This window comes from Martes martes (genome assembly GCF_963455335.1).
Source record: "Martes martes genome assembly, chromosome: 1".
NCBI classification, from domain to species: Eukaryota; Metazoa; Chordata; class Mammalia; order Carnivora; family Mustelidae; genus Martes; species Martes martes.
This window is the reverse complement of record NC_137888.1, coordinates 102165736-102309914: the sequence shown is the minus strand read 5'-3', so window position 1 is coordinate 102309914 and position 144179 is coordinate 102165736. Positions and strand designations below refer to the sequence as shown.

General features: G+C 36.1%; 2 protein-coding genes across 4 annotated transcripts; one reads left to right on the top strand and one right to left on the bottom strand.

Moving 5' to 3' along the window:
* Window positions 1-62639: 62639 nt before the first annotated feature.
* Window positions 62640-114657, top strand: CCDC39 (coiled-coil domain 39 molecular ruler complex subunit; the record flags this gene model as incomplete). Its single annotated transcript, XM_080804161.1, has 20 exons — window positions 62640-62729; window positions 69761-69880; window positions 71435-71581; window positions 73078-73236; window positions 73996-74088; window positions 74213-74341; window positions 77605-77796; window positions 87231-87334; window positions 87870-88002; window positions 90406-90600; window positions 91541-91705; window positions 94291-94428; window positions 96782-96990; window positions 106239-106362; window positions 110710-110869; window positions 111287-111393; window positions 112114-112254; window positions 112388-112567; window positions 112715-112800; window positions 114504-114657. The coding sequence occupies 20 exons, from the start codon at window positions 62640-62642 to the stop codon at window positions 114655-114657; spliced, it is 2826 nt and encodes a 941-aa protein (XP_080660287.1).
* A 2977-nt stretch (window positions 114658-117634) lies between these two features.
* On the bottom strand, window positions 117635-127996 carry TTC14 (tetratricopeptide repeat domain 14). 3 transcript variants are annotated; one of them, XM_080798105.1, is made up of 12 exons: window positions 127659-127996; window positions 127063-127187; window positions 126755-126954; window positions 125723-125807; window positions 125429-125558; window positions 125012-125167; window positions 124313-124384; window positions 123801-123920; window positions 123575-123697; window positions 121033-121150; window positions 119989-120098; window positions 117635-119153 (listed from the first exon to the last, which is right to left on the bottom strand). In XM_080798105.1, exons 1-12 carry the CDS (start codon window positions 127817-127819, stop codon window positions 118244-118246), a joined length of 2310 nt encoding a protein of 769 aa, XP_080654231.1. In that variant the 5' UTR covers window positions 127820-127996; the 3' UTR covers window positions 117635-118243. The 3 variants fall into 3 exon arrangements, 1 of the variants encoding a protein (XP_080654231.1); XR_013966517.1 differs by having other exon boundaries at window positions 117894-119153; window positions 120526-121150; XR_013966518.1 differs by lacking the exon at window positions 117635-119153 and having other exon boundaries at window positions 119794-120098; window positions 120526-121150.
* Between the last annotated feature and the right edge of the window lie 16183 nt (window positions 127997-144179).

Genomic DNA, 144179 nt, shown 5'->3' with positions numbered 1-144179 from the left:
AGATTATTCCTTCGTATTTGGTTTTTGGGGCAGAGATGAGCAGTGTAAATTAACACATATTATTTTTCTGTTTTCTTTACCCATGTGTTTGTTTCTCTTGTGTTCTAAGGGCCAGAGTATTGTTTGGTTGATTTTGATATTAGAGTTTTGGGAGGTACATGCTGCTGGACCATCTCTTATTCTTTCAGGAAGGTTTCATGGTAGACCTGTGCCCAAACTTGCCCAACCCCAGACCATTAGCACCTACCTTTGTGGAACATATGTTCATCCCTTCTCCGCCATCCTATGTTTCAACAGTAGCTGTTTCTCAAGACACAAAAGGCAAGGACTGGCTTTTTCATAGAAAGATACTTGATAAAGATCTGAATAGTGGTTTGAATTTACTTTCTTATAGAAAACAGGAAGCTGGTTCTGGTTGAATCTGTTTTTGTCTTATCCAAGCAGGAGGATAGAGCCACAAATGTGTGCCATGGGCTTCTTCCTGTAGCTTGCTGTCTTAGAAATTGGTTTGTGACCATGGGAGCTGCTCCATTGTCTTACGGCAGGGATGGTGTAGTTGTTACTGTATTTTTCATCTTGAAGATGTTATTAATCTCTTACTGCTATCAGCATCAGTTAATTGTGTTCAGTAACAAAGATGCACTCAGTTTTGGGGTAACAATCTGGGTAGACAGGCCCCTATTTTACTGTGCTGATTCGAACCAGGGCTTCCTTTGACTTCAGCAGCCGGAAAGAAGACAACAAATGGTCTCATCTGCTTCAGGGCCATAAATAAACAGGATACAATCATTTGGTCAGAAGAGATAATGGCCATTAAATGTTCTGATTTCTAACTATTTTCTAGAAGATGAAATGTAATGTAAATCAACGTTCAGAAAAGGGGCCTCCAGAATGGAATTCGTTTTAAAAAGAACAATTTATTTGTTTGTTTATTTATTCATTAACAGCCATTTTAGAAGGTAGGGTAAGATAACCACTTTGGGAGTAATGTTCCTCAGCAAGGAAAAACTGTCAACATTGTATATTTGAATTAGGAATATTACCATTCAAAAAAGACTTTATGGAAAATTTGAAATGCCAGTTATTAAAAGTTACTTTTCTTGATGCAGTTGGGGAAGGCTACTGAACAGTGGGGGATGGTTGTGATAGTGAGTGGAAATGCGGTACTTTTTTTTTTTTTTTTTTTTTTTTTGCTGAAGTGGGATTTTATTCCTTCTACTTTATAATCGTTACAGAAATTTAAACCTCAAACCATTTCAGCCCAAGCTTATACTAAGCTTGTTAGTGGTTTCTGATGCTGTGGACGATAATGCTGCAGCATTACCATAAATCAGCAGAATTAACTATGATCTTCAGAAGCATGCTTGAAAGTGGGTGACAGAAGTCTGCAATTTGGTGCTCTGAATATTATGATAACATTCTATATTAAATGTTCATAATCTACTTAAAGCTGAGCTTCAAGTACATTTTGTATTTGTGCTTTGCCCAATATTAAAAACCAGTAACAATTATTACAATCCATCTGAGGCTTCATTATTTGAGAATGCAAAATGTAAAAATATATGGTCATATATGTACCAAGTGACCCTTTTATTAATTTTTTAAAATGTTAACTTGTTTTTCATTTAAATGTGGTTATTGCCTTGTCCATTTAAGAATTGGCTTAAAATTGTATCTTTATATTGCTATTCACAAGTATACATTTCAGATACTATATTGTAAACTTCCAAAATATGTTATTCATTCTGCCTTTTGCGTCAGATGTCAGTTTTCATGTAATCTCATGCTTTGAAAGATCCATATTGGGCACTGAGTCCCAGAAACTGACACTCTATTTTGAAATAAACAATTAATGTCTGTAATATGTTTTTTTGCACACAACCCCCCCATCACAAAGACATATTCTCTGACTTGGTCCCAGAATGACCCCTTTTGTGAGCAAATTGAGGTTTCTTTATTGCCCTTGCTGTTCTGTGTTACATTGCACATATACCAAAGCATATTGCTCAATGGTCTAGAGGTGAGAAGAAAATAGCTAGGCAGGTCATTCATAGTAAATGGATAGAAGGTGAATTTTTTACAGTGTTGAAGAAATGCGGTTTTTCATTGCTTAACCTGAAACCATCACCTACCTGGTTAAGCTTACTTCGAAATAATACCTCCAGTAAAGGTTATAGCACAATTGATTGGCTAATTTAACAGGTAAGCAAGTTAGACACACTGAGGCTTTTAAATATGTAATTTATTGACCTGAAATGATGATCAAATAAATGATGTAATAATGTAAACTCAACTTTATTTTCCCACCAATTTTGTGCAAATGTATGGAAGTTAGAATTTTGACAGTATTTTCCATTTACAATGGTTATATAGAAAAGTTCATCTAAACCAGATCCTAAATAGGATTAAATATGATCTATATTAAATGGATCATCTTATAAAAACCTCATAAATTTCTAATGCTCAAATGCTCTCAAAGAAGCTCTGCCTCTCAGGTCTTGATTGGGGATGTGGGAAGAATCTTAGTCCTTGAGATGCTAAAGTGTAGAGTGCTTTCTCAGGCTCGCCTTGCTCCCTTTCACAACAGTCGACGGTTGCCAACAGCCCTCCCTCTCAATGTTCCTGTGCCCATTTTTCATCCATAAAAAGAACATGAAGAGAAAAGATCACAAAAGCACTTTGAAAGGAGAAACTGCTGTGTGCATGCAAGAGATACAACAGAGTAACAGTGATAACAGTCACAATTTATTAGAAACCTACAGTGTTGCAATTTTTAAATGCTTTACATACATTATTTCTAATCCTTACAAACTACCAGCAAGGTAGGCATTTTAATCTTTATTTTATAGATGAAGAAATTAAATGTCCAGAGAAGTAAATTACCATGATCAACAATTTGAGGGGCTCCTGGGTAGCTCAGTTGGTTAAGCATCTGCCTTTGGCTCAGGTCATGATCCCAGAATTCTGGGATTGAGCCCCACTTTGTTGGCTGTCTGCTCAGCGAGGAGTCTGCTTCTCTCTCTCCATCTATGCTCTCTCACTCTCTTGCTCTTTCTCTCTCAAAAATAAATTAAAAATCTTAAAGAAAAAACCCTAGCAGTTTCAATCCAGGGAACTGATTCTAAATCTCATAATTTAAATCTCTGTACTACTCTGGCTCTAATTATTTAAATATATCTATAATATATTATCATTATTCAAAAATGTGTGTTAAAATGGATGCTCTAAATTACATGGTCAATGTGTTATCAGTTAGGAAAATTAGGATTTTTGATCAATTTCTTGCTTTTCCAAGGGGATGTCTTTCCCCCTTTCCAAGGGGAAAGACATTTGTCTCTTGACCATATTATTGGGAAAAGAAGAAAAGATTGGGGTTCTCAGGATTTTTGGGTTTTCAGAGCACTCAATCAGGGGTATAATGGCCTTGGTACGAAGATGTAGTGGTTGAATTTGCTACTTTAAGTAGCTTCAAACTGAGACTTTCTTTTCTCTTTCTTGGTATGATATATATTAATAATGTTTTCATCAAAAGTAGCATTATTTTCTCCATGAATTTAGTGAATTCACAAGAATAAATGGGCATGTAAGGTATAAATGGATACTGTGGCATCATTACTTATAATAGTAAAGAAGATTTAGGAAGAGAACTATGTTTAGAGACCTGCCTTACCAATGGCAACAGAAGATATGGTAGCTAAGTTCTGATAATATGCAGAGAGGTTTTGATTCAAGAATAGACCAAGGACTCAGTGGGACAGAACATAAATATAAGATCAGTATATGCATAGGGATGTAGTTATAATAAAAGCATATTTCAAATCAGTGGAATAGATGAACTTTTCAATCCATGTGTTGAGATAATTGGTTGCCCATTTGAAAAAAAAAATGCAATTATGTCCTTACTATTCACAAAAAAAAGTCCACAGGAAGTAATAACTTGATGTAGCAAACAGATAAACACATAACAATGCCAACAAAATAACATCATAAAAATCCTAGAAGAAAATAGAGAATTTTTTTTTAACATTAAGGAAAGAAGTTTCTAAGCAAAATGCAAAACCGTCAAGTCATAAATGAAAAAGATGTGACAAGTTTAACTACATAAAAAAGAAAATCTTTTCTATAAAGAAAGAGCCATTAAAAAGTTACTAAAAGACAAGCAATAGACTAGAAGAAAATATCCATGATACATATACAATATTCAAAGGAGTAATATCTACTATATGTCAAGTTCTCTTACTAATCCAACAAAATCCAGTGGAAAATTGAACAAAGGATATGGAGAAGCAATTAATTCTTGGAAGATGAAATACAACTAAGTGACAAACACAGATGTGGAATCTCATTAGCATTTAGGGAAATACGAAAGAGAACAAGTTATGTTTTTATCCATTAAACTAGCAGAAATTTAAAAGCCTACTCATATTCAGTGTTGGTGATCATATAAAGAGCACACTCATACTGTGGTAGAATGTGAATTGATATAATACCCATCAAAATTATTTAAAAAATTAAAAATTAAAAATACTTCTACCCAACAATCTACTTCTAAAAATAATCCAATAGAAATATTTTTCAAATTTGCTCAAAGATATATGTATAAAGGTGTTCATGATAGTATTTTTCATAATGAGAGAAAATTAGAGACACATTAAGAGTTTATCCACATTAGGATGATAAATGTGGTATAGCCACATGTGGAATGTTATATAGCTGTTAATAAGAATGAGATATAGCTATAAATCAAGAGATCCATTGATTAATGAAAAAAGGTGAATCTCAGAATAATATATGGTGTAATCCTATCTATGTCATCATTACATATATGTGTAGTACATGGAAAATTTCTGGAAATTGTTAATATGGGAGATGAAGCGAGACTGAAATTGGCAGGTTGGGGAGTGTATATGAAGGTTTTACTCATACTTCTGTATTGTTTGAAAATTTTTTTTACAATGGTCTCACTATTTAAAAAATTTGCAGTGAAAGTAATCGTAATAAGAGACCCAACCATATAAACAAAGCATATTGTAGGGAAGACAAAAGTTCTTACTAACATACCCTTGCATCTTCTCCAGTTGCTGATTCTTTCCCACAGTTTAGCACTTAGTTAATGGACAGAGATTTTGAATCAGATAATGTGTGGATTTAAGTTCCAGTGGTGGGGTGCTTAGGTGGCTCAGTTGGTTAAGGGTCTGGTCATGACCCTGGGGTCCTAGGATTGAGCCCTGGGTCGGGCTCCTCACTAAGCAGGGAGACTGCTTCTCTCTCTCCTCTGACCCTCCTCACTGCTTATGCTCTTGCTCATGCTCTCTCTCTCTCTCTCAAATGACTTAAAAAAAAAATATTTAAAGTTCCAGTGGAAAATTCCTGAAATTCCTCTGAATTCCTTTGGAGGGCTTAATTTCTATATCTGGAAAGTGGGGATAATGGTTCTTATCTTACAAGATTGTTGTGAGATTTGTGAGGTAATGAACCTCAATTGCAGAGCTTGCGGTCTAGTCCAGAGTCAGAGTTTGATGAATGATGGCTTTATTTTTGTATCTTCATAACAACTCTGTGATGTGGGAAGACATATTTAAACTCTAATTTTTTACACATGGAGAAATTAAGGCTCAGAGAGGTGAAATGGCCTTTTCAAGATCAGACAGAATCTGAGACTTAAGTCTGGATCTAATTATAATTATTTTGACTTCTGATTCTTTTTCTTGGAAGCTGAAGAAATTGAAGTTTGAATAATTTTTACTCCAAAGATTCCCAAACTTTAAAAAAAATTATTTATTTATTTGATAGAGAGCACAAGCAGGGGTTGCTGCAGAGGGAGAGGGAGAAGGAGGCTCCCCACCAAGCAAGGAGCCCCACACAGGGCTCAATCCCAGGACATGGGGATCATGACCTGAGCTGAAGGTGGCCACTTAACTGAGTCACCCAGGTGCTCCAAGATTGTCAATTTTTATCTACATTTTAGAAACTACTACTTTCATTTGTGAAATGAAAAAAACAAAACAAAACAAAAAAACCCCACCTAATTTGCAGTGGAAATTGGCATTAAAGGAACCCAGTAGCTCTACATAATTTTTTAATGAATTGCCTGGCCTCTAATAGAGAAATATCTGTCATTACTGGGACCCTAGGTCAATGAAAGAGGCAGATGCTGCTTCCTGCTTCATCTGATTCAACTACTCTCTCCTCCCAGTCTCCCATCTCACCCCAAGTAGCTTACCCATTCTTGAATCTGAGCTTTCCCTTTTAGTTGAACGAATTCCTCTGGTCTCCGGCTCACTCCTCTGTCACCTGGATTCCTTTTTTGCAACTGTAGTGCAGTGCCTGCTTCTATGTTCGTTGAATGATGAATGATCATGGAATTTAACGTGTCCCTTATTTGTTAGTGGACAGAGTGTTTAATGCTACAAATTTAGTTCAATATAGGGAAGAAATATCTAACTATGGAACAGGTTGTCTGGAAAGGTTTGGGGATCATCTGTCAAGGATGTCTACAGTGAGTAGGGAGCTACAAGTTCATATATATAATCTCTCCTTGATTCTGGGACTCTGGGATTTTATTATTATTATCATTATTTATCTTTTAAAGATTTTATTTATTTATTTGAGAGACAGAGTGTACAAGTCATTGGGGGGCAGTGGGAGAGGAAGAGAGAGAATCAGAATCTCAAGCAGATTCTGATGCAGGGCTCCATCTCACCCCCCCTGAGATCATGACCTGAGCTGTAACCAAGAGTCTGATGTTTAACCAGATGAGCCACTGAGGTGCTCCTGCAACTCTGGGATTTTAAAATAAATGCTGAGTATCTGCTTTTGTTTTTGTTTTTTTGTCTCTGTACCAGATGCTTGAATCCTGAAGATTCAGGAAGAAGTCTGAGGCAAAAGTGGAAGTAGGTAGCTAGACCTTAGACCTCCATCTTCAGACTGGAATTCAGGGACAAGCCTCCAGAATCACAGGTGACTGGGGAGAACCAAGTAGGTGTCGAGGTATGAACACAGTGCAGAGCATAAGTCAGAACTGAGTTCAAGGGTATAAGGTAGATGCCTTGTCAAGACAGAAGTCTAGTTACTAGAAATGGAGCTCAAGGTCAGAGCAGGGAGCCTGACACCAGGCGTTCCCCCAGGACTCTGGGATTATGACCTGAACTGAAAGGCAGACACTTAACTGACTGAGCCACCCAGGTGCCCCAGTTATTTTATTTTTTATTTATTTATTTTGCAGTGATTGTTTTCTAACTTTTTTTTTTTAAACTATAAAACCACTTCTTTTATGGTAGGATTATTTGCTCAAAAGTTATGCTTATATAGACAATGTGCTTTAATCCCCAGTGGAATACTACTCAACCATTAAAAAAGGATTGAGGGGCACCTGGGTGGCTCAGTTGGTTAAGCATCTGCCTTCAGCTCAGGTCAGGATCCCAGGGTCCTGGGATCAAGCCCCACATCTGGCTCCTTGCTCAGCAGGGAGCCTGCTTCTCCCTCTGCCTCTACGGGCTGCTCCACCTGCTTGTGCACTCTCTCTGTCAAATAAATAAGTAAAAATTAAAAAAAAAAAAAAGCAATGAAATTTTGCCCTTTGCAACATGAATGGACCGACCTTAGGAGTATTAAGTGAAATAAATCAGAAGGAGAAAGACAAAAACAGTATGATTTCACTCATATGTGGTATCTAAAAATAAAATACCCCAAAAGCAAACTCATAGACACAAAGAACATTTTGGTGGTTACCAGAAGGAAAGGGGATGGAAGGTGGAAAAAAATGGGCAACGGAGGTCAGATATATGGATATGGATAATAACTAGACTTTTGGAGGTGATCACTTTGTAATGAAAACAAATGCAGATTTGTAATGTTGTGTACCTCGAAATTATGTTATATACCGCTCCTACTCAGTTAAAAAAAAAAAGTAAGCATAGCCTAAACAAACAAATTATGTGATGCAGCTAGAGAAAAAAAAAAAAAGACCTGTTAATAATAGTCACAAAATTACCATTAGCATATGTAGCTTTTATGAGTCATCATCTATTTTGAATGAAAAATCCTATGATGTGGCCCTGACAATACTATTTTCATAAAAAGGCCAAATAATCAGGGTAGTTTGATGAATGCAGATAATTAAAACAAGACTGGTGTTTTTAAGCCTTGCCTTTGGCCATGGGACTAAAACTAGGTCTTAAACAGAAACCTTTTGAAAGACCAGAGATGGTCTGAGTTTTCTTTTGGTTGACCACCATAAGACTTCAAGGACTTGCTTTCCCTGTGGAGGCAGATTTCTTCAAGACTGTGGTCCAGACAGATTCTCCAGGAAGCCAGTGGGTTGCATACAAGTTTTATGAGGGCTTTGATTTGCATTAAGTCTCCTGCACACTTCTGAGCAAAGGACGACAGGAGGGGGAGATTTTCCATGAGGAGATCCGTTGAGTTTTTGTGCCAACTGAAGACTATGAATTAATGCTTTTCTGAGATTCCTAAAATTAAAACCCCATGAACTAACCATTTCAGGGTATTAAGCTTTGCTTCAAAATGCATTCTCCACAGATGAATCAAAGGGCCTAATGCATTTGCTATTTGGGAATAATAAAGCATGAAATGGGGTGCAGGACTTATATATTTACATAAGAAGAAAGAGCTGGGAAAGTTTAGGAAAAACAACAACAGAGGAAGGTGCCAATGTGAGACTTGCTCTGAAAAAGCAGACATGTAAACTGCTCCTCTTCAAACCGCTACCCAGTTTATGACAATTGAGGTGCAGAAGGGATTGTGGAGGTCTCACCCCTTCCTTTCCTTTGGGTTCCTTAGAACTTTCCTCTAGATTTTGGCATTTCCCTCATCTTGCTGTGTGCAGAAAGAAACAAAGGGCAAGGAGAAACAAAGGAAAAGAAAAACATTTTGTGTTTTCCAATCGTTCGGTGTTGATCAAGTGTCACAATTAGGAAAATAATATTTAGAATGGAAGACAAAAGGTCAGATGTAGGAACTGTGGGAATACCAGTGATCTAGTTACTTAAAATTGAGTCAATTTAGACACTGCATTTTTGTGCAAGAAAAAGTTGTCTCCATCACATGTAAATGGGCACAGCCTTTTCTGCAATCTCCTATACCATCTTATGGCATTGAAGGTAATTCCATTGAAGAATAATGGAATCACATAGCTTTGTACCTATGCATTGAATATTCTGTTAAGATAACTAGGACTTTTTTTTGTTGTTTTTAAACAAAGGTATCATTACAGAATCTCTTTTATTTACTCACATCAAAACAAATATAGGTCTAGAGTCATGCTGTATGCAGTCCCTGGGCAAACAGAGGCTGTGTCAGTTAGCATAAGTTTTGACTGCATGTGATGGCAAGTCCAGGGTTATAGAGACTTAAACAGGATTAAAAGTTTATTTTTCTTTCAAGTGGAATTAATGTAGAGGTAATGAGTCCAGGGCTGATGTGGTAACTCCATGGTCACCGAGGACCTCAGCTCTTTTGTTCTTGCTGCTTTGCCATTCTGAGTTTATGTTATGTCCAGAAACAGCAATTCTAGCTCCAGTTGTCCTGTTTGCATTCTAGCCAAAGAAGGAAAGGAGGGAGGGAGGGAGGATATAGAAGACACAAGGCAAAGGAGATTCCCAGAAGCTGCCATACAGTTCTTCTAGTTGTATTTCTAAAGCCATTGCTTAATCAAATGACTACACCTAGCAGCAAGGAAAGCCAGGGCTATGTTCTTTTTTCTGGGCAGTAATGTGCTGGTGTTGTATTATTACTAAGGAAGAAGGTGAGAATGAATATCAGACTAGACGCCAGTAGTCTGTGTCTGCACGCCAACCAGATGCTTATTCTAATATGCAGTCTTCATTCTGTTACTTATTTATTTTAACCAGGTTTCCCCTTGATGCATGTACAGAGCACTGAAACATCAGTTATATTAAGCAATGCCTATAATAGTAATAACAACAGTTAATTGGGTAGACGAGAGGTAGAGATGGTTTCAGAGAAACAAAAAACAAGGAGGAAAAGGACCTGTTCAACTTTTTTTCCCTCTCTGTCTTACCTCTGTCCCCCTCCACACAAACTTGTACTCTAGTTTTTTTTTTTTTTTTTTTTTTTTTTTTTTTTTTTTTTTTTCTTATTTTTTGGCCAGAGCACCTCACTGAATAGTTGAAAGTGTTTCACATGATCTGGGGAAGAGAAGGATGACCGTTACTTGGCTTTTTTGCACTTAATGGCAGATCATTTCACAGGAAGGTCAGCTGGTTTGTCTAGGGAATTAGTAAAGAGGAAAATACTAGGGGTGCCTGGGTGGCTCAGTTGTTAAGCATCTGCCTTCAGCTCAGGTCATGATCCCAGGGTCCTACGATCAAGCCCTGCATCGGGCCCCATGCTTGGTGGGAATCCTGCTTCTCACTCTCACACTCCCCCTGCTTGTGTTCCCTCTCTTGCCTTGTGTCTCTCTTTGTTGAATAAATAAATAAAATCTTAAAAAAAGAGGAAAATACTGACTTGTAAGAGGCATCAGTTGTAAGAGAGACACAAAATCTATTGTGTTTTTTGTTTTTGTTTTTGTTTTAAATCACTGTTTGCTGAAGAAAGTCAAAAGCCTTGAGTTTCTTTGTTTATTTCAAGTACTGCCTTTTGCTCTCAAGTTTTTGCCAACCAAGATAAGCAGTAAAAGTGGTGGGTTTTGCCTGTAACATCAACAAAAACAATGCGTTCAATGTGAGAATTTGATTGGTTACTTATTTCATACTCAGGGTTGAGTTACCTTAATCAGGGGAAATTATCTGATGACATTCAAAGACAATGTCGGATGAAGATTTGATTGTGCTGGCCTTGAGAATAGGATGATGTGAGTTAAGACCATTAATAGAATATGTTGGTTGATTAATTAGCTGGATGATAGTAGTGCAACATGGTAAAAGTAATATATACCTAGAACTGTGGTTCTTAAACTTGAGTGTGTCTAACAACTGAGGAGCTTGTTAACTTTTTAGCACCTGTTCCATGTCCAGCCCCCAAACTCAGGTTTAGTGTATCTGGGACAGAACCTACGAATGTAAATTTTTGGACAAGTATTTTAGGACAAAGCTTTGAGAAATACTGATCTACAAATTCAGGTAGCATGAAGACATTGATAGAACATGAGATTTAATACCATAAGAACTGGATTTGACTCATATTTGCTGTTTATTCATTGTGTGATCTTGGGCAAGCTACTTAACCTCTAAATTCAGTTTCCTCATTTTTATTTTTTAAAGATCTATTTATTATTATTAGAGAGAGAGAAAGAGACAACTCGAGCATGTGTGAGCAGTGGGAGGGGCAGAGAGAGAGGGTGAAAGGGAATCCTCAAGCAGACTCCCCACTAAGCATGGAACCTGATGTGGGACTCGATCTCACAACCCTGAGATCATGACCTGAGCGGAAATCAAGAGTCAGCCACTTAACCAACTGAGCCACCTAGGCACCCCAGTTCTTCATTTTTAAAGTGGGTAAACATACAACTATCTCATAGAATTGTTTTTCAGATTAATTGGAAGAAGACAGGTGACAACATATTTTACATTCCTTGGTACGTAATAAACACATAAATAAAGTTACTCCATCATGTCATAACCTGATGTGCTCCACAGAGATTATGTACTCAAAAGCTCCATCACAAATTCTCCAAATTCCTATCGAAGAATTAGGCCTTTGGGCTAAAACATTGTCTTTAGAATAAACACCTGTTGTGATGCGAAGAGGTCACTTGGAACTGCTAATCCTTATCTGGTGCTTCCTGGGGTGTGTTCTGTATGGAACAGGAGTCCCATGGGACATTAAGAGGGGGTATAAAAACAGGTTTCATGGTCAAAGAATTTTGGAAGATATGGGATTAAATGGAATCAAAGTTTCTTTAGTGTAAGATTTCTCTGAGCCTTTAAAATATTAATGCAGAATTTGAGTCTATGAGGGGATTTTTTTTTCTATAAACACCTTACAGTTTTAAGGGGAAGATCCCTTTTAATAAGACTTCTGAGGGGATTTGGGTCTCCAGAACACACCTGGGAAACTATGATGTACTGAAGTTTTAGATTTGCTAGAAGAGAGCAGTAAGCTAAGAGAGACGCTGAAATGGTGGCTTAGGGGAAAGGAAATAGAGAAGGGCATGAGATGTGGACTCTAGCCTGGGAGGACAGGTCCAAGTGAAGAGCTCACAGGACATCCTGGGAGTTCCGGGGTCCTGGAGATCCTAAGCAAGAAGGCTTGAAAGTCAAAAATGCCTTAGTCACAGTTTAGTACCGCTTGCCTGGGGGAACAAGTTCCCTACTTGCTTTCTCTGTTCTAATGTTTACCTTTATAGTTTCTGATCTGCTTAATTGAGGTCACCTAGGTACTCCCAGTTAAAGTTCATTCCTCCTCTCTTTCACCAAAAAAAGCAAAACTCTAACTGTATATTTAACGTATGTCAGCATCAGAATTGGAGCTTTAAGAGTCAGAAGATGAACAAGTTATTGTTTATGTTCTTGAACAACCATCTTGTAAGAGAAAATGTAGGAAAATCAATGATTATGATTGTGTGGTAATGTTAATTAAGTTACACAGCCCACTTAAAGTGAACGAGGAGCATTTTCAGGAGTTGAAGTTACCGGGAAGATTTCAGGTATCTAATTATGGTTGAGCTAATTCTTGAGGGGTAAGAGTTGCCTGAAAGGCTTAGAAAAACTAAAGATAATCAATTTCTAGAGGACGGATTTTTATTTGGAAGCAGCAGGGAGCACACATATTTGATAGGAGCACATGGGCCTTTTATGGCATAAAGGATTGGAGGTAATTCCTTTTTTTAAAGATTTTATTTGTTTATTTGACGGAGAGTAGGAGAGCACAGGCAGGGGGAGCGGCAGAGGGGAGGGAGAAGCAGACTCCTGCTCAGCAGGAAGCCTGATGTGGGCCTGGATCCCAGGACCCTGGGATCATGACTTGAGCCAAAGGCAGTCACTTAACCAGTTGAGCCACCCAGGTGCGCCAGGACTGGAGGTAAATTCTGAAAACAGTGATGCTAAATCTGTCCTATAATTACGATCTATTTTCCATCCATGACACAGTGACATTTATGAAAAAAACAGCATTTAATATGCTACAGATAGGGGAACCTAATGTGCTGTGTGGTCACCCTGATGGATTCCCTTTCAGGCGGGCTTTCTTGGGAACCCACATGGTCATTGCTGGGTCTTGAATTTATCATCTGTGGTCTTTGCTTAGACTAGTTCTTGGATCAGATTACTAATCTGTTTTTATCTGAAATTAATTTGTGCTGTAAGGGGAAATTCAAACCTCGTACATAACCAGTGTGAAACTTTTTTCCCTGACTCTTGGTGACCTGTGGTCCATAGTACCGTATTTTTCTGAATATATGGTCTAAAAAACATAAGACATACAGCTCAACTCATTTACTAGAGTTGCCTCTTAGGGATGATCCCTGAGAATATTTTAAATTGCCATTTAAATTGATAAGTTCTGAGCACTCTTCAAAAAACAAGAATTGGCCAGTTTTGTTTCTCTTCACTAATTTTTTGTCTGTGTCCTTTCTTCCTTGATAGTGGGATCTGAGGTTGCAATATAACTATAGATTGACAAATAGAGAAAATAGGAATTTCTTCTTTAGCTGGGACACTGTATGCAATGTGAAGTTTAGGGACGTGTCTGATAACTCTTTTTATCCTCCCTGATTTCCAGTGTTATTCCTTGTTGGTTTGTTGATTAGTTTGGGGAGAGAAGTGCCTACGTAGAATTAGAACTATGAAGTGTACTTTCCGGAACAAAAATGGTACTCATTGTGAAGGCAGACAGAGAAGCCGTCTTTCTGCCTCAAGGCAAGTGTCTTTGATAAACCCCTACATCTTTTTTGCAATGCTCTATGTATTTAAATATTTAAAAATTGGAATTTTGTGAAATAAAGCTGTTTTATCTTAATTTTCAGGAAATAGGAGTTTTAAAATATGCATAAGTAAAACAGAGATAAATATCCATAGACCTATTAATTAAGTTCTGATGGGGAAAAAACTGTGCTTTTAAAGAAATGAGAATGTTATGAGCCACTAATGTATATGCCTGTAGTACTTTTTGACAAAATGTAAAAGAGAAAAATAGAACACTGTCTCCTTCATAACTGCTGTTGCTCCAGGCAAAAGTTTGGCCACGAGGTCTGCTGCTTGCTTCCCTGATTTTCTTGTTTCAACAATTGCACTAAATTCTGGGTAAATTAATTTTCCCTCAAAGTGAAAGGCTCTTTTAATAATTCCTTGAATGTTCACATCATTGTCATTAATGGGCTTTGTTCTGTTCACTGTAGGATAACTTCTTTATATACTTGTCTTTTCAAATGCTTTCTTCTCATGAATAGACATCATAGTAAGTCACTTGAAAAATCTCCTGTAAATATGAATTTTTTTCAATATTATCAACCATTGTCTCATAATTTTCTTTTATAACTCTGACTTTGGAATTACAGAAACCCTGGTCATGAATACCAGGTCAAATTCTATACTTGTAGCTTGAAAAAAGCAGTTTGATAATAAATACAAAGCTCATTGTAGTTTTAAAAAAACAATAGTAAAGCATCAATATGGGTTAGGATTTTGAAGAATTTATTTTTTAAGTATCTTTTATTCTCATTCTGTACTTTGAGGTTTAAACTGAGAATCCAAGATAAAAATATGAATACTTGAGTTCAAGGAAATGTCATTTCTGAAGACCATATCCTTGAGAAGTTTCTTCTTTTTTTTTGTTTTTGTTTTTGTTTTATTATTTTTATCTAATTGCCAAGAGAGGGATTCAGGGTAGAATAGTGTTTAGACCTGTAGGCTCCAATGAATGACACACCTGACTGACTTAATCCCTTGGCTCTTCCACTCGTTAGCAGTGTGGCTTTGGTGTATTCACCTATAAATTGGGGATAACAGCAAATACTTCAAAGGGCTTTTATGAAAATTAAATGAGGCAACAACCTACATAAAGTGCTTGGTAGTGTCTTAGAGATAACTATTATTATTGTTATCAAGATAGCTATTATTGGTAGATTATTGTCTCTATCTGTCTATTATTTTGGCATTGTATGAAATTTTCAACAAGGAAGCCAAATTATTCTAGGAATGAGAATTTATAAACTCGTTTTTTGTAGGGCCCAAAGGAACCCTTTTCAGGGGTTATAGTACCTTCATTTAGGGGGCTCAGGTAAGAACACAACTTTTCTGGGAGAGCTGTGTGATTGAATATTATTTTTGTGTCCTCCAAGAGGCTGGGTAGCTATGTAGAGCCCATCAAACCCATGCTCCCAGTTCTCAGTGTAGAACAAAACATCATCTGGTGGACTGAGAATAGATTTATAGGCCACATACTCAGGTCACAAGTAAAGAAGCACTTTCTTTTTCTACAGGTAAAATTTATATCTGAGTCTAGCTCTCATTCCACTGAGAGGCAGGAATTCAGTTTCTGCTTAATTCAAGTTGGCCTCTAATCCTGGAGGGTTTACATGGAGCACATTCACTAAAGGTTTCAAGGGTGTGGTTCAAAGAGCTGGTTGCAGGATTTAGTCTCCAATTCATTTTAAAACATCTAGCACTCTTTTCTTTTTCATCCTTCTCTCTCCCTTACCTTCCTCTAGTCTAGACAACTTCTATTTATCCGTTGGGATAAGACCTTGTCTCCTCCCAGTTTTTTTTTTGTTTTTTTGTTTTTTTTAACAGATAAGCTTTGCATTTTGAATCCTTCAGGTTAGAGTTTTGAAATGCTTTAAGCTCAGATTTTGCAAGTAAAAAGTTGTGTGTTTTATTTGAAAGGCCTTCAGAGAAATGTGACTAGATATTGGATGATATTAAAGAATTATTGTTTAGTTTTTAAGTGTGAATATGCTATTTTGGTTATATTTTCTTGAAGAGTTTCTTCTAGCTAATACATCTTGTACAACAAATGGACTGGTATAGAAAGAGAGAACCACAAAAAAGCCTCCATCTTTTAGAGATATGTATTGGAATATTTGTGGGTGAAATGATATGATGTCTGAAATTTGCTCCCAAAACTTCAGGATAGGAGTGGGCAGGGGCTCCTGTGTGGCTCAGTTGTTTGGGCATCCGCCTTCCCCTCAGGTCATGGTCCTGGGGCCCTGGGATGAGTCCTGTATTGGGCTCCCTACTCAGCAGGGAGTCTGCTTCTTCCTCTTCCCCCGCCCCCTCTATCTCAAATAAATAAATAAAATCTTAAAAAAAAAAAAAAGGAGTGGAGTGGGCTAAGGGTGTAGATAAATCAGTATTGGCCTTGAGTAGATAATGGTTGAACCTAGGCGGTGTATATGTAGGAGTTCATTATTTTAGTCCTTCTGCTTTTGTATTCGTTTGAGAATTTCCATAATGAAAGTTTTTTTTTTTTTTTTAAAGCCATGAGTTCTAAGAGCCTGTTATAGCAATCAGAAAATAAGAACTGAATGCCGCTCTACTCTGCATTCTTTTAGGTCATCCCTCCTTCTCTGAATAATGCTTAGTTCTGACCAAGTGAGAAAAGTCACAGAGTAATACAATATTCTTGGAAGGAAGAGATCTTGTTATTATATCAAAGTTTCATCCTTTTACACAAACCAACCAGTTAATTCAGACTTCGGATATAGATACATTTAATGATTAGAAATACGAATAACTAATACTTCCCTAAGATCCTTTGGTTATTTATTCACCATGTTAGATGTGCACAGTAATGCAGAACGTTTGGAACTGCTAAAACATTTTATAGGCTTGAAAAAGTTTTTTTAATCAAGCAATTAGCAAGCAGATTTGGGAGTAGGACTGGGATACAGATTATACCATATGAGTTATTCTGCACAGTTTAGCTAATGGAAATTATCCTCCATGACTGAGAGTTTGTGTAAACGGATGTAACCACACTCTTGAAAATGTTAACAAGCTCCTGTAAGAGAAAGGAGCTGGTAAGTGTAAAACATGGTATTAAAGTGGTGGTAATATTCATGCTAACATAAAAAAATGACAAAGACAGCTACTGTGCAGGCTATCAAATATCTAGCAATACAGTCGCTAATTTCATCCCTGATTTATCCCCTATGGCAGAGAATTTATTCATAAAACTTTTGTTGGCACCTATGCTGTGCAAGGCACCAGACCTGAGAAAACAATAATAATACACAGACCCCACTGGAGAGCTTGTGGTAGGTGAGTAGTTGCTGGTACAGCTGGGCTTCTCCTGATTACCCTCTCATCCTCTGGCTTTCCCAGTTTATATACATTAAGATCAGGGGTAAGAAAATTCTGCAAAATGTTATTCATAATTAGTTTGAACCATTTAGAAACATACAGATTTATTCTCCTTAATGACAAGGAGTGGTGAAGATGAGCAACTATTGGATGTTATAATTGAGTGCATTACTTTTCTTTGGTAACTTTGAAATTCAGAGCGAGGTGTAGGAGAAAAGGTGTATTTCTTCTCAACTCATTTTTTTTTTTTACCCATTTCTTCTTTTCTTCACTTCCTATCTACCTGTTAGAGCCACACTGAGAATTATTTTAATTTCTAAAAGGCACTTCTGTGAGAGAGAGAAAAAAAATGTTACAGTGGAAATAAATGTTGGAACAGTCATAGTCCCCTCTATGAAGGACACTGAAGTAGCTAATAGTTCCCCTAAGATATTACCCGTGGAGTGGTCCTATATGAAAGAAAGGTGGCATGAAAGATCATTGCTTCAGTTATTATTAATGGATTGCTGTTCCCACAAAGATCATATGGGGAATGGTTCTGATTGGTTGACTGGTGCCATCAAAGGTAGTTTGTTTAGCTGTGTGACTAATGCCACTGTTTTCAAGGTCTGCTCATGGTACTTCAATTAGATGGAGGCTGTGGCAGTTAGAGAAGCTTTCTTGAACTCTGCTGAGTTTCAGGAAAGGAAAACTTTTCCATTAACTGTGAAGTTTAGAAAAAAAAAATCCTATAATGTATTTCTTAACCAGATTAGAAACCAGAACCCTGGTAGGCTTTTGTTTAGCTATTTTGCTGAGGGTGTTCTGCTAAGGCCATGCAAAGAATGGATAATTCACATTGAAAACCTTAGCATTTTACTTAAAAGCCTTATTTTCATTTTTGGAAAATGTGACAGCAAGAATTAGTACTGGCACTTCTGTTTCAATAATGGTGGTGATGTTTAAATGACAACAAACACATAATTGGACTTACATGCACATTTATGGACACAAAAATGTCATTACCTATTTTGGTGGAACATTTTACACTTACTCTATAAACAACAAAAATCAGCTTAAGTTGTTTTTATCTATAAGCAATGAATCAATGTGAGAAACCCTTGTGGCATTCACACTTTGAGAAAAATATCCTTTTTTTTAATTCCCTGATTTTGAAAGGATGAAATTGTTTATTTTAAATAAGATCTTGATGAGTCTTCCTAAAATAAATGTTAACCCATTTTCATAACTTTCCTAAAGGTCCTTTGAAGATCAATAATTAGACTCTTCCTCAGATTAGAGATAAAGTGTAGCAGAATGATTTTATGCTTCCCTCAGTTTGATTGAGCTGAAATTGTCTGACTATTACAGGGTATGAGATTTAGCATTTTATGGTGAGAACAGAGAAAAGAGATTAGGAAATAGAATGTTGTGGGGAGAATGGGGAAACTCATTGATAATGCCTTGGATACCAATCATTTTACCCATGAAAAACACAGGATAAAAACAACTCTTCTCGTAACTATTGCATATATTTACATTATAAGAGTAAAAAAATAAATGTAGGTATTAATAAGAAATACACTAATGAGCTCAGAGACTTCCTATGAACTCCTGAGTCTACTCAACCCCAGCAGGGAGGTCTGAGTATTTTCATGCTTCCTTGACTTTTATGAGAGACTCACAGAGTCACAAATAACTCTTATTATTGCTTTTTGTCTGCCATTCTCCTGGGATTATATTGTAGGTTCTCCTTGTTAAATCAAATAAAGTTTCTTCTTCTTTTTTTTTTTTTAATATTTTATTTATTTATTTAAGAGAGAGAGAGAGAGACCCCGACACAGGGCTCGATCTCATGATCCCGAGATCATGCCTTGAGCCAAAATCAAGAGAGACACGTAATTGACTGAGCCACCCAGGGACCCCAAATTAAGTTTCCTTTAAAAATATATTGCTTTGGGTGCACCTGGCTGGCTCAGTCAGAAGAGTATGCAACTCTTGAGATTGGGGTTGTGAATTTGAGCCCCACATTGGGTGTAGAGATTACTTAAATAAATAACTATAAGAAATAACTATAAGAAAGTATTGCCTTAGTAGGGTGTTTTCCCAGACATTACACATGCATTCATCTCAAGCGGCCATGAGACATTGATAGGTTTCTTCTGGAGACCATTTTAGTCCACCTATTCATTGGGACATACGGATAAACTCTAAGAATTAAATCTGTAAAACAACTACCTATAGATATATTAAGATTGATTGATCTATCTTTAACAACTTGGTAAGTTGAATCTGTGTTTTCTGTCTTGCAGTGGCTCAGTAAGAATATGGCTGCTGTTGTTTGTTTTCTGTTGTTCCCTGTTGCTTTCTCAGATCCAGGGAATTGTTCTTGTTGTTTGATCAGGTTGCTTCTCAACTCAGGAACCCTCAGTGGTTTTGTATTAAATACAACTCACACTTCTCTAGCAGATGGTTCAGTACAGTTTGTGTTTATCTTGGGTAAAAGTTTACTGTTCCTCTCCAGTCATACCCCTGCTTGGTCACTTAGTGCCTTCATGCTCTTTTTTCTTTCAAATCTAACCCCGAGAACGAAGATTTTTAAACTCAACATGGTCTAAATCAATTATATTGTTTAAAGTGTTAAGTTTCTTAGGCACATCTACATTTATGAGCCCACATAAGTTTTAGATAATAAAGTTAGTCTTTACTGGTAGAATTTTAAGTCTCAAAAGACATATTGGAAAAGTTTCCTGGGGGTGGGGTAGGGGTGCAGGTGAGTCAAGGGATCTTGTCCACCACCTTGGAAAATACTCCCAGTCTCTTACTTTGCTTACTTATAAGATTAGTTCTGGTGAGGCATAACTCCCCTTCTCCCAAACCATCTTTCTCTCCCACCTTTATACTGAAGATCAGGGAAACCTCTCCTAAGAAGCTTTTCTTGATTAGTCTCACCGTGCTTCAGCCAGCCTGTTTAAATTCTGGCCTACTCTTCCACTGTTATCAGACTGTTAAAGACCTCCCACTTTTACAGGCCCTACCCCACATCATAGCACATCAAAATGCACAGACATCCCACATTAACTGCATTTTTTCCTGTAAAAACAGTTTAAAAGGATTGTGATACTTTTACATCTAAAATTTTTTAGTTTTGGATAACTTAAGATTAATTGTAATTTCTTGGTAATCATTGTATATTTTCAAAAATCTTTGTGATGAGAAAATACACCTTTTTTAAAGTAATGAAGTTTTATAAATATATAATTTCATAGGCAATGAAGAATGCACTATGGTGCCAGTTTATGGAAATTTAATTAGCACTTGTTAATTTACTTTTAAGGCCTTTTTGTATTTCATACTAAAATTTTTTTTCAGGTTTCAGATTTTTTTACAAGTTCACAAAATTCTCATAGGCACTCATTTTAGTGACTTTTATGTATATCAAGCAGTGTGCTGGCAGCTGGTGTTAAAAAGTTGAAAAGGCAAAGTCCCTGCCCTCAAAGAGTTCAAGGTGTGAGGAAGATATTTAAGTAGATAATACCCACACAGTGTGGTTAAGTGTGCTAATAAAAATAGCATTAGAAACACACAGATGACTCTGAGTAACCCTGCCCAGCCCAGTTCTCAGAAAAGGTGACTTTTGAGCATAGCAATAACTGGCTTCATTTATTCCTAGATTGAACAGTCCCTGGCTCTGGGTACTTCATGGAGGATTATCTCATTGATTATTTTCACATTCAATTTTGTAACTGATTACAATCTTGAGTTCTTGTAGAAATCTGGGACCCCTACCAGAATTGGTCTAACAATTTTCAACTCATCAGGCCACTCTCTGTTTCCAGGTGCCTCCCCTTCCACTGTAGAGAGAGAATATGAACCACAGGGTGATCCAGTTGTAGGTGATATCCTTCAACAGAGAACCTTCAAGGTCATTGCTATCATGATCCCATTATATAGGTGAGGAAATAAAACCTCAGAGAAGGAAAGTCATTTGCCTAAAATCAGGTGGGTAGGAAAATGGCAGAGTTGAGATTCAAACCTACTGTGTTTGTGACTCCACAGCTCTTAACCGCACCACTCTAGATTGGGAGACCCAGGAGCTCATTCCCAAATGCATTCGTGTGGCCTCTGTTCTTTAGGTAACTTTTTCTGTACATTTTCTCATTAATTTCCTTCTCTGCCGATGAAGTGTAAAAGGATTTTTAAAAAGGCAAAAACAAATAAAAATAGCCCTCTCTATACCTAGGAAGAGGTAAAAACTTCTTCCTGGAAAAAAAACTCAGAAAGGAAAAAATATTGAGTATAAAATCATTCCCCAAGTACCCAGAGCTTTTCCCATGGGTTCTTTTATAAAGTGACAAGCATTTCCATTTTCACCTTATATTTTTGCCTACCTTAGCAAGACATATTTTGCTTGATACATAACTTTTGATAAGGGAAGATTAAGCAAAATTTAAAAAGCTATAATATTTCATATATTTGAATGAATTTTAGGATGGAAGTTAGACAGAATAATAGGAGTATTCATACTATAATCACCATTTTTAATGATCTAATTTTAAGATTTTGTTAGAAGCTGAGAGTAGAATCCACACAAACATTGAGTTAGTGAAAGGTATTAATAGCAAAAATTCCTCAGAGCCATGAAGATTAGTCTTTGCTGTAAGTTAGGATAATATTATGTTAGAAGAGTTCTGACTTTAGTATTATGTAAGCTGTTTTCTTAATACATATCTACCCTCTGCCTAGGTGATATTCATGAAATAAGGCATAGATAATGCATTTAGTAACACTGAGCTGAATCATGCAAAACATAATTTGTGTGCAATTTTGGGGAGTGTAAAATAAAAGTTGTTTTAAATGCCAAAAAAATCTGTAAAAATAAAGCATTCTAATCAGAGAAAACATTCAAAAGCTTGTGTCATAAAGGAAAACAATTTACTTGTGCCGGTACCCTTAATAAGTGCCCCAGAGCGTTCCAGTGCTGTTACATTCTCTAATGATATTACAGTATGTGGCACATCTCATCTAATCTGTTAGTAAAATCCTAAAGTCACTTATGTCAGTCTCTAATGCAAGCCAAATGAGTCTTTCCAGTAATAAGAAGCTTCGCAGAATTAGTTTTCGTTTTGCAGAAAATTGCCATTGGGGCTGGCACTTTTATCTAAAAATTTCACTCGTGCATAAGCAAAAAACTCATATATTATTTGGTTACATTCCATCAGTATGAGAAATAACATTGTGAGAATTCTATGCATGCTAATGATATATAGAAATCCACCTGCTTTCAGATAAAATGAGTTTAATTTTCTGTTGCCCACTGCCTGGTTGGCCTTTCATAAATTACTTATGCACAGCTATTATTAAAATAGAGGGAAAGCAAATTAGAAAGTCCTCCTATCTCTCTACTGGATTTAGCCAAGGCAGGGCTGTGACAGCTAGAGTCAGCGTTTTTGAAAAAATTCTGCTCTCTTGAAAAATTTTGCATCTCTATACAATTCTATACCACTGTTGTAAACGTTCTGACCTGCCTTCTTACCAAATTAACCTAAATCCTTTCTATTTTTCAACATTAATGGAATCCTCTAGAGTCCTGCTGATATATATTAAAATATATTTATTGGTTAATTTGAATTCCAGCATTTTGTACCTCATTTCCAGCACTCCTGTTCTATCTGAACAGCTTTGAGCTTTAGCATTAAAAACTTACAAATTAAGATACATACAGTACATCTTGCAATTATCAGATCAAAATAACTTTTATTGGAGTATAGGATGGCAAATTTAACTTTCTGGTAAAAGAGAAAATGAAGACTGTGAAAGAGTTAATTGGATTCAAAGGATGTTTTCTAGCTGATGGGGGGTGGTCTTTATTGGACAATGAATACTTGACCTTTTGATGTTAAGGACAGGTGAAAAGTTTTTTATTTCTAGAGGATTTTGACATCCAAAGTTCCCAATCACTAATTTCTGTTAATTATTTTGCTTTGTGCAGTTAGGATCACAGATTTCCTAGAATGTATCAGGTGACCATGTCTTTGAAGGCTGAGTAAGCATTGATGAGACCCTACCCTTGCAATGCTATGATGTTAAAAGAGCTATCAAAATGCTGTTTGAAAAGCAACTTCAACTGCTGTTCATAATGAAAAAGACAAAATAAAGAACCCTTCAAGCCATTTCCTAAAATCTCAATATAAAGAGATCTTTTTTTAAGACAATTGCATCCTGTGTCAGGAAGGATGGTTACATTACAAAAGCAGTGTTTTAACCTAATTCTGGAAAATAAAATATGCTTATTAGTTTCTGCTGTTAAAGATCTTTTTCATAGTGTTTTGATACAAGCTTTGTGCCTAAGTGTAGTTTTTAAGAGTATCTTGAGGGGCGCCTGTGTGGCTCAGTGGGTTAAAGCCTCTGCCTTCAGCTCAGGTCATGACCTCAGGGTCCTGGGATGGAGCCCCACATCGGGCTCTCTGTTTGGCAGGGAGCCTTCTTCCCCCTCTCTCTCTCTCTGCCTGCCTCTCTGCCTACTTGTGATCTCTCTCTCTCTCTCTGTCAAATAAATAAAATCTTATAAAAGAAAAAAAAAAGAGTATCTTGGTAATATAAGTTACTAATACATATAAAATATGTATTTGCATTATATGTGTGAGGTAAGAATGGAACTGTTTTCAGAAAGTATGGTGGAATGGGAACGGAGACACATACCTCTTTTTTTGTCATCTGTGCCAGAATCCTACCTAATCATTTTTTTTCCTCTTTGGGAGAAATCTTTCAAACAAAGGTAACCAACAGACTTTCACTAATATTGAAAATGAATGTTCAAAAAGAATACCTAGCAATACAACTAAAAGACATACAAATGATTTTGAAAATCTGCTGTTGTAAGATACCAGAGGATAATTTCATTTTCCAGTCTGTCCACAGTAGTGTTCAAATAGAATCCTCTCTCCTCCTGATAAAGTTTAGTGATAAAATGTATGGATGTTTGTTCATCCATAAAAATGGATGAAAAATACAGTTTATATATCCAGCATCATTAATCCTAAAGTTCAGTGTGTAATTATATGGTTTTATGATGCCTTTAAAATACAACTATTCTGAAATTTGCAAAGTGAAATTTATTAGTAGAGTTTTGTCAATTGTCTCCAAAAGACAGAATATAGAGTTTAAGATTGGTCAACTATCTTGAACCATGATATGTTAATTCTCTGTTTATAAAATACTTAACTAGCTGAAGCTTCTTAGTTGTCTTGTTTTTACCTTGGCACTGGTGGTTTGAACCAAGAAATCCCACGGAAGACAATCAAGAGAGTCATTACTCTCCCCAGGCATCTGCATAAAGTCTAGCACCTGCATGAAAAGAGAAACATCTATTCCTTCAGACAAGTTTAAGTTGTCAGCATGGTTGACATTGTGTAAACACAGCTTCCTATCTGTTCTAAGGCTTGTAGACTGGGGAGAAACAAATTTAAATTGAAAGTAGAAAATAAATTTTCAGGATAATTGAGACAAAAAGCCAAAATAAAGTATTGCAAATAAGCCGATCACATGCTACTCCTCAAAAACTGTAGCTTGTTTTCCTGTCAGACTGTTTGCTTTAAATTAATTCACCATTTAATTGATCAGTTGTTTCTCTGTAAATTGATTGAAAGGCAGCATGCATGGGGTTGTACAAAGCTAGGAATTTTTGAATTTGACAGCTAAATTTGAAACTTGGTTAGAGCATTACCTAGTGATGTTTTTCTGGCTAGGTATATAATGTTACTTGAGCCTCAGTTTCTTCATTTTTAAAGGGGGATTAATACCTTACTCATAGTTTGTTGGGAGGATTGAATAAGATTATATATGAAAATTATTTACTTTTGAGTATGTAGGTGCTCAATAAACATTAGGCTTACTTTAGTTCATTTAATCAGCTGTAGGTATGGAAGGCTTTTTAGAATGTGCTTCAGATCTTACACATTTCTTTGTTGCATTAGAGATAAGAGTTCCATGTATAACTTTCCTTTAGTCATTTGTAGGCATGTAAAAATATTTTTGTTGTTGTTGTACTCTTAAGTCCTATATGTTTTTATAGTGTATTGGTATGACCTCCATATATAGCTCCTCTATATGTACATCCATGAATGAAGCAGAGATCTTGTTTCTTAAAAGAGGACAAGGACTCTGAAAATGAAGAATTTCAATACATTTTTCAATAAGAAAATCCTTAGATATTCATTGTAGAATATTTGGGAATTATAGAACAATATAAGTTAAATGAAAATATTTCCATATTCCAAAGATCTTTGAATATGTTGTCTTTTCAGCTTGCTTCTATACATAAATCTATATGTCTTTTTACAAAATTTAGATCATATTGTATTTGCTAAGATTTGATACACATTTAATTTAGGAACATTTGTGGTTCCTTATGACTTAAATATTTTTATAAGCATAATTTTAAATAATTGCAACATATTCAATTGAACGATCTTACAACAATTTATCAAACCATTTGGTATTTTTGAATGCTTAGATTGTTTCTAATTTAACACTGTTATATAAATTTATTTAACATAAATAAGAATTTTTTGTTGCTAGTAGGTTTGACCTTTTTAAATGTTTATTGGAATTTGAATTGTCTTCTTTGGTGAATCATCTTTTCTTATCCTTTTATCATTTATCTCTTGGTATGCTATCTTTTTCTTACTGACTTATAAGAAGTACTTATATATATTAAAATGTAAATCCTTTATCATTTTGCATTTATTTTTGGCCTTTTATTATTATAATGTTTTAAACCTTACATGGTTTTACATTTTTATGGTGAAAAGAAATCCTTTTTTTATTTTTAATATATATTTTAATACTTTTATAAATATTACTTGCAAATGTTTTACTTCAGAGAAGAGAAAAACTATTGCTTAAAATTAATTCTTTTTATAATTTTATATTTTATATTTTATACAAATCCCCTGAAATTAATTTTTGTATTTTATGAAGACGTATGGTGTTAGTTTTGTTTATTCCATAGAGTAGGCCACTTTTTCCTATTTCTTTCTTTTTACTTTTTCCTATTTCTTGTATTGGATAAATCTCATGGGCTTATGATACTTTTTGACTTACTTCTCAGTTATCTGTTAGATCTATTTGTAAGTATTTGCAAGTATTTCTGCAAGTATTTCTGCAAGTGTTTCCCCAATAATACTGTGTTCTTTTATGCAATACAAATCTTAATTATTTTATTATTCTGGCAATAATACAATAATTATTACAATAAGTGATTATGACGAGGACAAGAATTATCAGTTCAGTCAAATCAAGTCAATTTGTTAGGTAACCTTGGTTAAGCTACATATCCCATTTGGGGTAAATAAAAGGGGAAGGATCTGCAAAATGGGGAGAATAGCATGTGGTGAACATTATGGTCAACTCCTCACTAGGTATTTTAAGTCCAACACTTTAGTGGCTAATTATAGTGGTCTTATCATGGTTAACAGAAGTTGGTTTAGATAAGGACCTGTCTAAGCTAATTTGGCCCAATAAGACTTGGGAAAAAATTGCAGCTGTATAAGCATCCTGTTTGATACATATTTCCTCTTCCAAAATTAGTATGATAAGCAAATAAAGGCAGGATTCCATAGCTTTAAACTATTTCCAGGAATAACATGTGGTTGTCATCGCCAAGATGTCATTAGATATGAAAATGTTGCTGTCATTATGCATGAGTTAGTGGATCACATATCTCTACCAGCAAAAAAGTTTTGAGCATGTAGCTTCGATATATTTATTTATTAGATGCATTACTGTACATACATATGTGATAGTCTATATTAGATACATATAATCATGTATATTATTATGTACATTATAAAAATTTACAAAATAAGAGCTAGAAGAGATAAATAGGAGGTATTTTAAATCATTTATTTTACTTATGTTACAGAAAACTCATTTTCCTCACTAACAGCACCATCATTATTAAATTTATTTTATAAAAGTATCTGCTGATAACAACCCATTGCCAAACACTTACCGTCTTAGAAGAGGTCAACAAATCATGAGCAGTTGTTTCTAAAAAGTGTCACAACTCTCCTTTACATTCAACTCTTTTTGAAGAAACTACCAGCACACATATATAATATACCAGGCTTTTCATGCTCATTCCCAACCTACTTCAGATATTGTAAAGATTCTGTTCTTTAAAGTGACATCTGGATATATATTTAGCCTCACAGATAAACTGCAGTAGGCCAAAATATGCTGAAAGTTTGTGGAAGAATTAGGGCTTTCCTTTTGACCCTCTGTATTGCTAAAGTCGCTTATTTCCCTCCACCATGACAAAACTTTTGTGTTAGGTTGACCAATTTAGGGTGTCAGTCTCAAGTTTATATTAAGTACCATTAGGGTTTATTTCATTCCTTTTTAAGATAAAGAGAAATAAAGACTCATTATTTCTCCCCATAGGGCAGTGGATTATCTTAAGTCTTCCTGGTCTGTGAGCACTCTGCTTTGGGATCATTGGTTAGATATCAAGTGTGAGTTGCTATTAAAAATTGACACAGCCTTGGGGCGCCTGGGTGGCTCAGTGGGTTAGGCCTCTGCCTTCGGCTCGGGTCATGATCTCAGGGTCCTGGGATCGAGCCCCGCATCGGGCTCTCTGCTCGGCGGGGAGCCTGCTTCCTCCTCTCTCTCTCTGCCTGCCTCTCTGCCTACTTGTGATCTCGCTCTGTCAAATAAATAAATAAATAACATTAAAAAAAAAATTGACACAGCCTTTATACAAATCTGGGTTTTTTGTTTAAAAGCAGCAATCATGAGATAACATGTTGAAACAGTTGAAAAACAGATCCTAAGCAACAGATTACTCTAGTTGACACACTGTTATGAATGCAGTGGCTCTCGTTATTCTGGCCATGGTATTGATTACAAACCTTGTAATCACAGATACAAGCACAAAATAAGAATAGTTTGGGCTACCATGGAAATTGAGGAAAAGCAAGGCTTTGCTTTTTCTGGTGTCTCTCTTTTTCCTTTTCCTTTTATATTGTCCTTTCTTGTTAATATACTAAGGTCTGTTTCTGCAGCCCTTTTCTACCTTCCTGATTTGCTGCTTTAAATCGCTTTTGGCCTCGAAACAAGTTAAAAGTGTCTATTAAAGACTAAACTGGTTTGGATTATTGGTAGAAGTTCTCTTCTATGAACAGACTATAAATTTTACTGCCTGATTGTTAGAACATACATTTTGGTTACTTTTTTTTTTGGTTTTGGGATTGGTGAGAAAGCTACAGACCCATGCTTCAGAATGGGTAAACTGTTACTTAGCACATATTATTTTCTTTTTCTTTTCTTCTTCTTTTTTTTTTTTTTAAAGATTTTATTTATTTATTTGACAGACAGAGATCACAAGTAGGCAGAGAGAGGGGCGGGGAGCAGAGTCCCTGCTGAGCAGAGAGCCTGATGTGGGGCTCGGTCCCAGGACCCTGGGATCATGACCTGAGCCAAAGGCAGAGGCATAACCCACTGAGGCACTCAGGTGCCCCAGCACGTAGTATTTTCTGCTTTTGACTTGGTGGTAGTGGATTCCTTCAAACTTGTGTCTGTTCATCATTAAGCCTTAACTCACAAAAGGTAATTATGACCTATTTCTCATTATCCAGCTTCTTAAAAAATTTTTCTCTCAGAATTTGGAATTTGGAAAAACATACAAACATCTTAAGGAATGCCAAGAAGGAATCCTGCACTGAACACTAGTGACCCCACTTAATTTTTCTTACTCCCTTAATCTAAGACCAAATTACAAAATATTCATTGACCAAGAATTATTTCTTTTTGACTTTGGGAAATTCAGAGTCATTGCCTATTTTTTTGGCTGAAATAAAGAAGTAAATGAATAAAATAGTAAATAAAATAAAATAGTATCTATTTGTTGTTTGCCCTACAATAACTTTCAAATCATTTGACTACTTACCAAAACTAGCTAGAGTTGACAGTGTTCATTTGATATTTGAAGTGCATTTCATAATAGATTTTTTTTTGCAATTTTTAAGTTATTTAATACCTATTCCTCGAGAAATTACATAAATTTATTAATCACATAAAGTCTAATAATGCTACTGCTTTCTGTCTGCTTTGTATTTTACAATTTTTAAGGCACCCTCTCCATAACTTGGTTTTTTTAGTTCTCAGAACAATGCCAAGAGGAAAATGGGGCAGGTATTATTAACTGTTTAAAACTGAGCCCCATTAAAATTGCACCTAAGGGACTGACCAAGGTCACAGAAAAGGCTTATAACTGGTAAAACTGGGATGAGAGTGCTGAGTTAATGCTTTTTGCCCTTCGGCATGCTGCGTGAGGGGACAGTTCTCAGAATTCCTGATATGAAAATGAATGCTTAATAAAAACCTACTGATTTGGGGCACCCAGCTGGCTCAGTTGGTAGAGCCTACAAATCTTGATCTTGGGGTTGTGGGTTTGAGCCCCATGTTGGGTGTAAAGATTCCTTTAAAATCTCCCCCCCGCCAAAACCCCTACTGATTAACTGATAAAAAAGCAAAACATCTCTAACTGAAATGAGAAGAGGCTGGCAAAGATCTCAGAACAGACCTGGAGAGGAGCTGGCATGTGTCTATGCATTTTCATTCTCAGTCACTGCTAGATCTTGTTCTTACTGTCGATGAAATGACCTGGGAGTCCTTCCCTGGCCGTGGCTGTAGCTGTTATATGTGAACCAACTCTCGATTTAACTAAGATTAAGGAGGTGCCATAGAAGAGAGTCAAAGGGAGTTCTCTCCTTACTAAGTGGACTGATACAACGTTCAGACTCGCAGCTGTTAGAAACAGCAGGTCTTTGGCACCCTCCCTTCCCTATGTGGAAAATGATGATGGCAAGTTCCAGTCCTTCAAAGTTCAAAGTTCCCGGACTTCAGAGTTCTGTTGTGTCTTTGAGTCTTGGGAAAGGACTTTCGGATGACATAGCACATATCAATACATACAATATTTTACAAGAATCAGTCTTTTGTCCCCAAAAGTTAATTTTCCTTTTTATTTAGCATAGGACATATCCTAGAAACTAAGTAAAGGGCATGCTACAATATTAAGAATTCTATAATTAATGTTGGCCAGGATTTGAATTTAAATCCTTTACTTTACAGGGTCTAATTAAACGGAGACATTATTGTAAGTGGAATGAGACATTTTCCTGACCAACCGTATATTAATGGTTTAATGGGTAAGGATTTTATGTTAAAAGTTTAAAACATATTTGGAATAATGCGTTTTCCTTTGAAGTTGAGAAGAGTGAAAAGTTATCTTGCCTTAACATAAAAAGAAACCACCTTTGATATAGGAGACCTTATTAGGGCAAATATTATTTTATTTCTTTACAATTCTCAGTAGCTCTAAAATACACTACAAAATTGTAAATATAGTTATAGACACTGCAGCAAGATAACTATTGTAGTTTAGTAGCTTTTGGTTCTAAAATACTAATTCATTTTAGATCACATTTTTAGCTGTTCAGTTGAACTCTTTGTGGAATAATGTTAGTATTTGCAGGTAGCTTAACTGTAAAACTGTTGATACAACACAATTGTGCATTCAAGTGCTAAATTTCAGGTTTTACTTGTGCTATAAAAGGTAGTTTAATATATGTTCTAGAAAGTAAGCTATAAGAAAATAATCATCTGTTGATGTTTATAGTGTACTCTACAAAAGAAATAGTGTTTATTTTCTGGCAATCATTTTTCCCCCAGAATTATAAATTATATACATTAACAGCATTAACATCTTAGCTGTCTGTAGCAACTTTTTCTGGAATAATTCAAGTGCTTTTTACATCTATTATTTCATTGAATCTTAACATCAGTATTCAAACTCACAAATCAGTGTTAATTGAAAATAGTATCATAAAACTTAAAACCTGAAAAAGCAGCGCATAATCTGAAATTTATAAACAATACAATTATAAAAAAGACAAACCTTCAAAAATGTTCTGCTCCATAAAAGAATATTCTTCAAATTTTACAAAGACCAAAATATTAGTTAAATTATTTAAAACTCAACTAATATTCAATAAAATTATCAGGCATAAATAAAGCAGCCAGAAATGCTATAAAATAAGCCTTCAATTTTGTGTAAAATAAAGTGTGTTTTCATGCTCATACAAGCTTAAAATCTTCCTCTGCCCTACTTCTCAAATCTCAGGAAGACAGGATCAAATTCTTTTGCTTTTTTTCAGTTTTGTCGACATAGAAATCATAGATCTTAGGAGAAGGGGACAAGGAAGTGCAACAGAGGTCAAAGCTAAGGGCAAAGGGGACTGAAAAGAAAGCTGAATTCATTTTCCCGAATGCGACTGCTCTCTGGAGTTGGCTTATCAATGTCTTGTGTTGTAGTCATAGTATAACTGTCACTCAGATCTATAATCATCCTGCAAATAGGAAACTAGCCTGTTAATTTTAGGAAGAGTATAATTGTCGCAAAGCCCTCACAGTAAGGCCCAGTGACGGAAAGGAATGGAGGAGTGCTCAGAGACATTTAATTGAAGATTGAACTTGGATAAATTACTTTTGTTGCCACCAGCAAATCCTGGAGTTGGAGCTTTTGAAACTTAACTGTGTTTGGTTTCAGTAGCACAGGGGTTAAGTTTTCTTCCAACTTGCCCTAGGCTCTTCTTAAGAGCTGGGAAAGCAGTTCTGCCAATTCCCAAGTAAGTTTATTCAAGACAACATAAGGCAGAGCTCAAATTCTTCTGTTGAGAACTTATCACTACTCAAACCATAAGGAAATCTAAAGGCTGCCAAAATGCTTCTCTGATGCTCTCCCCCACCAGGAGAGAGATAAAAATGAAAGATTTACAGAGCAAACTACAGTGTATGGAATACCCCTCTCCCCACCACACACACACATAAATTTTTAAAAACCTTACCACTTTGTCTTATTTGCATGAACACAAATCGCTTTCAAGTTAATGCCAGAGAAAAAGGCAACATTCCCTGTGATGACTTGCTGAAAAGCTCACTGTATTTGTTTGATAATGGATTTTAGTTCATTGTCATGTACTTCACTCTTCATCAGCAGGAGCACTTCAGGGTAAAGAAACAGGCTTTTACCACACTGGAACAAAAGCTATATAAGAAAAAAAAATCCTGAGCAGATGGAATATTATTTGCATTTGCACAAATAGTGCTTTTTAGCACAATTCATATTTCTCCATTGTGAGCTAAAGTAAGCCAGATGTGTCTACAGCATGCTGCAGACACAGAATCGGCTTTTTGTTTGTCAGACTCAGAGGTCCCAACCTTATGATATCTTTGTACTTGTATATCCATTAGTTTTATTTCAGTTACTTATCAGGAGGGAAAAGAAGGAAATGGCACTATGTATTTAAGAGGACCATTGCAGAGATGGCCAGATTAACTATTTTTTATTTTTGTGAATGAAGATCAAATAGGTTTTAGTTATCTGAATGTCCATCTAGAGGTCTAGATGATGATGTCAAATTAAAAAGCAGAATGTAAGTTCAATAAAGTTTAGTTCTCTCTGATTATATTAAATAATCTTTTACATAGTTTTCTTAAATGTCTCATGGAATGTAGATCAACAATTATTTGATGTGATAGAATTAAAATAGAATTTTAGGTCTGAAAGAGGTCTTTTACATTATTTTGTGCAATGCCCTCATTTTACAAATCAGGAAACTGAGGCTCTGGAACTGAAGTGGCTTACAGGGAGTGGTACCAACAGGATTGGCACCTGGTCTCCTGCCCTTGGGTCCAATCCTCTATATCTATGTCAGCGTTTAAAAAAATGGTTTACTTGGGCTCCAAGCTCAAAAAGGTTTGATAATGTAGGCTTGAAAAGTAAGTTAAACTAACAAATGTTTCTTAGCTGTTAGTGTGTGCCATTTGTGTCAGACCTTTCTAAGAGCAGGAAATAATAAAAGCAGCCGCTCCAAAAATTATTTGGGACCCCCTTTTTCCAAAGTACATACCCAGGGTCACTTGTGTAGAATGTCCTTTTGGGCAATGCTGCAATGGAGCACTACATCTCTACAGTGAAAAGACAGTGAACCAATTTAAAAAACAAGAAAAACAGTGGAAGACTTCAATTTCTGGTAAAGAAAAAGAAATTCCATTTAATTAAAAACAGTGACATACAGGGGTGCCTGGGTGGCTCAGTGGGTTAAAGCCTCTGCCTTCAGCTCGGGTCATGATCCCAGGGTCCTGGGATCAAGCCCCGCATCAGGCTCCCTGGGAGCCTGCTTCCTCCTCTCTCTCTGCCTACCTCTCTGCCTACTTGTGATCTCTGTCAAATAAATAAATAAATAAAAATCTTTAAAAAACAAAACCAAAAAAACAAAAAAAACAGTGACATACAGGGGCGCCTGGGTGGCTCAGTGGGTTAAAGCCTTTGCCTTCAGCTCAGGTCATGATCCCAGGGTCTTGGGATTGAGCCCCACGTCGTTGGGCTCTCTGCTCAGCAGGGAGCCTGCTTCCCTTCCTCTCTCTGTCTGCCTCTCTATCTACTTGTAATCTCTGTCAAATGAATAAATAAAATCTTAAAAAAAAAAAAAACAGTGACATACATATTTTTTTTAAAGTAGTCTCTATGTCTAATGTGGGGCTTGACCTCACAAACCTGAGATCAAGAGTCACATACTCTATTGACTGAGCCAGCCAGGTGCCCCAAAAACAATGAGTGATTTTTTTTTTTTAAAGATTTTATTTATTTATTTGAAGAGAGAGAGAGAGCAGGAGAGGAGAGTGAATAGGAAGCAAGCTCCTTGCTGATTGCAGAGCCTGACACGGGGCCCAATCCCACAATTGTGACCAGAGCTGAAACCAACAGTCAGATGCTTAATCAGCTGAGCCACCCAGGCATCCCAGTGAGTGATATTTTTAAAGATAGCTAGACACTGGCTTTTTAAAATCAGTTAACATTCATTTATTTCATTTCTTAGACCTCTGCTTTCCATGTTATTCACATGTTTTATATATATAATAGGGTGCTCATCTATCCATGCCGGTAGTGAAATAGTGGCTGCTCTCCATCTATGTTAACCCAGAGTCTAGTGGGTAAGCTGAGGGCCATTTTGATTTGGCTTTGAGATGCTCTCATTCATTTGTCCATTTAGTCATTCTATGATATGAAGTCCCTATTCTATATCGGGCACTATGCTGGGCATTCAGACTATAGAAGTAAATAAGATAGAGCACCTCTCCTCAAGGAGCTTACAGTCTAGTTAAGGAGAAACCAAAAAACCCAGCAAACAAATCTAAACAAGTAAACAAATATATCAAGAAAAAAATAAATAGTTATGTAAAAAATACAATATTCTGTATCAAATCTTATAGCATACTTTCTGATATCATGATATACAATAAGTGCTTATAATAGGATGCCATGAAAGCAAATGAAAACAAGAGATCAAGGAAAGCCTTCTGCAGAAAGGTCTCCCCGAAGACCTGCAGAAAAACCACATGTCAGCTATTGCTAGGCACGGTGGGAAAGGGAGAAAGAAAAGGCATTCTGGGGAGTAGAATGCATAGAGACCAAGAGGTCAGTGAGAACATGGCATGTTCTGGTGCTATGTTTCCATGTGCTGGGGCATAGAATATGACAAGGAGATTAGAAGATAAAGGGCTGGAGAAGTGAGTAGATACAAAAAGATGAAGTAGATACAAAAACATGAACTGTGTTATGAATTTGAATCTTTATCCACTTAACAGTGAGTATAAGAAGCCTCTGAAGGATTTTACTTTGTCAGATTTGTTCTTCAGGATAACTCTGCTTGTTGTATGGACTGTGGGGTGGGGCTAGGGTGAAAGTGCAAAGACAAGTTAAGGGCTGTGGAATCGTTCAGGACAAAGATGGTGGAGAACTGAACACAGTAGTGGTGGTGATGACAAGAGGCAGGCAGTTTGAAGAATATCAGGAGGCAACATACGCTCTTCTTAGTAATGGATGATTAGTGTGGACTGAGAAGAAAGAAGACTCTAGATGACTCACATGGTTGGCACATTCACATTCATAGGCTGCTTTACTTAGTTATATTTGGTTTAGGTTTTGTCTCTAACCATCTGACAGCAAAGGAGAAAAAGTGCCTTTCCTGAGATCTGAAATGATACAGAGTCACAGGGTTGTAGAAAAATAAGTGTTTTTTTCCCTCCCTAAAAGCTGAAGTTAAAAAGAAAGAGTTTTGAGATACCTGGGTGCCTCAGTTGGTTAAACATCTTTCTTCGGCTCAGGTCCTGATCCCAGGGTCCTGGAATGGAGTCCTGTGTACACCTCCTTGCTCAGCAGAGAGCCTGCTTCTCCCTCTGCCCCTCCCTCCCTTTCTCTTCCCCTGCTCATGCTCTCTGTCTGACAAATAAATAAAATCTTTAAAAAAAAAAAAGGACAGAATTTTTCTCATTATAAAAATAGAAATATTTGTATCTTACTAACTTTTTAACTACAACAGAGGCACTTTAATTCAGGAAAGTGCATAATCTACAAAAGTAGAAGAAAATAATCTGTAATCTCTCACTCAGAAATAGTTACTATTTATTTTTATTTTTTAAAGATTTTTATTTTTTTAAAGATTTTATTTATTTATCTGAGGGAGAGAGGAGAAAGCATGGGAAGGAGGGAAGGGTAAAGGGAGAAACCGATTCCCCACTGAGCAGGGAGCCAGATGTGAGCTGAAGGCAGGTAGATACTCAATGGACTGAGCCACCCAGGCACCCAATAGTTACTGTTTTAACATCCAGCTGTTTCTAACTATGAATGCTTATTATTTGAATTCAGGACTGAATTTTGATAGCATGGAATATTTTTGTATCTCCTTCTTATCTTTTTTACATATACATTTTATAGAACTGGTTTCATAATGTATCTGTAATTGTGTCCTGATTTTTTTAAACATTACATTGCATGCATTTGCCCTATTTATCATATAATCTTTAAAAATGGGCTTATACTGACTGGACAGTAATCCACTATACTATAATTTATGGAACCACTTCCCTTTTGAAAAACTTTATTTTTGTTTTTTCACCATACAACTGTAGCAGTGAACATTTTAAAATATAGTATTAGCTTTTGTTTCTGCAGGATCAATTTCTAGAAGTGGAATTACTAAATCAGAAGTTAATTCACATCTTGAGATCTCTTTAATAGATAATGCCAAATTAACCTGATACTTGATATCAATATATTGAGTTTTCCCTGTGTTCCTGAAAAACTGTGTTTGAATATTTCCAGAAAGCAGAAAAATTTCAGAAAATGTCTTTAAATCAGGAATACATAACATATATTTGAGTTAAAGGAAAATGTGACCATTGTTTTGTTACTTATTTGGAAAGGGACGGTAGATACACCTGCCATAATAGACGAGTGCTTAGTGTCTCTCACACCAACTGAACATACAGTGTTTATCATAGCCCACAAAGGAGGGGACAGTGAAAGCAATCTGGTATGAAATGAGCTTATTTTGTTACATAGTCAGTGGAGAATAAATTGGACAATGCATGATCAAACGTTGGACTTACATACTTCCGTCAAGAAAAGAAAGTTCTTTGTCTTCCTCCCCCTTTCGCAGAGATGTTTCATCAAGACCCACTCCTTAACTGACCCCTTTTCCAAAATCTTGTGCAGATAGCTGTCTCTTCTCTGCTCTTCCTTCAGTGGCACCATTCCACTGCTAAATTATAATTTTCAAAGTGTTAAAAATACAAGGCTCATACTTTCATACAAATGACTCTCATATAAATAAGTGAACACATAGCAAAAATTTTATTCAGCTCGGGGGCTCCTGAGTGGCTCAGTTGGTTAAGCATCTGCCTTTGGCTCAGGTCAGGATCTCAGGGTCCAGGGATAGATACTGCATTGGGCTCCTTGCTCAGTAGAGGCTGCTTCTCCCTCTCATTCTGCCCCTCCCAGCCCCTGCTCACTCTCTCTCTTGCTCTCAAATAAATCAATCTTAAAAAAAATTTTATTCAGCTCATTAATAGAAGGACTGTCATTGACTTAATTATGATGATATTGAGGGAGAATTTAAAAAGCAGAGATACGTACAAGTAGTTAGGAATGCCAAAATGAATATACCAGTAGATGGAAAACTGGTTAGTATTCTTTAGGGCAAGAAAATGGTATGTTTGAGATTATCTTTTCTACATGGCAAAAGTCAGTTATATCTCTACTGGACAAAATTTATTTGCGTTGCTATTAACAAAAATAATTTGCATTACTCTTTTTTTTTTTTTTAATAAGTAAACTTCCACCTCTACAGAGTTGTGAAACAGTTTAGTTAATAGAAAGTCAATCAGAGGTACTATGCGTTGCTACAAAATCAGATAAATCCTGGAAGGTCCTAGGAAGACTTTTTTTTAAAATTTTTTAATTTTTTATTTATTTATTTTTTGGGGAAGACATTTAATAATTGCTTATGTCCCTTTCAATGTCTTGGATATTTTTTCCTAACACAATTAAGACCTTCCCTTCTGGTTATATACATTTAAAAATTTTTTCCTATTGTTAAAAATAAACCTGTCCTTCTGCTTGTTTCACTTTAAAATTTCCTCCACGTGTCTTTATTTCCCTTTATCAGTGAACTCTTGGAAAAGTTGTCTGGACTGTCTACCTTCAAAACCCCCATCTCATTTACATAACAGTCACTGTAATCTCCTTTGAAACTCAACATTTCTCTAGGATTGCTATTAGGAAGATCATCCAACTCCTATCTGCCCAATCTCACGCTATGGTTTTCTAGGGCGTTTGACACTGTTCACCACTCCGTATTTTTTGAAATGCTCTTCTCCCTTCTTTGCATGTCCCTGTTCTGTCCTGATTATCCTCTTACTTCTTTGACTTCTTACCTACTCATGCATGAATTCCGCACACATTTCGTGAGTGGCTGTCACGTGCCAGCTACTTTGTTAGAAAACAGAGATACAAAGATGAATAAGACCCTGGAGAAGTCTGGTAAGTAGAAATAAATTTATAAACAAATATCTACTGTTAGTTTAGTGTTTTCTATGTGCTAGTCCCTGTACCAAAAGCTTTACACATATCACCTTTATTCTCAAAATAACCTTGCAAGGAAGGTATTTTCCTTTTTTTTTTTTTACATAGGAAAAAGATCATGACTCGAAAGAGGTTAGATAATTTGCCCAAGGCTACACAACTAGTGGATCATAGAGTGGAAATTCAACTCAGGTCTTTCTAAATCTGTAGTCTGGGCTCTGGTCCTCAATGCTACAGAATAAAAGTGTTATAAGAATTACAATAAGAATATTATTGTACAAAGTCCCAGGGGCTTGGCACAAAGGTTGAAGCATTCAGTTCTATTAGAGGATGAAGAATGGAAGATCCAACAAAACCTTGAAGCAATATTATGATTGTGCCGTGTCATTATAGATGAATATACATTCATAAGGTAGACAAAGGGAAAAGAGCACTCCAGAGGGAGGGAGCATGAACAAAGGCCCACTCTTTAAATACTGATGTTTTCACATCTAGCCGGTTCACCTTCTGCCATCTTTTATTTCTCACTTTACGGGCCGTCTGTGAACAATTTCATCCACTTCAGAGGCTGTAAACACTGCTATAGCTTTATTTGTCTCAAGCCTATATATTTATTGCGATCTTCTTATGGATCACCAGAACTATATTGTTACTCACTGGATGGCTCTATTTGGCTATTCAATGAGCACTTTAAATGAAACATGATTTGTTCCCTTCCAGCCAGATTTTCCTCTTATACATATATTTAGATTAACCTGATTTCATAATCTTAGATTTCTTATGTTTCCTCAACATTTAAAATTCTTTGAAAAAAGATCACTAAGAACTATTATTTCTCTTCCTTAAAAATCTCTTGATTCTATCTTTTCCTCCTATCCTGGCTGCTATAAGCCTTATTTCAGGCTTTTATTATTTCATTGAGAATATAGCTTTCTAATGGAACAGAAGCAGTGTGGCATATATATATATAGTAAAGTGGAAAAAATAAAGGCTTTGGAGTTGAACAAATCTTTTTTTTTTTTTTTTTTTTTTTTTTTTTTTTTTTTTTAAAGATTTTTTTTTTTTTTATTTATTTGTCAGAGAGAGAGAGAGAGAGAGAGCATGGAGCGCAGGCAGTCGGAGTGGCAGGCAGAGGCTGAGGGAGAAGCAGGCTCCCCGCTGAGCAAGGAGCCCGATGTGGGACTCGATCCCTGGACGCTGGGATCATGACCTGAGCCGAAGGCAGCTGTTTAACCAACTGAGCCACCCAGGCGTCCCCAAATCTTTATTTTTTTAAAAAAGATTTTATTTATTTATTTGACGGAGACACGGCGAGAGAGAGAACACAAGCAGGGGGAGTGGGAGAGGGAGAAGCAGGCTGAGTCCCTCTAAGCAGGCAGCCTGATGTGAGGCTCCATCCCAGGACTCTGGGATCATGACCTGAGCTGAAGGCAGATACTTAATGACTGAGCCACCCAGGTGCCCCTGAACAAGTTTTTAGAATAAAATTTCCAACTCTTAATAACTAAATAAAATTATAGAACTTATTTGAGTCATGATTTTCTCCCTCTATAAAAATGGGGAATCATAATATCTGCTTTTCAGGGTTATTGTAAAGGTTTAATATGATAATGCCTATAAAGTACCCAGCACCATGTCTGGTATGTAATAGCTCTTTAGTAAATGGCTGGTATCTTTTGTATTTGGTTGTCGAGTGAAATAAATGCAATTAGAAGACACACACACGAAGAATATCGACACGTGTAAATGGGAATTTCAAGACACTGTCAATCCAGGGATGACACAACATTGACAGAGGTCTCTTTTTCCTTTTATCTGCATTCTTCTAATGTATTGACATCTATTTTACACAGACTCTTTGTAATGGCCAGATGGCTGCTGGGAATGCTCAGCCTATATCCTTAGACTGTATTGACTGGAAGTATCCATGTGTTAAACCTCAATAAAGGACCCAAATTTGGCCCTGCCTGAGTTACATGCTTACCCACAAACCAATCGTGTCCTAGGAAATGCAGCATTAACATTGACCCAGCCTTATGGTTCTGTGGGACATGGTGGTTGACAGTCCCACAAAGACAAGTGGAGAGGAAGTTCTCCCCAAGAAATGAATGCCTTCAGGCAAAAACATGTCCACCATGCCTCTCCTACCCACTTTCCTTCTCTCCAGAATTTCTATCTAGTATATCCTCTATGACATAAGTGAATTATTTTTCTAAAATGTAGAGTGTATTTTGTGACTCTGAAAACCTTAAAAACCTGTACCTTACTTAGAGAACATAGCACCAGCTTCTTTATAGGGCTTCAAATATGCACACTATCTGACTCCAACCAATCTTCCATTCTTTCCCGCTGTGTACCAACAATACCATTCATTTCCTCAGCATACACTGAATTTTCCCTTTTCTCTTCCTTTTTCCCCCTTGGGCCTTTGCTGAAACTGTTATGCTTAAAATGACCCTTTTCTCCATGTTACTTGGAGGTTGGCCAATCTATCTTAATAGACTGCAGTGGAATTCATTCTTTTGGTTTACCCGGAACTCCTCTTGCTAAGAGAATTTGCTTCTCTCCCATTGCAGTGATGTGCTTCTGAAAGACATGCCAAACACAGTAGTGCTCCAATTTTGCCTACATGACCCAGGCCAGGCAAATCATGCTTGTGGCCACAGTGATTGATCCAAGGATGAGCAAGTAACTGAAGCTGGGCCAGTTGGAGTCCTTCTTAGAATGAAGGTAGGCAAGACAGATTTTCCTTGTGAGTCATTAATTTGGAATGATATTTAGCCCAAAGCTGCCAGTGACTATGTCCCCAATGTCTCAAGTAAGAGAGGTGGAGAGACTAAAAGTTCTGGTGTTCAAGTCCTTGTTTTAATAGTGCCAGCTCATAGTTGCTTTTTTTTTTTTTTCTTTCTTTCCCTTAAACTACTTTTACTTGAGTGTCTGTTACTTGAAAGAAGTAGTTTTCTAGGTCTAGCTTAAAAATTTCTTCCTCTGGGCAGTCTGTCTAGACCATACCATTACAGACCTGTCTTATACAATTAGTGTCTGCTTTTAAGACAATATAGTTCAGTATTTACCTATCATACTATGGTCTTTCACTCAGTAACATTGACCAAGTGTTACCATGTTTCTGACTGGGCTAGACTGAGAGCTTAACTCCTACCCTACTCAGTACAGGGCCTGGTACACAGCAGAGTTAAAACAAATGTTTATTAAATTGAATTGCCAAAGGTTATTGAAAGAAGGGTGTTCTTCCTGTTGTGCCTGATAACATGTAGTTCTCTCTCCATTCCAAGCTCTGTAATAGAATCACAAATAATCTAAAATATTTCACTAAAAATGTAATTTTTGAAAAAATATGTGAACTGGAGAACATGCGCTACACTATAAGCAGAAAAAGGTTAAGTTTTCAAATAACGAACTCAAGCCATTTCAATGTCTTACCTCTAAATAGCAGGTACAAATTGGTTTATTTGCATTTTCTTGGTTAATTACACATTTTGGAATGATCTTTCCATGTGGAAGTCATTGATAACAGGATCTAATTCCAGAGACCAAAGTGCCATTAGTTTCATTGAATTGAAGCATTTTCAGAGGTTGGAGTCAAAGCCTGGGAATTAGAAATCGTGGGTTTTAATTACATCTTGGTCACAGATTGGTTGTTTTCTTGGAAGCACTAAACCTCAAAGAATTCAAGTGTATGTAAAATGAAGATGAGAATCTTTGCCTTCTTCAACATCAGACTTTTATGTCATTTAATGAAATATTACCTAAAAACACCTTTGAATTCCTAGGATGGTATGCATTACTCGAATAGAATGACTATTTAGCATCATGAATGAATAGGTAAATTAAGGTCTCTGGTCCAGTGGAAAGCAAAGTCTAGTTGTTTGTGAAGGAAGCACAGAAATAGAGAAGGGAAAAATGTCGGCCTGGATTGGGTGCCCGCTATACACTAACTGGATAGTGGGGAGGGCTCTTTACTTATCTTTAATCCTTAGAAAATTTTTAGGAGGTAAGCAGAGAGTACATTTTACCCATATTGAAACTGAACCTCAGATACCCTAAGTAATTTTCTTTAGGGTCACACAAACAACAATAGGATGATGGTCTGTGTGCTGGTTTTTGTAGAATTATGATGTAAAAGGGCTATGCTGTTGGTCTGGCAAACTAAGCGATTTAGCTATAACAATAAAAACTAGGTATCCGGGGCGCCTGGGTGGCTCAGTGGGTTAAAGCCTCTGCCTTTGGCTCAGGTCATGATCCCAGGGTCCTGGGATCGAGCCCCGCATCGGGCTCTCTGCTCAGTAGGGAGCCTGCTTCCCTTCCTCTCTCTCTGCCTGCCTCTCTGCCTACTTGTGATCTCTGTCTGTCAAATAAATAAACAAAATCTTTAAAAAAAAAAAAAAAAAACTAGGTATCCATTTTGGGTATCTTTTTAAAAGTAGTGCTATACATTTTATTCTAATTATTGTCAGCAATAACAGGAACTTTGAACTTCAGAGTGTGTTTGTTCTATCAGGGTGATTCATAAATTTAAAAAGTTAGCCCTTGAGTTTGTCTCTGGATAGGACTTTAGGAATGCTGTGGGCAATTATTCTCAAACTCTAGATCAGGCATTAGATTGACTGGTGGAGCTTGTAGAAAAAAACAACCCTGGATCTTTTCCATGTGGACTCTGAAGAGAGTGTGTGTGTATGCATGTGTGCAGGTGTGTGTGTTTTTACTCTCCTCTCTGAAATAGGAAGACAGTAATCCAGGAATGACAGGTTTCCTGTGAGAAGACTAAAGCCAATCCTGTGGAGATGCACAAGAGTGGGAAACACTATGAAATCTAGTTTCTCGTTAGGGTAACCCAGAGTCCCTAAATTCACTCTATAGTTGCAGACATTTCTAACTAGGCTTCAGAACTGACCTGCTCTTCATATAACCCACTTGGCAGAGATAATTACCTGGTCCTGACAGGTTCTCTTCTCCCATCTCAGAGAAGGTTGAGTCAAAACAGCTAACGGAGGTGAGGAGACAGCATTCTGGGTGAATATGTGAAGCAGCTAAAGTGAGAATCCTTTGGCAACAAGCCAAAAACCATACCACTAAGGAGGCTGCACCCCTTTCAGCCACCAGATAAGGCAGGATAATACCTTCATGTTTCACTTGGCCAGTTCATAATGTGGCACTCGAAAAGAAGCAAGTCTGTCAAGCTTGTGTCTGCATTATCTGATTTTCCCCACACTGCCCCTGCCGTCCCCCATTGTGTCAGAAGTGCATTACTTGTTGGAGCAGTGAGGCTCAACCAACGTGGAGAGTGGGGCTGGGAGGATTATGGTGAAGAGCAGTGAGGCTCAACTAATGTGGGGAGTGGGGAGAGGCAGGGAGATGTACAACAACACAAGCTCTGCTTTGACTCACACGACCAAATCCATTTGAGAAGCTGGTTCAGATTTTGGTGTAACAACTCTATTGGCAAAAGACAGCAAGAATTTTCCCAAAGCTGTTTCTTTTGAATTCAGATAAAATGGTGTTAGAAGGATGGGAATGCCACTCCCTTAATTTGTTTTATTCAAAAGAAGTTTAAGTGTGTGTCTGTGTGTGTACCTGTGTGTGCATTCATTCATTATTCCCCACATGGATACATGGAAGGAGTCTCTTTTGGAAAAGGCCCTAGTGTGCTATGAGATAAAGCTGTTTTGCTAATATTTTTCTTGTCCGTAAGACACAGAATTTAACCTAATATTCCTTTCCCATAGAAACTGGCCGTAGTCAATATAGCATTGGTGTCAGATGAGGATTATGACCTACGAGGGTCCACATTTTGATTCAAGACTGTTTATGTATGCAAAAGCAAACAGTCTGTGGCATAATAAAAATAATCAGTGTAGGCTGACAATGGATTCTGAATAGTTCATAAAAATAGTTCATTATTAACTAGTATAAGCCTAGTAATCACATTGATTTTTAAAACTGACCTTAGAAAAACTACAGGGGTCACTTAAAATATTGACAGTTTTAATAAATTTAAATATTTCTGATCATACGTGATTCCCTGCTTTTTTTCATCTCCCCACTAGAGAAAATTTAAATTCTTCAGGTGGGAATACCACTTAGAAAGTACATGGTATCTTTTAGTAGAGAACCTCAAATATACTTTTTAACGACATTAAACAGTACTAAACAGTAATAATAAAAACAGCTACCATTTATTGCATGACTACTATGTGCCTGATAGAGTGGTGTATAACACACATTATCTCAATTAATTCTCCCAAGAGCCCTATATTGTTCATGGTATAGTATACCCATTTTACTGATGAGGAAAATAAAGCCTGGAGAGTTTAAGGTCACATAGCTAAAATGTGGTGGATTTAGGGATGGAACCTATAGAGGCCTGATCCCTGGAACCTGTTTCTTAACCATTACTCATCCTATAATCACAAACACCTTCAGCATAACCGGGGAATATAGGAAGAGGAGATGGCTTCTCATGTTGAGTGAATTTTTCTAAATTAATAAATTAGGAGTTGTTCACTAGCTCACATAAAAGCTTCATTAAAGCAAACCAAGTCATCCTCCTTGCTTGCTAGCCAGTAAAGGATGGACTAGGGAGACTAGATTTCCAATTAAATTTTTTTCTAAGTATGGTTGTTCATGTAAACTGCATAATGTAAGCACCATTCTGCTGTTAAAAAGACCCCAGAGATATTCTATTAGATTCTCTTTAGGATTTATTCATTTATTTACTTATTTGTAGCATGAGAGGGTGAGAGAGAACAAGTGAGCATGCACATGCAAGCAGGGGACGGGGTGCAGGAGGGATTGAGGGTAAGGAGGAGAGAGTCTTAAGCAGGTTCCACATCCAGTGGAGCCCAACACAGGGCTCGATGTCATGACCCTGAGATCATGACCTGAGCTGAAATTAAGAGTCAGATGCTTAACCCACTGAGCCACCCAGGTGCCCCAGAATTGCTCTCAAATTAAGAATTGCTAATTAGAAAAGAAACATACTTTCACTGTAAAAAAAAAAAAAAACAAAGTAAGAAAAATACAAATATATTCAAGAAAAAAAAATTACCGATTCATAACACAGAGGCCACTGTTTACATTTGTTGTTCTTATTATATTCTTCTAGTCTGTTTTTTGTGCCCATATATAAATTTTTTAAAAAATAAATAGATCTACCATAATGTTATTTTATCTACTGTCTTCTCTTCCAACATATTAATATGATTCTGCAGCCACAGCCCCCTTTACATCTTATGAATTGTGAAACTTTGGAAAACTTGCTTAATTTCTAAGTGCCCTGACTTGCTTTTCTGTAAAATAGAGATATTAGTCCATTATAGTGTTGGCATAAAGGTTCATTTTTAATATATGGAAAATGCTTAGAGCAGTACCTGGCACATAGTAAGTACCATATAAATGACGGCTAAATGAAAAAATAAATACTGGAGCAAAGGATATGCATTTTTCTTTAAGGATTCTGATACGTAGTACCAAATTACCTCCCAGAAGGATTCTACTGATGTAAAGTAGAATAAAGTAGCCTGGTCTCCCATACTTTTAACCACTCTGCCATGGAGGCAGGAAAATGGGTCCTCCACTTATATCCTGCTATTAGTGGAGGACCCATTTTCCTGCCTCCATGGCAGAGTGGTTAAAAGTATGGGAGACCAGGCTACTTTATCTCAAATTCTAGTTTATCACCCAGTAGCCATGATATCTTGGGATATCTTTGGCCATGCTAAGCTTCATTTTCATTTTCTGTAAAATGGGAATGATAATTAATATCTACCTCACAGGCATGTTGTGAGGCTATGATGAGATAATTTAAATAAAGTGCTTAGTATAGTGCCTAGCATAGAAAAAGAGATCCAGAAATCTATGTATGCAGTCTTTCCATTTATAAGGATGAGAAAAATTAGGACCAGAAAGTATATCATCCACGGCTGAGGCACTAAGGTAATAAGTTAAAATGACACAGAAAATTCAGTGCAAAAGGATATATCTGGTTCTAGGTGATACATTTTTTGTGCATGGTAGACTAGTATAAATATCTTTTAAGACATATTTTCAGGATGCCTTCCTGTGACTAGTGCTCAGCATATATTAGTGACATGGACAGTGAGGCCAGAAAGTATGCTCATTAAACCTGCTAGTGTGAGGGCAGGAGGGAGTGAACTTTATCTTGAGAGGAAGAACCAAAAAGACACGATTCTACAAGGAAAAGTGATAGATGGCTACTTTAAAAGCAAAATCACTTGATCTTAGCAGTTGCCCGACTACCAAACGGGGAATGAGTGATTATACTCAAACCAGGCCGCAAAAGTTGTATTAGCCAGTCTATGCAAAATTACTTATGATGAATATAATTCTAGAGTAGATAAACTGAGGAGGGGGTTGTAGCCTGCTCTTTTTGGGCACTGCTGGTCAGCTTTCTATAAGTCACAAGGTGGACTGGGTTCCCTAATTAGAGATTGTCTTGCAGAGTATAGGATGTCATCAGAGGAGACCTACAGTACAAATGGCTGGAAAGGTAGAAGAACCTAGCATTATTCACTCTGAGGAATTTAAGTCAGACAATTTTGTTATTCTTTCAAGTATAGGCAAGACTATCTCAGAGAGGAAAGTGTACAATTAGTTGTTTATTTCCACTGAGAATAGAACTACGGGAAGTGGATTTCAAACTGCAGCATGAAAGATTTAACTGTGAATGATTGAGAAAAATTTATTAGTAGTGTGAATTATAAAACATTGCAAGTGATTACCAACAAAGCTATGTAATCTCTTCAGAATTATTTAAAATAGGACACTTTTTTGGTATTGGTTTTAAATTATTTTAGTGGGTATTAACTGAAGGCAAGAGAATAGGCTGGGTAGACTCTCAAGGTTTCTTTCTATGATTTGATGATAAAAAAGACTTGATCCTATAAAGATTGCTCTGGCTTCTTTTCTATGCAGCTATCCAAGGAACAGCTGTTGCCTTGACAACAAGGAACATTCTTAGGTTCCTCATATGCTAATAGGAAAACGGCCAATTTTCTTGTTCATAAAAGAAAACTGTTGGTTAATGTGTGCATCTCTCTTTCTGCCTTTTTCTCCTACCATTACTAGCCACCCTTACATGAACCTCAGTGAGAGGTAGAGTGAAAAGAAAAAGTTGGTAGAATAGTTTGTATTTTCAGAAATCCCTACTGAAACTTAAGAAACTCATTCACAAAAGAGTTTGGAGTAAGATAATGACATGGGAATGACAAATCAGCATTCAGTGTGCAGAGAGGAAAAACAATGGGTAACATAAAACTCTTAATCCACAGTAGAGTACAGGCAGATACACTGAACAGATTCCAAGAGGAAAGACTGAGTGTATCTTCACAGCTGTCTCAACGCTGATGACATCTGTCAGACAGTTTCAAACAAGCAGTTCCAACTATCTAGGTACACGGACTAAACTGAGTAGATTGTATGTGAATACTAATATGGAACATAGCAGAAGAATAGCAATTACTTCCATATCCAATTCACTAGAGTAATAGACAACAATTAGTTCTCCCAGGGCAAAAACCTTTGCTACCTGAAATATAGCCAAGTGCAGGCTAAGAAACAAATTGACAGCCAAAAAAAAGTATTTTGAGTGAACTTATACATTATATGGAGAGCTATAGCTCATTGAATAAAAGAAAGCCACCTCTCTGCAGTGTCTCTTAAAGACTTAACTACAAAAAAGCCAAGTTTCTTAGCCTAGTGGAGGGGTGCTTTTTCCATATTGCAGCATGGAAGGTGCAAGCTGCAGCCCCATACCGGCTTTGTTTTTAATGCTGTGCTCTCGTGTATGGTGTGTACAGCATCAAGACAAACACACATTTCCCTGTATCTTACCCTACCTTTTTCTATGTAGGAGTTATAAGGTAGGTATTTTTGTTGTTGTTGTTTATTGTTGCCACTACTCCCCTTTACCTCCCAAGGATTTTGGGGGGAGTATTGTTGTTTAAAAGTATTTTTCCTGCTCATTGTAAAGATATTAGAAAGTTTAGAAAGGAGCAAAGAAGGAAATGAATGAATCTTTGTATTATTTTGAAGAGCAATACTGGATGCAAAGAAGCCCATTACCAATCCATCACTAGTATTTCCTTTACTAACTACCAGGACGGTGTACGACACAGGATCTCTACCTCCTGTCTCTGTCTTTCTGTGTCCATCATAGACCCTGGAGAATAAGAACATGCTGATGATGTACACAAACATGCAGGTACCTGTAGTTGTTACTGTGTACTCTGATGACAGCGAGATTGTCAAGCACATGGGAGAATATATAAGGCTTGGAAATTAGGCGAAAACACATTTACACTTTGATGGAATAATTTTGAGGAGGTTTTGAAAAGTTTGCTATTTGTGGCACAGTACTGCTGGCAGATGTTGGAGCTAGCTTTTCTCATCCCAAGCCCACTGGTCCCTGGTATTTCCGACAGGATGAGAAGAACATTTTCGTGGTTAGTCCTACCTCCAAATAGTCACAAAGCCTGACTGTCTGCCTCTTTTCTCTTTTGCTATTTGAGATCCTCATTACTGATCTCTTTTCCATTTATCTCTCCCAAACAAAATTATTTGATGTGTCCCTGTTATCCAGAAGAAAATATTTTTGTGGCCTTGTACCTTTCAACTTTCCCTGCCTCAACTCATGTTCCTCTCTTAGGCAAATGGTACAGTACAAAAGTCACTCCAATCCCCGCTCAGCAGTGTTGAACTACTTGTAATTCCTCACTTCCCTTCACCTCCCAGTTTCAAGATTTTCCACAACGTTTTTCCTCATCTTTTCACCGGGAACCTTTGTAGCCACATCTTTGAAGTTACAGGTAAGGCCCTATTCCAGTGGGGGTGACTCATCTGTCCCCAAATCCCTCCCACCTGAACACATCCTTTCCCTGAAGAGTCCTGATAACTTTGCCAAACTGTGTGCACTTGGTCTGCTTTAGTTAATTTAATGAAAGTTCTGAAAGGCAACATCTACTCTGTTCTATTCACTGATACATGTCCCTATCACTTACTATAGGGAGCACGTCACACATTAGGTGCTCAAAGACTATACAATGAATGAATGAATGTTTACTGTGTATCTAATGCTTGGAAGCCAGGGTTAAATAAGCTAGATACTCTCTGACTTATATTGTTTGTAGTATAATAGGGGATGTGGAGAGATAAAAAGTTTAAGTGCCACAGTAGTGAATAGATACACTCAGTCTTTACTTTTTAGAAGTAAAAAGTTTAAGTGCCACATAGTGCCCCATGATGGTGGGGAAGCATGAATAGGTCAAGGAAGGTTGACACTAACTGGACAAATTTGGAAAGAGTGCCCAGGCAGAAGAAACACATGCCAAGTCTTGAAGTGAGTGAGATCTTTTTTTTTTTTTTTTTTAAGATTTATTTATTTATTTTTTTTGACAGAGAGAGAGAGAGAGAGAGATCACAAGTAGGCAGAGAAGCAGGCAGAGAGAGAGAGAGAGGAGGAAGCAGGCTCCCTGCTGAGCAGAGCCCCCAATGTGGGGTTGATCTCAGGACCCCGAGATCGTGACCCGAGCCTAAGGCAGAGGCTTTAACCCACTCAGCCACCCAGGTGCCCTGAAGTGAGAGAGATCTTGAAGAAAAGTAAACATTCATTTGAGCCAGAATTCCCAGTGTGAGGTGAGGGAAAGTGAGAGATCAGACTGGGGAGGAAGCAGGACAAGTTCATGAGGGCCTTATAAACCATAAGGAAGCCACTGAGAGCCAAGGAGGAGTCCTTATTGGGAGGGATGATGTACTGAGATTTGAGGTTTAGAAGAATCATTTTGTCTGTGGTGTGGAGGCGGTTTTATAGAGATCAATTATGAAGGCAGTTACCAGTTCGGAGGCAGCTTCTCTATTTAAGGGTTGGTTTCTCTACTTAATGGTAAACTCTTTGAGGGAAAGATAACACTTTTTCAAATTTGTGACTTGAAGACTAGGTCAGTCTTTTAATAAATGTGATATGTCTTTTATGAATGAAGAACTCTCCTTATGTCCGTTATCAACCTCAGAAAGGCAAGAAACAAGCCACTTCCTTTAAGAAGTTGTGTCCCTTGTGGCTCATGTAATCATTGAATCAATGTTACTGCTTCCAGGTAAGCTAGGTACAAAGGAGATTTTGTGGCACCCCACCCTGACCTTGTTCTCAGTAGCTATGTAAATTGATTTATATTACCTTACCTTATCAATATTATAACTGACTAATTTTTTCTGTCTTTTTCATTAAGATGTCATTCTTGGATTAAGATCATGACTTTTTCACATTGTATAGCCTACCTAGGAGTAGCCAATTCGATTTTGCCTCTGTGAGTTTTTTCAAGGACTGGTCAAAGAGTTAATGAAAACATGAATGAAGGAAAGCATAAATGACAAAATAGTCATCTGAAAGGTTACTTCTGACTTTTCTGTATTTATATTAGAATCTGGTCCTTAAAGTGATCTAATTCATCGAATAAAACCATTTTATTAAGCCTCTGGTCAGCAGATTATTAATACCTATATTATGTATAGAACTCTAAAATTAGTGACTGCAGCTCTCATTTTTCTTTGGATACAATGAAAAGAGTAAAAAAAAATTAAAGAATGTAAAAGGACATTATAAAATCATATCACAGTTAACTAAATCAAAATTTAATACAATAAACTAGTACGGTATTGAAAATGTTCTAATTTTAAAATTAGTAGTTGATGTCCCCTTTTCTTGGTTTATAATATAGTGATTTCAAAGCATTTTGAATCTGTGAGCTAATAGCATTACAATCTGCATGGTAAAGGAGACAAAAAATACATACCTTCTGATTCAGATTATATGCCCAGTTTAGTTTTTGTGTTTATAATACATAAGTAACATAAATTAACTGTTTGTAGGTTGCTGGCTGATATGGATTATTTGTGTTGATACCTAAACAGAATCTCTACTTTTATAAAGCTTTCAGTTTTTGATGATGCACAAAGAAACAGTTTGTATGGTTAAGCCTAATAGCTGATTTAACAATAAACTTTATCTTTGCAAATAAATGAAACAAGATGGGATCAGGAGGGAGACAAACCATAAGAGACTCTTAATCTCACAAAACAAACTGAGGGTTGGCGAGGGGAGGCGGGTAGGGAGAGGGTGGTGGGGTTATGGACATTGGGAGGGTATGTGCTATGGTGAGTGCTCTAAAGTGTGTAAACCTGGTGATTCACAGACCTGTACCCCTGGGGCTAATAATACATTATATGTTAATAAAAAAATAAATTATCTTTACAAAAATTTATATATAAAAATTTTTACCATGTTATCTTCTTAAATGGTAGATCTACCCATTACATTCTTAATTTAAACTTTCATTATTAATTATTATCTTTGTTATGGCTGCTCCATAATAATAGCAACTAGCAATACTTAGAAGAATAGGAGGGATTCTAATTTTGCATATGGTTGTTTTTAGTGGGCTGATACAGAATTCTGCGTGACACTGAAGATTTTGTCATGTTAGAGTGAGAATGAGCTGAGGAAAAAGAAAAGTGGTATTTGGTCCACTGCTATTTGGGGTGGGGGGGTGGTGGTTTCTCCTTAAATACATTTTTAATGCTACACCCAGAGATTTGGCTCAGATGTCAGGAATAATGAGCTTCATTATAATAGTAAACCTTGATGAGAGTTCTGGCTAAAAAAGAGAGAGAGAAAAGATTAAAAAAAAAAGAAAAGAAAAAAAGTGCATTTGTGGTACTTTACATATACAGACATGTAGCACCATCTACTGGATTAGAGTAAATGAATAAAATCTGTAAAATATGGATTTCCACTAGCAAAAGTATGAACCCATGAATATCAGAGCTTCTTATAGTATTGATTTAGTCAATTCTTTGGTTTTGAGCTTTGTTTTTCTGGTAGATGAGAATACTTTGATATAAAGGACCTTCTTTTTCTCTTTGTCCTTGCAAGTAGGAAATAGTCACAGACAATTGTTAGCAATGATTTAAAGTTACCCATCTACAGCAATTGATTTTACACCTGCACACACACACACACACACACACACACACAAATATCCTCTGAGTACCCAACTTAATAATATTATTTTACAAGTTAGTGGTTGCCATGGGCAAAATAAGTTTTGTGAACATATATTTCCTAGAAAAGGAAATTAGAAAGTCTATAATTAGAGAGGTCTTTTTTCTACTGTTTGTCTGTAGTAGAAAATGTTTTATTTAACTATAGTTATGGGCTCCTGTTACCAGGGGAAGTAAATCCTTAGGAATAATCTATTCATTAATTTTGCAAGTATTAAGTGATTACCGTGACCTTACAGAAACAATGATAAAAACATTTAAAAAAGGAACAATGATTTCAAAAATATTGCATAATATTGGGCTGTGATGTAAATGTTCCTTTGTAAAGACATATCCATCTTTTTCATTAACAGGGTCCAACAGAGAATCCAAGTGTCTGATACAGTCCTTGTGAAATGTGTAAGTCTGAAAGATATTATAGATACTGGTCAGTATATTCACTACTAAAAACACATTTTGAATAGGGAAGGAAATTGAGGAACAGGACAGTTATGAGACTCCTCTGACATTTTTCTTTTCTTTTTTTTTTTTAAGATTTTATTTATTTATTTCACAGACAGATCACAAGTAGGCATAGAGGCAGGCAGAGAGAGAAGGGAGGAAGCAGGTTCCCTGCTGAGCAGAGAGCCCGACGCGGGGCTCGATCCCAGGACGATGGGATCATGACCTGAGCCGAAGGCAACGGCTTTAATCCACTGAGCCACCCAGGCGCCCCCTCTGACATTTTTCTGATAAGACTGTTATGTCAATATCCAGGTCATTATCTATTTCATAATAAATGGATTTCCTCAGGTGGGAGTGAGTAGCTAAGCAGTAGCAGTATAGAAGCATTGTTGCTTAAGTGCATGTTGTGGCCACAGGCAGTCTTGGAAGTTTATGCCGAGTTTATATATAAATGCTCTGAATCTGAATCATATGCAATGATTTAAGAATGAATTGCATAAAAGAAAATCTGAGAAAATGGGGACATTTACCATTTTTCTAGATAGGAAGACAATAAAAGTTTCAGTTTTTCTGAAATTATTATGTATATTCAGAGAGATTTCAGTGAAATTCCTAGGATTCTGAGTCCTCCTCTTTTTTTGGGAAGGGAGATGGGGAACTTGACAACTTGATTTGAAGGAAGTTGTTGAGGATAGACAAGAACAGTTGTGATGGTGGTGCTAGTTGGTGTGTTTCGCCCTACCATATTAAGAAACTGTGGTACTTTTATAGAGGTAGATAAATACATCAGTGAAATACCATATATCCAGGAACATATCTTTGTATATATGAGAATTTGTTTTTAAGAAGGATACATTTCAAATCAAAAAGCAAGATATTTATTTGATAAATGGTGCTGAGAAAATTGCTATTTGTTTTGAAAAAGAACTATGAATCTACTTACTCTGATACACAAACATAAATTTTGTGTGCATTAAATTTTAATATATAATTCTTCTTAAAAAGATTTCATTCATTCATTCATTCATTCATTCATTCATTTAGAGAGTGCGAGTAAAGGGGAGGGACAGAGGGAAAGAGAATCCCAGGCAGACTCTACCCTGACCACAGCGCCTGATGCAGGGCTCAATTCCAGGAAGGCAAGATCACAACCTGAGCTGAAATCAAGGGTTGGATGCCCAGCTGACTAGGCCACCCAGGCACCCCTTCATATATAATTCTAAGAATACTAGAAAAACTTGTGTTCATCATTTTTAGGGTCTTCTGGAAAAGGCTCTCCTTAGTGTGGTTTTAAAAAAAAGTTATTGATAAAGACTGATAGATTTAATTACAAACATTTAAAACTCCTCTTTTTATTAATATATTGATTCTTTCAGTAGATTTTTATTGAGCACTACCATGTATAGTTATTTTTCCAGTTACTGAATATAGGGTGAACAAAATGTATCTGGTTCCTACTGCCATGCATATTGTAATCTAATGGCAAAGATTAAAAATAAAAAAGTAAGCAAGCAAATAAAAACATTAACTGCCAATTGTGGTGAGTTGTCTGAATGAAATTACTAAATGTGAAAAGGTTGCTTTAAGAAAGAATAACAGGAAAGAGCTATGTTGGATTAAATGGGCAAGGAAGATCTCTATAAGGATGTTATATAAAAACTGAAGACTATGGAACCCTGAAGAATACTATATAGAACCTAGTCATGGGAGGGAAAATGTTCCAGGCAGAAGGATCAACATATATGGAGCCCCCAAGGCTGGAAGACACCTTTGTTTTACGAGGCTCTAACAAAACAATTTTAAAAAGCCAGGGTAGCTGAAACATAGTGAATGAGAGGAAAGATGGCAAGAAATGAGGTTGGAAAAATAGTCAGGGACAAGATCACATAGGACTTTCTAGATAGGTTAAGGAGTTTGGATTTAATTCTAACTAAATCGAAAAGGTTGGGCATGTTTTTATAAAACTAAACATATACACCTTACTCTATGGTCAGCGATTATATCCCTTGGTATTTATCTAGGAGAAATAAAAATACATGTCCTTGAAAAGACTTGTACTGAGAAGATATGTTAATAATTATGGAACTAGTTTAAATGTATATTGAGGTTGAAGAAATAAGTAAATGGGTGATGAATAGTGGGAGCAGGGGTTCTTACTGTCAGAAGGGAAGTTTCAAATAAGAAAGGCAGGCTAGAATGAACTCTGTGGCACTAGATTGGAGGCAGAGACATCAGGAGGTACTAATATTTAGTTTATATAGGTAGATGGATACAAAGACAATTACAGATAGGTATGAATTCTTGGGTTAATGTACATACATATGTTATCTAATTCTGTCTGCTGAGAGGGCCCAGAAATAATGACAACCCCACAGCAGCAAACATACTTAGAGCCCAGATCCTGGTTTCTAAATACCGTTCTCCACCAAAAGGAACCAAGCCTCCTTGGAGAAATGGCTAATTCTTAGGCTGGTTAAGGAAAAATACAAGATGATCCTGGGGTGTTTTCCAGTGCCAGAAAGTAAGGCATTGCTCAAAAAGATGAAGGCGTGTCCAAGAGACAGGGGCCAATGGCTAAAGCTGGAGCAAATTGAGCAACAAAACAGCGTAGTTTGGAATCCGAAGTATGAAGTATATATCAGTCCATAGTGCTATAAATTAATAATTGAATAAATAAATGGAGAAGAGAGAATCTTACTATGAAAAATTTTCAAATAATATATGTAGGTACTCTCCTTTTAGGAGGTAAGGTATAATCTCCCTCCCTGAAGACAGGCTGAGTATTAAATCACTTAGACTCTGGAAAGGAAAATAGTAGCTTTAAAATGGGGTAAGATAGGGGTACCTGGGTGGCTTAGTAGGTTAAGCATCTGCCTTCGGCTCAGGTCATGATCCCAGGGTCCTGGGATTGAGCCCTGCATTGGGCTCTCTGCTTGGCAGAAAGCCTGCTTCTCCTCCTTCCTCTGCCTGCCCCTCCCCATGCTTGTGTCTCTCCATCTCTCTCTCTGTCAAGTAAATAAATAAAATCTTTAAAAAAATAAAGGGTAAGATAAAGGGACCAAGAGAATGCTTATCTTTTTTTTTTTTTTTTAAGATTTATTTATTTGACAGAGATCACAAGCAGGCAGAGAGGCCAACAGAGAGAGAGAGAGAGGGAGAAGCAGGCTCCCCGTCGAGCAGAGAGCCTGATGCGGGGCGAGAATGCTTATCTTGATTAGCACTGAGTAATATATAGAATTGTTGAATTATTACATTGTATACCTGAAACTAATAAAACACGATTTGCTAATTATACTTCCATTTTTAAAAAAGGGAAAAAAATGGAAAAACCTGGCAAATGCTACCTTAACAAAATGATCAAGATTAAAGTCACTGGTGATATGATGAGAACATGTACTCCCTGATATGATGTGATGAGAAGAGCACTTTGTGGGTTTCTTTCCTAGAACCCATAACTGTGGCCTCATCATGAGAAAACCATCAGATAGAACAAGTCAGTATCATTCTATGAAACACCTGACCAGTACTTCTTAGTTCTGTCCAGGTCATGAAAAACAAGAAAAAACTGAGAACTTGTCACAGACCAGGGGCGACTAAGGGGAGATGACAACAAAATGCAATGTGGTATGCTGGATTGGATTCCGGAATAGAAAAAGAACATTGAGGAAAGGACTGGATATGTTAACTACCTGTAATTTAAATAAATTTAAATAAAAATTCATAAACTATATTAAAAAAGGACTGGAAAATATGGACTTTAGTTCATAGTCATGTATCAATATTGGCTTCTCTGTTTTGTGAGATGTACTACAGTAATGTGTAGTAACATTGGAGGAAAGCAACTGGATGAGGAATATATGGGAACTCTATGTAACTTTTCTGTAAATCAAAAATTAAAAAATAAAAATGGTATTTTAAAAAGGCATGTACAAGTATGTTTATAATAACTTTATTCATAATTTCCTCAAACTGAAAGCAGTCCAGGTATTCTTTACTAGGAGAATGGCTAAACAAAGTGTGTTATATTATGTAAGGGAATACTACTTAGCAATGAAAAGAAATCAGCCATTGATACCACAGTATGGATGAATATCAAATATATTATGCTGAGTGAACAAAAGCCTGACATTAAAAAGTACATACTTGTATGAGTCTGGATCCAATCAGAAGGGAGAAACTGCATAGTAATTTAATAGGGAAAGCCTAATATCAAGGATTATTAACTATAACAGAGGATTGAAGTATCAAGGGGTTGGCAGTTAAGAGGTAAACAACTCTAAAGAATATTGAAATAGGACATATAAGGAGCAGTCATCCTTAATGCTGAGAGATTGTCCAAGGAAGAGGACCCTGTCAAAGCTCGTGGCATGGCAAAGAAGTCATTGTGGTGCTGGTTGAACTTGTTGGAAATCTGTTCTCTTGTGGTGCTGGGGAATCTGTTAGTGGGAAGTTGTCTCATTAGAGGCACTCTGCTGCAAAGCTGCCCAAGTTGGGGTGGGAGAGGTGCCGGGGAAGCTGCTGTTCGCTGCGGGAGCCTGGAACTGAGGAAGCTGCCGGCACTGCAGGAACCTGATGCTAGGCAGACTGCCTGTGAGGCAGGAACTGGATACTGGAGAAGCTTCGGGAGTCTGCCAGGTGAGAACGCTGGAACCGGGAAGAAAAAACACTTTCTTCCTCCTGCGGTGTCTCTTCTGTACCCTGATAAGGCTTGATTTTATGCCAGTGGTCAAAGGAGAAATACTTAAAGAGCCCCTATCTATTTTTAAGAAAACAGGCAAAATGGTTAAATTGGGAGCTGAAAGGCAATAAATTAAAAAATATAGTACCTTTAGCACAATATACTACCTTTTCATTTGTTTGAAGTTTTAAAAGAGAGGAAAAAACTTATGGTAGTGAAAATATCAGGATGGTAGTTTGCCTGTGGGGGCTGGAGAAGGTGAGAGCCAGGATTGACTAGAAAGAGGCAAGTGGGAACTTTTTGGAGAAGTAATGTTCTATGTCTTGAGAGTTTAAGTTAACCAGATGTATGCATATGTCAAAACACAAGTTTTGTTTATTTCTTTGTATATAAATTTTACCTCTATGCAAAAGTAAACATGTGTGGTGAAGTATTTAGGGGGAGAGTATATGGATTCTTGCAGTTTACTTTGAAATGCATCGACACAGATTGATGAATGGATAGGCAAGTGATAACAAGAATAATAAAAAATTAGTGGTAGTATTTAGGAAACATCTATATCAAGGGGCTCTTGGTGCTCACTGTAAAATTACTTCAACTTTTGTGTATGTGGAAAATATTTCAAATGAGTTGTTCGAAATAAATAACTGTTGAGGGAGAATGGATTTGGGGGGAACAAGAGTGGAAGTGGGGAGATTGTTGAGGACACAGCTGCATTAGAGCAGTGAGAAATGGTGATAGTCCAAATTAGAGTGGTGGTAGTGAAGATGGACAGAGGTAGAATCAATGAAGACTTGGGGGAAGAAGTGAGATGGCATAGTGATGTATTGGAGGTGGAAGGTGGAGAAAAGGAAGGAATCAGTAATGACAGCTGGGATTTGATTTTGTACAGCTGGATATATGGCTTTGGTTCTACTGTGTTAGGAAAGACTGAGAAAGAGGTTTGGAGTATGTGTGGGATGAAAAAGAATTCTGTCTTGCCCCTGTGTATTAGATTTGAGGCATCTCATCTAAGGCACATTTCAGTGGAATTGTCACAGAGGCAGTTGGATATATGTTTGGAGATATATCCCAGAGAGATCTGGGATACAGAAATACTAAGGGGAGTTGTTAAAGAAGTCCATGGTATTTTAGCCAGGAAAATGGATATGATCCCCCAGGAAGCAAGTGTAAGAAGAGTAGAGAGGCAAGCTTTGGGTCTTGAGAAATACCAATATTAATAAGCCAAACAGGGGCGCCTGGGTGGCTCAGTGGGTTAAAGCCTCTGCCTTCGGCTCAGGTCATGATCCCAGGGTCCTGGGATCGAGCCCCGCATCGGGCTCTCTGCTCCGTGGAGAGCCTGCTCTCTCCTCTCTCTCTCTGCCTGCCTCTCTGCCTACTTGTGATCTCTGTCTGTCAAATAAATAAATAAAATTTTAAAAAAAAAAAGCCAAACAGGACAAAATAAAGCAAGAAATGAGATTGAGAAAGTTACCGGGAAACTGATAGGCATAAAAAACCATGAGAAAAAAAGAGGGAAGGAATAGCTGAGTTGAATGCAGCCCATAGATCTGGCGAGCTGATGCTAAACTTCCCATTGGAACATGAAGCATACCAATGGCAAGAAGAGCAGTTTCTGATGTGGCATGGCAGAGTATACCAAAAACAAAGTTTTAAAAACCCCAAGAAACAGATTGGGAGAAAAATGCTGTTCATACACACATGTCACACACAGGCATGCACAAAGAATACTGTCCATAAAATAGAAAGCACTGTTATAATTCAAAAAGAAGAGACAACATAATAGTATGGTTGTAAAGACGTTTTCAAAGGATTTAGTAGTAACTATCAAAATAAAATTGCTTATATATGTTTTCCATTAATTTTACTTCTAAAAATAAGTCATGCAAAAACACATATGTATGCAAGGTTATCTCTTATTCACCAAATCAAAAACACCACTGATTGAAATATGTATCCCAATTTTAGAGACATTCAGATATGAAAATAAGTATACCCCACACTTAATGAAATACAGTATTATAAAGATGTTCATTGTAGCATTGTTTAAAAAGTTGAAATTGATGGATAATACTGAATTTAAGCTGCCATTAAGAGACCAGATATCTAATGTACTGATATGGAAACGGCCACTATTGTTAAGTGATAAAGTAAATCTTCAAAGGAATATTTTTATTATGATTCTATTTCTATGGGAAAAATTAATATATCTAAGTATATGTAGTTTCACTTAAAAAAATACTGGTAGGACACATGCCAAACAGTGGCAACCTCTTGGGAATGAGATTAGTGTGGAGGTGAAAGATAGCTTTTCCTTTATACGTACATGTATTTTTCTTTTCCTTTTTCTTTTTAACAAATAATCACATTATTTTTGCAAAACCATAAATTTCCTCATATTTTGGCCTGAAAAATTTGATGTGGATGATGTTATCTTCTTGGGAATGAGGTAGCAAAAGGGTAACATTTACCTTAGCATTTTGGGATTAAATTGAGTATTTCATGGTCAGCAACAAGGCTTGTAAAACTTTAGGTTTTGTTTCCAGGTCTAGATCTGAATAAAATCAAGTAGAGTTATAATAGTGGGATTATAAAAGTGGGAACTGGGTGATATGGAATGCTGTGGTGATGAAGTAGAGAAGCAGGAATATCGTTTTAAGGCAGAAATATAGAATTAGGAGAATGTATGGACATTTTGTACAAAATTCAACATTGTATAATTTTCATCCTGAAATTCAAGAAATAGAATCCATGAGGGGGGAAATGGGACTTTTTGCATGGATTTGTCTGCCAGACTTCTTACGTCCTTGGGGCCTACAGAAGTACACAGCAAAGACAGCTGCAGTCATGTATTTGGCAGCTCCTGCTAACACTGAGAGGGGTGGATCAACAGATTGGCACAGGCTGAGGCAACTGCCTCAGTATTCACATTAGTAATGGGGATGAGGAATTAGAAAAGAATGTTTAAAACATATGTACAGAACAAACTGATAATTTTAGGAAACACTATTGCCGTGACAAATCTCCAGTATACATAACTATATGCCATCTTAATATATGCTGAATACTAACATTTTCATTAGTAGGGATGACTAAACTATTATAAAATTAAAGATAATCTTTTATAAGGTTATTTAAACTCTAAATTTCCATTATTCCATGTAGGTTGAAATCCCCCCTACAAGCTGCCTTTCTCTTCCACCACCTTGGGAATTTAGGCATTGCAGAAGTGAGAAATAAAATGCTGTGCTAATTCTACTACCTATAGAAGATATTTCTAGGAATGTTGTATATGTGAGTAAGTACAGTGTTTACAGTGAATGATGTCTACTATGCTGTGCTGCATTTAATTATTCCATAAGGCACACATATACAAATTCTTTCTGAAAATGATAGTTGTATATATAGATAAGCACAGTATTTCAGTGAAGGAATGTGTTCGTTACACTTTGATGCATGGAATATACTATATATGGTTAAACGCATAAAAGTTGTTTCTAAGAATAATGAAATTTTACTGCATCTGAGTAATGTCATTCAGTGAAATAATATATGCCACATATGCTGCATTTAATACATCTGTAAAGTATGCCATGTGTATAAAATGTTTCTATAGTGATAGAAGATAAAAGGTAAATGCTTTTAAAAATACAAAAAGCTAATTCTGATCTTTTAGACTGGAGAAATAGTCCATAAGATTTAAATATATGGAAAACCATCTAAACACGAGGAAACAAAACTACAGGATTTCAAAAATATAGTAATAAACCAATGGTAAAAAGACACTTTCAGGACAACAGAAGAAATATAAACACGAAATGGTTATTAAATGATATTCAAGAATTTTGATATTGTTAATTTTGATAGATGTGATAATTATGCGGTATTTGTTAGAAAACATTGAATGTTAAACATTAGTGATGCATGGTCAAGTAGTTAGGGATGAAATGTCATGATGTTTGAGATTTTAAAATGCTTCAGCAAAAAATATAGATAAAGTGAATGTGGCAAAATATGTTAAATCAAGATAATGAGTATGTAGGCATTCATTATACCCTGCCCTATTCTTTTTTCCCACCTGTCGCTTCCCCCTTACTTTTTTATATTTAAACTTTTTTATAATAAAAAGTGTAACAACATAATGGTAAAATAAAATTCAAAAGGGCAAAAAAGGCGACAGTTACTTATTGGATAACCAAAATTATTTTAAGCTCTTAATGCCCTAGTAGAGGTATTTCAGCCCAGAACATCTCTCATTGCAGACAGCATAGTTTGTAGTAGATCTCCAGCCTGGTTTAGGTCCTGCTGATTTTAATCGCTTCACCTTAGCCTCAGTTTTTTTAATCTGGAAAATGAAACGATTAAATTAGTTGATTGTTTTATTCTTGCCATTTCTGAGATGCTGTAGAACAGAGGCTGTAAACTCAAATGTCTACAAGTGCCAAATGTCTTCAAATTACTGAATTGGTGAAGTGCTTTCCAGTCTAATGGGGGCGCCCCTTCAGCGGAATAATGCCTTCATGATAATGTGCGCTCTGTTTCCTTTTCCGAGATTAGGAAGAAATGAAGGGGCACCTGGGTGGCTCAGTCGTTAAGCGTCTGCCTTCAGCTCAGGTCATGATCCTGGAGTACTGGGATACTACTAGTCTCACATGCGCTCCCTGCTTGACAGGGAGTCCGCTTCTCCTGCTGACCCTCTCTCCTCACATGCCCTCACTCTCTCTTTCTCTCTCTCAAATAATTAAAAAAAAAAAAAAAAAAAGAAGTCGGGTTTATTGTTTTCCTTAGCTCTCCTCTGCTTGCGATCCGGCAGTTGCGTAGCGCAACGCCATTCCCGCACCCTGTGTAGCCTAGAGACCGCAGGCGCCACCGACTTTACACTGTCCAGGAGGGCCTGGGGGGAGGACCCTAGGCCGCAATTGGAGGGAGAGTTATGCTGGCGCCTGGCAACCCCAGCGAACCTCTGGAGTAAGGTGCTTCGCTTCCCTGGGAGCTCAAAAAGAAAAAGCGGCTCAAGATCTAGGGACCTAGCTCTCCACCGGAAGTTTTGCCTTGCGGTTTGAGCACTTCCTGTTTGGTAACTAAGGGCGCAGGACGGTTGCTAGGGCTGCGGCAGTGATTACCTGGGAGCTTTGCTGGTGTGGGGGACCGCCTGGCGTGCTGCTCCTCGGCTGTACGGGAAGACGGATCTTTCTTCCACAGCCTGTCGGAGGTCTCCTATCGGTTTGCCATCATGAGTAGCGAATTCTTGGCGGAGCTGCACTGGGACGATGGGTTTGCTATCCCGGTGGCAAATGAGGAGAACAAGATACTGGAAGATCAGGTAAGGATCAGGTGAAGAAGGCGGGGTAAAAGGGGGAAGTTTTCTGGTTAGCAGGAATACCCCAACTCTTTTATTCCTCCCATCTTCTTCCCCAGTTTCATCTCTTCACTGCCTGACTCTTAGCCGCATCATCATCTTTCTCTCTCACCTGCCCGCCCTTTTCGGAACTTGCTAAGCTTATAAAATGTAAATTGATACAATAATTGATATTCAGAACTATAAAACCTAAGTCGTTACTCTCTCTCCTCCTCTCCTGCTCCGTGTACGCACTTCCCGCCTCCTGGGCAGGAGAGGAAAGGCTGGTCCCCAAGTGCACTTTTTCCTTCCTCAGAATTAAGCACGCCTTGCAAAGGGACTTCTGAGGTTTTTGCAGCAACAGTTGTTGACGGATAAACGTTTATAAACAAAACACGTTCTGGTTGACATTTCTTTTTGAGTTTCTGCCTATGACGTTGGAAGTTGAAAGTGACTCGGAGAAATGTTTTCAAGAGGAGCGTTCTAGTAAGAATGTAAAATGTACAATTTACAGCTTTTCAAACTGAGAATGTTGTTACAGAGTGATATAAAATATTTTACGTTGTAAGGAATATTTTATGCCAGCTTGCAACCAATGCATAATAGTTGTTAAAAATAAAATTGCATCCGGGAACACCTGGGTGGCTCAGTCAATCAAGCATCTGCCTTCAGCCCAGGTCATGACCTCCCCAGTCCTAGGAGTTTTGTCCCCCATGGGGCTCCTTGTTCAACTGCTTATTGGGGAGCCTGCTTCTCCCTCTACCTGCCACTCCTCCTGCTTGTGTGTTCTCTCTACCCCTCTCTCTCTGATAAATAAATAAATAAAATTAAAAAAAAAAATTGCAGCCAGCTCAGAAAACTTTTAAAAACCTGTAATAGTCAGTCTAAAGTTCCATCACATGGCAATGTGTTGTGTAGAGGAGGGTCCAAGAAGAACAGATGATGTTTATGTTAGTTTATAGAATGGAAGAGGTTTTCTTTTCTCTGAAAAATGAAAATGAAAATCCTTCACTGTTTTTGAAGATTTTTTTTTTCAAAATACTCTGACATTTTTACTCATGTCTAACTTAGTTGGCTGCAGTTTTTTGTTTGTTTTAATGAAGATCGACATTAGGGAATATAACAGATTTAGCACTGAGTGCTGAAGAGTAATAATATAAGAAGTATCCAGCCATGGGTTCAGATCTTAATTACTAGCCTGTTCAGATCTTAATTACTAGCCTTAATTACTAGCCTGTTTCTTCTTCTATAAACTGGAAATAAATAATTGTTTCAAGGGATTGTAATACAGTTCTAAGAACATTAATGTACATTAAACTTTCAGATGTTAGTTTTTGGTATTATTACCATAATATTTGTCTCATATGATTTTATATACACAGTAATTACATTAGCTATTTTAAAAATATCACAGAGAAATAGAAGAAGAGTGAGGGTCATAATTGCTTCACCTGAGTAAACAATGGCATTAAAAAAGCAACTCTGGTAAGCTTAAGCCACTCACGTAGAACAGAAGTGTATAAAATAAAATATGGAGTATTCCCTCTTCAGAATACTTACTGTTGACTGTAGAAGTGTGACTATTAAGACATTAAACAAATATTCTAGACATCGTAGTCTATAGATACATGGGTTGAAAAGACAAACAGAAGTATTGTAAGAATGGAATCCTACTATGTGTACTGTTTTTAACATAACAATTTTTATTTAATAAAAATATTAATTTAATTTTACTTGTCTTAAGAGACAAAAATAAAGGGATTGTTGAATTTTAGGTAAATATTACTTGATTACAACAAATAGTAATTGGTAAAAAGTTTTCTTAACATTAGGAAAAACTATATAAGAAAATAAATGAAACGGTTGAATTACTGTTTGAAAAAATGCTTTGCTTCATTTGTTGACAGTATGGGTTGACTCCCTGATTTTCATTTCTCATTTTTAAAATGAGAATTTTATGAGAAATTTACCATTTCATTTTGTTTCTCATTTTTTTTTTAAGATTTATCCATTTATTTGACAGACAGAGATCACAAGCAGGCAGAGAGAGAGGAGGAAGCAGGCTCACCGTTGAGCAGAGAGCCCGATGTGGGGCTCGATCCCAGGACCCTGGGATCATGACCTGAGCTGAAGGCAGAGGCTTTAACCCACTGAGCCACCCAGGTGCCCTCATTTCTCATTTTTAAAACAAAGAAATTAGCTCTCACACTTCTTTCCATGATCTTTTACCCCATTAAAAAGTAGAGGTTTTATTATTTTTATATTATCAAGGTTTATTTTTTCATTCTGCTCAAAGTCCTTAATTTACTACAAGTGTTTAATCTTAGTGTAATATGTAAACTGATTTGATGGTCCTTAATGCAGCCAGTTTTATTCAGTTTACCTCTTCATGGTTTTTCACTTTAATTCATTTAATTCATAATTCACTTTAATTCATCTTTTGATGAATTAAATTTAATTTTAATTTAAATTTAATTTAATTAAATTTAATTCATCTTTTGACTGGTTAGGTTCTATCTTCAAATAGTTGTTTCAAGAAGGGTATGTAATACCCTTCATACAGTATGTAATACTGTGCTTTTGATTCCTTGCATCCTTGGTTGCCAATTGATTTCTTGCATTGACTGCTTTAAGTGTATATTCTTTATTTTTTTTTTTTTTAAGTGTATATTCTTTAAATCATAGTATCAGATCTTTTTTCTCCCTCTACTCCTTCCTTCTAGTACTATGTTTTGTAATATGGACTATTTTTTCATGGGCCTATTTTCCAACTGTTAACTTGAGAATTTCCTTTATTCCTTTACTGGGTTGATGCTCTATTTCCTAGGTCACGTATCTTCTTTCTTGGGTTATTTCCTTTTTTTAAAAATGAAATACTTTCTATTGTGTCCCTGAGAAGGGTGTATAGGAGGAAAACTCTGAATCTGAAAATGTTTTTTATTTAATCTCACATTTGATGGTTTTGGCTAGGTAGAATATTCTAGGTTAAATTTTTTTTTGTACAGAATTTGGAAAGTGTTATCTTCCAGTAGTGATGTTGGTTGAGTAATCTGATATTAGAATGATTTCCATTCCTTCATAGTTTACAATTTTAATCTCTGAAAACTTTTAGGATTTTGTTTCATTTTTACATTATAGTTTCTATTTTGGCAACTCTGTCAACCATATTTTTAATTTTCAAGTTATTTACTGGTTGTTTTTTTGTAGTATGTGGTCTTGTTTTCAAAGTACAATATCATTTATGGTCTGGCTGAGTGTGTGTGTGTGTGTGTGTGTGTGTGCGCATGTGTGTATGTTTAATTCTTCTTTGTGTCTTCAATTATGTTTCCTCTGGAATCTTTTTGTTTATCTTGATATCCCTCACATGATATAAGTTTTCAATAAATATCTAGTGGTCCTTGCATGACCTTTTATATTTAGAAACAAAAAATATTGTCTGGGAATTCTGTAGGGAAGGAATTATCAGTTTGTAGAGAGTGAATTGTTATGCTTTCATTTAAAAAGCAGATGCTTTTGCTCTGGGTTCATTATGCAATCACAAAAGTTAAAACTAATGAAGAAAAAAGTCATAAAGTTGTATGCACCAAACTACATAATAACTAAGTACATAAAAGTAAAAGCTGTTATAAATACAAGTAGACTTTGACAAAAAAATAGTAGGATACTTCAATATTGACCTCCTCAGAATTGGACAATACTAATAGGTAAAAGTAAGGATATAAAGTTATGAATAATACAATAAAAATGAAAACAGAGAGCATTATATCCCTTAAATTAGCACTTTATTTTTTTAAAAAGATATTTATTTATTTGACAGAGGGAGACACAGCAAGAGAGGGAACACAAGCAGGGGGAGTGGGAGAGGGAGAAGCAGGCTTCCTGTTGAGCAGGGAACCTGATGTGGGGCTGCATCCCAGGACCCTGAGATCATGACCTGAGCTAAAGGCAGATGCTTAATGACTGAGCCACCCAGGCACCCCAAATAAATACTCTAAAGAATATGTCAGTAAAACATTTACAAAGGTGGATCATTTACTATACCAGGACAAAATCCTTAATACATTAAAAGTGAATGATAAACCTTAAAGACATTATACGAAGTGAAATAAGGTGGACGTAAAATACTGTGTGGTTCCACGTATGTGACATACCTAGAGTAATCAAATTAAAAAAGGTAACAAGTAGAATGACGATTTCCAGGTGTTGGGGGGAGGGGGAATAAAGAGTTAGGGTTTAATGGGCAAAGAGTTTCAGTTTGGGAAGATGAAAATTTTCAGGTGGGTGGTGGCAGTGGTTGCACAACACATGAACGTACTTAATGCCACTCTTAAGGCACACTGAAAAACAGTTAAAATGATAAAAAGTAGGTTATGAGTATTTTAACACAATTAAATGAGTGACAGGAATTTTTTTTTTTAAGATTTCATTTATTTGAGAGAGAGAGAATGAGAGAGTGAGCATGAGTGGGGGAGGGTCAGAGGGAGAAGCAGACTCCCTGCTGAGCAGGGAGCCCAGTGCAATGTGGGACTTTATCTTGGGCCTCCAGGATCAGACCTGAGCTGAAGGCAGTCACATAACCAATTGAGTCACCCAGGTGCCTGAGTGGTAGGAATTTTATAGACCACATCTTCTAATCATAAGCCAACAGCATTTGTAATAAATAATTTTAAAAATTATCTTCCATTGTTATGGACTGATTCTCCCCCACTTCATATATTGAAGCCCTAATCTCCAATGTAATGTTATTTGGAGTGGGGTCTTTGGGAGGTAATTAGGCTTAGAGGAGGTCATAAGAATGTGGCTCCCATGATGCGATTAGTATCTTTACATGAAGCAGAAGAGAGACCAGAACACACTCTGTCTCCACCATTTGAGTATGCAGCTAGAAGGCACTGTCTGTAAGTCAGGAAGAGAGATTTCAACAGAACCAAATTGGCTAGCTATCACCTCAGTCCTGGACTTCCCAGCCCCCAGAACTGTGAGAAATAAATTTCTGATCTTTAAGCCACTCAGTCTATGATATTTTATTATGACAGCCTGAGCTGATTAAGACATCCATCTTAAATCATTAGGCCAATTTCTCAGATATATATTCCTGGATAGCACTTCTATTATAGAGAAATTGATATGGAAAAGTCAGCTTTTAGAAAACAATAAAAAGAGTGATTAACACCTATATTCATTAGAAATCGCAAAAATCTTACTGAGAGACAATTTACAGGCTTAAATGCCTTCATTTTTATTTTATTTTTAAAAAAGATTTTATTTATTTATTTGACAGAGAGAGAGGGCACAAGTAGGCAGAGCAGCAAGCAGAGGCAGATGGAGAAGCAGACTCTCCACTGAGCAGGGAGCCTGATGTGGGGCTCAATCCCAGGATCGAGGTGATAAATGCCTTCATTTTTAAATCAGTGCCTTAGTTGGCTTGGATTGCTATAACAAAATACCATAGACTGAGTCACTTAAAAAACAGACATTTATTTTTCAAGGTTCTGAAAGACTAGAAGTTGAGATCAGGATCGCAGCGTGGTTGGGGTCTAGTGAGAGCCCTCTTCTTGGTTTGCACATGACTGCCTACTCACTTTGTTCACATGGCAGAGAGAAAGGAAGCTCTCTGGTCTTTCGTCTTCTTATAAGGACATTAATTCCATCATGAGGGTCCTACCTTCAAGTCCTAATTTAAACCGATTTACCTCTCAAAGGCCCACCTCCAGATACCATCACATGTGGGTAAGGCCTCAATATATGAAGTTGTGGGTGACAAACATTTAGTCCATAGTAACTGATGTGACAAAAAGTAAGTAAATTAAGGACTGCTCTTAATAAATTTAAAAAATAACAACAGGGTTGCCTGGGTGGCTCAGTAGCTTAAGCCTCTGCCTTCAGCTCAGGTCATGATCTCAGGGTCCTAGGATCGAGCCCTGCATCAGCCCCTCTGCTCAGCAGGGAGCCTGCTTCCCCCTCTCTCTGCCTGCCTCTCTGTGTCTACTTGTGATCTCTCTATCTCTGTCAAATAAATAAAATCTTAAAAACAGCAACAACAAAGTAAACGGAATTCAAAGCAAAACAAATTAATGAAATAAAAAGCAAAAAATACATTTAATATTACTTAGTATGTTCAATAAAATATAGGCTATAACATAGGGTACATTAGTATTTATTTTCTTTCTTCCTTATTTAAAAATTCAAATATTGTCATTTGTACTTTAGTGGATTTTGTTGTATACCTCCTGGGTTGTAGCCCCAACTTTGGGAACCGCAGATCAAGAGTATAGGAAAGGATATTTTTGTTTTGTTGAGCTTTTATATTGCTGTGAGGGTTGATATATTCTAATTGTCCTGAGAATTTATCTTGTAATTAACTAAAGTTTTTTTTTGTTGTTGTTGGTTTGTTATGCATTTGCATTGTTTTGTTTCTATTCAGTGTTCTAATTCAATGACACATAAAATACATTAAGAAATAGAGTCTGGGGTGCCTGGGTGGCTCAGTGGGTTAAGCCTCTGCCTTCGGCTCAGGTCATGGTCTCAGGGTCCTGGGATTGAGCCCCACATCGTGCTCTCTGCTCAGTGGGGAGCCTGCTTCCCCTTCTCTCTCTGCCTGTATACTTGTGATCTCTCTCTCTGTCAAATAAATAAAATCTTAAAAAAAAAAGAAATAGGGTTTAAGGACATGAGAGTTAGTTGTTCTGTTCTATCTAGCTTGCCCTAAATCTGTTCGTTTTGCGTAGGAGTTCAGGAGGAGCTATTATACCTGGTGTCCCACTACTTTTCAAATTTATGGTTCATGTTTTGTGTTATTGTTATGTGTGTTATTATGCTCTTGTTTGTTCTAGAGACCTTGCGGTTTAATTACAGAATAAAATCTCATTTTTTTCCTTTAAGTACTGCTGTGTGAAAATTGCATCTTAGCAATGGTCCCTGAGAGATTTCTGAGAAATCTGAGAGATTTCTATTGTCTTAATATAATGCTAATTTTCCCATAGTAATCTCTAAATTACTGCACATATTATTTACAGTTGTCAAAGCTGCAAGAGGAAAGGTCGAGCTTGCAAGACCAGCTACGTGACTATGAAGATCGAATTAATGCTATGACTTCTCACTTCAAAAATGTTAAGCAAGAATTTTCATTTACACAGGTACAATTATCCCAACATGTTGATTGTGCCATGTGTAGTCATGGAACATTTCCACATTGCATTTACACCTGTGATTTTATTTTAGGGATCCAACAGGAAACTTTAGCATGGCTAAACTATTGTCAACATAACCTTGAACCTGAAAGTAGGTAGGAATAAAAGGCGTTGAACTCACTGCCACTACCAAGTTCAGGAATAACTAATTCATTTGAAAGAAGAAATCATTCAAACGGTATAATGTAATATTTAGGCACCAGATTATATGAGAAGGGTTTAGTGATCAAACAGTGATTTTAAGCCAAAATAGAACTAATATAACATGTGATAGAATTTCCACCTCCTTTTCACTTTTTAAGTGGAACCCACTGGGCCATTTTGAGTGGAGGCAAATAGTTCACACACTTCAGTAGCCCTTAGGACACCATAGTATTTTAGGTTCTGCGATAATGGAAGAATTAAGTTGTATTTAGGGTATTATTTAAGATGATCAGAGAAAGTATAATCCATTTTAGAAATATTATTACAAATAATAAACTTAAAACTTAAGATGATTAGTTAAGTAAGCTTCTGTTTTATGGATAGTCTGTTCATGTGTAGAACATCATTCCCTGATGACGCCCAGCAAATCAGCTCAGCAAATCAGCACTGACGAGTTTACTAACTTCCATTTCAAACTATTTTTAAAAAAATGCATTCTATCTTTCTTTGAAAGATATGTAATTCTTTAAATTGAACAAAGAATGCTTTTAATACCAATTTATAATTAATACAGATAAGTAACCATTTTATTGTGTATAAGTCTTATTAGGAAACTACAAATTTAATGAACTTTTAAAAGCAACACTTCAAATTTTTGAATCCTAATACGATTGAGTAATTAATAAACTGGAACATCTTTTCTTAAAGTTATTAAATCACTGAGTTGGGGATTTGAAAATCAGAGACTCTCTGTAGGTATATTTCATTACAGTCAAACCTTAATTAAATCAGATAATAGACACAAAAGATAATAAACTTCCTATAGCACTAACAGCTCTAATAATTAAAAATAATACTGATGGTGATAACTTCAAACTCAACAGTCAACAAATATTATTTTGTTAAGTAAAACAACACAAAGGCATTGATGGTTTATTAATATGTTCTGGGAAATATTTATAACCATTGGTGTTTACATAGTCATTTATAAATTATCTCTTAATTAGAATATGTAATCATTCTATGGAAACATCCCATTTCCCAAGTGTTTTTAAGTCTTACCGTTATAAACTTTGGTTTTCTTCGATTTCCCTAGACCAACATAATATCTGAAAATTGCTGACAACAATATTTTCTCCTAGGTCATTCCATGAACTGACTTTCTTACAACTAGTATGCAACACAAACTACATTGAATCATAAAGTCTAAGATGATTTAGGTTTCAGAGAAGGGGAATTAATAATACTTAATCTAAGTATTTTGTGTGAACTTTTTTGGGGGGCTAATGGATTATTATAAATATTCTATAATATTAAAAATTAAAAAGTCTTTCTATCTTTCAAATTATTTTGTAGTCTCTTTGTAAAGCTAGGGAGCATGAGATTGAAAGTGAAGAGCATTTTAAGATCATTGCTGAAAGAGAACTGGGACGAGTGAAGGATGAAATCCAGCGACTGGAAAATGAAATGGCTTCAATACGGGAAAAGAAAAGTGATAAGGAAGTGTGTATTGAAATGTTACTTAAAATTTTGTGCTATTTTTCTTTCTTCCCTTACCAATCAAACACTGATTTTTTTTTTTTTTCTGTATGGTAAAGGCATTCTTTAGTTTCCTGACATTTACTTACATTGTTTTTTGGACAATGAAAGGCATGTGGCATTGTCATTTGAATGAAACGATAGAATGTCATATTTATTTTCCCACTATTCATTTACCAAATAGTCATTGAGCCACCATGTGCAGAGTACCATACTGGCTGTCTATTGTGATACTAGGCATAATTTATTCATAAGTATCATATGTTACTAGGGATAATTCATTCATATATTTTTAAAAGGCCACATTAAAAAATTATTTTTAATATTGAGTTTCATTTTTCATTCAAAATTTTTACCTTTTTTATTAATTTATTAGCCTGTAACTCTAACAATAAACTACTGTAACCTCTTTTTCTCTTTTCCTTTGTTTTAGTTGCCTGATTTGGGCGATCTATCCAAATTCAATTCTCAGAAAAACAAAACAAAACAAATTCAGTTCTCTTTACATGCGCATATACATATAGAAATGTACGTGTGTATGCATATATATACATATATATACATATTTTATTATATTAATTTGTATTTATTTGCATATTGATCTGTTTTCTTTTATGACTATAGATTTGTTAAATGAATGCATTTCCAGATATTTTTGTATTAGTTTTAAAGGTAGAATTTAGTGATTCATCTGTTGCATATAACACCCAGGACTCATTACATCAAGTGCTCTCCTTAATGTCCATCACCCAATTATCCTTTCCCTCTACCCACCTCCCCTCCAGCAAACTTAGTTTGTTTCCTAGAGTTCAGTGTCTCTTATGGTTTGCCTCCCTCTTAGTTTTCATCTTATTTTATTTTTGCTTCCCATCCCCTATGTTCATCTGTTTTGTTTCTTAAATTCCACGTATGAGTGAAATCATATGGTATTTGTCTTTCTCTGACTGACTGATTCATTTATGGAAATATTTTTATCTTCTTAACAACTATATTTATTTCAATTAGAAGTATCCAAAATTTTCATAGGAGACGTCTGTTAGAGGCAAGAATCTGATTGGAAATGGAGCTGAAGGGGACTTGACTTGGGCTTGAGTTAGCATATCAAGCACATTATTTTTACTAAGATCATATATCTACATGGGGTGGATTTGGCGTAGTGACTAATATTAGAGATTGCTCTGGGAGACTTTCCCTAAAGCCTTCTTAAGCCATCTTTGACTCAACTACTATTCTCAATTTTGTATAATCATTTCCCCTCTATTTTACAACTGAAGAATTAACTACAAGTATGATAGTTATATAATAAGATGTGCATTATATGTATCTGGAAGTTGGGAAAGGGATGGGATTTCTTCTTCCTTTTTAATATGTTCTATAATATGTAATATTATGTTTTAGTTTAGTTTGTATAGTAAATGATATTTTATAATCTCTCCCTGCCCCCTTTCTTTGGAAATTAGAATAACATATTTAAAACTACTCAAAAATTGGATGGTTTGAAATGTCAGATGAACTGGGACCAGCAAGCATTGGAAGCCTGGTTAGAAGAATCAGCTCATAAAGATAGTGATGCCCTCACTCTTCAGAAATATGCACAACAAGATGATAATAAAATTAGGGTGAGAAATTATAAATTATAATCTTAGGTTTTCTCTAAATCTGTAGTATGTGAACCTTTTTATCTAAACTAGGTTTGTAATTTGAATGCCATAGTTCTTAAACTTTTTTGGGTCAGAGACTGCTTTGACAGTCTCATAAAGCCAAGGATCCTCTCTTTAGAAAAGTGACTATACTCAAATACTCATAAAATTTTACTGAAAGTTTTATAGATCCTCTGAAATCCTCTAACCATTTAGGGATCCACAGACTCCAGCTTAAGAATCCTGATTGAGAAGAGTTTTCAAAAGCATTTCAGAGAAGAAAGTTTTATATTAGAATTATGTATAAATAATTTAACTTTTTTTGTCTAAATAATAGTTTAAATGTAATATACAGTGTTTGCTGATTTGAGGCTGTAGTATTATTTAATATATTATTATAACATTACTTAAAATCTACTTATAATTCAATGTGTTATATGTTAATATTATGAAACATGCTATTTGCTAATAGATTTAATACCAAATACATTATTTCAAATGATTTTAAATGGCAAATTATTGTTTATTTTTTTCTAACTTTAAAAGGTATTAAAAATCTTTTTAGAAATAATTGAGTTTTCATTGCGCCCTTTGGGGTGAAAAGACTATTATTTTATAGTTGTTTTAGATAGCAAATAAGTGTATACCTATAATATAATAGTACTTAATGTGAGATATACTAATAGCTTTTAAGTTAAATGATAATTATGAATATTTTTATATGCAACTACATTATAGGCACTGACCCTGCAATTAGAAAGACTGACTTTGGAATGTCATCAGAGAAGAAAGGTACTTGACAACGAACTTACAGAGACTCTAAGTGCACAGGTTAGTTTATTTCTTAATTAAGAATTAAGAAATAAGACAGTTAAGAAATATTTATTTCTTAATTGTTGAAGGGATATATGCTAAAGCACTTAAATTCACAAAAATGTTATTTGCTCTCTGACAGTTAGAATTGGATAAAGCGGCACAAGATTTTCGTAAGATTCATAATGAAAGACAAGAACTCATTAAACAGTGGGAGAACACAATAGAGCAGATGCAGAAGAGAGATCGAGACATTGATAACGGTGCCTTGGTAAAATAGTTGTTTGGTCCTTGCAATGTTCAACTGTGTTATTCTCTTTTGTATTTAACTTATACATTTCAAATGTAACTCACATTATTTAAAAATCACTTTTGTAGTAGGGTTCAATACTTTCAGTAAAAGTTTTTCAAAGCTGACTCTTTCCATTTAGATATGTAATTTTATGAAGATTATTTACTTATGGTATTATAATGCTGAAGACTAGATCCTGCCACTTGAAATGTGAAACAAGAGAAAGTCAGTGATAATTTTAGTGCAGTAAAATCAGTGCTCTGACTTACACGGTTGTCCAAGTTGCTTTGGATTTAATATGTGTGCTATTTGGAGTAACCACTGGTATAGAGAAATGAATCTCATGGTTGGCCAAGAAACAAAAAAGGAGAGTCAGGAAAGAAACCTAGACTGTGATAAAGTTTCATTTTTGAAACTGAGGCACCCATAGTAGGGAAGAAGCTTGGAAGTGAAGGATTACCACACTGATTAAACACAGACTTAGTGTTATCTTTTGCTAGTATCAGAGGTTACATTTTTTTTTTAAAAGATTTTATTCATTTATTTGACAGACAGAGGTCACAAGTAGGCAGAGAGGCAGGCACGGGGCGGGGGTGGGGGGAGAGGAAGCAGGCTCCCTGCTGAGCAGAGAGCCCGATGCGGGGCTCGATCCCAGGACGCTGAGATCGTGACCTGAGCCAAAGGCAGAGGCTTAACCCACTGAGCCACCCAGGCGCCCCTCAGAGGTAACATCTTAAGTAAGTTAAGTATATATTGTATTATATTATACTTAAGTGTATGTATATATATATATAGAGAGAGAGAGAGAATATGCTACATTATAGAGTGTTAATTGTTATAATTGTGTAACATTGTTAAAAAATGTGAATGTTGAAGTAGGTATTAAAGTATCTGTTTAAGTGGTAGTAAAGTAAATATAAGGCAGAAAGCTCTAGAATGATCACCTTACATTTATAAACTTAAGATGTTTTGACCTGTCTTTGGTTGAATGAACACTATATATACAACCAAAGACAGGTCAAAACATCTTAAGTAAGCTATATATATATATATATATATATATATAATGCTACATTATAGAGTGTTGATTTTTTTAAAAGATTTTATTTATTTATTTGACAGAGATCACAAGTAGGCAGAGAGGCAGGCAGAGAGAGAGAGGCGGAAGCAGGCTCCCCGCTGAGCAGAGAGCCCAATATGGGCCTCGATCCCAGGACCCTGAGATCATGACCTGAGCCGAAGGCAGAGGCTTAACCCACTGAGCCACCCAGGTGCCCTAGAGTGTTGATTGTTACAGAGAAAATGTGGGATTAAATAAATTTACAATGTCTTTTTTAAAACACTATTACACATATTTTTATTTTTTATAGATTGTGTTGTCTAGAAAATTCAGCAGTCTAAATGGTCCTTTTTTTTTTAAATTTAATTTTATTTTTTCAGTGTTCCAAGATTCATTGTTTATGCACTAATAAGCTTCATGCAATACATGCCCTCCTTAATACCCATCACTAGGCTCACCCATCCTCCCACCCCCTCCCTTCCAAAACCCTATTTGTTTCTCAATGCTTTTTTAAATGTAATGCTTTTCAGGGCGCCTGGGTGGCTCAATCAGTTAAGCTTCTGCCTTCAGTTCAGGTCATGATCTCAGGGGCCTGGGATCAAGAGCCAAGTTGGGCTCCCTGTTCAGGGGGGAGTCTGCTTTTCCCTTTCCCTCTGACCTTTGCCCTATTCTACTCCCCCAATGCCATACCCCATTCCCCATTTCTTCTCCCTCTGCCCTACCCCACTCCCCTGCTCATGCTCTCTTTCTCGCAAATAAATAAAATCTTTTTAAAAATGTAGTACATTACAGACATATATATCCATTTAATGGATATATATATATGCCAATATGTACAGTATTACATGCAGCATTTCTTTTTTTTTTTAATATCTTATTTATTTATTTGACAGAGAGAGAGAGAGCAGTAGCAGCAGCAGCAGCAGAGGGAGAGGGAGAAGTAGACTCCCCACTGAGCAGGGAGCCCCTATAGGGAACCCAATCCCAGGACCCCAGGATCATGACCCCAGCTGACAGCAAATGCTTAACTGACTGAGCCACCCTGGTGCCCTAGAGGCAGCATTCCTAAAAGTTACTCATTTCAGAACATATACCCTCCCTCAACCCAATTTTCTGGGATTAACTGTTTGGTGGGACCTCATTTTGGAATTACATTTTAGGGTAAATTTTCCTACTTCTTCCAATTCCTCTAACATGTTGCCATCAACATCACTTGTAAAAACCACGTGAGCTTTTTATTCCTCAGCTCTAAAATCTTCTTTGTTCCACACTGCTTAAAAATTGAACCTCTTAAACATGGCAGTTAAAAAAATTGAATTTTTTCACAATTGGACCCTAACTCTTCCTTTCCAGCCTCATTCCTTTCATATGTACCCACCCCTTCTTGATACATCCCCATTCCATCCCTGCCCTCCCTACACTTTCACCACATTATTTATGCATCTCCATTTATCTTTTTAGGCCTAACTTAAAAGAAGCTTCTTAAGTAATTCCTTTTAATAATTCCTCTTGGGTAGACTTCATCATCTCCTTTTCCCATTGTGCTTTGTCCACGTCTCAGTTACTACCTTGTATATTCTACTTATCTTGTATCTCCAGGACCAGCAAAACCCCTCAGTGAAGACATTCTTATTGAAACAAATAACTAAAATATTATTCTCAAAAGATGGGAAAAAACTGGTCCTATGAAATATTATTATAATAAAATAATTGAAATTCAACTTTCTATGTAAAAATATTCAAGTGTTATATTTTTTAGAATATCACCTTTTGTTTATGAAAGCTTGACATTTTTCTCTTCTCTTTAGCAAAGTACCAGTTAAGAAAACAAGATCTTTTAAAAAAATGACCTTATAGATACTGATGTGTAACATATTAATACTTTGTTTTTATTCATATAAAAATATACTTTTTTTTTTTTTTTTAAGTAGACTCCATGCCCAGTGTGGAGCATAATGCAGGACTCAAACTCAAGATCCTGGGATCAGGACCTGAGCTGAGATCAAGAGTTGCATGCTTAATTAACTGGGCCACCCAGGTGACCCCAAAGTAGGCTCTCTTTAAAGAAAATACTGTCTTAAGAAGTTTTGGTAAAATACTGAATATAGAAAAATAAAAACTAAATTCCTTTTTGTTTTGTTCATTGTATTATACATATATTTAACATATTTTTAAACCTTAGGCATTAACAAGGATAAAGCAGGAAATACGAGAAAAAGAAAATTTGGTTAAAGAAAAGATCAAGTTTTTGGAAAGTGAGATTGGGAATAACACAGAATATGAGAAAAGAATTTCTGTTGCTGATCGTAAACTTTTAAAATGTAGAATGGAGTATCAGCGTCATGAAACAAACAGAAGTCAGCTGAAAGATGAGGTATGTCAACTAAAAAGACTGGCTTGTGTATTTATGAAAAATTACTATAAAAATAAGTGTAAAAGCTCTCTTTTGATTAAGGAACTGTCTTCTAGTTCCTTTTCCTTATGTCCCTTCATATTGTGGAATTTTAGGGTACTGCATTTGAGCCCTGGTTGGTGAAAGCAAGAGGGGTGCCAGGCATATCACAGGTGGTGTGAAGGGATTGGAAATTGGAATATTGTAGAGCATTTCATTGTATAAGTTGTTACCCTTTTTATTTCTGATAAAGAAGGAAAGATTTTTTTCTGTCCAAGAAGAGTAATTACATATGATCCTAAAGAAGTAAAATAAGTATATTTCTTGCCTAAATTAAATGTCACTGATAATAGTTCATTCTTAAAATTTTTTAAGTTTAAACCAATTGTATTAAAAAATGTCGGGATTCATTCACTCATAATTTGTTTATTGAGATATAATTCACATATAATAATTCACCCTTTTAAAGTATATAATTTGGGGGAGGAGTCAAGATGGCGGAGAAATAGCAGGCTGAGACAACATCAGGTAGCAGGAGATTAGCTAGAGAGCTTATCAAACCATTCTGAGCACCTACAAACCCAACAGGAGATTGAAGAGAAGAAGAGCAGCAATTCTAGAAACAGAAAATCGACCACTTTCTGAAAGATAGGACCAGCGGAGAAGTGAATCCACAGAGGGAGGGGCTGGCTCCCAGCAAGCAGCGGAGCAACGGAGCACAAAATCAGAACTTTTAAAAGTCTGCTCCACTGAGGGACATTGCTCCAGAGGCTAAACCGGGGTGAAGCCCATGCGGGGACAGCGTGGCCTCAGGTCCTGCAGGGTCACAGAAGGATCAGGGGTGTCTGAGTGTCGCAGAGCTTGCAGGTATTAGAGCGGGGAACCCAGCTACAGAGACAGAGCCGAGGAGTGAGCTCTCAACTTGGGGTTACCATGAACTGTAATCTGTGGTACAGGCCACTGCTCTGTGAGTGGGGTCCCCACAAGATCCGGGGAGACTCCCCCCTGGAAGAGCCTAGGGATCTGTGGGGTTCAGAGACTCCAGGCAGAGCTGTGTGCCAGAGACTGAGATGCTTGGTCACAGGCTGGGTGAGCTCGGAGTGCAGCCAGAGGCCAGGGAGATGGGAGTGATTGAGCGCTTTTCTCTGAGGGCGCACTGAGGAGTGGGGCCCTGAGCTCTGGGCTCCTCCGGGCCGGAGATTGGGAGGTCACCATTTTCATTCCCGTCCTCTGGAACTGTATGGAAAGCATTCGGGGAACAAAAGCTCCTGAAAGCGAACCCTAGCAGATTATTTAGCCTGGCCCTTGGTAAGGGCAGTGCAATTCTGCCTCTGGCAAAAACACTTGAGAATCACTATAACAGGCCCCTCCCCCCAGAAGATCAACAAGAAATCCAACCAAGACTAAGTTCACTTACCAAGGAGAACAGCGGAATTCCAGAGGAGGAGAAAGCAAAGCATGGAATTCATGGCTTTCTCCCTTTGATTCTTTAGTCTTGCAAAGTTAATTAATTTTTTTATTTAATTTTTTTTCTTCTGCTAAATTTTTTTAACTTTTACCCTTTCCTCTTTAAATGTTTTTTAACTAGTTTATCTTAACACTACCTCTCATTAAAAAAATAATCTTTTTTGAACCTTCATTATTATAGTGATATTTTATCCTTCATTGTATCTAACTTTATTTTTTGTATACACATAGGGTTTTTTCTTCAAAAAAAATTGGGGTACAACTTCTAATGGATCAAAATACACCCTAAATCTAGCACTGGGCTTGTTCTAGTCTCTAGCCTGAGCAAATTCTCTCCACTTTCTTTTTCTTTATTCTCCCAAACAACTTATCTCACCAACACCTTTTTTAGAAATTAAAAAAAATTTTTTTTTCATCTTTATAGTCATATTCGATCCCCTCATTGTGTTTACCCTTATATATGTTTTTCATTTTATAAAATTTTGGGAGGTGTTTTCTTCTAAGAGACCAAAATACCCCCCAAATTAAGTGGGTGACCCTGTTCTAATCACGTTTAATATATATATTTTTTAACTTCTTTTTTATATTTTTTCTTTATTTGTTTTCTTTTTTAAATTTTTTTTTCTGAACTTCTTTTTACCCACTTTCTCCCCCCCCCCCCCCACGATTTGGGGTCTCTTCTGATTTGGTTAAAGCACATTTTCCTGGGGTCTTTGCCACCCTTTTAGTATTTTATTTTCTCCTTCATATATTCTTTTTATTTTTTTTTTAAGATTTTATTTATTTTTTTGACAGAGATCACAAGTAGGCAGAGAGGCAGGCGGGGGGTGGGGGGAAGCAGGCTCCCTGTGGAGCAGAGAGCCTGATGTGGGGCTCAATTCCAGGATCCTGGGATCATGACCTGAGCTGAAGGCAGTGGCTTAACCCACTGAGCCACCCAGGTACCCCCTCCTTCATATATTCTTATCTGGACAAAATGACAAGGTGGAAAAACTCACCACAAAAAAAAGAACAAGAGGCAGTACTGAAGGCTAGAGACTTAATCAATATGGACATTGGTAATATGTCAGATCTAGAGTTCAGAATGATGATTCTCAAGGTTCTAGCTGGGCTCGAAAAATGTATGGAAGATATTAGAGAAACCCTGTCTGGGGAAATAAAAGCCCTTTCTGGAGAAATAAAAGAACTAAAATCTAACCAAGTTGAAATCAAAAAAGCTATTAATGAGGTACAATAAAAAATGGAGACTCTTACTGCTAGGCTAAATGAGGCAGAAGAAAGAATTAGTGATAAAGAAGACCAAATGACAGAGAATAAAGAAGCTGAGCAAAAGAGAGACAAACAACTATTGGACCACGAGGGGAGAATTCAAGAGATAAGTGATATCATAAGACGAAACAACATTCAAATAATTGGGATTCCAGAAGAAGAAAGAGAGAGTGGAGCAGAAGGTATGTTGGAGAGAATTATTGTAGAGAATTTCCCTATTATGGCAAAGGGAACAAACATCAAAATCCAGGAGGTGCAGAGAACCCCTCCTCAAAATCAATAAGAATAGGTCCACACCCCGTCACCTAATAGTAAAATTTACAAGTCTTAGCGACAAAGAGAAAATCCTGAAAGCAGCCCGGGACAAGAAGTCTGTAACATACAATGGTAAATATATTAGATTGGCAGCAGACTTATCCACAGAGACCTGGCAGGCCAAAAAGAACTGGGATAATATATTCAGAGCACTAAATGAGAAAAACATGCACCCAAGAATACTATATCCAGCTAGGCTCTCATTGAAAATAGAAGGAGAGATAAAAAGCTTCCAGGACAAACAAAAACTGAAAGAATTTGCAAACACCAAACCGGCTCTACAGGAAATTTTGAAAGGGATCCTCTAAGCAAAGAGAGAGCCTAAAAGTAGTAGATCAGAAAGGAGTAGAGACAATATACAGTAACAGTCACCTTACAGGCAATACAATGGCATGAAATTCATATCTCTCAATAGTTACCCTGAATGTAAATGGGCTAAATGCCCCAATCAAAAGACACAGGGTATCAGAACGGATTAAAAAAACAAAACAAAACAAACAAACAAACAAAAAACCCAAAAACAAAAAACAAAAGAACACATCAATATGCTGCCTACAAGAAACTCATTTTAGACCTGAAGACACCTCCAGATTGAAAGTGAGGGGATAGAAAACAATTTGCCATGCTAATGGACATTAAAAGAAAGCTGGGGTGGCAGTCTTTATATCAGATCAATTAGATTTTAAGCCAAAGACTATAATAAGAGATGAGGAAGGACACTATATCATACTCAAAGGGTCTGTCCAACAAGAAGATCTAACAATTTTGCATATCTATGTCCCTAACATGGGAGCAGCCAACTATGTAAAGCAATTAATAACAAAATCAAAGAACACATCAACAATAATACAATAATCATAGGGGACTTTAACACTCCCCTCACTGAAATGGACAGATCATCCAAGCAAAAGATCAACAAGGAAATAAAGGCCTTAAATGACACACTGGACCAGATGGACATCACAGATATATTCAGAACATTCGTCCCAAAGCAACAGAATACACATTATTCTCTAGTGCACATGGAACATTCTCCAGAATAGATCACATCCTGGGTCATAAATCAGGTCTCAACCAGTATCAAAAGATTGGGATCATTCCCTGCATATTTTCAGACCACAATGCTTTGAAACTAGAACTCAATCACAAGAGGAAATTTGGAAAGAACCCAAATACGTGGAGGCTAAAGAGCATCCTTCTAAAAAATGAATGGGTCAACCAGGAAATTAAAGAAGAATTGAAAAAATTCATGGAAACAAATGATAATGAAAACACAACAGTTCAAAATCTTTGGGACACAACAAAGGCATCCCTGAGAGGAAAATATATAGCGATAAAATCCTTTCTCAAAAAACAAGAAAGGTCTCAAATACACAACCTAATCCTACACCTAAAGGAGCTGGAGAGGGAACAACAAAGAAAGCCTAAATCCAGCAGGAGAAGAGAAATTATAAAGATCAGAGCAGAAATCAATGAAACAGAAACCAAAAAAACAATAGAACAAATCAACGAAACTAGGAGCTAGTTCTTTGAAAGAATTAATAAGATTGATAAACCTCTGGCCAGACTTATCGAAAAGAAAAGAGAAAGACCCAAATAAATAGAATCATGAATGAAAGAGGAGAGATCACAAACAACACCAAAGAAATACAAACAATTACAAGAACATATTATGAGCAACTCTACGCCAACAAATTTGACAATCTGGAAGAAATGGATGCATTCCTAGATACATATAAACTACCACAACTGAACCAGGAAGAAATAGAAAACCTGAACAGACCCATAACCAGTAAGGAGATTGAAACAGTCATCAAAAATCTCCAAACAAAAATAGCTCAGGGCCAGACGGTTTCCTAGGGGAATTCTACCAAACATTTAAAGAAGAATTCATTCCTATTCTCCTGAAACTGTTCCAAAAAATAGAAATGGAAGGAAAACTTCCAAACTCATTTATGAAGCCAGCATCACCTTGATCCCAAAACCAGACAAGGATCCCATCAAAAAAGAGAATTACAGACCAATATCCTTGATGAACACAGATGTGAAAATTCTCATCAAAATACTAGCCAATAGGATCCAACAGTACATTAAAAGGATTATTCAACACAACCAAATGGGATTTATTGCAGGGCTGCAAGGTTGGTTCAACATCCACAAATCAAGCAGTGTGATACAATACATTAATAAAAGAAAGAACAAGAACCATATGATACTCTCAATAGATGCTGAAAAAGCATTTGACCAAGTACAGCATCCTTTGCTGATCAAAACTCTTCCAAGTGTAGGGATAGAGGGCACATACCTCAATATCAGCAAAGCCATCTATGAAAACCCACAGCAAATGTCATTCTCAATGGAGAAAAACTGAGAGCTTTTCCGCTAAGTTCAGGAACACGGCAGGGATGTCCACTATCACCACTGTTATTCAACATAGTACTAGAAGTCCTAGCCTTGGCAATCAGACAACAAAAAGAAATTAAAGGCATCGAAATCAGCAAAGAAGAAGTCACAGTATCACTCTTTGCAGATGATATGATACTTTTTGTGGACAACCCAAAAGACTCCACTCCAGATCTGCTAGAACTTGTATAGGAATTCATTAAAGTGTCAGGATATAGAATCAATGCACAGAAATCAGTGGCATTTCTTTACACCAACAACAAGACAGAAGAAAGAGAAATTAAGGAATCAATCCCATTTACAATTGCACCCAAAACCATAAGATCCTAGGAATAAACCTAACCAAAGAGGCCAAGAATCTGTACTCAGAAAACTATGAAGTACTCATTGAAGAAATTGAGGAAGACACAAATAAATGGAAAAATGTTCCATGCTCATGGATTGGAAGAACAAATATTGTGAAAATGTCTATGCTACCTAAAGCAATCTACACATTTAATGCAATCCCTATCAAAATCGCATCCTTTTTTTTTCAAAGAAATGGAACAAATAATCCTAAAATCTATATGGAACCAGAAAAGACCCTAAATAGCCAGAGGAATGTTGAAAAAGAAAGCCAAAGTTGGTGGCATCACAATTCCAGACTTCAAGCTCTATTAGAAAGCTGTGATCATCAAGACAGTATGGTACTGGCACAAAAACAGACACATAGATAAGTGGAATAGAATAGAAAGCCCAGAAATAGACCCTCAATTCTATGGTCAACTAATCTTCAATAAAGCAGGAAAGAATGTCCAATGGAAAAAAGACAGTCTCTTCAACAAATGGTGTTGGGAAAATTGGACAGCCACATGCAGAAAAATGAAACTGGACCATTTCCTTACACCACACATGAAAATAGACTCAAAATGGATGAAGGACCTCAGTGTGAGAAAGGAATCCATCAAAATCCTTGAGGAGAACACAGGCAGCAACCTATTTGACCTCACCCGCAGCAACTTCTTCCTAGGAACATCGCCAAAGGCAAGGGAAGCAAGGGCAAAAATGAACTATTGGGACTTAATCAAGATTAAAAGCCTTTGCACAGCAAAGGAAACAGTTAACAAAACCAAAAGACAACTGACAGAATGGGAGAAGATATTTGCAAGTGACATATCAGATAAAGGGCTAGTATCCAAAGTCTATAAAGAGCTTAGCAAACTCAACACTCAAAGGACAAATAATCCAATCAAGAAATGAGCTGAAGACATGAACAGACATTTCAGCAAAGAAGACATCCAGATGGCCAACAGACACATGAAAAAGTGCTCCACATCACTCGGCATCAGGGAAATACAAATCAAAACCACAGTGAGATACCACCTCACACTAGTCAGAATGGCTAAAATTAACACTCCAGGAAATGACAGATGCTGGTGAGGATGCGGAGAAAGGGGAACCCTCCTACACTGTTGGTGGGAATGCAAGCTGGTGCAGCCACTCTGGAAAACAGCATGGAGGTTCCTCAAAAAGTTGAAAATAGAGCTACCCCACGACCCAGCAATTGCATTACTGGATATTTACCCTAAAGATACAAACGTAGTGATCCAAAGGGGCACATGTGCCTGAATGTTTATAGCAGGAATGTCCACAATAGCCAAACTATGGAAAGAACCTAGATGTCCATCAACAGATGAATGGATAAAGAAGTGGCATATATATACAATGGAATACTATGCAGCCATCAAAAGAAATGAAATCTTGTTATTTGTGACATGGATGGAACTAGAGGGTATTATGCTGAGTGAAATAAGTTAATCAGAGAAAGACAACTATCATATGATCTCTTTGATATGAGGAAGTGGAGATGCAACGTGGGTTTGTGGGGTTGGAAAAGAATAAATGAAACAACGTGGGATCGGGAGGGAGACAAACCATAAGAGACTCTTAATGTCACAAAACAAACTGAGGGTGGCAGGGGGGAGGGGGGAGGGAGAGGGTGGTGTGGTTATGGACGTTGGGGAGGGCATGTGCTATGGTGAGTGCTGTGAAGTGTGTAAACCTGGCGATTCACAGACCTGTACCCCTGGGGATAATAATACATTATATGTTTATAATAAAATAAAATAAATTAAAAAAATTAAAATATATAATTCACTGGTTTTTAATATTACATAGAATGTTCAACCATCACCACTATCTAATTTTAGACTATCTTTGTCTTTCAAAAAAAAAAACCCTTACCCATAAAAATCATTCTACTTCCCTCCTCCTGCCCAGCCCTTGCAACTACTAATCTACTTTCTGTCTCTATGGATTTGCCTATTTTGGACATTTCATATAAATTCTTTTATTTACATGATGTTTTAAAGATTCATCCATGTTGTAGCATGCATCATTATTTCATTTCTTTCCTCCAAATTTTAAAATTGAGATGAAGTAGGGGCAGCTGGGTGCCTCAGTTGGTTAAACATCTGCCTTCAGCTCAGATCATGATCCCAGAGTATTGGGATCGAGCCCCGCATTGAGCTCCCTTCTTAGTGCGGAATCTGCTTCTCCCTCTGCCCTTCTGCCTGCTCATGTTCTTTCTTTCTCACTCTGTGTCCCAAATAAGTCAATAAAATCTTTTTAAAAATTTGAGATAAAGTACACATAGCATACAGTTTACCATCTTAATCATTTTCAGGCATAAAGTTCAGTGGCATTAAATACGTTCCTAATGTTATGCAACCGTCACTGCCATCAATCTCCGTAACTCTTTTCTTCTTGTAAAACTGAAACCACATACTAATTAAACAGTAACTCCCCATTCTACCCCTCCTCCCAGCTCCTAGTAACTACCATTCTACTTTCTCTCTCTATGAGACTACTCTAAGTACTTCATATGCATGAAATCAGACAGTATTTATCTTTTTGACTGGCTTATTTCATTTTTTTCACTTAGCATAATGTTCTCAAGGTTTATCAATGTTGTTGCAGATGTCAAATTTTTGTTACTTTTTAAGGCTAAATACTATTCCATTATATGTATATATAGATATAGATATATCACGTTTTGCTTCTCTGTTTATCTGTCAGTGGACACTTGGGTTGCTGCCATGTTTTAGCTATTGTGAATAATGCTGCTATGAACGTGGTTTACAATTATCTCAGAATTCCTGGATAATTATGGTAATTATGTTTTTAATTTTTTGAGGGACCAATATACTATTTTTTGTAATGGCTGTACCATTTGATATTTTCACCAAGAGTGCAAAAAAGTTCGTTTCTTCACATTATTGCCAATATTTGTTCTTTTCTTTTTTTGGTAGCAGCCATTCTCATGGAAGGGTGTGAGGTGGTTTTCATTATGGTTTTGATTTGCATTTCCCTAAGGATTGATGCTGTTGAGCATTTTTTTTTAATGAGTTTATCGGCTATTAGTATATCTTCTTTGGAGAAATGTCTATTTGAGTCCTTTGCTCATTTTTTGGATCGGTTTGTTTGTTGTTGTTTTCTTGGTGGTGGTGGTGGTGAGTTTTAGAAATTATCTATGTATTCTAGATATTACTCCCTTATCAGGTATATGATTTGGAAGTATTTTCTACATTTTTGGACTGCCTTTTAACTGTGTTGATACTGTCTTTCGATGCACAGAAGTTTTTAATTTTGATGAAGTCCAGTTTGTCTTTTTTTCTTTTGTTGCCCATCATATCCAAGAAATCATTGCCAAAATCCAATACTGTGATGCTTTTGCTCTATGTACCTTTAATACATCTATGTAGAGTCTGTAATTTGCCAGTATCATGCAATAAGCCATTTAGAATATAATATCAAATCAAAAAGAAAAGCTGTTAATATGTTTTACAGCAACATGGCCACTGTATTTATGGTTGTGATGTAGGTTAAAAACTAACAGGTTCAGAATAGAACTTCTCAAAAATGAAATTAATTTATAAGATGTAGAATAAACATTTAATTTCTGTCTGTTAACTAATGAATAGCTGGATTCTTTAAAAGCCACTGTGAATAGAAGTTCCAGTGATTTAGAAGCCATAAGGAGAAATATTTCCAAAATAAAGAAGGACATTAGTGAAGAAACAGCAAGGTAAGAAAAAAGATATTTAAGAATGTTTACAGTTCTTGACTTCTATTTTTTTAAGATTTTGTTTATTTATTGGAGAGAAAGAGAGAGAACAAGTAGAGGGAGGAGCAGAGGGAGAGGGACAAGATGCAGGGCTCAATCTCATGACCCTCACATCACACCTGGATCTGAAATCAAGAGTTGGACATTAAATGACCGAACCACCCAGGCGCCCTAGTTCTTGACTACTTCTAGAAAAATTATTAAATATTTAAGCTCTTGTTAATAATTGTAAACTGAGAGCTGCTAAATGATTAAGCTTGAAAAAAAGTTTTTTCTGGGTTTTTTTTTGTAATGGCTTAGGAACAATATTTTTATGACCTATTAAATATATATTTAATAAATATATAAGGTTTACAGAAAGGTAACAAAAAGGTAATGAATAGGTTTATGGCAAAAGAAACCTTCACGTTATGTGAAGAAATCTTAGGATAAACTGTTTCTTGTTTGTATTACTTTTTAGACATGTTTTCTGTCTTTCCTCATAAATTCTCTCTAGGTTACAGAAAATTAAAAATCATAATCAGATTGTGAGAAAAAAATTAAAGCAGATAACTGAGAAAACAATGTCTGTAGAAGAGAAAGCTACCAATTTGGAAGATATGCTAAGGGAGGAGGAAAAAAATGTAAAGGTAAAGTTTAGTTTTAGTTCTTAAACAGTCACAGTGAATCTTGCAATAGTGAATTAGACTCTTGCAATCAGGGAGTAGGAGGTCTTTTAAGAGGCTCTGCTTTCTGGTGTGATCACATTTGTAATCAGAATTTTGAGTTGTTGGACCCCTTTTTGTGTGTGGCTTCCGAGGATTTTTCTGGCCTTCTATCTTAAAGCTTCTCTTTCTCCTTTTGCTTCACTTTTGACATTTGACTTGTATGTCTTCTTTCACAAGTAGCCCTCTACCTGTAATCTTGTGCCTTCCCAATGCCTGGTGTGTCTCTGCTTACCATTCATATATATGCTCTTATATTGCGGAGGTACCTTGAAAAATGCCCGTGTTTTAAAATTGATATCTACCCTTACAGTTGGTTTTCTTTTTTTTTTTTTTCTTCTTTCTTTCTTTGTGATCAAATTTCCCCCAATGGTCTACATTCCTTCCCTGTATTTCTTTATCATTTGTTATCTCTGACAGTCTGGCACCATTTATAGGTAAATGGACTCTTAAGTGTTCTACTCTATTAACTCTGTTGGAATGTCTTTGGCATCTTGGTAGCATTTAGGCTGATTTTTGAGGAACTGGAAAAGGCTGGTTCATCATTTCCTCTTTGGAAACTTTGAAGTGACTTCTGTGATCTGACACTATTTACACTACTTCCTTTTTTTCCGAGGGGCAGCTAAAGATCATGGCAATATCCTCCATTTGCTAAATATCAAGTATAGTTTCACTTATATTTGGATGGAATCAAGCTTCTTCAGTGTGCTGTTCAATGTTTAAAATCCCTGAATAATGAAGTCACGACTTGAGTGGTATATGAGTATAAATCACATTATTTTTTAAAAAGTTGGTTTTTTTTCCCCTAAGGCATGATTTTTTGTAGCACATGAACTTATTAGAAATCTATAAAGACTGAAATCCATATAAAGTAGACCTTTTGATGATGACATTAAAAACCGGTGACATTTTTGAAGAAATTAGCTTAATTAGAAAAAATGGGATTGGCAGCATGTGTGCAACAGTTTATTATGGCAGCATGTATAGCAGCATTTTATTCATAATCTTGGTTTTTGTAGCTGTTGGTTTTTGTTTGGAAAAATCCTAACCTATATGTTTTGGAAGTGTACTGTGTTATATACCACCAAGCACTGACTTTAAAACTGCCAGGCAATCTTTGAGAAGGTCTTAAAACAAATGAAAATTGTCTACTATATAAAAAAGCATTCTTAAGATTATATTCTGTTTTTTAATTTGTCAAAATTTAAATGTGCCAGTCACAGATTTTTTTTTTCATATTGAGGTTCATTTGTTGCCAAAAGGAAATGTGCTTATCTGGGTGTAAGAACACAGAGGGAAATTATTTCAACATTTAAAATGATAACTTTCAGCAGATCTTGCTTGGCATGGGAGATCTATTTGAAGCCTAGAACACATGGTCATGAAACCTCGAGATCAAGACAGATCTGCCTCTTAAGAAATGAGGAGTGGGAATGGGGGACTGGTTTCTGTTTCCTAGAAGGCTGCACATGTAGGGAGGCCAACTGGAGACAAGGTGTGAATAAAGGGTAGTGCCAGTAGTATGTTGGGGCTAGCACTTACCAGCTCAAAATGAATGATAGTTGTATTTCCTGGAATTTTGCAAGTCAACTGTTAAACATAGCTACTATTAAAAATTAAGTTATATAGACTTATAATTAAATATATAACATTCAAAATGAAGTAAAATAAGTACTCAACACTCATCACTTCAAAATTATTTTACTAGCTTTTACTATTATCTATTTATGCTCTTAAGATTACTTACATTTATTATATCTGTTTAGTGGAAATGCTGTGTAATGGTTTGCTACTGCCTATCTCTTCCCAACTCTGCATTTAACGGAATCATGTTAGTGGTTTGAAATTGGCAATAGTGGGAATATTTATACAATGAAAAATCAGCTTCTTCCCCCCTAACCTCCCATCCTTTGGAAAGCTGGTGGATAAACATTTACCTGATCACCACTGGATAGTGCCCAGAAGAAGGTGGGAGATTGCATGATATGATTTCTTTCCTGTAACAACCTCAAGACTTCAGCAAATTCTGTGAACTTGAAAGTTGTGTGTCTCTGGTATATTTTATTTTCTAAGGAAACCAGTGGAATGGCCAAGTTCTAAGGTCAGGGTGACATGGTATAGAATTAAGATGACAGATCAAGGTACTGGAATAGAGTAGACTATAAGAAATGGTGGAGATTTGTTGAAATTGTGGGAAGGGCATTCTTGTATTCTTAAAGGCTTAAATGTTGGGGGGGGTAATTTATGACCCCTAAAATTATAATGTTCATAAAATAAAACATTTTAAGCTACTATAATTTCATTGATCACTATTATTCTTATCACCAGGAAGTGGAAGTTCAATTGAACATAGTGAAAGAGGTGCTATTTAAGAAAGTTCAGGAATTACAGACTGAGACAATGAAAGAAAAAGCTGTTGTATCAGAAATCGAAGGAACTCGTTCCTCTCTAAAGCACCTCAACCATCAGTTACATAAACTGGATTTTGAAACCTTGAAGCAGCAAGAAATTATGTACAGTCAGGTAGATGTTAATCTTATGAATGTCTTCCATATTGATTTGTTATAGTTGTGATGGTTAAGATACTACAGTGTCCTGAAAAAGCAAAGATTTTTAAAGCATTCTTGGAGGGATAGACAAATGTTGAAATGGGATATCACGTTTGGTCAGTAGTAAGGCAAGGGAGCCTTAAAAGCTATTTTTTTCTTGATCTGAAATGAACAGGTGAGAGGATAGACAACTCTAGTGAGAGACAACCATGCTTTAGAGGAACCTGGGGCAATTGGGCCTGGAGTAAAACAAAACAAGGAGTGGGATATCTGAGACCTGGAAAAACTGTATGTTGAGTCTTAGTCATGCAAACATGGGCTTCCCTACCCCTGCCCATAAACGAATAGTTTACAACCACTTTGGAAGTTTTCACTTACTTGTTCCATTTATATATTCTGTCTCATGTTAATTCTTTAATATCATTCCTCTCTACATCTCAATTTCCTCATCTAATATAGTCTTAGTTTCTCAAAATTACAGATGCTAAAGTATTCTTTTAAAAATAATTCATTGGAAGTTCACCATATTTGAGCCATCCATGGCTAACAATTTATGACTTTTTTTTGTACCCCTTAGAAAATGTGCCCTCAAAAATCCATGTCCGTATAAATCCAGTGGTTTTACTGAGGTTTCATCCTAGTATGGTGAATATCCTCCTAGCTGACTTCTTATATTTTCAGAAGACTACTTACTTTTATGTCATTATCATGCACTAGATCATTGAGGAATGGTTTGCTATTTCTCTGTTTAGAGCTAAGAAGGATTTTATATTATAAATTACTGATGAATTAAAGTGACTTTAGTAAATGATGGCACTTAAGACTAAACTTTAAGAAAGTGTTTATTGTGTTTTTACATTTATAGAAATGGTTTTAACTGTTTCTCATTGTCTGTTTTTTAAAAAATGCAACAGGATTTTTACATTCAACAAGTGGAACGTCGAATGTCACGGTTAAAAGGAGAAATTAATTCAGAAGAAAAACAAGCCCTTGAAACAAAAATTGTTGAACTTAAAAAGATGTTGGAAGAGAAAAAGTCTACATTTGGCCTTTTGGAAACACAGATCAAGAAACTTCATGTAACTTAGCCAAAATACTTTTGATGGTTCAAATATCCCAGTCATTATTCTGTTTTAAGTCAAACATGGTCCTAAGACCATGTTTGGATAGGATGATTGCCAAGCTACTTGCATATATAACAAATGTATGAACTAATGTTCATGTTTCTATACTGACTACGAGAATATAACATTACCATTGATTATGCATTTACTATATGTTAAATATATTATATGCTTTTAGTATTTTATCTCATTTAATCTTTATCAGTGTCTTATGAGGGAGATATTAATACTCATGTCACAGATTAAGTAACTTGTCCGTGGTTACACATGTAACCAAGTTGTACACAGCTAGTACATGGAGTGCTAGGACTGGACTTCAAAATACTCTTAAATAGTACATGGTTTAAAACATTGATAAATTTCATTTTTCTATTATGTTTTTGCCAGAATATCTTGATTGCCCTTTATCTTTGAAATGACCTTTATGGGTCATCTATTGTTGTTATTCATATTTTTACTTGGTTACAATTTTTTGAATGATTCTATTTCGTTAATAAGATAAAAATGTTCTTCATCTTTCGGTATTTTACTGTTTATAGTCATATAAAGCCTATGTTAGGGGAGCCTATGTAATACAAATCATATTTTAAAGTTTAACTGAGAGTGAGTAAAGGAGCTCACGGACCTAAATGGAATAACCCCAAAAGATTGGAGTATCATTTAGTTTGAAAGGCTTGTGATCAGTGTCCTCTAGTGGTTATAAGAAGGATTGCCCTGAATTCCTTCAGGACTGCAAAGGTGAAATGGAGCTCTTACTTTTTAAAATAATTTTTTTTTAAATTTTAAGATGATAAAATTTTGGTTTGGAGTAGTTTGTGGCCTGATGAAATGTTTAAAACCTGTTTCCTTAACTTTGTGGAAAAGAATATGTATTTTGGAATCAGAAACAAGTGGTTGTGAATATAAAGGTTGTATCAGTACTTCTACTTAAACTTTTCTGAGTCCTAGTTAACTGAGCCCTAGTTAACTCATCTATTAAATGAAAGAAAATATTTGATACTATTTTAGGGTATTTGGGAGAATTAGAAGCAATGTGTATCTTAACACAGTGCTTTTAAGGAGGTATTCGATAAATGGTATTGTTTTAATTACATAGAATATGATAAGAATATGAATGCTGCAGAATGATAGGAGGGTGACATTTGCATGCAAGCACATTTCTTGACTCTGGTGTGAATAGTATCTGTTTTGCTGTGTAGGAGTAGTTCTAGTGTTCTGCCTTTTAACTACTCGGGCTCTGTCCATTACACAGCTGTAGAGTACTTAATGCCTCTCCCAACTCGGTTTTAATAGAGAGATAAATAAATTAAAAGACATGCAAGTGAACTTTTTAAGATATTAAAGCTAGTTAACCTTCTAATGAAGGTCTGCTCTTCTCAGTAGTACCATGAGATTGTGAAGTCATTCTGCATTACCTCTTCCATGCTATTCCATCTCATGTTTTGAATAATAGAAATTAATTCCTTCTGGTTGAAAATCACCTTAAGTTAAAATTTTTTTCATTCTAAAAGTCAATTTTATGAGATCACATCTTTTATGTGTGATTTTATGAAATCACACACACACAAAAATTCCTCTTCTTACGGTCTTGCTACAATGCAATTCTCTTCATACCTAAGAGAAATACAGGCAATGAAAGAGGCATAGGAGGGAGGCAGAAAGAGAGAGTAAAAGACAGAGGGAGAGAGAGGAACAGAACTATGTATTGGAACTAGAAAGTTTTTGCTTTAGGTACCCAGAAGGGATTATGAGCACAAACCTTGTTCCGAGGTCTGGGTGAGTAGGGAGATCTAGGCTGTCATAAAGCTAGGCACCTGATATCTGATGGGTATGTGTGACACACTTATGCATCTGATGGAATTAGACCTTTTCTAGCATTTTTCTCTCTAGCAATACATGACTATACATGTAATTAAGTAGTAATAAAAATTCATGGCACTTCTGCGTGTCAAACACAGTTGTAGATACTCTTTGACAGTAACATCTCTAATCCTCACAGCAGCCCAGGCAGGTAGGTACTGTCATCTCCATTTTAGAAATGAGGAAACTAAGGAAGGGTAGGTTGCCCACCAGGGTCAGATACCTAATGTGTAATTAAGGCCATCTGATTCTAGAACTTGTACTGGGAACTAAAACCCTATGCTTTTTTAGACTGTGAAGGTTTTTGCCTTCTGTGACTTGGGTTGAATCGAATAAGGAACTTCAAAAGGTGAGCTGTATACTGAACTGATGCTTGGCTTCCTCTTCATATTTCTCCCCATAAATGGCAATCAGCCAATAATTCGGGTTGAATTATACATAATATTTGCAGAATTATTGAACCAAAACCAAATCCAAAAAGCCAATTGGTGATAAAAAGGAATATGTTTCTATGTGAATATCCACGTGTATTATATTAGAAACATTAGAGCATGAAGTGTGAGATTTAAAAATCCAATTATTATAAATATTCAATGGAACATAATTTAATGTAAGATATGTTTATTTATTTAATGTTATTTTAAAATATATATTTATGTACCTCTTTTCCCTTTTTATAGAATGATCTTTATTTTATCAAGAAATCAAATAGTAAAAATTGTGATGAAAAACAGCTCCTCATGACCAAAATAAATGAACTAAACCTTTTCAATGACAGATCAGAGAAAGAACTTAATAAAACCAGAGCTTTGAAACAGGTGCAGTAAATCATATGTGTATGCAATATTAAAAAACACATTTTAATGCTAATTATAGAAAATTTTAAAAATATACCAAACTATAAAGGTGAAAATAAGTCACTATAATCACAGTATACAAGATAAAGTGTTAAAGTTACAGTATTTCCTTCTAGTCTTTTGAAGAAAATTGACTTTATATATATTATTTAAAAAATTTTTAAATATATTATCAATTTCCATGTATGTTGGCAAACATTAAATATTAAACATTAAGTATTCTTAAAAAATTAATTTTAAAGTCTTCCCACAGTTTATTGCATGCAAATTTCCGTAACTTATTTAACCATATCCTGTTTTTTGGATATGTGTTTATTTCCAATGTGTGTTTATTCTAAGTGGTACTATTGGGTAGACCTGACTGGTTCAGTCAGTGGAATGCAACTTGTTCTCAGGGTCATGAGTTTGAGCCCCACTTTGGGTATGGAGCCCACTTAAAGAAAATATAGTACTACCATATACTATGCATATATATCGTTGTGTAATTATTCAATGAGTTAGGAGAAATTTCTAACTGTGTAATTACAGTTCAAAAAGAATGAATATTTTCAGTGTCTTAAAACTATTTTTTTAGAAAAAGATTTCATTTTATTTTAGAGCGAGAGAGAGCACGCATGAACAAGGGGAGGGGCGGGGGAGAGAGAGAGATTCCCAAGCAGACTCCACACTGAGTAGGAAGCTCCACACAGGGCTTGATCTCATGACCCTGAAATCATGACCCAAGCCGAAACCAAGTGTTGGGCAGTCAACTGACTGAGCCACCCAGGCACCCCCAGACTAATTTTCAAGCCAAACTGTTTTCTAGAGGGTTCATCTAATAGTCCCACAGCAGTATGTGAGCATTCTATTTTACTCACCATCAGTAAGTGTGGATATTATAATTCATAAAATTATTGTCAATTTGATGAGCAAACATGGTATTTCATTGTATTAGTCTATATTTTTTAAGTTGGTGGCAGCGTGATGTTTAAACATAAAATTTAAAATATTTATGTTTAAATAAAAATGTTTAGGTGTGGCTGGGTGGCTTAGTGGGTTAAGTCTCTGACTTTTGGTTTCAGCTCAGGTCATGATCTCAGAGTTGTGGGATGTGGACTCTGCACTGAGTATGGAGCCTACTTGGGATTCTCTCTCTCCCTCTCCCTCTGTGCACCCACCCCCCACTTCTGTGTGCTCTCTTCCTCTCAAAAAAAATGTATGTTTTATTCCATGATCTTTCTTTTTTGGATTTCTAGTTTATTATCTTGGCCTGTATTTCCATTAGAAGGTTTATATTTTTTAATTGCTTTGCAAAAGACCTTCATATGTAAAAATATTAACTATCATATTATCAAGACTTTTTCCATTTATCTTTAAATTTTTATTCAGATTTTTGACATTAAAAACTTTTTTTAACATCAATTACTTTTTTCCTAAATAATTTTTATACTTAGGAACTTCTTTGTCATACTAAAAATCAAACAAATGTTTAATATTTCAGTAACTGCATTGGTATTATCTCTTACAGTAAATTTTTCATTAATCTGGAATTTCTTTTTAGTACATTTGAGATGTAGGGATCTAATCTTTTCTCCAACTGAAAGCTGTGTTTGTTTTTTTTTTTTAAGTCTAGAAGTCAGTTTTTTTTTTTTTTAAGATTTTATTTATTTATTTGACAGACAGAGATCACAAGCAGGCAGAGAGGCAGGCAGAGAGAGAGGGAAGCAGGCTTCCTGCTGAGCAGAGAGCCCGACGCGGGGCTCGATCCCAGGACCCTGAGATCATGACCCGAGCTGAAGGCAGAGGCTTTAACCCACTGAGCCACCCAGGCGCCCCTGAAAGCTGTGTTTTGAAATAATAAAGTCCTGTGTTCTGGAGTGTTTGTTTCTGGGCTTTCTATTCTGAAAAGTGATTTATTTGTGTACTCTTCTGTCAGTACTCTATCCATGACTGAATTGTTTAGAATAGAAATTTATTTACATGTTATTTTGTGAGATTTAGTTTAGAATATAAAAATTTTCATCCATAGGAATATATATATATTTCCTGGATTGTAAGATTTTGGGAATCTTCCTTTTTTTTTTTTTTTTTAGTAAAACTTAAATTTCAAAATGAATTATAATAAGACTTGGAATAAATCCTTTTCTTAAAAATGAAGAAAAACCAAGAGTTATCACTGAGAGCAATCTAAATTTAATCCTAGTTATCTTGGTCAGTGGTCAAATTAGAAAAAGTTGTATTTTCAAGTTTGACTTTTGTGGCAATAAAAGAAAGCATTTTGGTTTGTGTATAACAGTAATAATTTAAGTATCTGACAGTTTTGTTATGTTGATAGGATTTGATGATAGAAGATAATCTTTTAAAACTTGAAGTTAAACGTACTCGAGAAATGCTTCACAGTAAGGCAGAAGAAGTACTTTCTCTGGAAAAAAGAAAACAGCAGTTACACACAGCTATGGAAGAACGAATCGAAGAAATTAAAGTTCACAAAACAATGCTTGCATCACAAATAAGATATGTTGATCAAGAACGGCAGAACATAAGGTAATTTGTCCTTTAAAATACTGCTAAAATTTTTTGAAAATGTAAGGGTGATGTCAGAAGAACTGACTAGATGATCATTTTTTTTATTTGGAAAGGCTTTTATTTTATTTTATTTTTTAAAGATTTTATTTATTTATTTGACAGACAGAGATCACCAGTAGGCAGAGAGGTAGGCAGAGAGAGAGGGGGAAGCAGGCTCCCTGCCGAGCAGAGCGCGCGACTCAGGGCTGGATCCCAGGACCCTGAGATCATGACCTGAGCCGAAGGCAGAGGCCTAAGCCACTGAGCCACCCAGGCACCCCGGAAAGGCTTTTAATATATTGGACACATTTTAATAAAAAACCTGTGGTTTTTCCTCACTCTTTCCTTTGGGTAACTTCTAATTCTCTAGATTATCCCTTTTGCAATGAGATCACTAATTCCCTTGTTTGATTTTCCAGTATGTTTTGTGGTGAAAGTTCAATAACATGCTTTTCTTTATGGCTGCATTTATTAAAACAATTTTTCCCTAGAGGTTTTGCATATCTTTTATAAAAAAGATTTATTCCTGACTGCATGCTACTTTTTATATGATTAAGTTAATTAAGTAATTAATTTATTATTTATTTGACACACAGAGAGAAAGCGTGAGTGGGGGGAGGGCAGGGGGCAGAGAGAGAGAGAATCTTAAACAGGCTCCATGCTCAATGTGGAGCATGATGTGGGGCTCTGTCTCAGGACCCGGAGATAATGGCCTGAGCCAAAATCAAGAATTAGATGCTCAATCGCCTGAGCCATGCAGGCACCCCTACATGCTACTTTTTAAAATGTTTCTGTAAATGTTATTTCCTTTTAAATCGTTTCATTTTTGGTTTGTTGCTAGCATTATAGAAATACAGTTGATTTCTATGTATTAAGAATCCAGCAACTTTGCTTAAACTGTTATTAATTCTGACAGTTGATCTGTAGATTCTAATTTCTAGGTATTTCATTCACATCAATTGCAAATAACAGTTTTGTGTCTCTCTTTTCAGTCTTTATAACTTTTCTTTCTTTTGCTTCACTGTCCTTGTTGTCTGACCTCCAGGTCAATGCCAATTGGCAATTGTGATTGTAGGTCCCCTGGTCTTGGGCCTGATCTGGAAGGGAATCATTTTAGACTTTTTTGAGATAATTTTTAAATATCAAGGGAGTGCCCATCTATTTTCATTCTTTGCTAAGAGGTTGTTTTAGTTCATTTCATCAGGAATGTATGTTGACTTTTGTTATATGCTTTTTCTGTATTCATTGATATGATGTAGCTCCTTCAGTCTGTTAATATAGTTAAATATAGTGATTGATTTTTCAAGGTTAAAATAACATTACAATCCAGGAATAAACAAGACTTCTCTGTCACATATTACATTTTCTATAATTCTAGATTTTGTTTGATGATATTTGTATATAGTTGTCACATCTGTGGTTTAAATTCTCCTTTCTGTATTGTCCTTGTCAAGTTATTAGGTAATTAAGGTTATGTCAGCTTTCATAGAATGATTCTGTGTGCTTTTTATTTTTCTGTAGTCTGAGTAAGTTTGTAAAAGAGTAGAATTATATCTTTCTTGAATTTTCAAAGATCTTACTAGTAAAGCCATTGGATGCCTGGACTTTTTTGAAGATTTTCAACTATTGGTTCAATTTATTGATTGGTTGTGGAACAACACAGATTTTGTATTTCTTCTTCAGTAAGTTTTAGTAAATCATATTTTTCCCTAGGAAAAAATTTCCATTTCATCTAAATTTTGAGTTATTGCCATAAAATTGTTTATAGTATCATTTTATTACTTGTTTAATAGCTGCAGTGTTTGTAGTCTTTCATTCCTGATATTATTTGTGACTTCTCTTTTTTAGGTGAGACAAGTCTTGCCAGTGGTTAATGAATTTTATTATTCCTTGAAAAGAAACAATGCTTGTTCGTTTTTTTCTACTGTGAATCCATTTTCTATTTTATTATTATTTATTGTTATTTTTTAAAGATTCTATTTATTTATTTTAGAGAGAGAGAGAAAGCACGAGTCAGGGAGGAGCAGAAAGGGAGGGAGAGGGAGGAGGAAAGAATCTCAAGTAGGCTTCAAGTCAAGCTCAGAGCCTCATGCAGGGCTTGATCTCACGGCCGTGAGATCCTGACCTAAACTGAAACCAAGAGTTGGATGCTTATCTGACTGAGCCACCCAGGTCACCACATTTCTATTTTATTACTTGCTGCTCTCACATTTGCTACTTTTTCCTTCTATTTTTGTGGGTTTATTTTGATGTGCTTAACTTTTTGAGATAGATGCTTAGCTAATTATAAATTTCAACTTTGTGAATTTTTTATTAATTATTTTTATTAACATATAATGTATTATTTGCCCCAGGGGTACAGGTCTGTGAATCGTCAGGCTTACACACTTAACAGCACTCACCATATCACATACCCTCCCCAATGTCCATAACCCAACCACCCTCTCCATACCCCCCCATTCCCCCAGCAACCTTCAGTTTGTTTTGTGAGATTAAGAGTCTCTTATGGTTTGTCTCCCTCCTGATCCCATCTTGTTTCATTTTTCCTTCCCTACCCCCAAACCCCCCACTCTGCCTCTCAAATTCCTCATATCAGGGAGATCATATGATAATTGTCTTTTTCTGATGGACTTATTTTGTTCAGCATAATACCCTCTAGTTCCATCCACGTCATTGCAAATGGCAAGATTTCATTTCTTTTGATGGCTGCATAGTATTCCATTGTATATATATGCCACTTCTTTATCCATTCATCTGTTGATGGACATCTAGATTCTTTCCATAGTTTGGCTATTGTGGACATTCCTGCTAGAAACATTTGGGTGCACGTGCCCCTTCAGATCACTACATTTGTATCTTTAGGGTAAATACCCAGTAGTTCAATTGCTGCGTCATAGGATAGCTCTATTTTCAACTTTTTGAGGAACCTCCATGCTGTTTTCCAGAGTGGCTGCCCCAGCATGCATTCCCACCAACAGTGTAGGAGGGTTCCCCTTCCTCCGCATCCTCACCAACATCTGTTGTTTCCTGACTTGTTAACTTAAGCCATTCTGACTGGTGCGAGGTGGTATCTCACTGTGGTTTTGATTTGTATTTCCCTGATGCCGAGTGATGTGGAGCACTTTTTCATGTGTCTGTTGGCCATCTGGATGTCTTCTTTGCAGAAATGTCTGTTCATGTCCTCTGCCTGTTTCTTGATTGGATTATTTGTTCTTTGGGTGTTGAGTTTGCTAAGTTCTTTATAGATTTTGGATACTAGCCCTTTATCTGATATGTCATTTGCAAATATCTTCTCCCATTCTGTTAGTTGTCTTTTCGTTTTGTTAACTGTTTCCTTTGCTGTGCAAAGGCTTGTGATCTTGATGAAGTCCCAATAGTTCATTTTTGCCCTTGCTTCCCTTGCCTTTGGCGATGTTCCTAGGAAGAAGTTGCTGCGGGTGAGGTCAAATAGGTTGCTGCCTGTATTCTCCTCAAGGATTTTGATGGATTCCTTTCTCACATTGAGGTCCTTCATCCACTTTGAGTCTATTTTTGTGTGTGGTATAAGGAAATGGTCCAGTTTCATACTTCTGCATGTGGCTGTCCAATTTTCCCAACACCGTTTGTTGAAGAGACTCTTTTATCCATTGGATATTTCCTTCCTGCTTTGTCCAAGATTAGTTGACCATACAGTTGAGGGTCCATTTATGGGCTCTCTATTCTGTTCCATTGATCTATGTATCTGTTTTTGTGCCAATACCATAGTGTCTTGATGATGACAGCTTTCTAATAGAGCTTGAAGTCTGGAATTGTGATGCCACCAACTTTGGCTTTCTTTTTCAACATTCCTCTGGCTATTTAGGGTCTTTTCTGGTTCCATGTAGATTTTAGGATTATTTGTTCCATTTCTTTGAAAAAAGTTGATGGTATTTTGATAGGGATTGCAATCAATGTGTAGATTGCTTTAGGTAGCATAGATATTTTCACAATATTTGTTCTTCCAGTCCATGAGCATGGAATGCTTTTCCATTTCTTTGTGTCTTCCTCAATTTCTTTCATGAGTACTTTATAGTTTTCTGAGTACAGATTCTTTGCCTCTTTGGTTAAATTTATTCCTAGGTATCTTACAGTTTTGGGTGCAATTGTAAATGGGATCAACTCCTTAATTTGTTTTTCTTTGTCTTGCTGTTGGTGTCTAGAAATGCAACTGATTTCTGTGCATTGATTTTATATCCTGACACTTTACTGAATTCCTGTACAAGTTCTAGCAGTTTTGGAGTGGAGTCCTTTGGGTTTTCCATATAAAGTATTATATCATCTGCAGAGAGTGAGAGTTAAATTTCAACTTCAAAGGTTAAACATTAGTTTAGCAGTGTCTCACACAATTTTCTATAAGGGCTAAATAATAAGTATTACAGGTTTTGTGGGCCATGTGGTCTCTGTTGCAACAACCCAACTCTGCCATTGTAGAGCAGAAGCAGCCATAGATAGTATGGAAATAAACGAGCATGCCTGTATTCCAATGAAACTTTATAGACACTGAAACGTGAATTTCATAGTATTTTTATTTTTCATTAAATATAATGTTCCTCTTGATTTTTTCTTTAATTATACATTTTAAAAATGTAAATGCCATTTTTTTCCTCATGGGTTGTACAAAAACAGGTAACAGGCAGGATGATTTATTGACCCCAGATTTGTATCACTGAGTAGTAATATTGCATTGCATACATCTACCCCGATTTGTGTATACATTTATTGTTTCTGGGTTTTAACTATTACAGATAAAGCTGTTCTGAACATATATGTGATTGGTATGAGCATATGCTTTCTTTTCTCTTGGATAAATACCTAGAAGTGGATTATATGATAGGTATTCTTTTTGTCTCATTGGTTTTACTAATTTTGTTTTTCCCTTCTTTCCTCTTGTATTGTTTGGAATATATGCATTCTAATTTTTATTATTTTGTTGGTTCTTCTTTTTTTTTAAGATTTTATTTATTTATTTGACAGAGAAGGATCACAAGTAGGCAGAGAGGTAGGCCAAGAGAGAGGGGGAAACAGGCTCCCCGCTGAGCAGAGAGCCCGATGCGGGACTCAATCCCAGGACCCTGAGATCATGACCTGAGCTGAAGGCAGCGGCTTCACCCACTGAGCCACCCAGGCACCTCTTGTTGGTTATTCTTAGATTCAAGAGAAACTTCAACCTTCCTATTTCTCTGTGAATACTGAGGATTAATTAGCTCTTACGATTTTTTTTTCCTTCATAAAAGAGATAAGACTTCTAGCATCTTTTACTGCTGCATTTCCTCTCTCCTTCTTTCCTGTGTTGTTGAAACCACCAATTATAGTTTCAGGTTGTTATTTATTGTTTTTAATATTATGTTTGTATTTTTAAAGAACTCCTTTCTTGTAACTTGCATAAACTATAGAGTCAATTGCCAGCAATAATTCCACCTAGCTATATGTTTTACTTCTCTTTGGTTTAATACTGTTTTGTGTATCCTTTGTCATCTTATTTTCTTGGATTCCCATTTCATTTCTCTGGAGTATGTTTTGAATTTTTTTTCCAGAATTGATGTTTTCTGAAATTTTTGAGTTCTTGCATGTTTAAAGCATACTTATTCTGTTCATATTTGAATTACAGTTGGACTTTGAAAGCATTGCTTCATATTCTTTTAGATGACAATGTTTTTATGAGAGGTCTGACTCAGACTAATTCATTTTGTTTTGTAAGGAACTTTTTTTTTTTTTCTGTCTGAAAAGCTTTGGAACACTTTTTTATCCTTCGGGTTTCAGAATTTCTCTATGTGTCTGGGTGGGGTTTTTTTTTTTTTTTTGGCTTTTCATTTTTGGCTTTCATTTTTATTGTTTGAACCTTGGTGAACTCTCAATTATTGCATCAAGTTTTTCTTTAGGTCAGGGAAATATTTTTCTGTTAGTTCTTTAATTTTTTTTCTCACACCACTCTCTGTGTTCTGCATTTGTTGCTTATTTTTAGTGGTTGTTGGTCTGTCTTCTGGATTTCTTAACTTTTCTCTCATTTTAAAATTTCTGTTCTTTTTATTCCCCTTTTAAAGATATTCTCATTCTTTCCCTCCCTAGTCTCTTTCTTTTGGCTACTCTCCATTCTCTGTCCCCCTTTCCCTCTTTCTCTAGATCATTGATTAATCTTTCTTTCTTACTACTGTTAAGTTGAGACAGGGAAACTATTTGCAAGGATTCTTGTTCCTTCACTGGTCCTTTCTTTTTAAAGCAGTCCATTCGTGTTTATGGATAGTTTTGAATCAATATCCTCTCATCTTTTAGAGATACTGGAATACTTTGGAAGTTCTCTTCTATCCCATGCATTATTTTTGTTTCTCTTAGGGTATGTCCTGTGTTTGCTGATTTTGTTCTTTTCATTCATGCTGTTAACTTTCCAAAATGTCTGATAGTCCTTGGCTTTCTGTTACATTTAATAACAAATGTTTAATTAATAATCATGGTGATTGATAATAGCAGCTGGTATGGGTTTCTTTTGCAATTAGATAGATCTTTTTCCCCAGTTGGTCTCTCCTCTAAATGGGAAGGCTGCTTATGGGCACTGGGCTAACTTGCCCCTTAATGACCATAGTAGTTTGTCCCTTAAGGAGTTTATTTTGGGTGATAAAGACTATTTACTTTATGGGTGGAACCTTGGTTTTTATTAATCTCCACTGTTGTGGGGGCCTGGAATTATATCATGCTCTTTTTTACTTTTTTTCTTCAGTGCCGACAAACAATGCTAGGAACACTGCTAATTTGGGGGGTTATCATTGGAGCATAAATAATTCCTGCCAACATTTCTATAAACTTTGAGGGGTTGAGGAGAGTGGCCCAGATGTTCTGTAGACAATCCTTTCATTACTTACCTTAATAATAGCCTTAGAGATCACTCTTCGTCTTTTTATTTCTTATTTTTGGATTTGAATTTTCTCCAGACTTCTTTGATGAAACGTGGCTCTTATTTCTGCATTAATAATTTTCCGTTCTCTATCCTCCCTCTCCCTCCATCAATCAAATCCCATTTGTTTCCCATTTTTTTCATGAATTCATGACAAAATTGTATCCTTCTCTTTCCCAGAACTGTGGCAGGTTTTTTTTTTCCTCCTTTTATTCTTTTCCATTTTTGGAAGGAGAAGAGATGTACTAGTGCTCATTTCACCATCTTAAGCTGGAAGCCAACAGGTCTCGTCTTTTACAATCATATAAAGGTTAACTAAATATTTTGTGATGATACAACAGTAATACTTAAAAATAAGCAAAGCCATAACTTCTGTTTCTTAATGTGTTTTACCACCAAATTTTCTTTAGGAGTAGGAAAACTGGTAGGTTGAAGATTTCTTCTCACCACAGTTGGGTAGTACACTTTCATAAGGTTGTAGTAGGCAAATAAGTTTTTGAAAAGTTCATAAAATACGAATCTGCCATAATAAAAGGAAAAAAATAATCAGCAGAGTAAAAAAAGTCTAAATCTTGGGAGGCACTTCATGGTTTCTCACATTTCTGTATGTCTTGCAAGGAAATGTACTAACATTCCTGTTCTGGACTATCTTGTTAAAAATTTTTGTAAAAAAACATAAAACATAAAATATACTATATTAAACATTTTTAAGTATACAGTTCAGTAATGTTATTAAGTATATTCACATTGTAGTGCAATAGATCTCCAGAACTCATTCATTTTCTGAAACTGAAACTCTATACCTTCTAAACATTAATCATTTCCTCCTTCTGCTAGCCCTTGGTTACTACCATTTTTTTTTCTGTCTGTATGAATTTGACTGCTTTAGATACTTAATGTAAATGGAATCATGCAGTATTTGTCTTTTGTGACTGATTTATTCCACTTAGCATAATGTCTTCAGGTTCGTCCATGTAGCAGCTGATGCAATTTCCTTTTAAGACTGAATAATATTCCATTGCATGTATATACCACATTTAGTGTATCATTCATCTGTACATGAATATTTGGGTTGCTTCACCTCTTGGCTATTATAAATAATGCTGCTATGAACACTGTGGTGCAGTTATTTCTTCAAGTACCTACTTCTGATTTTTTTTGGCTTTGTAACTGGAAGTGGGATTGCTGTATCATATGGTAGTTTTATTTGGAATTTTTTGAGGAACTGCAATACTGTTTTCCATAGTGGTTGAATCATTTTATAGTTCCAACAATAGTGCACAAGGGTTCCAATTTCTTCACATTATTGTCAATACTTTTCTTTTTAAGATTTACTTATATTTTTATTTTAGAGATCAAGAGAGTACACTAGTGGTGGGAGGGGTAGAGGAGGAAGGAGAGAATCTCAAGCAGACTCCCCATTGAGAGCCCCCAGGACTCTGAGATCATGACCTGAGTTGAAATCAAGAATGGGCAGCTTAACCAACTGAGCCACCGGGGCACCCTGCCAATACTTTCTTTTTTTTCTCTTCTTTTTTTTTTTTTCCTTAGCTACCCAAAGACTGTGAGGTAATAACATATTGTAGTTTTAATTTGCATTAAACTATCTTTTAAAAGATGTTTAGTTAGTAAATAGCCTCAGAAGTTAGACGTGGTATCCTCTTGCTGGAGTAAAGATTGGATGTATTTGCTTAGTTCCTATTATAAGATATTTGGACTATGTAAGCTTGAGGTTCCTCAGCTGTGGTATAAACCTTCAGTGTATATAACATCCACTTGAGCTCCTCCTCACTTGCATAGGACTTTGGAGCTCTGCAAGCAGGAGGCGCATGCTACTTGGTATACCATGAATGGCAAAGTCCTTTTTCTCTGACCTAGGAATCTTGTGTCTTCTGCCAACAACCACGAAACTATGGCAGCCTAACTTCTTAGCTTTCAAGTAGGGTGAAACCTGAGATGCTTCCCACTAATTAGAAAATTGAAAAGTGAGAACATATTTAACCTGTTTGACTTCGTTATTTTATTTTAGAGATTTTATTTATTTATTTGACAGAGATTACAAGTAGGCAGAGAGACAGGCAGAGAGAGAGGAAGGGAAGCAGGCTCCCTGCCCAGCAGAGAGCCCGATGCAGGGCTCAATGCAGGGCTTGATCCCAGGATTCTGGGATCATGACCTGAGCCGAAGTCAGAGGCTTTAACCCACTGAGTCACCCAGGCGCGTCTAACTTCAGTATTAATGAAAATATCTTACATAAGGAAATAGTCCTTTAAAAGAAAGTATGTTATTTGTTTTTCAGTGTTTTTCTTTTTCTTTCCATGTTAGTGCTAAGTTTCATGAGAGGCTAAGTAAAATTGATAAGCTGAAGAACAGATATGAAATTCTTACTGTTGTTATGCTGCCTCCTGAAGGAGAAGAGGAGAAAACACAGGCCTATTATGTGATAAAGGTAATCTTAATTGATTTCATAGTTGTGAAGTATCTTTGTCTGTAGTCTGTAAACCAAATGGCTTGCTGTTGTTGTTGTTGTTTTTTTTTTTTTTTTTTTTTGCCTTGCAACTTTAAATTTCATAGCACTTTTGTAGCTATTGCACTTGATTAGGGCCATAAAACATTAGTTGTTAAATGGAGGTGCTGAAGCTATTATTTTTTAAAGATTTATTTATTTGAATGAGAGTACAGGTGTGCTCAACAGTGCATGAGTAGGGGGAGGGGCAGAGAGAGAGGGAGAGAATCTCAGGCAGACTCTACTGAGTGCAGAGCTGACACTGGCTTGATCTCACAGCCCTGACGTCATGACCTGATCCAAAACCAAGAGTCAGAGGCTTAACTGACTGAACCACTCAGGCGCCCCCTGAAGCCATATATATATTATATATATACCATAGATGTAATATATAAATATAAATAAGTATAAATTTATAAATAAATAAATCATATATATGATTTATTTATTTGCTTTAGAGGGGTAGGCAGAGGGGGAGGGATAGAGAATCTCAAGCAGACTCCATGCTCAGTGCAGAGCCTGACATTGGGCTCAATCTCATAACCCTGAGATCATGACCTGAGCCAAAACCAAGAGTTGGATGCTTTACTGCCTGTGCCACCCAGGCACCCTGAAGTTATTATTTTTATATACCTCAAGTCCATAAGGTCAAAAAGAGGTCTGGACTGGATTGCTCTTTGATCTTTTGGGGGGATGGCTATCATTTGTGTCATTTCCCCCCCCTTTATTCAAGATTCATAATCTGTTTTGCCCTGCAACCTGCTGTCACTTTCATATCTTTACTATTCATGTGATAACCTGTTTAACATCTCAGGCTCAAGGCCTTATGTCACTATAGCCGTCCACTCATATGGCTACATCCTAGATCATATCATCACCTGGAGCTGTACCACCTTTGAAATCTTATTCTCTAATTTACCAGTGCAGCTCTGGTATGGCAGATGTCCAGAGAGGAAGAGGCCTGTTCTTTGTCTTCATATTAGATGGGAGAGAGACAGGTCAGGTGGTGAACCTGCTCTCTTCTGGTGTTTGAGATTTGTCTGCCATTTCATGGTTATCTTTACCTAGTAACCCATAAGGGGAAATAGAGAAGTGATCAAGAACTGGATGCATTTCCCTTCCGGAGTACTGCCATACTCATTTTTCCCATGTAGAAACTGAACAGGTGTAATTTCTTTTACACAGAGGTCTGGGAACTTAAAACACCTGAAAGGAGTGGAAATTTTAATTTTAATTAATTTTTCCTCTATCATACACTGATGGGAGTAGAAAGCTCTCCCAATTCACACCCTTAGGGGATAGCCCTTTTAGACAGATGTTTCCTTTCTTTTGACTTGTACTGAATCTTCCAAATTTCCTTCTTAGCCCTTCTTTGAGTTTGCCCCAACACACACACTGAGTGTGATATGCCTGACACTTTGCCTCAGGAAATTCCACCTAACTTACATGAGAAATGAATCCCAGTTCTCAAACCGTTCTTGTAACTCATCAATCTGTAGTACCTCAGGCTTTGACCTGATACTAACAAGACTTTCCTCCACTCACATTTTAAAGGTTGAGAGGTGAAGGGTGGGTTCTAGGTTGTTCAGTGTTGGGAAGAATATATATATTACAATTCCACTTAAGTTTCTCTTTCAACAAAGTCTGTGATGTTATCTAAAAGCTCTGGTGTTAGAGTGTCTTTGTCCATATCTTGGTTCTATCACTGACCAAGTAGGTGATTTTGAATAAGTTATTTAATCATTTTGGGGGCTTAGTTTCCTCACTTGCAAAATGAGGATATTATTACTTTTGTTGTGAGAAGTAAGTATGTGAAGAAATACACATAAACCCTTAAGCAGTATCTGGAATGATATGAGCCCTCAGTAAATGTTAGCTGTCATTATTGTTATTGCTGTGATGATGATGATTGATCATGATGCATCCACTTCTCAGGAAAACAGGCAAATTTTATGACGAAGAGTGTGTTTCTTCTGTTCACAGCAAGGTTGCTGGATAAATGTCAGCATAAGGGATATGTAAGATGAATCAAGGCAATCAGTTACCTTCCCAATTTCCTAATGCCACTCTTCACTTTCCATCCTTTATAGGGTCTGCAGCTTGCCACATTATTCCATTTCACATTATACAGCATATTTATTTGTAAATTAATTTATTTTTATACAGCTTTCTTTCTTTCTTTATTTATTTATTAAGATTTTATTTATCTGACAGAGACACAGTGAAAGAGGGAACACAAGCAGGGGGAGTGGGAGAGGGAAAAGCAGACTCCCTGTTGAGCAGGGAGCCCGATGCGGTGCTCCATCCCAGGACTCTGGGATCATGACCTGAGCCAATGGCAGATGCCTAACAACTGAGCCACCCAGGTGCCCCAATATACAGCATATTTAAATGTTTTACTCTTAATACTTCACATGTGCCAGATTTGTGAAAATTAAACTTTATTTGTAGCTAGACTCAATGTGTCTTATGTAGTCTTCATAAGGATACAGTCCAATTCTGACCACAATTTAGTGAAACTATTAGAAAATGAAATTACTAGAAAATGTTTTAAAATGCTGACAGGTATAAAAATTTGTTTCTAATATAAGCTTTCAAATCTAGGATTAAAGGTATACATTTTATAATCTGACTTAGAACCAGATAGAATCATAAGAGTTTTTAGAAGTTTAAGGTATATATGGAATTAGATCAAGAAATATATATAAATGTACAAAGTCAGCCCCTTTGTTTGACAAATAAAGAAACTGAACTTGGAGAAGGAGAATGAATTAATTTAATGTTATTCACCTCACTCATAGGAAATCCACAACTAAAATCTAGCTGTTTTGATTCATACTAGGTCTCTTCCACTACAGTATGTTTTTGAATGAAAAGGTTGCCAATTTTAGACTAAACTTACTGGAATTAGATTATAATTTATCTAAGACATTTTTTTGTTAACTCTTTTTTTATTATGTACTATTTACTATAAAAATGTGTTAATATATTTTGAAGTATAATAAATACCAGTGAAAATGTTAAGAGATAAAGAATTACCAAAAAAACTGTCCAAATGGCCACATTCTGATGTGTATTAAATACACATTCTTGGGATTGGATAAATTAACAAATGAAATTATTTAATTTTTATTGAAAATGGGTTTTGGCACTTTTAAATATCTATTCATGTTATCCCTGTCAACATTTAATTGTGGAAGTTCTTTGGAACTTTTTTGATACAACTATAGAGAGATTAGCCCAGTGACAGTTAAGCTGAAAAAAGTCACTGAGGATGCCCACTACTGAGAATTTTTGGTTTTCAACAATTTATAGACTGCATTTTTTCCCAGCCACCTTTATCAATTATCTTTCTCTAATTTTTAAACATTTTTTAAATGTGGCAAAATACACACAAAATTGGCCATTTATCATTTTTTTTTTCATTTATCAATTTTTAAGTGTACAGTTCTGTGGTATGAAATACATCCCCACTGTAGTGCAACTAATACCAACCTCCATCTCCAGAACTTTTTCATCTTCCAAAACTGAAACACTCTGCCCATTAAACAGAGACCCCATTTTTCCCTCTCCTCAACCCCAGGCAACCATCATGCTACTTTCCGTCGGTGAATTTGACTATTATAGGCACCTCATGTAAGTGGAATCATGCAGTGTTCTCCTTTGAAAATATAGAGTGCTTCACAAATTTGCATGTTATTATTGTGCAGGTGTCACACTAATTTTATTTTTTCCAATTTTAGTATGTGCAACTGAAGTGAGTACTCCAATTTTAATATTACTTAACTGTTCAAAAATGTTGAAATCCTAGTTCTAATAACAATATAACTGTGTTGGAAATAATATGCATTTACTTTTCTACATGTACCTTGCTCACTTCTTATATTCCTAAGACTTAAAATGAGAAAGTGTCCTAAGCCTCTTTCAGGCCGGAAACATGCATTCTCCTTATTAAATAGATCTAGTTTGAAGCCACGTCCCAGTTAACCCTATCTCTTTCCAGTAAAGTTTAGATCTGCTTAGCTTTCTGGTAATTTTTGTTGGAAAGTTTCAATGTAAGCTTTGGTTAGTTGCTACACTTCTATCAGTTTATATCCTGTGTACTCTGTTTTGAAGATCTTGGGGATTTAGTTTTCTACTCTAAATCAAGTGCAAGAAATGAATGCTTAATGCTGCATGTAGGCCCCAAGGTAAATTGGTATTGTTGGGAGTAAACTATTTCCTGCCCTGGAAGCAGACATTCTCTCCCATGATACTTTTGTGCAGTCACTTCTATTCCGTATTTCACAGGCCGCTCAAGAAAAAGAAGAACTTCAAAGGGAAGGTGACAGTTTGGACGCTAAGATCAACAAAGCTGAAAAAGAAATCTATGCTTTAGAAAACACCTTGCAAGTGCTGAGAAATTGCAACAACAATTACAAAAAATCTTTTAAAAAAGTCACTCCATCCAGTATGTAGTTTTTAAACTTTTTTTTATGAATGTGGCAATTATAGGGTAGTTAATTATTTTTAAAGAGGAACATTGTGAGACATGGAAAACAAAAATGTACCATGTTTGATTGAGTCAGAAAATCACCGCCCCCCTCCCTTTAAAATAAGGGCTAAGTTGTTATTTCCATTATTAGTTTAGCAGTATTGCATATCCCTTCTCTGGGAATTAATTTCAAATGTGAAGAAAATGGCGGCCTATTGGCTGCTGTGTATTGACAAAAGAATGGCTATTACATTACATGCTCATACTGTTTTTCAACAAGGAGATATAAGGATTTTAACTTATAACAAAGATGTTGTAAATTTAATATATGTAAGACTTGAAGCTTGCTTTCTACATAACACATTAAAAATTTAAAGAATTCTCTAATTTTAGGTGATGAGTATGAACAAAAAATCCAACTAGAAGAACAAAAAAGAGCTATTGATGAAAAATACAGATACAAACAAAGACAAATCAGGGAACTACAGGAAGATATCCAGGTAAATTCTATGGGCTTTAGAAATAAGCCCTTAGTAAAAGTTAACTATCATTATGTCTACTGTCTTGTTATCATGTACAAAGAAGATAATTTTTAAAAGTAGATAGTAAAAGTTTCATTTTAATTAAAATGAGGAAAAAAAATAAGTGACCAAAGTAGTAAATAAATTAGTTAAAATCACAGTACTAAGCATAGGATGGACAGTAGATAATGACTGGTTAATTAGATGATGAATCATAGCCAGCTAATTATGATATATCTACTAACTTATTTAATGAACTTTTATTTCATTTAATTCCTTAAAGATTACCTTAAAGATTCCCCCTTAAATAAAATTTGAAAGATAATAGTCTAGTAGAAAGTAGTTACTAAACTACATCACTGAAAGAGAAAACAATGTGCTTGGTAAGCAAGCTCTATATAAAAATTAAAAATTTTTTTCCTAATATTTGAAGGAACCAATGGTATGAATTTTGAATCTTTGAAAATTGCATACTTTTAATAGCCATTGTTTGACTTGTTTATTTCCCCCAAGTACCAAAAAAGTACTTTCTAGTGGAATTCTATATAACTTAATCCAAAAGACCATTGTACTTATTATCTACCAATATAATGTATTTATAAACAAAAATAAATGAATTAAAATTAAATGAATACTTGAAAAATGGCAAGTTGTATGTTATTGATTCTAACCAATAAGTTAACACTTTATTTTCTCCAGAGCATGGAAAATACTTTAGAAGTTATAGAACATTTAACAAATAGTGTCAAAGAAAAATTATCAGAGAAGCAGGCTTATTCATCTCAACTAAATAGAGAAACTGAGGAGCAGAAGCCAAAATTAGAGAGAGTAACTAAACAGGTATTGCTGTCTTTTTAAAAACTAACCTGTCATATTTATATATTTTGGAGTTCCAAATCCTCCTTCATCCATTAAAAAATATTAAGTTCTGGGAAATAGTTTTAAATAATAATTGACTACTATTGACTAACAGTGTGCAAAACTCACCAAGGAAATCCGACTTCTGAAAGACACAAAAGATGAAACACTAGAAGAACAAGACATCAGACTTCGTGAAGTAAAACATTTCCACAAGATCATTGATGAAATGCTAGTTGATGTCATGGAAGAAAATGCTGAGATCCGTATTATCCTTCAAACATACTTTCAACAGGTAATAATAGTACCTTCTAGCTAAAATATTTTCTAAACATTTCATGAAATAAATAATTTATGGCACTTATCATAAAGTGAAGTCTAATTAAAAATATTCTTTCGAAAATGCAGTGGTACTAATGATCGCTATTGAATATTCTTCCAGAATGGTTTAGAACTACCTACAGCTGGTCCAAAAGGCAGTCGCCAGAGTTCTAGATCTCCTTCACAGACTTCACTGTTATCAACAAGGTAAGTGTTAAGTTTAAAAATCATCTCATTAACTCTATCCTATGCAAATACCACCACAGCCACCGGATCTGCTAGTGCTCTTCTTACCCTTACCCACCTTTCTGTTAGTATCATGTATGCAGATAACAGCCAGCAGAGCAAGACTCTTTCCTTCTGGTTTCTGTCTGATGTCACAGTTTCTATGAGAACATGGAGTGTTTTGTGACTTCTAGCTATTTCAGTAGGATACAGCAGGGTAAAATTCTGGAGGTTACATCTTGAATATGGGGAGAATTTTTTTTTAAAGATTTTATTTATTTATTTGAAAGGGTGGGGGAGCATGAGCAGGGTGAGGGGCAGAGAGAGAGGGACAAGCAGACTCCCTGCTGAGTGTGGGGCTCAATCTAGGGACTCCAGGATCATGACCCGAGCTGAAGGCAGCTGCTTAACTGACTGAGCCACCCAGGCACCTCTGGAGAGAATTTTTTAAACCATAAAAAGGCAACTTAGATGTACAGACATATGGAGTATGATTTTTATGATTAAAACCACATTACGAAGTTTTTAAGTAGTCAGAATTTTATTTCATTTTTGCTGCTTTGCTAGAAAGGAAATTATTCTTTACTTCTACAGTTTAGATTTACCCAGAATTCTATCAGGTAGATTGATGTTTAATCAACTCTTGTGCTTTGCTGACAAAATAAAAATTATTAATGATGATCCTAATTTTAAAATTCCCAACCTCCTATGTTTAAAATTCCCAACCTCTTATGTTTAGTAGCCATTTATTTTTCACTTGTCCACAGAGCTTTCAGAATATAAAAGGGGTATCCTAAAAGATAGTATTAAAGTAGAACAAAACTCTCTCTATATAAACATGGTAAGCAATCACCTGATCATCACTGTATTTCCATATTTTTAAATCTTAGCATTTCAGAATTGTATAGCTACTTATGCTTTTCAAATGACCCCACCACTTTATCCTGTCAATAGGCCTCATTTTCTTATCTTTAGCCTAGATTACATAACCTATTATTATAGTCACTCTTGCCAGCACCCAAATTCCCATGGCCTTTTTATGCTTAATGATTTTTACAAAACCTTTTTAATGTTTAATGATTCCACCTCTAAATTGATTATAGCTGAAAATATTTTTTTCATAAACATTTGTTGAACTAGTTTGAAACTCTTATGTTCATTACTTTTTCTTTTGAACTAATTTTTTTAAAATTTTTTTATTTTTTTATAAACATATAATGTATTTTTATCCCCAGGGGTACAGGTCTGTGAATCGCCAGGTTTACACACTTCACAGCACTCACCATAGCACATACCCTCCCCATCTGAACTAATTTTTTGACATTAATGATTATGCTTTCAAAATTTAGTATTACTGGGACGCCTGGGTGGCTCAGTTGGTTAAGCGGCTGCCTTCAGCTCAGGTCATGATCCCAGCATCCTGGGATCGAGTCCCACATCGGGCTCCTTGCTCGGCAGGGAGCCTGCTTCTCCCTCTGCCTCTGCCTACCACTCTGTCTGCCTGTGCTTGCTCTCTCTCTCTAACAAATAAATAAAAATTAAAAAAAAAATTTAGTACTACTAGTATATATTTTTTGATCTAATTCCTTATGGGATTATGGTATCTTTTGCCATTAGTGAGGGGGTCTTTAGTAATATAGATTTTGAATTAAATTTAAAATAGTGCTGTTTTTCTTTTCCTGTAGGTCATCGAGAAGTACCACAAGTACTGCCTCTCAGACTTCAATTAAAGTATTAGAGCTGAACTTCCCTGCCTCCTCAATGATTGGCAAAATTTCTAGGCCACCAAGTGCAACCAGTAGCTCCAATAATGATAAAAACAAAAAGGGCAGCAAATAAATATTTCAACCTCTTTTGTATAGGTTGTAAACACAAAAGCAAAAATCTTACTTTTAAGATAGTGAATTCCACCCTAAGCTTTTGGGTGCTGTGTAGTGATGAGAGGCCCACTGAGATTGTGTTAGAAATATGCAATAACTAGATGAAAGTTTACTTAGTGGAAAATGTGAAACAGAGTTAAAAAAGTCAAGCAATTTAGGTTCAAGACAAAGAAATGCTTAATTTCCTTAGCCTTTGCCATATTGTTTTCTTCACAGAAAAGGAAAGCAGTAATCGCAGATTCTTTAACAAGGCTACATGTTTTATAAGCAGAGAAAATGATGTTTTTCACTGTTATTTTGATGTTTGTTAGATTAGAAAACACTTTGCTTCAGTTATTTCATGCTAGCCATGAAACAACTTCAGTTCTAATGTGACACAGTGTTTCTGGAAATTTCTGAAGATTTGCTGTCCTGTGAATAGTTTGTAATGCTAAAATTCTCATTTACCCTAGAAAATCCTAAAATTAGGTTTGCTTTAGTCAGAGAAACATGTTTCTTGGGCTTTTGGGGGAGAAGTCTTTTTGTTTCTTCTTTTGGTAGGATTCTAAAATGTTTAACCCAAAAATAGCATTTATTCCCTCCCCACAAAAAAAACAATTAATAGGAAAGAGCACTGCATATTAATAAAAATGCAGCTTAAATTTCTAGGAATTACTTAACTCTGATCTTGAAAGAAGTCAAACACATTATTTTAAGATACAGCCAAGCATAAAGAGTAAGAATGTACTTTCAACCTCTCTTCCCCAAGACATTCTTACAGTAGACAAAGAACTAGGTGTGATTTGATTTGCAACAGGAATCCCATAAATTTACAGTGGAGGTAGACCAGCAGATTTAGAATGTTACTCCATTTAATATACTATAAAACATGAGCCCAATATTTTCAACTCTTGGAGTGTGGAGTATGATTATAAAACTGACTTTTAAATAAATCCTTAGCTATATATACTTAGAAACTATATACTTAACTATTTCTCCTTCAACCCTTGAAAGAATTTGTCACAACAGTTGTTAATTGTTTAGAAGTGTCATTTACAGTTCCTTCTGAAAGGCAGAAGTTGCAGTAAACCTGTTTTTCCTGATTGTTATTTAAGTATCTTATTATTTTTAGAAATAGCCAGCAAATGCTATAACCAAATCCAATGAGTAAGACAAATAATATTTTTGTAAAATATGGTTCTAAATGTGTAAGATTTGTAAGATAGAAAAACTGATTAATTTTATGCTCATTTTGTGTGTTTGCTCAAGTTCTTATTCTCTCTACCCTGTATTACTTTGTAAATTACTTGGAACTTGCAATTCAATATTAAACAATGTGTTTTATGGAGGTAGGGATTGTTTTACTAGCTCTATGACCTTGGCAAAGTTGCTTCTCTATGCTTTTTTCCTTATTTGTCATACTGAGACAGTAAGAATTACCTGCACAAGTTTACTGAAATGATCAAATACATACAAAATGTACAGGTCCTGGCATAAGAACTGCACAGTAAGTTCTATTACTGAGTCACCACCCAAAGGCTAGCACAGTATTTGTGAAATGGTTCTTTTGGTTCTGGGCCAGCATACAAGTCTATTTAACTCTCTTAAACAAACAGTTCCAACCTTGTATGTAATAATGCTAAATTTGGTGACACAGGGGTCAAACCCAGTATCTCCAAATGTGGAGTTATATTAACATCCATCTATTATGTTAGAAAATTATTTGTGGGAGTCCAGACACAGTCTGGGTGTGTACAAACTATAGACATAATGATAAGGAAAAAAACTGCTAAAGATAATTACTAACAATTCTTGGTAAGTCAGTCCTCCATATTCTTTTGCTGTGATGGGTTTCCTGAACACATCCTTAGAAACTGGCTTGTATACTCTGAAGTTTAGTTATGTTCCAGGAAAGAAACTCTGGGGAAGATGGAATTCCTAAATTCAGGCAGGCCTGTATTAGGTACTATCCTAGTTGTCTGGTATATGAATGTAACATTAAGCCACAAAGACACCTTAGAAAATTATAGTGCTGATTGATAGTGATGCTCAGAGATTTTAGTAAATGTGTACGTAAAATACTGAAGGTGTACCAGCAATTCCTAAAGGTCAAAGACCATGTTGAGATACTGTTCACTCTTTACAAAAACCACTATCTATGTAGGACTATGTAGGAATGATACAGGAGCTATTAATACACAGAAAGAACCAGGGACTCTTTTAAAATGAGTTTTTTGTACAAAGATGAGTGAGTGACTTTTCTACCGCTATTACCCACAGTTTTTGACCAGTTTCTCTGTTCCACTGTAAAACAAATTTTAGCTTTTCCATTAGGCTGCCAACGCTTAAGTCTGAAGTCCACAAACAGGACACAACCAATCAGAATGACTTAAAGAGGTAGCATTAAAGGCCTCTTGTCACTTATACTAGAATCTGAAATTGGAAAGATTCTAAAGACCATTATAAATCAACAACCATGACCCCTAGCTCTATCTCCAAATCTGTTTTCAAATTTGGGAGGATTTTTCATAATCTTTTTCAGCTCTAGTTGCTGGAATTTGAGTAAAACCAGGCTTTTTTGGCCTTGTCATTTACCCAGACCCTAAAAAAGGAGGTATTGAGGGAAGTGTCAGGAAAGAGGTATTAAGAAAAGAGGAAATGCAAGCCAGCTGTAGGCTAATAATAAACATGCCCAGTGCCTTCCCAACTGGACATATGCAATACTAGGACAGTTTCCCAATTTTCTTTCCCTTAGGGGAAAACCAGATTTATAGTGTTTCTCTTGCCACTGCTGTTTTTGATGAAAGGATTCTTTTTTTATTCTGATCTAATCTTGCCTGGTATACAGTCCCTAAGTCTTGCCAATATTTAAAGTTAAGAAATTTCTTAGGGCTATACTGCTAACAATAAGGTTTAAAAAGAGAGAGAGAAAAGTAAAATGAGCCCTTATTCAACTTTCATGGCTTTATTCCTAAAGTACTTGTTAAGCTGGCACAAAGATCATTTTTAATTAAATAAAGCTTTAGAGGTCAATTAGGCAAGACAGGTAATCTGTATATAATCTTAGAAGTTATACAAAAAGTTTGATATTTAAATAAATGATCAATAATAAAATGGTACTTAAGGAACAATCAAATACTGCGTATCTCTTTCAAAAGCTGAGGGAAAAGAAAATTTAACAGAAAAGACAATGAAATAATTTTTGAAGAAAACAATCCAAGTGTTCAATGAACAAATTTAATTTTTTCTCAAGCAGCAGGATAAGGTGGACCCAAGGAATTCTCATTTACTATAATACAGAGAGGAAGCAATACTTTGAGAATTATTTTTAGGTGAAGTTTAAATCATTACAGTAAGAAATATTATATGGAAACACACATGTAAAGCCTAAAAAATCAAGCTGTGAGGAGACCCACAACTGAAACAAATATACTTTGAGAATAGCTAAAAACATCTGCTTTCTGCAGTCTCTACAAATAGCTTTAGGAGCAGAGATTCTTCTAGACTAGAAGACCCAAAACTTTCATTAACAGCTTTTGTGTAATGGTGCTGAATCCCCTGGCATATTAATTTTTTGGCTTATTTCCTTTTTCTTTCTCAAATGCAGCTATCTGATTAAATATATTGAGTAAATTTTGAGGTAAATTTTTTTTAATTCCACTTTCTGATTGCTCTTTTCTATTTAGTCCATCTGCTTCTGGAACCTCTGTTTTAATGTCCTCCTCATAACTACCCTCTATCTCATATTCTCCTTGATTTTTATTTAATGGATATCTTTGCTCATGTCTACTGAAATCACGTGATCCAGAATAAGTGTATTTTTTATACTTTTCAACTGACTTACAAGAGTAGTCTGAGCTTGCTGGTGAAGTGGAATGCCTCACGGAACCTGGCTCCCACCTTCTATAGTGCTCTTTTCTTCCCTCTGTATCTTTTTCAAATCTTCTATAACCATAAGTTTTCACTTTGTCCTCTGAATTCCTGTAAAAGGAATCTGAGTAATCTCTTTTACTGGAAAAATGTTTTTCTGATTTATATGGTTTTTCAGTTTTGCTACTACTTGCCTGAGTATAAAAATCTCTTGGATCTTCAGACCTACCTCCAAAATCATCCGGTATTTCAACTGAAGATGAAGAGAGAGGGCATCTATCTTTCTCTTTTACCTGTTTCTTTTGATATGGTAACCTGTCCTGCTTTTCCAGTAGTTTTTCCACTTCTTGTTTTTGGTTAAGAAAAGATGCTAAAGTATTGGCTGGAACTGGGAAGCACTCATCTTTCCTACTCTGATCTATCTGACTTGAGGAGGCCTTAGCTAAATGTCTTTTGGAACTTCGAGAAGACTCTGAACGGTTCCTCTTATGCTTCTTATGCCTTTTGTGACCAGAAGAGGAAGAGGATGATGATGAAGAATCAGATTCATCAGCAGAAGAAACACTTGAAGAGGAAGAAGTTGATTTTCTTCTTTTCTTCTTTAGCCTAAAAAATATAGTTAACCCATCAAATATGTTAAGTACAAAAATGTTTCTCGATTATCCATAAAGATTCTAGTTCTACTTTGTTCTCTTTAAAGGTTTCATAAAAGCTGTGGCTTTAGATAAGCGATTACTGTAAATCTCAGTTACTACAATATCCAATTTTACTATCAGGCGTGACTTCTGGGAAAAAATACCGTGTAGACAACTGTCATTGAAAGCAGATCATTATTTCTGAAGACACAGTCACATTTCCAACATTTTCAAAAAAATTTAAGTCCATCTGAATGTATGAAGGAGAGAAACTAAGTTTTGTATCTGCTACCTCTAATAAAGAGTTTCTCCACCTCAGCACTATTGACGTTTTCACCTGAATAATTCTTTGTTAGGAAGGCAGGGTGATGGTGGAGGCAGGGGTATCACTGTAGGATATTTAGCAGCATCCCTGGCCTCTACCCATTAGATGTTAGTACTACTTCACCAGTTATGATGACCAAAAATGTCCCTGGGGGAACAAAGGCACCCCCAGTTGAGAACCACTGCTCTAGTTCTAAAACACTTCTCCCTAAAATACAGATAATTAAAATAATCTATTATATATTTTAAGATTTTTCTTCTTTCCTTTTTTTTTTTTTTTTTTTTTTGGCAGAATTCTACCTTTAGACCCCACTTTGCTTGCTTTCTTTTACAGAAAAATTTGTGGTACACATACTTACGATGTATCACTGGTTATAAGTAAATACTTTTTTTTTTTTTACTTACTTTAACCTCCATATGGCACTTTGGTTCAACTCAGTAGCTGCTTTAAGTTAAAAAAAATACTAAATATTATAGTTTACCTTTTCTCCTCTTTTAAGAGCTTACGCAACTTTTCTGCACTTGTTTCTATTTTCTTTGTTTTCTGCTTTTCTTCCTTTTCAGCTTGTTTTTCTCTTAATTCCAAAGATTTCTTTTAGAACCCAGATATCGGAAAAAACCACACGTTAAAAATAGCAGAATATATAAAACCCAGTTTCCAAAGACCCCCCCAACCAGAAACCAAATGGGGTACACCCAAATCACCATATATCCAGCATTAAGTATTTTTAACATGTAAAAATTAATCATACAAGTGTTTGGCATTAATCATTGGAATAGCCAGAACAGCATTGAGGACCATATTGCAGTTGGTATTCCATGAAAAAAGGGGAAGCCATTGCATTGGTACCCATGACCCAGAGTGCAAGAAAGGGAAAAAATAAAATAATAAAATACATGAAAAATTATTTTTTAAAAAAAATTGAAAAATTTAGACAGGATGCAAATTTATAAAATAAAATTCAAATAAATTCCATTAAGGTGAATTGAGGGAGGAACCACCATGTTCAAATACAAACCATTTAAAAAATAGCACAGCCCAGTTGGACGCATGATTACATAAGAAATCATTTTCCAGTTTGAGGATGGGGATGAGCAGCACCAGATGTCACAGACACAGCAGCAATGGTCCAATTCAGAAGAAAATGCATGAGAAAACATCATCATCAGTATTACAGGAAAAGGCAGTTTAAAATATTTCTCAAAGAGATATTTATAATTAGCTCAATTACAGCAACAACACTGAATTTGTAATTACCAGGAAAGCTCACTACGAGAACAGTTCGGAAAACCACACACCACATGCAGGCAGTAGGAATTTCTCATAGGGCTATTTTTACTCTTGGGTACGAACTACAAAGGAACTATGAAGTACTGTCAAACCCAAGTAGGAGAAGTTGTATCTAAAAAGATAGTTTTCATAATGCCTTGACTAAGTAATCTAGAACAGTATTCCCTATAAGAAAGTTAAGTTTGAGTATCAATTTCAAATATCACTAAATTTCTAAGAGGAAATAAAGAATCACCTGCATATATTTATGAAGCTTCTGCAAAGCATCCTCTGCATCTTTAAAAGTCTCATCCAAAGCCAAAGCTTTCTTATAGTAACTTTCAGCATTTAAAAACTTGTCTTCTTCTTCTAACCTAAATTTAAAACAAAGATTTTGCTTTTCATAAAAATAAAAAAAAAATCCTCAAATATGCATATAGGTCAGAAGCTTATACGAGAGAACTTATTAGAGGAAAGCCATGTTTAGTAACATTTTCCAAATTTAGCAGTACCTAAATCATGTACTATTTGTTTGGTAAAAAGACCCCATAAAACAAAAAATCTAAACTCATAGATACAGAGAACAGATTGGTGGTTGTGTGGGGTTGGGAGGGTGCTGGCAAAATGTCTGAAGGTGGTCAATATGTACAATTTTCAGTTAAAAGATAAGTAAGTCCTGGGGATGTAATGTATAGCATGGTGACTTTGGTTAGTAATACTATATTACATATTTGAATATTGCTAAGAGTATATCTTAAAAGTTCTCACAAGAAAAAAAATTGTTAACTATATGTGATGAGAGATGTTAACCAAATGTTTTGGTTATTATTTTGCAATATATACATGCAGCAAATCATCGTTGTACATCTGAATCTAATATAATGTTATATGCCAATTGTATCTCAATTAAAAAAAAAAGTAGGAATTCATTACTGGTAACTAAAGCCATATTGTATGTCCAGCATTGGGATTTCAGTATGATACATGAAAACACAATTAGCTAATGTCTTCTCTAAATTTAGTATAATCTTGAGCTTTAGCATAGAATTACATAGGCTGGTTTTTCCTAGTAGTTTATGAAGAATTTTCCTTTCTGCAGAAAAATTTTCCAGGAAAATTCACTGATGAAGTTGGAAATACCAACACATACATGTATATCACAACTAGCTGGCAGAGAGAATGAAAGATGAAAGATGAAACTCATATGTCTCTGCTATGAAAAATCAGAATTAGGAAGTGTATACAGAGCAGAAAAGAATTTGGAAAATATTTTCAGTTTTTTAACAGTAGGAAAAAGAAAAAAAAAAACCCCAAAACAAAAAACCCAACCCCACAAAAATCCAATGGCTTCAACAGGATCACTTTTGTAGCAGACTGGGTATGGGCAGAAAGAGATCAACTGAAGGCTATTAACGTTTCTGGCTTAGATAACATACAGATCATGTTGCTATCCACTTAGCCAAAATAATTCAATATGTGGGTAATAAGACAGCCATATTTTAGTAACTATCTACCTAGTGAGAAACTAAAAAGCTGCTACAGTCACTTGGGTCTAAAGTTAAAGCTGAGTTAAAAACAAATATTGCAAAACTCCTTAATGTGGAATTCTGGGATGATCATACAAACTAGAATAATTAGGCAAATTCAAGAAACAGAAAGAAGATAAATCTATTTAAAAAAAATTAGTTGCAAAAAGATACTATTGTTATAAATTCTTAATTATTAAAGCAGACTTACTAAAATTATTTATATTGGAATATTGTTTCTTCACAATATTTTAGGAATTAGACTAGCCTGTTAGTCATTAAATATTTATAACACAACTACTATGCCAGGTATTTTGCCAGCATATCAGAATAGTAACATAAATTGCAGGGTTTGTTCTTATTGATTTGCTCTTCCATTTAATCTGAATTTGTGGATTTTACTGCATACAGCAGAGCAAACAGCAAACATAAGAGCAAAATATTCACAATGAACTGTAAAACTCTCAATTCATATTTCTGGCATTATACTACCAGAATGAGAAATGAATTAGAAATCAAATTCCTACTAAAACAAAAACTTTTTATTTAATTTTATTTAACATATAATGTATTATTTGTTTCAGGGGTACAGGTCTGTGATTCATCAGTCCTACACAATTCACAATGCTCACCACAGCACATACCCTCTCCAGTGTCCATCACCCAGCCACTCCATCCCTCCTATCCCGCTCTCCACTCCAGCAACCCTCAGTTTAAAATTTATTTTTATTTTTAAAGATTTTATTTATTTGACTGACAGATCACAAGTAGGCAGAGAGGCAGGCGGGCGGGGGGAGGGGAAGCAGGCTCCCTGCTGAGCAGAGAACCCGATGTGGGGCTCGATCCCAGAACCCTGGGATTATGACCTGAGCCGAAGGCAGAGGCTTTAACCCACTGAGCCACCCAGGTGCCCCACAACCCTCAGTTTAAAACAAAAACTTCTTCTGTATGTCCAGGAAAAGAGTACTTAATTTCTTATCCTTTACATTTTTATTTTTACATAATGAGAACAGATGTTCAGAACAATAAACTTAAGACACTAAAATATCTCCAAACTCCAATCATAAAGAACCTCAGTAATAAGGAAAAAAAAGACTAAAAAGCTTAGAGAACTATATTTGAAAAACATTTTAAACCAAAATTGAAACTAAGGGTGTTCTGAATTAAGCGAGTTAAAGATGCTATTTCCTTATGTTAAGTGCAAGATTTTATTTATAGTAGTTGGATGAACATTAGATCTCTACTTAATTTTAAACAAAATCTGTTACTTACTGCCCTCCTCTTTCTACAAGTGTCTGGCAGAGGTATTTTCTTGCATTCCTATGAGTTGGACAGTTTTCCAATGCAAGCTCAAAATCTTCTATTGCTTTGTTCAGACTTCCTTTTGTTGCATATCTAGAGATAGAAAATAAATTAGGAGAATTTATCTTGTGAGCTACTCATAAATCTTGTACACATTTATCTTATCAACATTCCTTAAAAGCCATGATTCACTTACAATGCTCCACGAGCTACCAAAGCTTCCACATTTTGTTTGTCTATTTCCAGAGCCTTATTGTATTCATTCATAGCATCTACATGGCGTCCAACCTTAAAATAATCAACTCCAATCTTCACACTAAAAAGATATTTGTAAAGCATCACACACATTTCTCAGAATATCCAAACATAATGTTAGCATGAATAAATTTTTATAACAAATCTAATGTGGTTAATATTTAGTCTTCAATACTCTCAATATACCTAGGAAGTATCCTGCCTTTGGATAACTTCATTAACAAATATTTATGAAATCAATATAACAGTATACTAATTCCTTTTGAAAACCATGGAAAATGTTGGTTAAGTCTGTTAAATTTGTAACATAAGACCATTTACATCTATAAAAAAGTTAATGTCAAAAGGCATCATTTCAATTCATTTATAAACAAATTTGGTCTTAATAATGACTTAAAAATTACTGCCTTTTAGACTAGATAATGCAATTGTTGAAAAACAAAGTTTTCATACCATTTTAAAGCCCAAGATGCAGACTGTTTCTTCCTTAATGCAGAAGCAAAATCTTCTTCGGAGAAGTTTTTGCTATACAAAGAAAATAAAAGTCAAACGATACATTTCTTTTTTTTGGTAATACTTTATAGATAAAAATTCAACACTGCAAAAGTAAATCCCAGGCAAGAAATTTATATTCCATCCACAAAACAGAATTTTTTTCAAATTTTTATTTAAATTCTAATTAGTTAACGTAGCGTGGAATACTGGTTTCAGGAGTAGAATTTCGTGATTCATCACTTCCATATAATACACAGCACTCAACACAAGTGCCCTCCTTAATACCCATCACTCATTTAGCCCATCTCCTCCTAACTTCCCCTCCATCAACCCTCAGTTTTTCTTTATTAAGAGCCCCTTATGGTTTACTTCCCTCTCATACAAAACAATATTCTTAAATTCTCAGGAATGACTATTATCATTCAACAGTATTCTTAACATAAATATATAAACATTCTTATAAACTTTGTTCATCTTTCTCTATACATGTAATCACAACAGACTCCATTCAGAAGGAAATTGGGATCACCAGGTTCATTCACTCTTTGGCATATTGCTGCCACCAGGCTTAAAATAGTCAAATATGTCTCTGAGTTATATAGATTTTGAGCTCAGCACCATTTACCTTACCAATTAATAATAACTAATATACTATACCTTTGCAAGCCTCTCATTAAAGATGGTGGATTAGATTCATCTATTCCTAGTTTTCCTAAAAGGAATTCAACTACTCCTGGATTAACAAATCCCAAGGAACTCTGCATGATATTTTCATAGGATTCCGAAGAATTGCTATTTAGTTCAACACTTCTCCTAAAACAACAAAACACACACAACAAAAATATAAAAATGACAAACATAATTAGCATGTTCCATTTCTATAAAAGAAATACTCATATCATTTTTATATATGAAGGTATGGAAATATTATTTTGGCTTCTTAAGGATTACAAAAATAAAATGAGCATATTTTGAAAGAAGAGAAATTAATTTTCAGAAATTGGACATAATGTGCTATTTTTTAATCAAGAACTGTTTTGTAATTAATTTCTTTAAATAATGTAGATAGGTTACCTGTAGTATAAAGGAAGCTCTTCAGAACTAATTACACCTAATTTAATACCAGACAGATGTGGTGGAAGAGATGAGCTATATAGAGACACTGCAAGCTTTTCATGGTATCTGTCAATATCTTTGATTCCAGCTTAAAAAAATAAGGAAACTAAGCTGATTAACAAGAAAATGCAAACTAACATAAAAATACATAAATCTTTCCAAACACTACTCTCATTAGACAGATTTTCAAAATTAATATAAACAAAAATCTGACAAATGTTACTTTTTTATTAATATGATGAAAATGATCACCTCGAATAATGTCACCAGTTTGGTAATATGATAAAGGATCCCCATGGTTACTGTGAGAAGGTACATCTCTTAATGGACAGAGAGCCTGCAATGAGAAGTATTTTAAAATGCCAGACATTCCATTCTTTGGTAAGAAGTATCATCTTTTACCCTAGTTGTTCAGTATGATCAGCTAATAGTTGACAAGAATGTTAACAAAACAACTAGCACTCTAAAATCTAAATTTAAATAAGGATTTTAATTATAAGCAATGTCTGTGCCCAAACACAGTAAAACAAGTTTCTGGTTCAGTTCAAAAACTAAAATCTCATGAAATTTGCAATTAGTTTCAGGAACCAAATATGAATATGGATTATAAAACAGGAGGATATTTTATACTTGTTAAAGAAAAAAGTGAAACTGTCCAGAAAGTAGAATTCCAATGAAAACTAAATGTGAATTCTCCAAAGTTTATGTCCGTTATCTAGTCTATCCTGCTTTTTCTTCCTGGATCATCTGCCTTGACAGACAGCAAATTATCAAATCTTTTAAATTAACACACTATTTCAAATTCAAGACAATTCATCTTGGGTAAAGTATCTTATAATGTATATGTACAAATAATTTACATTTAACTACTGTAAATATAACAATAAGAAATTTGTTTCCAAATTATCCACATGTAGGTGTCTAGTTCCAAATACTAAATAAGAAAGAACATGTTCGGCTAGAAGAAATAAGCCTGGAATACCAACCACTCTCACCATATCCACTGATATCTCTGATATTCACTGAGCATTTAAAGAAGGACCCTATCCCTGCCAACCAAAGGAACCAAATAAACCTCCAAAAACCAGAAATAGAGGAGGAAACTAACTAGATAATTACCATTTTTTAAAAAGGAAAACGTACTTTTTCTCCAATTAATATTTATTTTTCAAAACTGTGTCAGCATGGTACACCCAAGCACAAGTGGATGCAAAGACATAATTCTTGCACTGACAGGACTCTTACCAAAAACAGAAGCAATCAAATAACTGAAAAGTAACTTACTGTGATTTCTAAGTGAGATATATCTCTTATGACGCCACTGCCTAAACAAATCAACACCATGAAAAACCCAAATTCCCGAATGGAACTTATTCTTCCAATCACTATATCACCACGCTCAATATCTCGGAAAAACAGCTCTCTCCGGTCCATACTAGGTATCTCCATGAACTGCTCTAAAGGTGGCATGACTGCATAACCATCTGAAAAAAAAAATTAGGAAAATTACTAACAAGAGCATTGTACTTTGCTTCATCCCAGGTGCAGTGAAATACCCCAAACCACAATCAAAATATTTTAACAAAACTCACCTTCGTTGTCTTCATTGACTTCAGAAGTTGCAGGTGCATTCGATTTCCAGGAAAGTGCAAAAAGCAAATCCGCTTTTTTGGAAATGAATTTTTGTATTTCAATGTTGTCAACTCTCTTCTCTTTTCTTAAAAGGAAACAAAATTTATGAAAACTGGTTTATGGGAAAACTTTTCAGTACATCCAAGCTTATGTTCATGGTTTTCATCGCCCAATCGGGTCCATCCTAAGCTCCAGACCGTACATCCTCCACGAAAAAGTTTTAATTAGGGATTCCCTCATTCGCCAGCCTGTAGGTGGAGGGCGAGGAAAGTTACAAAGTAACTCCCGAAGCTCCAGATAAGGAAGCCCAAGAGATACTGGCTAAAGATTCCGCGCCTCTGCTAGGCAGTACCAAAGAAAAAAGTTCAGGCCACATCCCCCCTTTCCCTCACACCCAAAGAGCGGTCTCCAACCCGCCCTCTGCACCAGCTCCGCAAATCCTCACGTGCTCGCGGCCGCGACTCTGCTCGTTCTCGACTCAGTCACCCGGCTGCGGCACTGGGGCCCCGACCTGCGTCCCCTCCCCGGTCTCGCAGCGGCGCCGCCGTCTCATTACCTGCCCTGTAACTGCTGCTGGAGCGCCGGTCCCCGGGCAGGCTCGGCCGCCGACCCCAGGAGGCTCCGGAAGTGCGGATTGTCCTGCTGTTCGCTGCGGAGCAGGGAGAGCAATGACGGCCCGTGGTAGTTCAGTGACTGCCGCAGAAGGTCCCGGTCCATGGTTAGAGATTGCTGGACTCAACGACAGGTGGACTGCTAGCACCCCCGCTCCGTACCCACTACTTCAGCCTGGTGGTCCCGGAGGCTGAGGAATGAGCCTGCAAGCCGCCGGAAGCACACATCACGGACACTTACACAGTTGTCTCCCGGAAGTGTTCCGGGACCGCCCCAAGCGGCGGCACAGAGGGGCTGCGCGGAGAAGCTCCGCCTCGGTCTCGCGAAATGGAGCGAGACTACGGAAGCCGGAAGCACTGGGCTAAGCATTTCCTGAGTTAAGGGCTGCGTACCGCTGCGAGGTAGTGATGTGTGAAATGTTTTTTGTTTAAAATTTCTGTGGTGTTTTTATTATTACGTTGAGACGGCCTGGGCTTTAATCTAGGCTAAGTAATAATTCATCCACCTATTTACTGGGGCGCTTCTAAGTTCCAGTGCCAGGGTGAGAACCCCAAACGAGTTACAAAGTTTCTTCCTTCAGAGTACTCGCTGTTTAAGTCACTACCTGCATCTCAGACATAACCACATAAAAATGACTGCTGTGGGAGAGTTCTTGGTAATCTAAGCCCAGAAGAAAGGAAGGACACTAACATTTTTAGGCACCGGAATTGTGTTCTCCATCCATACTCCATTCATTGTAGTGATTTTTAGAGTTAGCTTAAAATCAGAATGGCTTTAATGTCTAGACATATGCATATATGCATTCTTTTTTATTTTAGTTTGTAGCTTCTAAAAATGTAGTTTCCATAAGATACACAGTGTAGTGTTGTATACATTAAAGTCAATAAACTGTATGGATAATTCAAGTGATTTACAAAGGTAATTGTGATTTAGGTTCCCCCTCCTCCCCTTCTCTCCTCCCTTTCTTCCCCTCCCCTATTATTGACTTGAGAACCTAATTCCCTTAATTCATTTTACTCTCACTTTGGAGATTAAGGAAACAGGCCTGAGAGTCCCAATAAATTGCTCAATGTCACCCACCTGGTAAACGTTACAGTCAGGGTTCCAATCTCGGTCTTAATAGATCTTCACAGACGCAGTTGCTGGAAAGAGTAAGAGGATATTTATCATATACAAGGCCTAACTTTCTCTGATTTTGAGATAATATGACTTTTATTTCACTATATTAAAATCCGTACCACTTAAATATGTATAGTTTAGTATAGTCCTCTTGAACAAAAATAAATAGTAGCAGTTACTCTGCCTCCTCTCCAGCTATGTGTTTTCACTGTCTCATCACCTGGTTAGAAGACCCAGTCCAGAATACAGTGTATTCTTTCACACTATTTTGTGAAAAATCCAGACAAATAGTTTACAGAGACTTGAGAAGATGCAACGAAGAAAGATGCAAGTTTAAGAAACAATACATTTCAAGCCACTATGAGCACATCAGGAAAGTTTACTTAATGGAACAGACTGATCTGTGTTAAGCTACAGCTCTAGAGAATGGCTGATATTAGGAAAGACGGTACTGTCACTGAAAGCCAACCACAAAAATGAACTATATAGATATTCTGGTAAGTTACGTTATTTTAGTTGGAGTTGATCTGTTATTAAGGATCTAATTATCTCTGGAGGGACTGAGAAGCCCAGCATCTGAGAACCAGATGCCAGACAGTGGCACTTAGCCTGAGAGGGCCAACTTGTGAAACCATTCTTGAGTAGAACATTCCTTCATCACTATAGGATTTGTCTATTGTTTTTCCCAATTTTAACAGCAGAGTAAACAACCACTCCATGTCTTGACTATCCAAAATTGCTGTGCTATGGGCATGGAAACAGGAGAAACTAACTGCTTTTAGAGGGTAAGCAGTGTTACTCAGGGTGAAATTTATCAAATGCTTGCTGTGTACATAGTAGTGATGGGGGGAAAAAACTACGAAATTTCAGGCAGGCATAATCAAGACTCAAGCTGGGTCCTACCTTTGGTTGGTGCTGGCCTTGAATGCGGCCAGCAGTAAAGTGCCAGAGGCAACCTTATTCTTCACTTCCAAGTACTACTCCCACAGCATGGGGTTAGGCCTTTTTCAGTTACAGATGGACTTGAACTAATTTTCTGCTGGGATAGATATCCTTTGACTTTGGAGGGGACTGAGCACTGGATTGTTCACATAGGACTGGAGGGAGTGAGGAGAGCATGTGAGGGGGATTAGTTTTGCATTTCATTTTGGAGAAACTCGTCCCACATGCAGGATTTCTTAAGGCGGACATAGACAGAAAACACTTTTCTTTCACTCCTTTCTTTAAATTTTTGTTTACTGATCTTTAAAAGATTCTTTTAAAAATATGTTTTTAAATATAGTAAATATATATTTATAATATATTTATTATATTTGTATTTATATTATTTATATTTATATACTTATATATATTTATGTATATATGTTTTATATTAAATATATTATTATATTTATAAATATAAATATATTAAATATATATTAGTTTTCCAGACTAAGGTATGAATAATCAAGCAACTATATGGGAAGGAAGTGAGGGTAAGTCATTCAAGACAGTCAGATATTTGGTGTCTGATCCTGGGCCTATTTTAATGTGGTATCAAATTGCATTTTTAAATAAACACATATGTATGTCTTTTAACATACTCTCTAAGGCCTTGGAGATATAAAGATGAAAACAACTCCTGATTTTTAAGTGGTGCACAGTCCAATAAAGGATTAGGCATAAGAAGAGATGGGGCATATAGTAAGTACTATTGTTGTGGACACCTACTAGTTGTCCGCTTAGATCCCGTATTTTTCTGGGAGATGAAGTACTGGGAGTTGAGGGGGGTAAGAGAGGAGAGGGGGAGGCAAGTATATGCTTTGCAGGAGTTGGGAGCAATATAATTAGAGAGGTAGAGATGTGAAAAAGAAAGATGTGTTCTGGAAACAGCAAGTGTGAAATTCAGGTAGGTAGAGATATTTTAGTTACAGGCATTTTAATTATGTGTATCATTTCAGGTAGGGTATATATTGGTGGGAAGAGACCCCTGTTTCTTCTGTGAGAATACACACACACAGACTAAATGCCTGACTTATATAGCAAAGAACATAAAAACTTAGCCAGAGCAAGGTAGTCACAAAAAGCAAAGGCAAAAGCAGCATATCTTAAAGTAGCTTTTCTTGGATCCCCCAAGTTTCCCAAAATAACATGCAGAGCTTCTAGTGAGACAATATGTAAAAGGTGAAGTCTATCTGGATCTCAGAAACTTGTATATTGCCACATGGGAAGGACTTACACAAATAACCTGTGACTACATACAAAATCTGTAGACAGGTTTTTTTTTTCCTAGTTCTTAATTCTGATATAAACAATATCAAAAAGCCTCATCCTCACCTGGAGTTAAGGATGAGGTGTTTGTACCAGGGAAGTGTGGGTGGACCCAGATAAGACCATAAAGGTATGTTAATAATCCTTCCTTTAACTTTTCAGCAATTTTTTCCCCAATTTTTTTTTCTTAAAAAAGTTCTTTTTTTTTATTGTCTTAAGCCAAACTGAGTAAATTTATGGTTTGGAATGAAAGGAATCTTGAGTATACTAGGAAGCCACCAACTAGTAGCTTCTGCTGTTTCTACTGCCATTTAAAAAATTAAAAAACAGATATGGAAGGGTTAAGAATTTGTTCAAAAACTAACTTTAGAATCCACATTATCTTACTGGGTATCTAGTACTCTTTCTACCATGCCACACCATCTAGAGGGTCAGCTGAAACCATGCTCTTTAAGAATATAATTTGTAGGGCGCCTGGGTGGCTCAGTTGGTTGAGCAACTGCCTTCAGCTCAGGTCACGGTCCCGGAGTCTTGGGATCTTGTCCCGTATCGGGCTCCCAGCTCCATGGGGAGTCTGCTTCTCCCTCTGACCTTCTTGCCTTTCGTGCTCTCTCTCACTGTTTCTCTCTCAAATAAATAAATAAAATCTTAAAAAAAAAAAGAAAAAATATAATTTGTAAATATACATGTATGGAACGTATTTTATTTTAAAAATATCTATTATTATGTTAACTTCTAAAGATAGCCTTGAACCTTTTTTTTTCCCTATTATGGGGCCACTTCGTTTCATTCATAGGCACACAGTGCAAGAGGCATCTTTGCTTCCATAGAAGGTAGTAGCTTTGTTCTATTCAGAGTTATATTTAGAGTCACCCTGGGTTAATTCAGGGAAGAAGGAGGAATACTAAATGGAAAATATGGCTAGATCAGCCAAAAATTCATCCTCATTATTAGAGAAATAATTCAGACTTGTTCTGATAAAGGTTCATTCATGCAGAAGTCTTTGAAAGGATTATACCACCTTTTCTTCTTATTTTTCATATCACAGATTAACACATCTCTCTAAGAAAAACATTGTCAAATATTTATCCACATGAGGGTGCTGTAAGATCATTGTGGGTATCAAGTTTTCTATCCTTTACCAGAAAACCTACTGCCAATTAAACAAAGATTCAGGGGTAAGGTATTGGGACCTACTGTGTAGAGTCATTTTAAGATAGTTATATCTCTAACACCTTCTCCATATTTTAGTTGTTGGTAAATGTTTTGATGAGGTTATTATTTTAATTAAGTTAGCTCAGATCTCATGGTCTAGGATTGATTAGCTCAGGAATTTTGAATTTTTCTAAGAGGAAAGATAATCACTAATTTTATTTACAGTTTAGGCCAGTTAGCTCTGAACAGACCCAGGGGTGAATATTGCACAACATGGGATGAGGGTGTTGGGGTTGTTGCATTTACATCATAATCCATGTATGACATATGTGGCACTCCCAGAGATGTGCAATGCTAGACCATACATAGTGGCCATCTGCAGTGCTATTCTCAGCCAGCCATTTTTTTCCCCATGTTTGTCTTTGTTTACAAAAAAGACAGAATAGGATGAGGATATTTCAGAACAAATCCATCTTGATTGTTGGGGGGAGGGGAACAGTTAAAAAGACATGTATGATACATGGAATAGGTCAGTGTGCTTATCTCTAGGTATTTTGTCCAGAAAGCTTAAAAGATACAAACACACACATTTCTTAGATTCTTTTTGTGGCAGTTTCTCAGATTACTATGCCAGCAGGGTACATGTCACAATTATAATCAAGAAAAATTGGCAATTTGATGCTAAATAAATATATGTTTTGTCAATACATTTTGGGTTGACTTGATACTCATTTTTAATGCAATTTGGACATTTCTCTGAAAAAGAGTAATTGATTGCCTTTTAACTTTTAAATAGTAACTGCTTTTTTATTTTATTTATTTATTTTATTATTTTATTGATGGCAGCACCAAAGGAGAATTTTAAGACGAGAAATATATTACTGTTTTAGTATACTGCCCTATCCTTAATGGAATCCATTGAAAGATTGAGCATGTCTGGGTAAAGATTAAACTTTGATCCTATGCACCTTGTTTATTTATTTAATTATTTATTTAATTATCTATTTATTTTTATTTTTTATTAACATATTTATTTTTTATTAACATAATTTGATTCAGGAGTGCAGGTCTTATGCAATTCACAGTGCTTACCATAGAACATACCTTCCCCAAACTCCATCACCCTCCCACCGCCCTCCACTCAAGCAACCCTCAGTTTGTTTCCTGAGATTAAGAGTCTCTTATGCTTTGTCTCCCTCTCTGGTTTTGTCTTGTTTCATTTTTTCTTCTCTTTATTTATGATCCTCTGCCTTGTTTCTCAAATTCCACATTATCAGTGAGATCATATGATAATGGTCTTTCTTATATCAACTTATTTTGCTTAACATAATACCCTCTAGTTCTATCCACGTTGCTGCAAATGGCAAGATTTCATTTTTGATGGCTGCATAATATTCCATTGTATATACTGCAAATATAGACAATATAAATATGCAAATATATTGGATATATTGCAAATATATTATAATATTCCATTGTATATATTTACCACATCTTCTTTATCCATTCATCTGTTGATCTCTTTCCAAAGTTTGGCTATTGTGGACATTACTGCTATAAACATCAGAGTGCACATGCCCCTTCAGATCACTACCTTTGTATATTTAGGGTAAATACCCAGTAGTGCAATTGCTGGGTCCTAGGATACCTCTATTTTCGACTTTTTGGGGAACCTCCATACTGTTTACCAGAGTAGCTGCACCAGCTTGTGTTCTCACCAGCAGTGTAGGAGGATTCCCCTATCCCTGCATCTTCACCAGCATCTGTCCTTTCCTAACTTATTAATTTTAGCCATTCTGACTGGTGCAAAGCAGTATCTCATTGAGGTTTTGATTTGTATTTCCCTGATGCCAAGTGATGTTGAGCATTTTTTCATGTGTTGGCCATTTGGATGTCTTCTTTGCAGAAACGTCTGTTTATGTCTTCTCCCTATAGCTTGATTGGATTATGTTCTTTGGGTGTTGAGTTTGATAATTTATTTATAGATTTTGGATACTAGCCTTTATCTGATATGTCATTTGCAAATATCTTCTCCCATTCTGTCAGTTGTCTTTTGGCTTTGTTGACTGTTTCCTTTGCTGTGCAAAAGCTTTTAATCTTGATAAAGTCCCAATAGTTCATTTTTGCCTTTGCTTCCATTGTCTTTGGCAATGTGTCTAGGAAGAAGTTGCTGTGGCTGAGGTCGAAGAGGTTGCTGCCTGTGTTCTCCTCAAGGACTTTGATGGATTCCTGTCTCACATTGAGGTCTTTCATCCATTTTGAGTCTATTTTCGTGTGTGGTGTAAGGAAATGGTCCAGTTTCATTCTTCTGCATGTGGCTGTCCAATTTTCCCAACACCATTTGTTGAAGAGACTGTCTTTTTTCCATTCACATTCTTTCCTGATTTATTGAAGATTAGTTAACCATAGAGTTGAGGGTCCATTTTGGGGGTCTCTCTATTGTTCCATTGATCTATGTGTCTGTTTTTGTGCCAGTACCATAGTATCTTGATGATTAGAGCTTTGTAATAGAGCTTGAAGTCTGGAATTGTGATGCCACCAACTTTGGCTTTCTTTTTCAACATTCCTCTGGCTATTCAGGGTGTTTTCTGGTTCCATATAAATTTTAGGATTATTTGTCCCATTTCTTTGAAAAAAATTGAGAGTATTTTGATAGGGACTACATTCAATGTGTAGATAACTCTAGCTAGCATAGACATTTTCACAATATTTGTTCTTCCAATCCATGAGCATGGAATGTTTTCCCATTTCTTTGTGTCTTCCTCAATTTCTTTCACAAGTACTTTATCATTTTCTGAGTACAGAAAACTCTTTGCCTCTTTGGTTATATTTAGTCCTATGTATCTCATGGTTTTGGGTGCACTTGTAAATGGGATCGACTCCTTAATTTCTCTTTCTTCTGCCAATTCAGATGGTGTATAGAAATGCCACTGATTTCTGTGCAATGATTTTATATCCTGACACTTTACTGAATTCCTGTATGAGTTCTAGCAGTTTTGGAGTGGAGTCTTTTGGGTTTTCCACATAAAGTATCATATCATCTGCAAAGAGTGAGAGTTTGACTTCTTTGCTGATTTGGATGCCTTTTATTTCTTTTTGTTGTTTGATTGCTGAGGCTAGGACTTCTAGTATTATGTTGAATAGCAGTGGTGACAGTGGACATCCCTGCCGTGTTCCTGACCTTAGGGGAAAGCTCTCAGTTTTACCCCATTGAGAATGATATTTGCTGTGGGTTTTTCATAGATAGCTTTGATGATATTGAGGTATGTACTCTCTATCCCTACACTTTGCAGAGTTTTGATCAAGAAAGGATGCTGTACTTTGTCAAATGCTTTTCCAGCATCTATTGAGAGTGTCATATGGTTCTTGTTCTTTCTTTTATTAATGTATTGTATCACATTGATTGATTTGTGGATGTTGAACCAACCTTGCAGCCCTGGAATAAATATCACTTGGTCATGGTGAGTAATCCTTTTAATGTACTGTTAGATCCTATTAGCTAATATTTTGGTGAGAAGTTTTGTTCATCAAGGATATTAGTCTGTTATTCTGTTTGGTAGGGTCCTTGTCCCGTTTTGGGATCAAGGTGATGCTGTCCTCAAAAAAGAGTTTGGAAGTTTTCCTTCCATTTCTATTTTTTGGAACAGTTTCAGGAAAATAGGTATTAACTTTCATTTAACACAGCAGGAAAAGAGAAATAATAAATATCAAAGCAGAAATTAATGAAAGAGAAACCAAAAGAACATTAGAACAGATCAACGAAACTAGGAGCTAGCTCTTAGAAAGAATTAATAAGATTGATAAAACCCTGCCTCGCCAGACTTATCAAAAAGAAAAGAGAAAGCCCCAAATAAATAAAATCATGAATAAAATTGTGACTGAGTTATAATTTCAAAGAATTATGGTCTGAAAATATGCAGGGAATGATCCCAATTTTTGATACTGGTTGAGACCAGAAATGATCTATTCTGGAGAATGTTCCATGTGTATTAGAGAAGAATGTGTATTCTGTTGCTTTGGGCTTGAATGTCCTGAATATATCTGTGAAGTCCAACTGGTCTGGTGTGTCATTTAAAGCCCTTATTTCCTTATTGATCTTTTGCTTAGATCTGTCCATTTTGGTGAGGGGGGTGTTAAAGTCCCCTAGTATTATTGTATTATTGTCAATGTGTTTCTTTGATTTTGTTATGATAGGATTATATATGGCTGTTCCCAGGTTAGGGACATAAATATTTACAATTGTTAGATGTTTTTGTTGGATAGACCCTTTAAATATGATACAGTGCCCTTCCTCATCTCTTATTATAGTGTTTGGTTTAAAATCTAATTTGTCTCATCTGAGGATTGCCACCCCTGCTTTCTTTTGATGTCCATTAGCATGGAAAATGGTTTTCTACCCCCTCACTTTAAATCTGGAGGTGTCTTTGGGTCTAAAATGAGTCTCTTGGAGACAGTATATCAATGGATCTTGTTTTTTTAATCCAATCTGATACTCTGTATCTTTGATTGGGGCATTTAGCCCATTTACACTCAGGGTAACTATGGAAAGTTATGAATTTAGTGCCATTGTATTTCCTGTAAGGTGACTGTTACTGTATTTTGTCTCTTTTCCTTTCTGGTCTATGTTACTTTTAGGCTCCCTTTGCTTAGAGGACCCCTTTTAATATTTCTTGTAGGGCTGGTTTGGTGATCACAAATTCTTTTAGTGTTTCTTTGTCCTATAAGCTTTTTATATCTCCTATTTTTAATGACAGCCTAGCTGGATATAGTATTCTTGGCTGCATATTTTTCTCAATTAGTGCCCTGAATATATCATGCCAGTCTTTTCTGGCTAGGTCTGCTGAGAGTAATATTTCTACTATTGTTGGTTACAGACCTCTTGTCCCAAGCTGCTTTCAGGATTTTCTCTTTGTCTCTGAGATTTGAGAGTTTTACTGTTAGATGTTTGGGTGTTGACCCATTTTTACTGATCCTGAAGGGGGTTCTCTGTGCCTCTGGGATTTTGATGCTTATTCCCTTCGCCAAATTAGGGAAATTCTCTGCTATAATTTGCATCAATATACCTTCTGCCCCCCTCTCTCTTTCTTCTTCTTCTGGGATCCCAATTATTCTAGTATTGTTTCACTTTATGGTATCACTTATCTCTTCAAATCTCCCCTGGTGATCCTGCAGTTGTTTATTTCTCTTTTTCTCAGCTTCTTTATTCTCTGTCATTTGGTCTTCTATATCACTAATTCTCTCTTTTACCTCATTTATTCTAGCAGTTACAGCCTCCATTTTTTATTGCACCTCATTAATAGCCTTTTTTATTTCAACTGGTTAGATTTTATTTCTCCAGAAGGGGATCCTCTAGTATCTTCTATGTTTTTTTTCAAGCCCAGCTAGTACCTTTATAATCATCATTCTAAATACTAGTTCTGACATCTTACTAATGTCCATATTGATTAGGTCCATGTCAGTCCATGTTGCCTCATGTTCTTTTTTTTGAGGTGAGTTTTTCTGTTTTGTCATTTTGTCCAGAGAAGAATAGATGAATGAGAGAACAAAATGCTAAAAGGGTAACAATGACCCCAGAAAAATATACGCTAAACAAATCAGGAGAGATCCGAAACCAGGGGGAAAAGAAAAAAAAAAAAGGAAAAAAGAACATGATCAGGCTGGTGAATAGAACAGAGCCACACACTAGATTTTGGGTGTATTTTGGTCTGTTAAAGAAACTGCCTCCCAAAATTTTAAAGAAAGTAAAACTTAAATATATACACAAAAATTAGGGTAAATATGATGAAGGGATGGAATATGACTGTAAAAATGAAAATTAAAAAATATTAAAAAAAGGGAATTAACAAGATAAGAAATTGGTTGAAAAAAGAAGAAAATTAAAAAAAAAGAGAATGTGACCAGGCAGGAGTCTAAAACAAAGCCATACACTAGATTTAGGGTATACTTTGGTCTGTTAGAAGAAACTGTATCCCAAATTTTAAAGAAAGAAAAACCTATATATGTACAAAAAATAAGGTTAAATACGATGAAGGATAGTATATGACTGTAAAAATGGAAATTAAAAAAGATTTTTAAAGATTTTATTTATTTATTTGACAGAGATCACAGGTAGGCAGAGAGGCAGGCAGAGAAAGAGGAAGGGAAGCAAGCTCCCTGCTGAGCAGAGAGCCCGATGTGGGGCTCGATCCCAGGACCCTGGGATCAGGACCTGAGCCGAAGGCAGAGGCTTTAACCCACTGAGCCACCCAGGCGCCCCTAAAAAAGATTTTTAAAAAGGAATTGATAAGATGTTAGTTGAAAAAGGAAGAGGGAAAAAAAGAAATAGAAAAAGAAAAAATAAAGAAAATTAAAAAAATTAACTTCGAAAGATGAAAGAATCATGGGAAAAAAGCCATAAATTCTGTGTGCTATATTCCCCTAAAGCTGGAGTTTTGCAGTTCTCATTGATTAATAAACTTAGTCGTGGCTGGATGTTCTTGCTGATATTCTGAGGGAGGGACATGTTGCACTGACTCTCAGATGTCTTTGCCCCAGGTGGAATTGCACCATCCTTGCCAGGGAACAGACTAAGTAACCTGCTTGGGTTTGCTCGCGGTAGCTTTTTTTCCCTGAAAGCTTTCCATGCAGCTTTAGAGGACGAGAATGAAAATGGCGGCCTCCCAATCTCTGGAGCTCGGGGCCCCACTCCTCAGTGTGTCATCAGAGGAAAGCAGTCAATCACTCCCATCTCCCTAGTCTCTGGCTATACTCTGTGCTCACCTGGCCTGTGACTGAACTTTTCTATCTCTGGCGCATGACCGCATTTGGAGTCTCCAAACCCAGCAGATTCCCATGGTGGGTTCTTGTGCTGCTCCTCCTGGGAGAAGAAGGGGAGTTTCCCCGGATCTGCCGCTTATTGTGTCCCTACTTGAAGACTAATGGCCCTACTGTGCTGAGAATCATGGTTTATGGCAACCCTGAGCTGAGAGCCCACTCTTTGCCTCCATCTTTGTAGCTGGCTTCCCTGCTCTGATTCCTGCAACACTCAGGCACCCACAGTATTTCTGTGAGGATTCCCCCTGCCCCTGTCTTAGCCACTGGAGTGATGTCCCTTAATAGAGCAAACTTTTTTTTTTCAGTGTTCCAAGATTCATTGTTTATGCACCATACCCAGTGCTCCACGCAATACGTTCCCTCCTTAATAGCCACAACCAGGCTCACCTATCCCCCCTCCCATTATCCCTCCAAAATTCTCAGTTTGTTTCTCAGAGTCCACGGCCTCTCATGCTTCGTCTCCTCCTCTGATTTTCCCCAGTTCACTTTTCCTTTCCTTCTCCTAATGTCCTCCATGTTATTCCTTATGCCCCACAAGTAAGTGCAACCATATGATAATTGACTCTGCTTGATTTATTTCACTCAGCATAATCTCCTCTAGTCCCGTCCTTGTTGATACAAAAGTTGGGTATTCATCCATTCTGATGGAAACATAATACTCCATTGTATATATGGACCATATCTTTATCCATTTGTCTGTTGAAGGGCATCTCGGCTCCTTCCACAGTTTGGCGATTGTGGCCATTGCTGCTATGAACATTGGGGTACAGATGGCCCTTCTGTTTACTACATCTGTATCTTTGGGGTAAATACCCAGTGGTGCAATTGCAGGTCATAGGGTAGTTCTATTTTTAATTTCTTAAGGAATCTCTACACTGTTTTCCAAAATGACTGCACTAACTTGCATTCCCACCAACAGTGTAAGAGTGTTCCCCTTTCTCCATATCCTCTCCAACACATGTTGTTCACTGTCTTGTTAATTTTGGCCATTCTGACTGGTGTAAGGTGGTATCTCAGTGTGATTTTGAGTTGAATCTCCCTAATGGCTAATGATGAACATTTTTTCATGTGTCTGTTAGCCCTTTATATGTCCTTTGGAGAAGTGTCTGTTTATGTCTTCTACCCATTTTTTGATGTGATTATCTTTTTGTGTGTGTTGAGTTTGAGAAGTTCTTTATAGATCTTGGATATCAGCCCTTTGTCTGTAGTGTTATTTGTGAATATCTTCTCCCATTCCATGGGTTGCCTCTTTGTTTTGTTGACTGTTTCCTTTGCTGTGTAGAAGCTTTTTATCTTGATGAAGTCCCAAAAGTTCATTTTTGCTTTTGTTTCCTTTGCCTTTGGAGACATGTCTTGAATGAAGTTGCTGTGGCCAATGTCAAAGAGGTTACTGCCTATATTCTCCTCTAGGATTTTGATGGATTCCTACCTCACATTGAGGTCTTTTATCCATTATGAGTTTATCTTTGTGTATGGTGTAAGAGAATGTTCAAGTTTCATTCTTCTATACATAGCTGTCCAATTTTCCCAGCACCATTTATTGAAGAGACTGTCTTTTTTCCACTGTGTATTTTTTCCTGCTTTGTTGAAGATTATTTGACCATGGAGTTGTGGGTCCATATCTGGACTCTCTACTCAGCGGAGCAGAGAAGAGATCTAATATAATCTCCCAAGGCTCTTGCCACCTTTAAAACTATAAGGGGTTGGACACAGCAAACTTTAAGATTTAACCCCTTTATGTTCTCTATTTTATAATAAAAACAATTGAAGTGCTAAAACTTCATGTCTCTCTTTAAGTCACTATGCATCTTTTTCTATGAAATCAGTATGAGGTTTTTTTCCTATTGCACTGCATTGCTGTTAAGTGTGAGTTCCTACTGTGGATGGTCTCTTTAAATGAATGAGTTTCTCTTGTTCCAGTTGGTTGTGGTTAGAAAAGAGACCAGCAGTATTGAATCACCATATTGTATACCTGTTAACTATACTGGAATTAAAATGAAAATCTCTAGATAGATTTGTAGATAGATAGATGTCACAGAGAGAATTTGGCTGGTTAGTCTCACGTAGTCTCAGTGTGACAGTTCCATGATGTAGTCCATGCATTCGGCATCCTATTTTTCAAGAGTAGAAATTCAAAGCAGATTTAGCAAACAGGTAGGCACTAACCAAACTAGCTAGACACTGATTTAGAAACCATATTGATGATATTTTAGTGGTGAAATATAGATGTCATGTGGACCAGAAGCTCATATTGAATACAATATATTCTCCCATGAGAAGCCAACTACAGTTGGTTTATTTGTAAGCATGGAATCAGAGCAAAAGCAGTCTATTGGGTGATGTTAATGACTAATTCCTTCAAACTGTGTAATCTGGTACATTTATTTCCTCTATATGAGTATTTCCATTAAGGCTATCAGATACTCTGTGCACATAGGCACCCCAATCCCTCTCACTCTCCCTTTCTCCCTCTCTCTCTCTTTTTAAGATTTTATTTATTTATTTTTGAGAGAGAGAAAGAATGAGAGAGAGAGAGAGAGCATGAGAGGAGAGAGGTCAGTGGGAGAAGCAGACTCCCTGTCAAGCAAGGAGCCCGATGTGGGACTTGATCCCAGGACTCTAGGATCATGACCTGAGCTGAAGACAATCGCTTAACCAACTGAGCCACCCAGGCGCCCTCTCTTTCTTTCTTTATTAGCAGTTATATTCTCCATATACATAATAACTGCTGCTTTTGAAGGAGTTTTCATTTTACTTTCTTAAAATGGAAGCCCAGTATACAAAACAGATTAACTGTAGAACTACCTTTGTTGAAACAGTGACAGAGAGATAGTGAGAACTCAACCTATTAATCCCCTCTACCCGCACCCCCACCGTGCATGTACTAAATGATGTCTGGAGAGATACCTTTAAGGACTATCTCGGCCTTGTTAACATTACTTCTTCAGGTGGAGTTCAATATCATTGATTATGTTTCAGCTTAAGTTATTATCATATATCATATTCTGGTCCTTCTTCTGTATGTCTATACTATATCACTCTGGAACTGAATATTTCTCAAACTCTCCAGCCACACACTATTTTATCCTTTGCTTGTAGCCACTTCCACAGATGGTGATTCTTGTGCATTATGCTTGGTCCTTCCAGGTTTCACTTTCTCAGAAGCTAATCTGGTTTCCAAGTTCAGGAGGGCTCTGTTCTTTGCCCTAATAAATTCACTATGAATCCCTTTATGATATGGTCTCTGCCTATGTATCCCACCCTATTTTCAACCCTCTCTATAAAACATTAGGCCCTGACCACATAGATTTTCTTTCTTTTTTCTTTCAACCACATAGATTTTCTGATATTTTCCAAATACTCCAATTTTTCCCCCACTTTAAAGGTTCTGTACTTGCTATTTTCTGAAATGCTCTTCCCTCACTTTTTAAAATTTTTTTTTTATTTTCAGGTCTCACCTCAAAGATAGCCTCTTTATCACAGCACTCTTTTTTTTCCCCCCATCAAAACAGTTATCACAATTTATTTCCTTATTATCTGTATTCCCCACTAAGATCCATGAAGGCAGGGCCTTATCTGTCTTGTTCATGCCTCCAGACTCAATAAGTTACTCAGTGCCAGCATATATCAGGTACTAAATAAATATGTTTGAGTGAATCAATGACAATGTACAAATGCGTGTATATAGATATCACACGCAGAATAAAAGATATGTCATAGTGTGTCATATATGTCTCTGTATTTTTCTTCTCCTAGTTTGCATTTGATTTTTGTCTTTTACCTTTTGTTAATTGTTAATTTCATTGTGTCTCTAAAAGTAGTTTTTCTGGTGTTCTGGTGTTCTGTGCATACAGAACTAATATCTGTATCTTTGTTGTATTAGGCAGGGTTCTCCAGAGAAACAGAACCAGGAGCATGTGTGTATATGCATAGAAAGAGATTTATTTTAAGGAATTGGCTCATGTGATTATGAAGGCTGGCAAGTCCAAAATCTGCAGGGTGAGGTCATGGGCTGTAAATCTAGGAAGGGCTAATACTGCCGCTTAAGCCTGAAGACCACCATGTGGGAGACCAAAGAAGAGCCATTGTTGAAGTTCAAGTCTGCAGGCTATCTGCTGGCCAAACTTGGCAGGCTGAATTCTTTTTTGCTCAAGAGAGGTCAGTCTATTGTTCTGTTCAGGCTTTCACCTGATTGGGTGAGGCCTACCCACATAATGGAGGACCTTCTGCTTTACTCAAAATCCATCAATTTGAATGTTAATTTTATCCTAAAATACCCTCGCAGAAACATCCAGAATAATGTTTGGCCACATATCCAGGCACCATGGCCCACCCAAGTTGGTGCAAAATCAACCATTGCTGTCATGTACTTCAATGTCTGTCATTTTAAGACAGTGAGGTTTATTTGGAGTAATACAATCTCTTGATGGTGAAGCAGCTGGAGACCATATTATATGAAGAATAGCTGAAAGAACTGGAAATGTTTAGAAATTCTCCATTGATCAATATACCAGGTTCTACTCTTGTTCATACTCAGTATCTTTCTGAGTTGAATCATTACTTCTTACTAATATCAGAATTGTAATATGGATTATAAACATTTCATTGTCTTTTGGCTTGAAATTAATTTCAGTTAAGAGCCTTTATCAACAGAATTTCTAATCCTGTAATGCTTTTATTTTGCTATTTCTAAGATCTAGAACTTAAGGAGATTTCTTATCCACTGCAGTGACTTCTGCAAGATAACTTCCATGTTAGCTGAGTAAAAAATTTTCTACCATATTGCATGAGTCATTGACTCCAGTTCACCTCCTTTTTTGGGCTATAAAACATCACTCCCAATTGTAGCAGCCCAGGGTGTTGCTGTTAACCATTTCAAACCCATTTCTGTGGCTACATTTTAACCTTTTCCCAATAATAATAAACAAAACCAAACACTGTGATGTTAGGAAAGTTTTCTTGGTTTTGTTTTTGTTGTTATTTTTCTATGACCCTTAGACCTTTCATTAGCTGGTGATCCAGAATTTATTGTATTCATTTTCATTGGTATCATGTTCCCTAGCATGTATATGAGAGTCATAATTCATTCATTCACCTAATATTTATTGAATATCTACTTGTTCCAAGC

What these genes read in the sequence shown, in the direction of transcription:
- TTC14 (XM_080798105.1), bottom strand. Translation starts at nt 127,819, where the DNA reads ATGGACCGGGACCTTCTGCGGCAGTCACTGAACTACCACGGGCCGTCA. An exon ending in AACTGGTGACATTATTCGAG is followed by an intron (nt 125,559 to 125,722) that starts GTGATCATTTTC and finishes TATTTTTTTAAG; the next exon opens with CTGGAATCAAAGATATTGAC. An exon ending in CTTGTAGAAAGAGGAGGGCA is followed by an intron (nt 121,151 to 123,574) that starts GTAAGTAACAGA and finishes TTTTAAATTTAG; the next exon opens with GTTAGAAGAAGAAGACAAGT.